The sequence below is a fragment of the Cryptomeria japonica genome, chromosome 9, assembly GCF_030272615.1.
Source record: "Cryptomeria japonica chromosome 9, Sugi_1.0, whole genome shotgun sequence".
Taxonomy (NCBI): domain Eukaryota; kingdom Viridiplantae; phylum Streptophyta; class Pinopsida; order Cupressales; family Cupressaceae; genus Cryptomeria; species Cryptomeria japonica.
The window spans coordinates 645,175,379-645,319,557 of NC_081413.1; the positions used below are offsets into that span (position 1 = coordinate 645,175,379).

At 37.9% G+C, this 144,179-nt stretch overlaps 1 protein-coding gene across 1 annotated transcript; it reads left to right on the plus strand.

Annotated features, from left to right (window-relative positions):
* Positions 1-24,830: 24,830 nt before the first annotated feature.
* On the plus strand, positions 24,831-118,536 carry LOC131066727 (GTP-binding protein OBGC, chloroplastic). The gene is made up of 6 exons (XM_058001558.2): positions 24,831-26,179; positions 27,331-27,604; positions 58,694-58,988; positions 61,820-61,973; positions 118,059-118,167; positions 118,264-118,536. Exons 1-6 carry the CDS (start codon positions 25,107-25,109, stop codon positions 118,351-118,353), a joined length of 1,995 nt encoding a protein of 664 aa, XP_057857541.2. The 5' UTR covers positions 24,831-25,106; the 3' UTR covers positions 118,354-118,536.
* Positions 118,537-144,179: the final 25,643 nt, after the last annotated feature.

Below are 144,179 nucleotides of genomic sequence, written 5' to 3' on the forward strand. Positions count from 1 at the left end.
ATCAACTTGTAACACAACTCAAGTTTCCAACCCATATCAACTTGTAAAACAACTCAAGTTCCACAATCATATCAGCTTGTAACACAAATCAGGTTCCACATATATTAACTTGAAACAATGCAAATCAAATCAAGTTTATACCAAATCCACATCAATATCTATGAATAACTTGAAAAATCGCAAATCAAACCAAGTTATATCGGCACTTATATTGAACAAACTATCAAAACCACGACAACAAACACAAAAACGCAACATTTTACACCTATCCCAGCAAACTGACCTTATCCTATCAATTTTCCTCACTCACAAAATCACCTTTTCTCATAAAACTGATCGCATGCGCTAACTAAATTTGGCAACGTGCTAGATTGACTCGATGCGCTAACGTATTTTCTCCATGCGCTATCCTATCTACCCCATGCGCTAGATTAACTCTATGCGCTACCTATTTCTTCAAATGTTCTCTCTAAGCTACCATAAGCGCTAAACCTATCTTATGTGCTAACCTATCCTACGGCTGCGCAACCTATCTAACTCTATGCGCTAGGTCTAACCTATGCGCTACTTACCCCTACCCATGCGACTCCCTGTCTACCCAATGCACTAGGTTTACTTGATGCACTACCTATTTCACTTTCTGTGCTACCTTGTGTCCCTAATGCACTAATGTGCATTTATGCGCTAACCTAGCAAACCTATGTGCTACCCTCTGTTTTTGGATGCAACCTAAAATCTACAACCTTATGCGCTATAGAATTTTTTGTATGTGCTGACTGACGACCTAGATGCGCTAAAATGCGAAACCCGCGTGAAAAATTCCAAAAAAGTACCAAAAATGACAAAATAAAAAATCAAAAGAGGGTCAAAAAGGTTGACTTACTGATGGTCCATACGCGGCAGGCCTTCGATACCTCCGAACACACTCAAATCGATGCGTAGAATATGGAATAGGCATTTTTGTCTTCTCTCCAAAAGTCTCTTTCTCTTAAGTCAACAAACACAAATGAGACAAAACAATGCACTTTTCCCCTTTTATAAGGTGAAATAAAATTAGGGTTAGGGGATTGAGCATGTAATTCACTCGTGGTCTTCCTCGTACCCTCGCACACATCAATTATTGAGAGATGAATCAATTTAAGCATTCCACATGGCCAAAATTTTGCAAAGCAAACACAATTATCAAATCACACCAAATTTTTCCAAATTTTTTATTCATCTCCCGAGAGGGCATTATCAACATCAATTATCAAAACTGGGGCATAACATATCTCAAAGCGACATAAAAATTATATTTGATCATAAATCACGATAACACATCATTTTCTTTGAATTAACATGTGCACACATGTCACTTTAAAGAGGGGCAAAATGTAGACATGTAAAAATGACCATATTCCTAAATGAATATTTTATGTTCATTTCTCTATTTAATGAAATCCAATTTAATTAAATCACCCACATTCCTCTATTTAAATTAAATAAATTACTTAATTTATTTAAATTAAATTCACTAGGCCTCTTTTGACATTTAATGAATAAATCATTTTATTCAATTAAATCCCTTCTATCCACTTTTAATTAAATTCAAATTTAATTAAATAAGTTTATCCTAAATTGAATAAATCTAATTTATTTGATTTCCCCAAATTACAACCAAATTGAATTAAATTCATTTATTCAATTAAATCCTATTATCTTTCCATCCACTTGCAAAATCCTACACTTCCCACTTGCTTCCTAAACCCTATTCCTAACCCCTTCTAGACTCTTCTAATCACTTCCAATTAGCCTAACCCATCTCCTAAACTTTGTCACATCGCTAAGCAAGGGAAAGTCACTTCTAAAATCCTCAAAGTCTTTCAAAACCCTTAAAGACTTCAACCACTTAGCTTTAAAAGTCTCCCAAACCATTAATGGTTAACTCAACCCTCTAGCATGATTAAAGAATTTCCCTAAACTCAACCTCCATGTAACCCAAGGGTCTCATCAAGCATTTATTGCTTTGACCATGGTTATCCTTAATCTTTTGCACAAGAGTTTATCCTTTGGATAAAACCTTTATCCATTGGATAACCTTAACCTAACCTTAACCCTTACCCCTAAGGTAACCATGAGGTCTTCTCAAGCATTTAATGCTTCTTACATCTCCTCTCAACCAACCTTATGTTGCCAATTGTCACCATTTCATTGGTGCAAATTGCAAGCATGGATTCCCAACTTTCAAACTTAGCCCTTGATTAACTCTTTCAATCCTGACCATCCATTGCCCTATTTTTGCTATAAAAAGAGCTCTCATTCCTCCATTTTCATCATCCAAGTCTTTAGCATCACACTTATACTCAAATATATGCAAGCTTTAATATCTCATTTATGTTCATCATTTAGCCTCTCCTTTCAATAGGAATTAATCTAAATATGCATGTTTAGAGTATTTTCTTTATCATTTAGCTTAATCATAGACTAATATAGCATGCTAGGATAGTCTTGTTACTAATCTTGTCATCTTATAAACTAGTTTATTGCATTTATAGGATCATGTATAACTTAGGATGCATTTCATCTTAAAAATCAACCAAAACATCCCTCGTTCTTGCATTTGTCATCCCTAAACCACTTTGCTCGGTGATCTGAGAGCAAAAACATTGGTTTGAGGGACCTTGTGAGATATAGAACCATGGAACCAACCTTGGGAAGCTGAGTCATACTTCATGACTCCATAGATTTCACCAAGAAGTCCTGTGGGTGTGTGAGCAAGGCTCCTTAGGCTTCATTTTCCACATTTTAAGTTCTATCAACCTGCTTTTCCCGCATACAGACCCATCTTGCCAAGTCACCCAGTGAGGCATAAACCCTCCAAAATAGTGTAGCATTGGAAACCCCACTTGTACGAATAACCCAGATGCACTTTTCTAGTATTTTTTGTAACTTCCAAAATGGTACTCGAATCCATGATTTATTCCTAACTTTTTTGGGGAATTTAACAAACTAAGACCCTAAAACCGCCAAGGGAGGGCTAATGCAATTAGGCCTATTTTGAGGCTGGTAGAGACCTAGAAAGGTTAGGAAGCCAAAGCGGTGGGTTTGGTGATCCTAAAGCCTCAAATTACTTCAAAGACATTAGTAGATGCATTGGGAGCCCATTGGAAGTGGTTGTGTGTTGAGATCCTTGCAGGAGTAGTTGGAGCCTCGAAGTGGAGTGTGTGTGATTGAGGTAGCAACCTCAAGAGGTGGAGTTGATTGTCCAAAAACCATTGGCTATACCTAGGAGGAAAGCTAAAGACGTTCAGACCTTGGAGGTCCCATTAGCATAACCCCTACTAAGTGCCCGTGGATGGACTTGAGTAGTTGAAGGGTTGAGTAGGATAAGTCACTCGAGAAGGTGTATTGAACCAAGCTCCAAGACTCTCTGCATCAACCTGAATCTATCTGTCTCTATGGTTGTGCACCTCTATCTCTACTCCTCTGAGGAGGTCCCATAACTCCACCACTATTGGTATCCATCTTGTCAGAATTGGGAGTAGTCTGATAAGTCCCTACTCTCTGGCTCTCTAAGACTAATCCTCATAACTTCGATGCCAATATGATGTCTCCTTCCCATCTTGATACAGTGCTCTGACAATATTAGCTGAGAGAGTGCCAGATCCAACTTGCCGAATATGATCAAGAAAAGCCTAAGTATCTTGTTGTCTCCTCACAACTCTGTCTCTCTTTATCATGAGTGTCTGGACCTGTGCCCTAAGCTGCTCTATCTGTGCTTTGAGATCATCTAGGCTCTCTTGTTGTGTCACATCTTGCTGAGGTATATCATGTATCCCCTCATCCCTACCTATCTCTCTGCCTATTGGAATCTCCACATGAGTAACTCTCAAGATTCACAATCAAATGAGAGGAACATGATCCTCTGAGTCCTCTTCTCCCTCGTCACAACCACATTGAGGTGCAATCACCCTAGGATTTGGACAAATTTGACCAAAATCAATGCCTCTCCCTTGGTCCTTGTGTAATCCTCTGCTCCTTCCTAGTCTAAGAGAGGGTAATCCTCTTGTTGCTCTCATCCCTCCTCTGCCTGTATACCAACCAATCCACCCCGCATCCCTGCCTGCTGGAGGAAGTACCCCTCCTACCCTCCCAATCCTGTCAACTAGTCCAAAAGGTCCTCCTCAGACTCTCAATTGGCCTCCCCTTCGTCCACGTCTCCCACCTCCATCTACTCCCCCATCGCCTCTGTCTCCTCCATCCTCTCGAGCATCTCTAAGCTCTCGCCTTTGTCTTTGTCACCTAACAATATGATCATTTGAATCATCCTCCTTATCTCCTAAGCTGGGAGGATGGTCTCCTGGATCAATGATGCGAGGAAAAGGGTGTGCAAGCATATATTATGCGTAATCCATTGTGACCCCAACATTCAAAATGTGTAATCTCAAATCATATGCAACCATGGGAGTAGCCAAAAACTTTGCATGTGTTATCTCAAAAGATAAGGAATGGCCCCAATCTTACCTATCCTTATATCATTGTGCATACATGGAGACACCAGAAGGCATGTGTTGAATAATTCCAAACTATCTCAAAATATGACCAAATAATTGTCACTCAACAATATATGGAGTGCAACCAGTCAAGTACATACTTTGCAAAATCAATGGTAATTTTTACGCGTCCTCCATCTAGGGCTCACAGTCGATATAAGGTCTCCAAATGATGGTATCCATCGAATCCAGAACCCAATGCTAATACTCCTTCTTATCCAGCTTTGTTTGAGTAAGGATGCCTCTATATAAATGGACATAAGGTCCATCACCGTGAACTCTATGATGAATAGGCCAAGTAACAGTAATGTGCTCCCAACACTAGACCTGTAGAAGTGTGCAACTAGTAGATAGACTAGCGCTATCATCATAGACAATATGATGAAGACCATGATATAAATGAGCCAACATACAAACACCCCAAGCATAGTGAGTTCGATGCTACATCATGCTCTGTAAGATCCCACCCCACCCAACAGCAAAACCTCAAGATCTCCTATCAGGACACATGAATCCCCCAATCTAGCTTGCAAGAATCACTGGGAGAGTCTTGTAGTACATAATCATATCCTCCCATCAAATCTCTCCTCCATCAATACTCTCATCATCAAACATGGCTTTGCAAGCCTTTGTCCCTCCAAGATCCTGGTAATCATATTGGACTAGCTCACCAGTAATAGGGATGTGCAAAATCCTATAGACATCCTCAAGGGTCACACTAATCTCACTAGTGGGAAGCTGAAAAGTGTTGTGCTCGCTATGCCATCTCTCAGCTAATGTAGTCAAAAGACCCATGTTATTCGTGATAACAGGCATATACAACATATGGCGTAATCCACATGCATCTATGTGTCTAATCTCAACCTATGTCAGCTCTGGAACTAGATGGCGCATGGTCGGAAATTTCTCTCGACACAAGAGAACATCGATTTTATCATGTTTAACATTTGATCACTAAACTATAAATCTATCAATCAAACGATCAATCACATCAACAATCGATAAAATCTTTTCTACCAAGCCAAATCAAGCTATCAAAACAAACCTGAAAAATATCAATCACGATTTTCTATCAATCAATGAGTTCAATCAAACTCAATCACGCTCTTCATGAGAGACTGAATCAACCTCTTAAAGCTATCAAATCAATCAATCATTTATCCTATTGATCAAAATTTTCAAATTCTCTATCAATCAAACATCAAATGAATACTTATCTATCAAATTCGCACATCAAAAGATCCAAACAAATTCATCAGCTTCAATTTAAATATTTCAAAAAACATAAAAATTCAAACAAATCAAGAAATGTGTTGTCTTCCTAAACAGAAGCGCTATTCTATTGAAGACATGCACTAAATCATACAAATGTGTTAACCTATATCACGAATGCGCTAAACTCAGAGTAAAAGCGTGAAAACAGTTAAAAGCGCTAACATAACTCATATATGCGTGAACACATAAAATAAAAGTGCTGACTTGTTAAAAGCGCTAACATTCAAGACAAAGGCGAGAATAGACAGCACAAAAGCGCCAAACAAACAAAATCGAGAAAATTCATAATGAAAAGCACTAACCTATGATGCATATGTGCAAAACCAAAATGCCAAAAATTGAAAATTTGAAAAGTATCATAACACACGTCAAAAATCATGAAATTCATATGGAAAACTACATACAAGCTTGGGATAGGTTACTCACCAGTGGCTCGTACTCAGGAGGTCTCTGGAAATGTCGAATGCGCTCAAAGTGATGGTTCTCGAATGGGATAACCATTTTTCCAGCTCAGCATACCATTTTCTTTTCACTCCAAAAGCTGACAAGAATGCAAATGAGGATAAAATTAACCTAGGCTGATTTTATTATTACCTTTTAAAGGGGTAATTAATGTTTTTTGAGTGGGGCAATTTTTTTTTTTTCAAAAATGAATTTAATTAACGGATTTTTTTTTTCAAATCATTTATCGTGAGATTAAACGCTCATCCAAAATTTTCAATAATTTCACGATCAATCTCCCGAGGGGGCACACAATCAGGATTTTTATCTTTGTCAGGTGCATTATTGAGACTTGATTTAATCTTTGAAACAATGTTGTCTCAACATCATTTCAAAGAAGGGCAAAATGTATACACATAAAATTGGCTATGAGCAATGAAATAAATATTTTATATTTATTTAATAATTATTTTTCTAATGTACAACCTGAATTGGCCTAGTGGTGGACAACTTGTGCTCTTGAAACAGAGGTCACAAGTTCAACTCCTACAAGGGGGTAGGGTATGTACACCTTATCGGCTTCGACCTATTACCTATAAAAAAAAATTAAAAAAAAATAATTCTATTAAATAGTTAATTTGAAAAGATTAATTTATTTAATTAATTTCACATCCTTCTATTAATTAATTTAATTGAAATATTTTATTAATTAATTCGTTACATCCTTTTCTTCTAATCAATTAATTAAATATCTAATATTTAATTATTCCTCTATCTACTATCCTATAGTCTCATTAATTAAATAATTTCTTAATTATTTAATCCCCTTTCCAACTCACTTTTCCATCTCCACTTCATCTCCACTTTGCCAACTCATCCATCATGTGGCTAAATTAATTCAACAAAACAAAATAAAATAAATCATTTATTAGCCACTTATCTCCAACTTCCAAAATAAATTAAATATTGTGTACGTACACATATTTCCTAACCTTCTTCTATATTCTCTCTAACATCCCTATATCTTAGGAGGACTTGAGTCCACTTATCCTCTCATTCCTACATCTTCTCCAACTATCTTGTATCCTCTCAATTCTTCAACTCAGTCAAGGTGAGATGAGTGACACTTGTCTTCTCCTTCCCCCTTTCTCTCAAACCTTTAAATTCCTTGCTCATAGCCATCCAATTTGTAAGATTCGATCATGACCGTTGATCTCTGCCACCTAAGCTCATGCACTCAAAAATCTATAAAAAGAGGTCTCCTAAGCCATTTTGAAACTAATAGCTAATCTTATAGTCATTCTAGGATTCTTTATTTTGCATCTGTGAGTTTGAGTTTGAATTAATTAGCAATTTTAGAATTTTTATCATAGCTTAATATCATGTTAGCTTAAATCATTTGCATATGAATATATCATAGTATCGGTTAACTATCAATCCATTCTTCATATGCCATCTTGGAAGCTACCAATGCTTGTCTGAGAGCAAATCATCTGCAACTAAGAACAATGGAGTTAGGACACAATGAGACATAAATCATGAAGGTATAATTTCTTTTATTTATTTTTATTTCATGTTGTTTCATTGGTTGAAGCTAAGTTTTCATGTAGCTTTCTTTTATATCTCATGATGGACTAACAAGTTTCAACACATTTCTTTGGAGTTCAAATTTAGCCTCAACATGTACAAATCAAAATCACTCAGTCTTCTAAAGTGATTGAGCCAATGGGGTCATTAGTTACTAAAGATGCCATAAAACAAGCTATGTGGATTGGTTCATAAGGGAGAGTTGTTAGCGCATGGATTGACAAGATGGTGTCTTAGGGAACACATCTTTTGAGCTCTTCAATCAAGTTGTTGGACAACTTGAAAAGTGTGAAGTTTGAATTGGGCCAAACACTTGACCTTCTCATGTAGAAAATACAAGTACAAGAGAAAGACCTTGAGGCTTGGACAAAGCTCAAGGATTTTCAAGTTGGAAATCTTGGTGGACAATGGATTAATCCCCACAAGGAGAATGCACATTAAACAAAGGGAAGCGATGATACATTGCATAGATATTCTTGAACAATTAATAAACGATCTACAAGAAGCACAAGAAGAATGTGAAGACAAAGCATGTGGCATTATCACTAAGTCTTTGGAAGTCCCTTGCGAGTTGTTGAATGAGTATCAAAAAATTCTTCCCATTGACACTATTTTTCAAGATTTCAGTGCACTGATTCAATCAAAGGTGGAAAAGGTAATTTTACATTATTTTCTATTGACAGGTTAGTGGATTTCCAAGTGAGCCTGGATAATTTGGAAACAATCCTGAAAAAGCACAAAAAAGGATATATCAGCATAGAAGATTCAATCTCACAGGTTCTTGCCATCTCAAGTCATACTTCAGAGCCCAATGAACCTGAGATGCATATTGCCATTCAAAAGTTTGAAGATTTCTTAAAGAAGAACATTGATGAAGAATACGTGTATCCAGACACTTAGTAGATTTTTATGTTTTCTAGTTATATAGTTTGCATTTTGTTATCAGCATTTTACATGTGTTTTTTGTATATATGAAATTACATTTAAACATAGTAGAAGTCGTAAATCAAATCAAACTTTACTATTGAATAAGTAAAAGTAGTTGTAGGATTCCTATTTTTTCTCAAGTCTCTTCTCTATACAAAGGAGAGAGCCTCATTATAAATAATCATCACTAGCCTATGCATCAAAACTCTGTCGATCCTCAATTATATAGACAGGGGGGGGGGAAGGGTTGCTGCCCTATTATTTGCGAGGGTAGGGGCCCAACTAACTACCAACCGAATTGTAGGGGCCCTCCCACCCTTACAACAATAGTTCCAAGAAACTATAGTTGGTAAGGGCCCTACTATTTTAAGGGGCAACAATTGAGATTTGAAGAGCATTTTGAGACTTTGAGCTTAAATTTTAAATCAAGATTTTAGTCAATATAGAAAGAAAATTATCATCCAACCTTTGTTTTGGACTTAGTGCCTTGATGAAATGAGGTTGTTCTTATGTCTTTCTCATTACATTATATTATATTGATTCAATTATGTGTTGTGGGTAAATTTTTTGTTTAAAGATAGTCAAATCTTATTTTGTAGACTCTGTGCTACATAATTGAATTTGAAGTTCTTGATATTTGCAAATCAATAACAATTTGGAGACTTTGTGTTGCAATCTGTTATACATTTAGAGTATTTGAATTGTGATATATGTGTAAGATTTTGTGTTGCTCGTGTATTACAATTATATTTTTGTTAATTAATTTGGAAAAGCTATGCAAGACTTTGAGCTTATGTGAGTTTCCTTGTTACTTAGTAATCACTGGTACATTCTTGATTATTATTTTTGTATTACTTGATTTTATATTGGTTATTGCTTTAGTTAGTGGCCCTTGCAATCAACTTGAGATTGTGTTATAGGTATTATTGTAAGGAAAAGAAAATCTATTGTGAAAGAAGAGGATACGATGAATGCAACCTCCCCTTTGTGAGGAGAGATATAATCTCATCACAACTATGGTTGAATATATCATTTTGTAATCAACAAAATATTCACACAACAATACTAACACACCACATCAAACTTCACAAAACATGTATTTCATCGGCTTAGGGTAGGAAAGTAAAAAGGGTTAGTTAGCCAATTTTAAAAGAAAAGAATCAAGTCTATGACCACAAAAGAGACCTTGGATGGGGGAAATGGGTAGAGGGATGTGCATTGACCATATATGAGTAGGTGTAGGGATAAGTATAGAAAATTTATGGATAAAATGAATTTATTAAAGTATGTACTCACATAGAAAAAACAATATAAAACTAGGATGATAAGTCAAACTCTAGATCCAATATTCAATATGTGGTCAATGATCCCTTAGTTTTCTAGAGAAGTTAAATGGTTCTAACCGAGCTCACTAGATATCAAGTCTTTTGAGTGTAAGGTCCTAATATCATAAGGGATGAAGCCAAAATTGTACCTTAGATGACTTTGAAAAAAATGATATCCCTTAGAATATAGGTTTAATATAAAACCCTAAAAAAAATTAATTAGCCAATAAACTATTTTGGGTGAGGAAATTATTAGTTTTGTCTAATTTCTAACGTTTGAAACTTTTTCAATGTCATTTTGTAATTTGTGATCAAGTTTTTTGAAAGTGTCTAGTAGCATTGTAGATGTTGCTAGTGTTTCAAGGACAATTGAGAATGCTTGAAGAATAGTCACCACCTCACAAACTGACATGAGCATCCTCGTGACCTATCTATATCCACCGCACACAACATTATCTAACAGAGTAATTCTAGGTCACTCGATGAGTAGGCCATTTTCTTTTCTTGTTCCCTTCATACAAGCTCATTAAAAGTTCCCTTCCCATGACTAGTATGAAGATAATTACTTTTGTGATGGATAAGTTTCATCAACGCATTTGGGGTAAAGATCTAGGGAGAAAGAAGCATGATGCAGAGGCTAAGGGTTCACACCAAACTCACAAAACCGATATTCTCACAGAGTACTTGGAGAACATCTTATCTTGGCTTTGTAAGGCCATTCTTAGCTCTGTAAGGCCATTCCACACATCAAATGAACTCAACTTAACAATAATTCAAGGCAATACTATCCAACTCAACCTAATGGTGATCATGAAATCAAAACACACACGACACTTTCTTTGTTGATTGTCTTTTAATATGACTCAAAGTCAACATCCTCTTAAGACATATTTGGATTATAAACATATCACCTAATACAAATATTTTTCGTAACAACACTCACCTCCAATGGAACCACTAACCATTGGAATACATTCAACTGGAACAATTCAACATGTCTAAGGCTTAATACAACTCTCTTACATTCAAACACTCCAAGCACCCCTTTGGAATCACTCACTCAACATTAGTCCTTCACTAGGACTCCAACCTCCACTCTCATCATGCAATGAATACTCACAAACACCTATAACCCTATTGAAACATCCTACAAGGATCTCTTGTCATGCACAAAAATGCTTCGCTACCCTCCCAACCACCCAAGTAGACATGACAATGTTTATTGTAGTTTCACTGACTTTAGGACAGTTACTCACAGTGTAGGGACATGCATATTCACACAGATCATTCCTCGATCAAAGGCCTCCAAAATATTAGACTTTTGATTAATTTCTTCCCTACTCTCTTCCTGACACCATACTCAACAAAAAATCAACCCTTCAACCTTGCAAAATGTAATGACTTAATACATTGTCAAACTGTGACAGTCATGTGCATTGCGTGGACAGTCAATAACCTTGGTAATTCATTTTTGTTCAAGGGGATTATAATAATAGGAACACATATGTGGCATAAAAATACACCACTCTAAACCTTCACCAACCCTTCTAAAGCCTGATTCTTGCATTCAACTCTCACCACAACATTAACTTGTTGTTATTACCAAATTGAGACACAAAAAATAGTCTTTGTGTCCTATTTAACACGTGCCAACCTTGTCTTGGGTTCCTAAAAAGAATAAGTTAAAAAAAAAAAACATATATAGATGCCTTTCCACCCATTGGATTGATCATCTAATGTGCAATCAAAACAAAATCATTATTACACAGTCTCGGGTTACCCTAGGTTAGGGTATGAATAAGTTTTACCAAAAATGTTATATCTTTGCCAAAAATGAATAGATTTAAATGAAACCAAAGGTGAATCAAAGATGATTCATTCCCCCCTCATATCCAACCAGTTTCCAACAATAATAAAGAAGATTTCATAATCAAAAGAGTAAGATAGGAGACTATTATGTCTGAGAACACCAAAAAGTTGCAAAAACCTCCATGATTTTATTGCTTTTCTCTCCCAAAACATACATCCACCTTCATCTCCCCTTAACTTTGACCAAGGGAGGATTTAAACATAGTTTGAATCAATTTCCAATGGTTACAACCACCTTTTGAATTTTTTTTGACAACCAACACCTAATTACCCCTATAAACACAAAAGTTGCTTATGGCAACTTTTTGTCAACTTTGATAGTTCTGCTCCAAATTGAATCTAGACTTAATCTATGACTTCCATGACCTAATAATAATTAAAATAGGTAAAAATAGACCAAAAATACCCTTACATATCATAAAAAACCATATTTGACCCATTGACACCCATTTTCAACATAATGACAACTTTTGACAATTTTTGACAATTTTGTCAATATGACCTCGTTATGACTCAAAACCCTGTCTAATGTTCTCAAAGACACTTATTACATCAAGAATGTATTAAATAACATGAACTAAAAACCCTTATAATATTGCATCATTGCTTCATTAAGGCATGAAGGCCTATTAGGTGCTCCTGCACCAAAGCAATATTATATCAATGTGTTCACCCACTTTTGACCATCATCAAAAAGTACATTAGGGCTAATATTTTGTGGAAAGATAAAATTCTTATTGCTCAACTTATAAATAACTCTCATCAAATATGTTCTAAAACTGAGCATTGGAAAAGACCAAAAAAAGTATGGGAAGAAAGAGTGTATTTTTAGCAATTTCAGGGAGGTGGAAACTGAAAAATATTTTATTTTGGAATGTGATGCATTTAAGGACACTAGGGACAGTTATGAGAATATCTTGACAACTAGCTCCTGGTATAATTTATTTAAGGAGGGGTTAGTGGATAAGTTGGGGGTGCTCATCATCACCTTGCATAGGAATAGATTGGAATTGTAGAAGTCGATTTGATCTAGGGGTTTGTCCCATAGGATTTTGTTAGTCTCATGGATGTTAAATGTCTTCTTCTTCTTCTTCTTAACAATTAAAATTTTGAAATGCATTTATGAACAAAACAAACTTCCCTCCATGTGGTTGTTTATAGAAAATATAATCCTGTAAGCATATCAGTAAATATCACTTTGTCATAAAATGTTCAAGTTAGAAAATATCAGTAAACTAGATAAGGAGCATCGAGTGTTTGTTCAATCAGTGTTGGCTATTCTAAGATTATATATTAGGAAAGCCTAGATTTTGGTGCATTTATTGTTCTGATGGGCTTCCCATTTTAGGTTGCTAACTTTTTCCTGCATCACTTGACCTTTGAGAAGATCAATCAAGATGTATTACTCACCTTATCCTATCTTAGTTACCATCAAAATTCTTTGCTACTAGTCTGTTAGCACTGATCACAAACACACTTTTCAACAATGTTTGGCTAAGTGGCATGCTTGTCAAGTAGGTTTATGAGAGCCTGGGTCCTTGAACCTATAGTTTTTGTGCCTATATCAATAGATTGCACAAGGAATCTCCTCCCTCAGAATATTAATAATATGTGTTGAAGGTTGATCCATTAGTTTTTATAGGTAAAGTTTCTTGCTACTTGCTCATAGCTTGACAATTATTCTCAACATAAATAGATAATTTTTTTGAATTATAGTTGCATCAATTTTTTTGAGTAACTCCAAATAAATTTAGTATTTCCTAGGCAACATTGGTCAAATGTAAAGGGGTTCTATATGTCTTACCTTTTTCAACATAAAGAGTGATAGTACAAGTTAGGCATCAATGCACTCAAGTTCTAGGATGGTGCATAAATGTATCTATATTTCATTGCTTTATATGTTGGGGCATATTTTGTGATAAAAAAATTAATATTATGATAGAGAAATAAATTCCACAGTGGTAGAAATTGGAGATTAAGGCAAAGTAATTTTTTGATTTTGAATTGGTGGTTGATCATGGTTAAGATGTACGTGCCTATTTATTTCATTTTGCCCAATAGTATCCCTGACAATTAGGCGAGTTCTTTGTGGTTATTCCATGTATCATCTCCAATGTATACATATTACATGAATAATAAGACTTTTGAAGAATACTTGAATTTTAATAACCAAAACTTGAATATAAATTTATTTCAATCTAAAAAAGCTACTCTTACTTATTTTCAAGACTTTTTAGTTACATGATTAATAATTTTATATTGATCCATTTATTTAATTAAATATATGATTAGTAGGTTAACCATAAATTTAATGGAATTATAGAATCTACCTACAATAAAGTAAAATAAACCATCTACTTAAATTTATTAAATAAGAAAATAAAATAACTATACAAGAATGTATATTTATTAAAATAGGTGCCTCAACTTGGATGCTTATAACTAAAATTTAAATATTTACTTTATTTGAATTAAAAAAGCTACTCATCCTTTTTTACAAATTTTTTTGATCGGTAACAGGTTTAATATTTGTATTGCTTGAAAGGAAAAAATTACATGCCTTCAGCTGCTCTGCAACTTTCCACTATCTTAAGACTATATGAGGTCTCGCCCCTACAAAACTCAAAATGAAACCCGAGACAGAAAATCACACCAGCTATGCCTACCACTACGATTACTGTTGGTGTAAATAATTATTCATCTTGGATATTATTACACCTTACTTAAGTTTACTTAGGTACACACATTTCATAGTAGTTTGGGTATGAGACACTTGGGTGTTTGTGCCATGTTGGGATAGTGTGTGTAGGAGAATTTCCACCTTTTATGGCGTGATCTTGTTGTTACACTCCACATTCAGTGGGTGATCCACCTCATGTGGACTATTATATTATTTCTCCTACCTACCCACACCTATTTCCTACCTACCCTTGTTTCTTATTGAGCCACATGTCATGTTTGTGTGCTCACATATCCATATAGCCTTGCCTATATAAGCAGACTCATATTCATTGTATGAACGATTGATGATCCAGTTGATCAATATTTTCATCTTGATAGAATATAGTTTATTTCTATCATATGTTTTGTCTCTTTTATTTGTGCTTTCCATTACCTCTTGATCTTGGCAAAATCTCACATGGTATCAGATCCATTAGAGTGTCATTGGTTTGCTAATTGAGAGAAATTTGATGCTATTTGGGGTTGTGTATTTTGGAGTTTTCTATTGCAAGTTATTATTGAAGCTTGATGCGTCAAATTTGAGGTTGCCATTGGATTTAGGAGGTCCAAGAAAGTCAGTTTTGCCTTTTGTTTCATCCAAATCGGACTTCGGAGGCCATATCTAGAGACATTTGAAGTTTGACGTTGCGACGAAAATTTTCCAGAAATTATAATTTTGCAGGCATTTTTCAAATAGCGATATCTCACTCATCCAGACTCGTTTTTTCGAGCAATTGTTTTTGTTTTGGGGTAGAATTTCATGATCTGTACAGTGGTGCATGAGTTTTCTGATTTTCGGATACAAGTTTTTCGGAAATCGTGAAATCCCGATTTTTACAACTTTGGAGGCTTTGTTTGGGTTCATATGGACTCCTTTTCAGGTTCCCTTTTTTTTTTGAAAGCGCATATTTTTTCATCTACTTTCATAATCTGCCATCTGTTTGCAGTGATTTTAAGTAGAAATTGTACTTTTAGTATTTGGCCATTTTTGGCATATTTGGTACTTGCATTTTGCTTGGATCTCAGTTTAGATCACTAGCAATATTTGTTCAAGTCTCTTAGATCTCATTTTGAGAAGTTGTAAATTGAAATCAAAAGTCCACTTTGCCTTGTTTTGCAAGTAGTCCATTGTATACGCACTAAGTATAAAGTGTCAAAATCACCATTTTGGGGGGATTTCTTGATTGAGTATTTTGGGGGGGTGTCTTGTGTGATTGTGTCTCTCTCTATCTTGTGTTTTTTCATTTTGGTGCTATGGGTTCTCTTGAATTTCCACTTTTAACTCCTCATAATTATGCATCATGGAAAATTAAGGCATGGAGTAAACTAATGGAAAAATGACTCATTCGTTATGTAAATGAAACTTTTACATCACCACCTGATCCTAAGGCTGATCCTAATGCTCAAATTGAATGGCTTACTAAGAATGCTATGGCACTTGGAACTCTTAGAAAGCATGTATCAAATGACCTCATTTTTCACATTGATAAGTGTACAACAATTAAAGAGGCTTGGGATATTTTTAAGAATTTGTATGGTCAAGTTGATGAGATTAAGGGCTACAAGCTTGATAGTGAACTCACAACTTTGGATCCCAAGGATTTTGATACAATCCAAGATTATGTCACAAAAGCAACTGAGCTAAGAGCAAAGCTAAAGGATTGTGGAATTGACAAAAAGGATGCTCAATTGGTTTATAACTTTTTGGACAAGCTTCCTTCAGAGTATGCAGCCTTTGTATCTAGCTTTCACACCCATAGGTTAGGTCAAGGTTCCTCATACACTTCTCCCTCATTTGATTCATTCACGGAGATCTTGATACTTGAGCAATCTAAGTTGACCACGATGGGGATTCTCAAATCTTCAAAGTCACAAGCTTTGGTGGCTAACAAAAGGAATCAAAGTAATCAAGGAAAATGCAAGAATCAAAAGCAACCTAAGTCTAAACCACAACAAGATGGAGCACAATCTTCCTCTCCACAACAAGGTGATTCACCATTCTCACCTAAGAGGAAATCATATAAGGACTATTTTTTTTGTGGATATTGCAAGAAGTTAGGACATGCTGAACATCATTGTTATAAGAAGGATATTGATGAGTTGAAGAATCTTCTTGAGAAGAATAGAATCAACCTACCTTCTAGAATGTCTACATCAACTTCTTCTTCCAAGGATAAAGGAAAGGATCACTCTTTTGGGACATATAAAGGAAAGGGACAAGCTCTTTGTGCTACTACAAGTTGTGATTCAGGGAGATGGCTTCTAGATTCAGGGGCTTCTCATCATATGGCATCTTTGCAGTCTATGTTTTCTACATTTGAGCCTTGCCACATGCCGCAGATTTTGATGGGCAATCATACATACATGGATGTGATTGGGAAAGGGTCTATTGCCATTGGGGATAACTCCTTCAATGATGTGTTGTATGTACCCCACTTGACAAATAATCTTCTTTCCATCTATCAAATCACACATGGGGCAACTAGGAAAACTGTGGAGTTCACATCTGATTCAGTTATCATTAGAGACTTGGAGAGTGGAGCTATCATTGCGACTGGGGTGGTTGATCATGCATCTCGGTTGTACTCTTTTTCAGATTTTGGTCCTATTGATAAGGTTGGTTCTTCCTATGTTGATGATTCAGATTTTGAGGAGAACTTTGGGCATTTGAACTTGGGGATTCTCACATGTGACCCCATTCTTGAACCTTGCATTTCATCTCCTTCTATTGATATCACACCACCTATTACACCTGATGATGCAACTAGTGCGACAATTTTTCCTTCTTATGATTCAGTGCAGCAGGATATTTCATGTCTTCCAGCTTCAGTTGATTGGGATGCCTACTTGACAGACATTGCAGGTTTGTTTGTGGACTCCTACATTGTAGATTTGGGAGACACCATTCATGGCATTCATCTTCTCTTTGATGAAGATGATCCTTCTTTGATTGTTGTGAGGGATCACTCTGACCCTCTTGTGCATTCTCTACATGATCAATCTTTAGAGGTTGACATGATTGTGGATACTTTTGTACAACACTGGAGGAGGTCTCTTTATCTTTTGAGGACACATATGAGTCTTTGGATATTGTTCTACATTCATCTCCACTAGATTTTGGAGTGCCTTTTTCAGCAGTGTGGCACAGTTTACCACCTTTGGAGGGGGTACCTTTCAGCATCGACATGGGGACACTTGAGCAGTTTTCAGAGATTCCTTTCATCATGAGAATTTTTTCTCCATCTTCCTTTCATGGTTGGGGAGACTTTTTGGATCCACCTTTGGTTTTGTTTCTTCCTAAGGGGAGGAATGTGGTTTGACGTTCGTGGAGCAGTTTCTTCATTCATCTTCGAGCTTCTATCATTGGTGCAGATTCCAAATTGAGGGGGGGCTTCTTAGTCTCTCTTCTTCTTCTCTCGTATGGGGGGGGGACTTTTTCCTCACATGGGGTTTTGTCCTTCACATACTTCTATGAGAGTTCTTTGTATCTAGTTTTCATCTCTCTTTTGGGGGAGGGTTTTTTCCCATTGGGTTTTTCTCTCTTTCCTCGCTTTGTGAGATATTTCCTTGCATTAGTTTTCATGCATTTGCATTTGTACATGGGTACCTAACATGGCCTCGTAGTCGGGACCCATCTTGCATTGCTTAATTTCATTGTAGACTTAAGTGCATTCCCCTAAGTTGCACTTAAGGTGGGGTGTTGGTGTAAATAATTATTCATCTTGGATATTATTACACCTTACTTAAGTTTACTTCGGTACATGCATTTCATAGTAGTTTGGGTATGAGACACTTGGGTGTTTGTGCCACGTTGGGATAGTGTGTGTAGGAGAATTTCCACCTTTTATGGTGTGATCTTGTTGTTACACTCCACATTCAGTGGGTGATCCACCTCATGTGGACTATTATATTATTTTTCCTACCTACCCACACCTATTTCCTACCTACCCTTGTTTCTTATTGAGCCACATGTCATGTTTGTGTGCTCACATATCCTTATAGCCTTGCCTATATAAGCAGACTCATATTCATTGTATGAACGATTGACGATCCAGTTGATCAATATTTTCATCTTGATAGAATACAGTTTATTTCTATCATATATTTTGTCTCTCTTATTTGTGCTTTCCATTGCCTCTTGATCTTGGCAAAATCTCACAGTTACATTCTATACATCAGTGAAAACCACCCAAAAAAACCAACGACCTACTCAAGAAACTAACCTACCGGAACCAGCCAAGGGCCTCCTCCTTGGAGAAGTTGGGGATGGCATGACTGGGTCCTACATTGGATTGCGCCATCCCAACACTGTTCGTGGTTCCTGATCGTCCTCCTTGCAATTTGCTGCGGTCCATGATCTTCGCACTCTTCCAAGGGATTTGATGACGCACCAATGACCGCCCATCCTCACCATTCAAAGCCTGCGACTTCACTGGGGTCTGCTTGCTGCGCAGTTTCACCCGCTTCGTCAGTCCCATCTTCCGCACAAAGTCCAGCAGATCTCGCCACCCTTTCCTTGCATCCTTCAATTGGGTTTCAATAGAGCGAGAGGCCGACCACACCACCAGAGGCTGCATTGCATCATTCCGCCCGCCTAAATGCCTCCACGACCCTTGCTCCATTCGCAGACCCACACCAATCTCCACACGTTCCACCAACTCCACCAGGCCACCCAACCATTTTGGTCTTAGAACTAGAGATGCCACCCGCGCCACCTCCTCCCTTGAACTTCCCACCATCAATGCTAATGCCAATGCCACAAACAAGGATAATATGTCCAAATTAATTCGTGAGTGATAGTCAGTGTCCAGGAATTCATCCCCATACATCAAACGAACAACCTTCCAAAATTCTTCCTCATCCACCCTAAATACATTCTTCAAACGATGGCTTGAAATAGGGCCTCGAAAGGCAGGCATTTGGCCTAGAGTGAGCAATGAGAAATTTGCTTTCATCGTTCCCCTGCCACACGGCCAAGAAACAACTCTATCCTCTTCACAGTTCAAAAACGAGGATCATAATGACACCACTCGCTGCCACCCCATCCATTTATTACACTGCATGCATCACCTCACACCACACATCGCTAGCAAATCCAAAGTTTCATTCACTGTCATCATTGCACCTATGTCATCATATTCTCATCTTGATGCCACTACAGTGTACTCAATCACATGAGCCTTCCCCACCCCTCAACATGCATATCTAAAATGGCTCACACGTAGCTATTCACAACTTCTCAGGTTCCCCTTTCATACTCAAAGCTTCTTCATACAAATTCTAAGGATCCAAATCCCTTAAGTCTTCAAAGAAATTAAAATGTTCAACCAAGGAACCATTTGCACCTACGTTCGAGAGCACACCAGCTTCTGCATTCACTTCCCTTAGAACATGCGATACTTTAAAATCCTCGAACCCATTCAAGAGGTCATGTATTCTTCTGATATGTTTATCCAAGTGCCAAACATCCATCCTAGCCCTAGAGATGCCATTCACACCTATCTGGGAGTCCCCTTCAAGGTGTAGTTTTTTCACCTCCAATTTTTTCACAATAAGAATTGCTTCAATTTTTGCCTAACACTCAGCTTCGTTGTTAGTGCCATCCACCAATCTCTTTGCTCCAAATGCTAAAATACTACCTTTCTCATCTCGAGCAATGATCCCTGCACCGGAGATCCCGGGATTCCCCTTGGATGCCCCGTCAAAGTTGATTTTGATCCATCCCCTGTCTAGCGGCATCCACACGTGACTTTTTTCACCAGCCCTAGGAGGATAAGCCCTCAAAAGCCCATCAGTAGGCCCCTTTTTTACAAAATTTTATTTATATTAATTTATTCCAAAACAATTGTCCATTTTCAATACTATAATACATTAAAAAAATTATACAAGAAATGTACATGAAATAACACAAAATTGTCTTAGTTTATTCTAAAAAAGTCTAATTTCAATAGCATAATAAAACAAAAAATAAATGACTTTTGGAGAATGTAAATTTATTAAAGTACATGATTATTAGACAAATAATAAATCCAAGCTCGAGTTTGAATTAGGGGATAATAATAAACTTAAAAAATAGATTTTAATAATTTAAAATTTACTAAAATTAGTGTTCTTTTAAGTTTATCTTCTTGAGTTGTGAAAAAAATTAATTTAAAAAAACTATTTTGCATAATATTCCTCTCTGAATAAAATTGAATTTATTGATATCCCATTCTTTTTACATTTCATGGTTAATATTTTTTAGCTTGGAAATTAAATGTGGGGCCAAGCAAGTGCTATGGACTTGCCCATTAAACATTAGAAGATATAAAAATTATTATCTTATCTTTGCAAATTGATTGGCCAAATTTTTTTCTTTATTTTCAAATAGAAAATTTTAAAAACCACTAGAAAAATATAAATTACTAATAAAATAAATAAAAAATGATTTCAAACTATAGTATAGATTAATTGCAATAAAAATGCATTGAAAAATGGGTCTTAAAGAACAAGGACTAATAAATAATCTCAAAGAAAACAAAATTAATCCTAAAAAAAAGTGCGACATAGTGGCCAGTACTTGCCATTTTATTAAAGTAATAAATGTAATAAGATTTAAATTTTATGTAATTATATTTGGTTGTTTGAATTAACTGATTTGATTTATATAATTTAAAAATAAAAATAATCGAAACTTAGAAATACATGTATTGTTTTTTATTAATAAAGCAATGACAACAAGGGCACTGACCCTTTACATAGTGTAACTATTAAAAATCACAGTGCAGAAACATCACTATAACATCATTAACAACAACTATCAACAAAAAGAGATCAAGTATTTAGAAATTAGAAACAACAATAGAAAACACAAAAACAAACTACATGGGTGTCTTGTGCACCCCAGTGGCATCCATGGCACCGTTTCATTCATTGGATAGGAACTTGTAAAGGTCCCTAGCCTCCTGCTTATCCTCCTGCGTGTCCGCAGTACGTTCCCTCAATAGAGAGAGGGTGAGCGCCGAGCTATGTAACGCCTGCAAATGAAATTTGTTAAGGCCCACCATTTGGGCATCCCAAGCCTCCATCTTGCTCTTGAGCTAGTTGACATCATCCATGATAGCCTGCAATTCAAGCACGAGGCCGAGGTTCTCAATCCTCTACGTGATGTCCAACACATCCATGCTCAACTTTTCCATTTGCTGCAGAGTAAGGACACCCTGGGGGTTCACAATAGCCATGCCATCCGTAGTCTTTTCCATCTCCTTGGGCACATCTCCAGTAGGGGAGTTGTCAAAGTCATTACCTAGCCCCATCAGGGGGAGAGAGTGGATCATATGTTCAACCATCTTTAAATCCGGCTCCAAGTTACTAGAGTCTAGGGCTTTGTTATTAGAAATTTCCTCACCCATGACACCCTTAGTGCCCATGTTCATAGGGGTTGTATCCTTAACATCAATAGGGTCTTGGGTTTGCATTTCAGAATTACCCGTGTCAGTGGCACCAACAGTGGTTGAAACCATGGGGTCCCTAGTCATATCCACATCCACAACATCCCCATCAGCCCCCCCCACAGTGGTATCAGGGTCCTCTCCCTCCTTGTCCCCAATGGGGTCCTCCTCTAAGTCAATATTTTCTATCACTGAGGTCTTCTTCTTGCGGCTTTTGGAAGCCAGTCTGAAGGATCTCCTTTTAAACCTCATAATCAGGTGAAGGATTGTCATTCTCAGCATCCTCAGAGGAAGAATTGTCATCAAAGACAATACATTTGCATTTAACATGGGTTTTGCCTTTGCTCTTGGACAGGGAGCGGGAAGCACTAGGAGAGGCTGACAGAGTCAAACTGGGGGAGATCGTCGATAAGGAAACAATAGAGGCATAAGAAAGCAGAGACATTGTGGCTATATCAAAGCCTTCATGAGGATACTAGAAAAATCTGGGGAATGCCATAGATAGGGCGACAAGCTGCTGAGAAGTAGGCATGGGGGGCTGAGAGAGAGAAAGGTTCCGGGGGAGGCAAAGGGCCTCATGGAGTTTATATAGCCTATAAATGAGACCCTAGTGAAGGAGGTAGGGCGGCTTATCCCCATGCTTGGGATCCATGGTGTCTTTAACAGAGCTTTCAATAGAGTGCAGTAAATAAAAGGGTAGACATAGCAAATCATTATTGTGGAAATGATTGAGAAGGGGCTAATGATAGTAGTAGAATACCTCGTGCCTGCCTTTGAGAGTGAAGTACTTCATGATCATAAGGAAGATCATGTTCCACGGGTGTTTGAGCTTCTCCTGAGCAAATCCACCTTGGAGCTTGATGGGTTCTTTGCGGTTGCAGAAGAATCATTTCAAACCTTCGCTATTTGCAACATGGCTAGTATGCTTTCCAACGACGACTGTCAAGGGTCATTTTCGTAGCCTGGGCAATAGTCTCCTCAGAGACATCAAAGGCAATGACGCCCATCGAGACACGCCTCCCAGACTAGGAGGAGGCAAAAGAAGCCGAGAGATGCTCATCGTGGCCCTTCAGGCAATCCAAAAAATCGGCAACCCCTCCTTCAACATAGAAATTCTAGACCAGGGGGTCATTTTAAAAATCATCTAGATTATCCAGTTTGTATCTAACTCTGTCGCCCCCCATATCCTTCATGAACAAAGCTTCTTTAGTCATGAAATTTTTTTCACAGAGACCCTTCGAGAAGCAAGCCAAGAAGAGATAATGGGAAGTGTGCGAGCTCGACGTCAATAAATGAGACATGAAGTTGGGCGCATGGGAAAAAATGAAATCACTTTTGGAAACGATTTCCTGGTTATGAGGCATGAAGAACCAACAAATATCAACGGCAACCAACATGTTACCAATCCAATCGTACCTCATCATGACGGTGTAAGCCCAAAGGAATTGCCAACACAACAACAAGTCCATCATCGCCAGCCTGGCCGAACGAGTCACCACCACATCAGAAAAGATCGAAGGGATATTCCCAAAATTTGAATTATGAAACCGACACCTCCAGACTACCCCAAGGGAAGAGAGGAGAGTAAGGAAAACACTTGGCAACAACTCAATCATTAGTAAATTTTTTTGATTTCTCTTCTTGAAGAAGGAAGTTAACATGGTACGGGAGGGAATTGTGACTCCTCCAACATCTCAATCCTAAGAGATTCAGACCAATGGCCGCTAGGGCATTCGCCACTCTGTTGCCTTCCCTGAAGACATGCATAATTTTGAACGAGTCAAGCTCGGAGATGAGCCTTAGGGTGTCCCTGATGGTTCCCTCAATGGTCCAATTAAGCTTATTTCGCCATTTGACAACATCAATGACGAGCTTGGAGTCACCCTCAACGTCCATAATCTTGATTCCCATGGTGAGGGCGAGACGAATTCCCCAGGCTAAGGCCATAGCTTCAAGCCTGATTAGAGGAATGCCCATTCAGGTTACCCGCATAAGCAGCAACAAGGGCCCCCAAATGGGATCTGATAACCCCTCCACCAGCAGCTAGGCCCCCCTGGCAACCCCATCAAAATTGAGTTTGAAATGTGTAGCTGGAGGGGACCAGACCGTGCTTTGTCTTAGGAGTCTCTTAGAGCAGTCAACAAGAGAAAACGAGGGGGGAATGTTCTAACATCTAGCAATTTCCCAATCCCAAGTAGAGGGGGACTTGAATGCCATCTGGGTTGTAGAAACATAGATATTCTCAAGAATCAACTTAAGGAATCGAGTAAACACAGTTTCCACATAGGCCTCTTTGTCTTCATTCCTTTCCTTCCAGATACTCCAACTCACATGAGGGGGGATCTGCTTCCACAGTTGTTGGATAAGGGGGTTGGAAGAGAGGCCCCGAAACTCTTGGGACAAATTATGTGTATTGTTAGCTACAATTATATGTATTGTAACTTGATTTTAATTTTGATTTTAGAAAATAAGATATATTATAATATTGTTTAATTCTATTCTACTGATATAATATTAAATTACATGAGAATATCTTTAACTTAATTTATGAATAATTTTAATACTATAATAAATAATATATTGTTATTTTTTTTAATAATAATGAATTAAATAAAACAATGACAATTGATTACAATAGTACTAGCCTAACTGTGCCTTTTTAAAACCTGCGCTCTGATATATTGCCAGCACAATTGACACAATATGCCAATTTCACCATTTCAACAATGTATGATTTCTTAAACTAGAAAAAAAGACGAAACAGTACATAAACATTAGATTGTTTTAAGCATATCATGCAGGCCCTGCGGAGCCTGTAAAACAAAAATTAAAATAATTACCAAGCAAAATTGCCGAGAACCATAGGCGTCCTTTTAACGGTTTCGGATAAGGGGGCGAAGCAGACAAAATGCCTCCCGAGAGGAGACGCTCCAAAATATATCGACGCTCCCATGTTTGCAGCTGTAAATGCTGCTCTGATACGTTAACACTCCTCAGCCATGGTCGACTCCTTTTTTCTTCTAAACACTTCTTATTCATCTCCTGCACTTGGAATATACGCTGGCAAAAGACCAGCCAAAAACTTAACCACTTCAAGAACGAAACCAGGGAAAACAAAAACCAAAACCAAGTCGAAAACTGCGAATGCAAGCGGACATATTTCTCATAGCAAAGACGTCATTTTGTTCGGAGCCGGCAGTTTAGCTACAACATATACAGCTCTTCCTCCAAGGGATGATGACGCCGCACAAATTGAAGCGGAGCAACTATGGCTGGAGTCCCGTAAAGATGCTGCAAAACCCCTGCGCCGCCTTGTTACTCCTGACGATTTTCTTGAATTTCACTCTAGTAATGATGACAAGGATGAAAATCTTGACGACGACGATATTGTTTCAGAGGCCGATTTGCTCCGAGAAGCTGAGGAGGAGCTCGCCGAGCTTGAAAGAATTCACGGCCCGCTTCCCGACAGCTTCTTTGGAAATGCCGATTCTAACCTAAACCCTAATCCTAATTTTAGCGAAAACCCCAACACTAGCTTTGATGATGATGAACTTGATGAGACTGGAAATGAAGAAGATTTGCCCGAAGATAGCGGAAAGGGAGTGCCTGCTGTAATGCGGTGCTTCGACAGGGCGAAAATATATGTCAAGGCGGGGGACGGGGGCGATGGAGTGGTTGCCTTCAGGCGAGAAAAATACGTGCCATTCGGCGGACCGTCGGGCGGAAATGGTGGCAGGGGCGGTAATGTGTATATTGAGGTCGATGGTTCCATGAATTCGCTATTGCCTTTTAGGAAAACGGTGCATTTTAGGGCTGGGAGTGGTAGCCATGGCCAGGGTAAGTGCCAGGACGGTGCCAAGGGTAAGGATGCTGTTGTCAAGGTCGCGCCCGGAACAATTGTAAGAGACGCCAGCGAGGGAAGTGATGGTGATGTGTTGGTGGAACTCACCACTCCCGGGCAGCGGGTGATGGTTTTGCCCGGAGGACGAGGCGGTCGGGGTAATGCCTCCTTCAAGACAGGACGGAACAAGGCACCGCAGATTTCTGAGAATGGCGAAGAGGGAGCAGAAATGTAAGTAACTCGTGAGTTTTTTCTTGCATGTACATATTCTAGCTTTTTTTAAGATAATTACAAATATCTAGCGGAGTGTGTGGCGGATTTGCAAGGCTCAGCTTACGTTGGAGCTATTCCTTTACAAATTATAGCCAGTAGAATCAGTAAACAAACCTCTAAAACTTTATGTGGCTAATATGAAAACAACATATGTATTGAGGAAATTCATGATATGCGGAGATTTATGAGCGGAGTTTAATTGTCAGATCACAAGGACGTACAAATTCAAGAGAATATGTATCAAGGATTTGTATGCACTATTTTAAAACAAAATTGAAACTGAATAAATGTCTGTACAAACCGCTTACTTTGGAACCCCTTAATTTGAAACTGTGCTCTGTCCTCCTTATCATTGGCTTTGATCTGCTCTAGCTTTTTTAAATAGGTTATGCTCTTGTATGGGTCTGCATGTAGCTAGTTCTAAGTTTACTTATAGATTTTCTATAGTATTTTCTCAATTTTATTATTGCTTTGACCTGCCCTAGCTTTTTTAAATAGGTTATGCTCTAGTATGGGTCTGCATGTAGCTAGTTCTAAGTTTACTTATAGATTTTTTATAGTATTTTCTCAATTCTATTATTGCTTTCTATAGTAATCTCTTTATTTTAATACCAGTAAATTATAAATTAGTGATTACATTAGAGGCATACTGGAATAGCCATTTTTTAGAAATTCATTTGGGCTTAGGATGTAAATTTTAATGCAAAGATGATATTTTTACTATATCAAAATAAACAAATTTATTAGTTCTTGATTTGTTGTTAGTATCATTCTGTTTTCATGCTGAACTGAATATTAACCATGAACTATAATGCTTATCTACTAACTCATAAAACAACTGTTAAAATTTAATTTGTATAGTGCTCAAACAGGTTGCTATCTTTTTAATCAAAGTTAACATGATAGATGGCAATAGTTACCAATGCAGTTTTGTTGATTCCTTCCTAATTTTTATATATAAGGATTGACGAAAAGAATCTAAGACATCGAACACTTTTATCTTTATACTTCTTGTTGTTGGCGTCTTTTAATTTTTTGACACGGTTCACATGGGTATTTGCCAAATGATTTTTCCTGGTCATTGAAGTGGCAGCTAATCTTTCTACCAGGTGGTTGGATTTGGAACTAAAGCTTGTTGCTGATGTGGGAATTGTGGGGATCCCAAATGCCGGCAAAAGCACTTTCCTCAGTGCTATAAGTGCAGCTCAGCCAACTATTGCAAATTACCCATTTACAACATTATTGCCCAATCTTGGTGTGGTATCACTGGATTATGATGCCACTATGGTTGTAGCAGATTTACCTGGGCTTCTTGAAGGTGCACATCGTGGTTTTGGCTTAGGTCACGAGTTTTTGCGGCACACTGAAAGATGTCACGTCCTGGTAAATGAGCTAATTATTTTGAAATTCCAAGTCTTTTGTGCTTTTACTTTATCTTGTTATATGGTCATTTTATCTTCTGGTAATAAGAATCTGTGGTTTTCCATTTGTTCTGTTTTCTTGGCTAATTGGTCTACATGAGGCTTAGCAATATGTAGGTATATTTATGTCATCCATAAGGTAAAAATAGGAGTGATGCCTTTCTGTGTTGACTATGCATCTTTGGAGCCGTGGGATGGCAGTGTAAGTGACATCAGTTTAGGAACAAGATATCATATAGACTCTTTCTGATGGTAATGATTTCTGGGCCTGTAGGTGTCACAATGCATAACTTGCTCGCAGATTGCCCCGTCTTGCATTTTTCACTGACCTCTCTATCTTTCACCTTCACATGTTTTAGGTGTAGTAAACATGGTCAGTACTAGGGGCTTTGTAACTGAGTTGAATTTTGTTTTGGAGAAGAATAAATTGTTGGCAATCAATTTGGAAAATCTGAGGCAAAATCTTTGAAGTTATCAGATTTAGTTGTTGAAATAATTTTAGGTCGTTGGATTGAAAAGGTCCAATGCTGTGTGCTAGTGATTGGTGAAGGTCAGTTTGCCTGATTGCATCACTATTGATTAAGACTAGCCTGATCTAATCTGTTTTACTAAAACAAGGCAAACAAACCTATAAACTAAAATACAGTAAAACTTCAAAATATGAGGAGGAAAAACATCCAACATGTATTGAACTAATTAAGTGAGCTTGCCATCTCTAGTATGAAGAGATGGACATATAAATAACTTGGCTAATAGCATAAAGGAAAGAAACTTTCTTTTTGCATGACAAGGATCCTTGTAGCTGGCTCTTAGAGAAGCATGTGCAAAGGTGGCCTACCTTAATCCAAGCATGCCTAGCTGCTGAAATAGCTTTGAAAGAAAAAAGAGCTGCAATTTGAGAAGTTGTAGTGACACCTTGTATGTCCTTCCTATCTAGCTTGCAAAATGATCTGTGGGAAAGTAGGATAAACATGCCCACAGGAATTGATTGCAATCAACTAGAGCTCTAATGAAGGTTTCTGATACAGATGAGATCAAACTGGAGTTGAATGTAGTAGTTAGTAGAAATTGTAGCAACATTTAGGTAAGGTAATGCAAGCTATGAAAAATGGAAGGGTATGAGTCATCATATGGGCCACACCAGGGACAAATTAGCCATCTCTAGCTGTTGGAGGAACCAAATGGTTATCCATATCATTATGTAGCAGTGTTGCAGCTTTCACTAAAAGCCACGACTTAGGCCATAATCAAGCTCCAGGACACCAAAGTTCGTCTTGAAAGGGTCAAACTTAGGTAGGAGAACCTTTGCACTTACACTTCTTGGATTTTTCTTGTCTTGGAGAGATTGGAGGAGCCACACTAAGTCACAATGTTTGCCAAATTTCTTTTCACTGTTAACTTTTTGACCATCGCAAGTAGATACTGTGTGCATAAAATATTGTCTTAAAAGTGGATAAAGTAAAACACAAAAACTTCAATCAAAACAATTATCTCTAACTATGGTAATCTACAAACACATACTGCTGAAAATGTGAATAACAAATACACATTGAACTCTCAAACCTGCATCATGATTAAAATTAGAAAACGTGCCTTTTAAATAAACAAGTGCATTATAAAAATCTATGAGAACTAGATGAGAAATCAAAGTAAAACTCCAAGTTAAGCTTATAACTTACTGGAGTTAATATTTAGTTTGACTGAACATTCATTTAGTTTGACCAATCAGGCAACCTAGTTTAACAACAGGACACTCCTAATCTAAGTAGTTTAAACTAAGTTACATCCACAAATCACTCATGCCTTAAGTAGTTAACTCAGCCTAGTCTCAAGCATGGCTGGGTCTTATTCTCCTGTATAACTACATCCCCTCCTTGTTGATTTCTTAAGGTCTGCATCTGTTGTTATTATTGTGAGAACATTGACTGAGCAACTCACGGTGAAAACTTTTGACACCCCCTCTTTGCAAGGAAAGTGTTCCCTCCACCAATCCAAGTCTCTACCTCAGCATATCAAACTTCCAATAACTAAAGCAAAAACCTTAACAAAATCAACTTCCTTTTTTTGAGAGGATCCTTTGGCAATTGGAGTTAAGAGTCTCATCAGTTGCATGCGTGAAATCAATCAATGATTCCATGGTAGTGTTGATGGCGAAAATGAGCTGCTGCTACTTTTGGTCAACACAGAATAGAATGCCGAGTGTATCCTATTCTCTCTTGGATAAGGAAATCCCTAGTGGCTAGTGCTATTGGCACTGATCACGAGAGATAACCTCAAGGCTCATGTTGTCAGGTCTTGACTAGCTAAGGATAACTCAGCGTTGATGTGTTTCACTGGTAAACACAAGGGGACTTACACCTATTGTGAGGATGAACTTTTAAGACAGGTTCTACAGGCAACTTTAAGACTTCACAAGCCTTACATTCATCCCATATTCAGTATTCATGATGCTGTCCTAGATACTTTGTAACAGATTTTAAAAAGTAAATCGCAAAAAGGAAGGGGTAGAGATTAATCCATCCTAGATAGAACAACTTTCAAATTAGTAGACAGAGCCTTCAAAAACCAAGCCTTGCTTTGCCAGTTTTTGACACAGCTAAGCAAAGGCCAGTGCAATCTTCAAAGGGTTAAAACATATTTTCAAATTACTAGATGCATACATTGAGTTCTAAGATATATAGCATTTTAACACAACATCCAGCAATTGATCGAAGATTTATATATGTTCAGTCTAACCATACACAAGAAACAACACTCAGCTAACTCCTAATGGTATGAACAAAAAACTCTATCAGATGCTAACTCAAGGAAACCATTCCATATTAAAATGCATAAACAAAAATAAATAAATGGGAAGAAGGAGAACCATGCACTCACATGAAATTCATATGCAGGCTATTCTTCAAACAGTTTTTCTATTAATTTTGGCAAAGTTTCAGCAACAATTCTTAAGATTCTTCTAAAAAATGGGAGAGAGCAAGGCTCTCTTTTATAGATTTTTAAAACCTGAATGAATGGCCAATATTTAATCCATTAAATGGCCCAGATTCATCCATAAAACATGCCCCCACATACATAGTAAAGGATGCATTTCACATCCCAGCTAATATTACATCTACTAGCCATTTAGTCCCTTCAAAAAGTAAACTGTGCGGAGCTCAAGAGAGAAAATGGTACTATTTCTTGTTGAGGAAATAACTAGCTTTGGGCATTGTGTTTTATCGTTTATTTTAGCCCAAAATAGATATTTCCTTTTACATAAAGAAATCCTTTTCACCATCTTAATGCCTTTTCCAAATATCCTTGCTGCGCGCTCTGCACGAACATATTCTTGGAACTTTATCAGGACAAACCTTATCTCTTGACCGGAAGGCATGGGTGTGTTGTGCACTCGATAATTGGTATCCATAACATGATTCTCCACCCTTTTTAGGTGATGCTTCCACTTAGCTTTGTTGGCGAGTACTCGCGTATCATAGCACACAACCTGCTAGCAGTCATCATGTCACCTTTGGAATACAGGTCCCATCATTCTTCAGCTAGAATTTCGAGAGAAGCCTTAGCATGTCAATTTCCATCTTTAGATTTTTATCGCTGATCATACTCTCTAGAAGCAGGGAGCAACTATCTTCGACTAATGCCATGACATTTTCACAAGTCTCCCATCCTTCATCAATGATGTTCAATATGTCACTCTTCAATCTCAGGGCAAATCCTCAATGGTGCTGAATTCATGTGGTTGAATAATTTGCTGGCCCATGGGGATCTTGGGGAAAGTCCACAACAAGGCACTCATGGGGGGAATTGGATTGTTAACCATTTTAAAATTTTTTTCCAGGCTATTTCTAAGGGTCTCCATTGATTGTAGATCCTGGTCCATCTCACATTGTAGGGAAATTACTTCCTTGAGCACTTGGTTTCCTTTCTTGGTTATATCTTCGAACCATGTGTTACTTTACCAGTGGTCCTTATCTTTTTGAACTCAACTGTTGTCTTTTGTGCCAATGTCACGGGAGAGACATAAGACTCTTCTGCTTGCTGCAGTGGCCTGAGCAAGTGATCAATGTACTTCTCAACTTGTTCAGCTCAGGTTTTATGCATCTCTTTCTCCTCTGTCTCTTTCTTCAATCTTCTCAGTATTGCTTCGGAGGAGTCCCAGAATTCCTCAACTTCTTGTTCTTTGGTTGCTTTTCCCATTTCTATTGATAAAATGTGGTAATCAATAGGGGTTACATCCTCGTCTGATTTGTCTGATGGTGGAACAACAACATGTACAACCCGGTTTTGCTGTGCATCCCTGGTTATCCTCGGGTAGGTCCTAGGCTTCTTCTTCTCCTTGACCCGAGGATGTCCTACTCTAGCAAATAAGTCCTCAAGACTTAAGGGTGGCCTCATTGTTGTTTTCTTTTCTATCCAGGTCTGCAACCATGCAGGCGATGCGGACTGGCTGGAAGTGACAACAATTTCCTTCCCCAGCTCTCAGAAGATGCAATTGACCCAATATTCACCCTCTCTTGCCCTCCTATAGACAGAGGTCGGTTTTCATCAGCATCTTGCTCCTTTCCTTCGATTGAGCTTTCCCTGACTTTACTTAGTAGCTGTTGATGGATCTCCGTGTCTTGCTGCTCTCTACCTCTGACTGTATCGTCTTTGTCATCTGACCCTACATGTAGGATTTCTTCTTCCTCAATTTGATTTGCAAGATCTTCTAGATCAATAATTTGTATTTCTTGTCGTTGGAGATTAGACTCTTCTAGGTCTGTTGTTTCGATGAAGGCTGATTCTGTTTGCAGCATGGGAGGAGTGGGCTGGCATTCTATGTCAGTTGCATCTCTTGCAATAGTAGAGTCCTCTTGGGAGGTGGCTACGGTAGATGGTCGCCTTATCTTCAATTTCTTGTTGGTGGGAGCCTCAAATGACAAACTTTTTGTTGTGACGTTTTCACACATCGCCCCATTGCAAATGGGGACCCCTACTTTTTTGCTTTCTGGAGTAGTTGTCTTAGTTCGGTCGCCTAGATTAGCAGTAGTTTTCGAGATTTTAGCCTCTTACTTGAGAGAGGATGCAATGCAGTTTCTAGGTTGTGTCCAAGCATCAATTCCATAATGAAGGTTCGAGGTGATTGAATAATCCTCAAGCAAATCTGTATTTCAATGTATGATGATAATTGATAGGTAAGGGATGTGTGAAAGAGCGAAACTTGGAATATTAGTTGCTTCACGAGAGGGAGTCCACCTCCCCATCCTTTCGTTTATCCACTTCTATCCTTCCCTCCACCCCATATCCTCCATTTCATATCCATATCCTTTGCATCCTCCCTTCCCTAGCCATGCCATCCTTCATGCCTCTTTTTCCTCCCTTATCCCTTCCTTCCATCTTTCATCCTTCCTCCTCATCTCCCATCCTTCCTTCCATCTTCCTTTCCATCATCCTTTCATCCACCCTTCTCCCTTCCTTCCAAACTCCATCCTCCTCACATCCTTCCTTCATCTTCATCTTCCACTCCATTCCTATCCTTCCTCCTTCCATCCTTACATCCTTCACTTCCATCCTTCATATCCCTTATACCTCCCTTCCACTTCACCTTCCTTCGATTCTATCACACATCCTTTACCTTCCACTCATCCTTCTTTCATCCTCTAACTTCCATCCCTTATCCCTCCATCCTTCCTCCTTTATCACTACTTAACCTTCTTCATATTCCCACCTTCCACTACTTTTGATACCTTCTAACCTCCATTAATCATATTCTCTAACCTTCTTACCTTCCTATCCTATCCCATATCCTCCATCTACCCTTTACCTTCACCTACCTTCACCTTAACCTACCCCTTTTACCTCCCATACCCTTCATCACCTCACTCTTAAACATCCCTTACTTCACCTACCTAACCCTCCATCTCATCCTAGCCTACCCTTCTACTTCCCACCTACCTACCTTCTATTCCCTACATTTTGTTAACCTATATCCCACACTTCCTTACCATTCCACCTCCTAACCCACTTATTTTCCTATCCTATCTTATACCACTATCCTTCTTCCCATCCCTCACTACCTTATACTTCCCAACTTCCATCCTACATTCTAACTTACCCCTACTACTACTTCCCTACCCTCCACCTATACACATTTCCTAACTCCCTTTACCTACCGCTAACTCCTTATCTCCCTATCACTACCTACATCCTAAACCACTCCCTACCCCGACACCTTCCTTCCTTCCTTACTTCTTACCCCCACCACCTTCCTTTCCTCTCATCCCTTCCTTCTCCTTCACTCTGGCATCTCCTTTCCACCAACATCCTTCCCTTCCTCTCCCTAGCGGCAGTCTTCTCCACCGACCTTCCTCCCTTACTCTCTCCCGCGGCACATATCTACTCCCACCTTCCTCTCCAAGCTCCACTGAGGCATGTGAGTATTAAGACCAAAGCATGGGTATAAGAAGATGTAGTGCCAGCAAGGTAAAAAGAGGGCCCACTCAAAAATAAAACATGAAGAAGAGATTACTGCCAGCTAGGATGATGGGCCCCACGCAGAATAAGATCAATCACAAGTGTTAAAAAGAAAATTCCAAAGCACCTGATACTGTATGAAGAAAATTCTCAGCGCCACATAGGATGAAAGGGGACCCATACATTTAAAGAAAGGTTTTATTTAAAAATAAGATACCACCATTTGACCACGATAAAGGCAATAATGAAAAGATTTCACTGGATAATGAAGGCCGACATGAATAAAGTTTCACGCATACATTCAAAAAAATCATTGAAACTTCAAAATAAAAACAAATTCATTCAACAGCAAGTCGGCTTAAGGGAAATAAGAAAGAAGATATGCCTATAAAGAGGATGGTTGATCATTTCATTTGATCAACCATCCAATTCAATTTCACTTATTATTATTATTTTTTTTGTCAGGCAGCGAATTTTATCAAGGACTGCGATTTTTTTGGATAACAGAAACCAACGAATCTCATGATCTTTTCATTGATCAAGGAAGGCAATTTTGACTAAGGTGGCTTGAGATCAAGTTGGAGACATTTTATCCATTTTGAAAGCAACCTGGGCAGATTTTGGAGGAATTCCATTACATGATCAGACCCGTAGCAAACACAAATCAGATAGAATCAAAACATACAAGGGATAAAGATGGATGAAATTAAATATATGTTATGTGTCTTTGATACCTACTTGTTTGTTTTGCAGGTAACAAAGGAGGAAATCCGATCTTAAGGCACTAAAATCAGACCTAATTGTAGGAGATCAGAAAAACAGTTCAAAGATGGGTTTCACCATATAAGCAAAGGCAAAGTATCAAGTGAAAGAACCCAGTCACATGATGAGGATGAAAAGGAGAACTCTAGCAAGATCAAGATCATCATCGAAGATATTTATTTCATCAAGGTTACATCAATGGCAACAAAGAGGACATTCAAGACAAACATGACAACAAGAGGAGCATAATACATTCAAACTTTTCATTGCATCTTGGTAAAATGAAGAAGTTTTCTTGATAAGGAATGTTGAAGGAATGCTTTTACAATCTTGAATTCCCTTTGGGGATCCAAGAATCCTAGTTAGTACATTGAGGAGTTAAATCCAACCGGGTACATCATTCACCAAGATAGAATCATGAACAAGGGAAGACCAACCAAGGTCATCACATAGTTTTGCATCAAATGTGATCAAGGAGGCAGATAGTTTCAAAAGAGTTAATCAAAGTTTGAAGATCTGTTTGAACAACATGATATAATTTGGGAATATGATCTATCACCATCTTCAAGCAATCGGAAATGTTGAGTATCAAGAGATATTGCTCGATCTCAAACACTTTGTGATGATGTAATATGGCGTCCTAGTCACTACTCCACCAATCAAGAAGTTCCACATCGGCATGTCCAGAAATGCACTTGACTCATCATATGGAGGCACAAACTTTGAGCTACCTACCACCATTTTCTATCAGTTCACATTCAATATTGAACCAAAATGTTATTTTCTCATTGGTTAGAGGGAGTTGTTTTAACAAACCCTAAATAGGGTTTTTATCACGTAATCTCGGTCGTTGATTTGTGAAGCAATATGAGTCATTCATTGTAAAGAGCTATCTATAAAAGGCTCAAACCTCTCATTTGTAAGGGTTAATAGTTAATGTTTTAGAAATAGTTAATAGTTCAACAATAGTGAATAGTTGATAGATGTTAGGTAGCAAGCGGTTAGAATAGAGTAACAGAAGAAGAAATTGTTGCTAAGAATTGTAAATGGATAAATACTCTTTTCATTGAAGATATGGTGAAATGTTTTATTTCAACAAGTTGCATGGTTTCTATCTCTCATTTGCTTTCATGTTGATTAGATGAATGAAAGGAATTATGAATGATTAATGATGAAATTCATATATCCATACCACTAGCGATTTGCTGATTGTAAGTTTGCCTTGTGTGGTCAATTGGAATTCTTAATGAGCTTAACTTCAATTGCTATTCACACCTTGATATGTATTGTCTTGATGGTGTCTTTGTTGTTGATAGTGATTTGAACATCACGTGCCTACCTTAGGAGATCGTACTAGCTTTGTAGAGTTGTTTGTTGGTGGCAAAGCGAAGCTTAGTTGAATTTCATCCAATTGTTCATTGTCTCTTAAATTCTTAGGAGTAGTGTAGTCTTCCTAAACCCATCTCTTTTGTTCTTTATTGTTTTCCAAGCAAGTAGTTACGACATCTAAACGTTCAACATTCAAGTATCCTCATGTCATGACTTGATTATAGAAACCTTGGAGTCGTCTTGGTTGATCATATAATTTAGCATCCAAGAAGATTTTGATCAAGAGAGGATAGAATACCTTTGGTATTTTATTTTGTGTTCGATTGTGCTAAAAAACACATCAACACTTTTCTTTCTTTGGGACTTCCTAGATACCTTCGGCTCTTTACTAGCCTTTTTCTTCTTTCTTTTCTTCTAAAGTTCTTCTTCATTTTATTTGTTTTCCTCATCTTCTCGCACTGCAACAAGTGCCTCTTCTTCACTTTCTGAGGATTGAGACTCGAGGCCTCCCATTAGATTGTAGGTGAATTTCACACCCTCACGTATTAGCTCTTCGGTATGTTGTTGTATCCAAGCTGGTGAATTTCTTGGGTTCCCTCATTATCACCTCCAAGCTGGTGATAGGATCCTAAGACCAATTAATCAAGGCCGGTGGGTGATCTTTGACAAAGTCATATACATGGTGTTGTAAGCAGTCCTTGTCATCATCTATCTGGTCGAGAACTTGGGCATATTCAAAGATCCTGATTTGGTACTTGCTTAGCCTAAAACACTCCCTTTTTTAGACTTCGAAGTGATCATTGTAGCTGGCCCAGTAATCCTTTATGGCTTTTCGTCCCAGGCTTGTAGGATCAAAGTTTTTCCTACTAGGTGCTCTTGTAAACCATATGATGCCAACTCCTTTGGCGACTGTTTTGCCTGGGGACAGTAGTTTTCAGATATACATCACTGGCCCTAATAGCCATTGGAAATGACACCCCTATGACCTTTTCTTTGAGGATCTTCCCTATTGCATTTGCCTTTCTGCCCACCTCTAGGAGCACCAGTTTATCTGTGGGGTACTTAGGAGTTTGTATGGTGAGCCCTTCAAATCCAGAAATTCTCAAGTAAGAGAATCTGGGAAACTGTATGAACCATGCTTTGTATTGCTTCACCATGACAATTGCTTGTTTGGACAACCTTTGCTGCAGTCCTTGCATTATCCTAACCATTTGCATGGTGAAAGCATCGTTCACCCTCTCATATTGGCCTACTGCATATGCTGCATTGTTTCTCTCCCTTTGGCCTATGTTGTGATAATGAAGTTAGGGGTAGCATTCGTGCACCTTCATCTGCCTCTCCTTGTTTCCAATCTCGCCAAGGTGGATTAGTCCCATAAGTTTGGAATGTCGAGCCAGCATATACACCACATAAGAGGACACGGTGAACCTCCTCTTTTTTGACAGTAGCGCCAACTGCTCATGGATGTTGTTACTAATCATTTGAGCCCAATCTAACCTAATCTTGCCCCCAAAAACCTCCTCTGCATTGTAGAACATCCACTCCTTGAACAAATTCGAGTGGGGTAATCCCATGATACGACTGAGGAGGGTGACCATATCCCCATACTTTTCGTTGAACTCGCTCCTGTAGGTCTTGTTAAGGATCTTGGAGCTGTGGGGCTTCTTTTCCTTGAACCAATTGTCATTCATTTTATTTTTACTTTTAGTTAGGTTTTGGTCATATATTGCTTGGGCTTGATCCATTTGCACGACTATCGCATCCTCATGGACAAGGATGCCAAAGACTTTTGTGAGGGCCTCAGGAGTGAAATCAGCTATCACCATTTTGCTAATGAAAACCACCCTCACTATTGGCTTATAGTGCTTGGCGCACTCCACAATCAATTCATAGCTTTGGATAGCCTGCGGAAAACTAGTAGCCTATGCTATCCCACTTTGCACTATCCTTTGGGCACTCTAGGTTGGATTCGGGCCATACATTCTATATTTGAGTTGTTGGATGTCGATGTGCTTGAATTTTTATCCTTGACATTTTCCCACCTACTCAAAACCTTTGAGTCCCACAACACTCCTTGGTACTCGTACTTAATTTTGTCCAACTTGTAGGATTTTTGGGCTTTAGATGTATGAGATGTATCCGTGCTTCGGGTGCCTTGGAAGAGCTGGCCACCTTAAGAGGCATCTACCTTGAGCACTAGGATGTGGATTACGATGGGTTTTTCAATGAATTAATTAGGGGTTAGCTTTGCCCAAGACAACGTTAGCATATAAAGTCAGCATAATGATGAAAATGAGCCAAATTTAATTGCGTAACAACATAAAGGTAAATTTGAGCATTAAATTGACAGGCAATGATTTTTAGTTCGTGTACTTCCAAGACTTGACCAAAATTTCCGAAATAGAGTTTGATGTGCATTTTATCATTTATGGCTAAATTTGACGAAATTTGGGGAAATTTTTGTAGTTGGCAGGCTGGTTGGAAATAAGCCTTATTTCATTGTTGTGTTTGCAAATCCTGAGTTTTTGCTGGCTAGGTATTTTCAAGTTTGTTTTCAGCCTAGGTGATTTGTTTGTGCAACCTAGGGTTTATCCTAGGTTAATTTTGAATGAAGATTTCTAAAAAATGCAAACCCCGGGTGCTTGTTTATTTAAATCTAGGGTTCAATGGCTACATTTTATTACCAACTAAACACAAAACTCTAAATCGATTTGCTAACTTAGTCGTAGAAGCATACCTGGGAGGATAAATGTGTCTTGTTTACTGATTTTGTCTTCCCTTCTGAAAATGTTTTGGTAATGGAATCGTTTTTTGCTGAAGTTGTGTCTACGTAGCTTGCTTGTGCTTACCTTTTCGCCTATGCTTGAGATTTTCTCCTTTGCCGGTGATTTGAAGGCCTCTTCCTCTCTTCCTGAGCACGATTTTACACGGTTTCCCTCTTTCATATCTTATGTTTTGGAATGAGGGGGATGTGGGTCTGTGTTTTAAAAGCCATGATAAGATCCTTGAAAACAAATGCCTTGGCGCTTTCAATGCTTTTAAAAATAAAATACGACTCCAAAGAAAACTTCGGGGGTTACCTCAACATTTGCAGGGTCAAGAACAAAAGATGTTTTATGCTGCACTTTGGTTTAATGATTTTTGATTTCGACTTCTTTTGACTTTAGTATGAAGTTTGGCTCCTTTTCGGTGTTTTCTTCGGCGATAGAAGGGCAAGAATAAGCAAAAAACAATGAAATGCTGAACTTTGATTTTGCCATAGTTTAAGTGCTTCAACGCTTCAAAACAACTCAAACCTTTTTTCGGTGATAACAAGGGCAAAACCAAACCAAAACGTGAATTTGCTAAAGCAAAACGCTGAACCTTTTGTTTCCTTTTGACCTTTAAAATAACTTAACACCACTTTCTGGTGTTTTCTTTGGCGATAACAAGGGAGGCTAGCAAGGTCGAAAACACATGAAAATATACGAAATAAAATATTGAATTTCATTTTGCCTCCTTTTAAATGTTAAGTGCTAACACTACATTTTGGCATTTTACTGACCTTTGACAAGTCGAAAAACAAAATGACTTTCTTCGTGAATAACTTCCGTTTTGAAAAAGAGTTTGGCATTTTTATCAAGTCTAACACAAGCGAAAAACAAGACACTTTACTTCATTTGTCTTTGAAAAAGGACACAACTCAACACCCAATTTGGTGTATTATCGGCTTTTGCGTAGGGAGGTTAAAAAGAAACATGACTTAAGTGTTTTAGAAAATGCTGAACTTCATTTTGTTTTCTCTTCTTTTTCCCTTTAAACTTTGATTTTAAATGCCTTAAAAGTTTTTTTTTTAATCGGCTTTTGCCAAAACTTTGGCAATAAAATGTTTTCATCTCTTGCTACAAAAATACTGATTCTTAGGGTCGAGCTTTAGACACTAGCTTTTTCAAGTGCTTTAAGGCAATAACCTGAGTACTCTCCTTATGCTTTGAAGGCTTTTCATATGGTGACACTTAAATTTCTAGGTTCAGGTCTATGGGCATGCTTTGATCTGAAATTAGGATTAGGGTTGTATTTTCTATTGATGACTTGCTAACCATCGAAATCAGTGATGCACTATAGATATATCATGCAAGAAACTAAAAGAAGACCCTTCATTAAATCAATAATACACATCATCTAGCTTATGAACATTAGCTAAAGGCATTTGGAAGGAGATGAATCCCTATATGGTAATTGGACAAGTGACATCATCATTGAACTCCACTTGTATCTCATCCTCATGTTTTTTGAAGTTTTGAAGCTTGTTGAACACCTTGTTAAAGGTCACATGTTTGGATGCTCCACTATCCACATACTACCCTACACCATACTCAATGTTAGTCGATAGCCATGACATCACGTAGAAAGTTGTCTCAAGTCTAAATTAACTCATTTTCTCTAGTGCAATCTCTTGCTATTTTTTCTTGCCTTTCTTCCTTTTAGGACATTGTGATGCGTAGTGGTTCATCTTGTGGCACTTGAAACACTTCCCATGACTCAAGTCTTTCTTCCCTTGGTTTGAAGAATCTAAACCTTTCGCCTTGCTCCACCATCTTTCTTCATCTTCCTAGTGAGGGCTAGGTTTTGACTCTCTTCCACTCTAGCTGAAATAGTTGCAGTTTGGTCACCTCTTGGAAAAAATCATTTTAAATCTTCTCAAAAGTGGGAAGCTTCTCATATGTATAGAAACCCTGAACTAATAGAGCTCAAGATGGAGATAATTCATTTATAGCTATAGGCACCAACTCATCATCCTCAACTATCTTCTCACAAGTGTAGAAACTCTGAAATACATATTCCAAGATGGAGAGAACTCATTTATAGCTATGGGCACCAACTTGTCATCCTCCACTATCTTCTCACAAGTGTAGAAACCTTAAATACATATTCCAAGATGGAGAGAATTCATTTATAGCTATGGGCAGCAACTTGTCATCCTCCACTTTCACCCCTCTAGAAGCAAGCTTATCTCGAAGCTCAATGGGTCTTCATAACATAAAAGACCATGGTGTCAATATGGCTGATGTGGGTGGTAGCAAGCTTGTTCTTTAGTGCCATGTTGTAGGAAATGTTCACACTTTGGTATAAAGTGATTTAGGCTTTGTACATCTCCTTCATTTTCTTCTTCTTTGTGATGTGAGGGAACAAATGGTCCATTGAATCTAGGATGATTTGCTTTCCTTAGGTTGATATTTTGTTATATTTGGCCAATTGAATAGGGTCGGTAGTAGTTGTCAATGTCACAGTGATTGTCGAATTTTCAGCTTCAAGTTCAAAATTTGGTAAATTAATAAAATACACATGAAATTCGAGAAAATTTGTTGTCAAATTTGTTTAGAAATTAAGAGATTTTTTTAATACAAAATGTGTAAAAAGTATTTGCATGTTAGGGTTTTTAGTTGTTTGCAAATTGATTGTATAATACGACTGGGCAAAACGATCGACAGTTAGGATTTTGAAGCCGATTTAAGAGCCTAATGTTAGGAGTTGTGAGCTCGATTTTGCCCCTGTAGTTACGTTGATTTTTTCCACTTAGGTTTATTTTATTTTATGTTGTACTAGGTAATAAACTTATAATTTATAATTGATTTTGATTAAAAAACTTCATTTTAAATATATTATTTATTTATATAATGTTATTTTATTTTATTGTTTTACTTTTAATATTAACATTTGGTAAATTAAAATTTAAATATTTTAGAATATTTAATTTACATTTTTAATTATTAATATATAAAAAATAACAAATTTAAATAAAATAAAATAATTATAGTATTACTTATTATGATAAATTTATAGATATATTATTAATATATTAATAAAAATTAAATTTACCTAAATAAATTTTATTAACCTTTTTTTTTCATATTTTTTTTAACCTTGTGACATAGGTTTTTTTATTTTATGTTGTAATAAAGATATAATTTAAAATTGATTTCTATTAAAATTCATTTTAAATATATTATATATTTAATATAACAAATTTAAATCTAATTAAACAAATATAGTATTACTTATTTTGATAATTTTATAAATATATTATTTATATTTTTAAAAATATCAAATTTATCTAAAGTGAATTTCATAACAAATTTTTTCTTCAATTTTTTTCTCCTATTTCATCTGATTCCCTAACACTAATTCAAATTCAAACCTTGTGACATAGTATCTAACTACAAAAACCTAGATGGGATGTCAAGCAGAGCTGTGACATAGTATCTAACTACAAAAACCTAGATGGGATGTCAAGCAGAGCTTCATCTGAAGCGTGTAACTCAGTGGGGTGACTCTTAGTTTGATTGGACAATCAACTAGTTGGACTAATCCATCAACCTGGTCTAATGACAAATAACTCCCAATCAAAGTAGTTGAAATTAAGTTACATCCATAAATCACTCAAGTCTCAAGTAGTTAATTGGGCCCTAATCTGAAAGAAGACTCCCTAAATAGATGGACCTTATTCTCCTATATAACTATGTCCTCTCCATGTTGATTTCTTAGCTGCACACATGTCTAGATTTATTGATTTCATTGCTGTGCTATCATTGTGAGAACACTGACTGAGCATCTCAAGGGAAAAACACTCTTGACACTTTTAGATTTGAAATTTGGTGAACTTGTGTTAAAAAAATCATTAAAAAATTTGTACAAAATGTTTGGATGTATGTTCGTGTTTGGATGTTTGCTAGTGTTGCTTGATTGTGGCCTAAGTTACCGATTTGGGTACAGGTACGGGTTTGTGGGTACGGCAATTTTTTTTCCCTCAGGTACGGGTATGGGTACGCTCGTACAGTACACACACTCACACATATATATACATACATTTAAAATTATAGAAACCTTGCCTTTACCTACTTTAATTTTCTAAATATCACTGGAAAAGAAACAACGAAATGGAAAATATTGGTTTTTACAATTGTACTTTATTCCATCTACTTAAGGAAAATGACAACCTGAATTTTTAAACATCCTACTAGTAGTAACTTCAAACTATTAACTATTTTTTGTGATGAAAATCCCTTTACATGGATAAACATGTGAAAGAAGAAAGTTTTCAAGAGGGAACTAGTAACATAATGCATCAACAATGAACTGAACTCATTAGAACCATGAGTATGAGTTTCAGTTTCAGTTAATTAATTAATGTTGTCAGAAAAGAAAAGTGAACTTCAAGGTGGGCATGTTCAGTCTTTTCAAAAGACCAGAGGCAATGAAAATAAGATTGATCAAATTCAAAGCCTGGGTACGCCCTTGAGTTTGCCCAGGGAATTGGTCGGGTGCCCAAACAGTACGCTGGCCGAACCCAAGGGCGTACCAGAACTGGACTAGTACCCATAAAGGACTAGGACCACAGCCAGGATCGGAGGTTGAGGCAAAGAACCAAGTAACTCAAGTTTAACGTACGTACGTAAGTAGGTATGTATGTATGTATGTGTATGTATGTGTGTATGTATGCATGTGTGTGTATGTATGTGTATGCATGTATGTGTGTGTGTATGTATGTGTGCATGCATATATGTATGTATGGATGGATTTATGCATGTATGTATGCATGCATGCATGCATGCATACATACATGCATGAATGGATGGATGTATATGCATGCATGCATGTGTGGATGCATGCATGTGTGGATGCAAGCATGTATGGATGTATGCATGCATGTCCCCCGACTGTCCCCAGGACGGCTGGCTGTCCCCTACAGCCCAAAAAATTTTGAAGTCCAAAATAAAAAAAAACAACAAATTTTTAATTTATAAAAGAGATTTGGCTGGCCCCACCAAGACCCCAAATAAATATTAAAATATAACAAACCCTAATCTAATGCATAAAACAAACAAAAGGAAGAAAAAGACACTCATTTTGACATTTGCAAAATAGGAAAAGAGCAGCAAGAAGAGTAGAAGCAGCTGGTTAAGGAGTGAACAGCAGGTGACTCCGACGGAGACTCTAGCTCTGATCTTGATTTAGACTCTTAGTCTTAGACCTACCATGTGCTGATTATGGACAGCCATATATTTTCTTAGTTTATCTTGACATCATGATAGACAGCTGATTATGGACTTCTATGTTTTAACTTTTCTATTTACAGTTTATGTCATCTCATAGTTATGGATGTTTAATATTTAATATTTATCATTTTATGTCTATTATGGATGTTAATGACATATGTTTGTTGGCAATGATTGATGAAAGCATTTGAATTTTGGTAAAATGTTTGTCAATTCTCTTGTGAAATCTTAATTCAAGTCTAATGCAATGTATTGATGTCTATGATGAATGCTTTACCATTGTTATGATATGCATATTTAAAATTTCTCTATATTTGTAAATCCCCCCCTATTTTTTTAACAGCTGTCCCTGCCGTCCCCCCGAAAATGACCCAAAAGTACCCCTGTACCGGAAACACGTCCCGGCGTTCCCCGGCATCCCCATCCTTGAAACTCTGTGGAACATAGGTAGGCTGCCTTGCCTGTTTGGGTTTACCCCAATTCATTTAACTGAGAGTGGTTTGCTTTGCACCTTCATGATCTCTGTTTTTACTGGTGGCAGATTAAGTCACCATGTGTTCATTTGTGACAGTGTTCTCTCTCCTTTGATTCTCACCTTGTGGTCAAATAAATATAAAGCTAGGCTTCATAAATATTTTTTAAAGTAAAATTTTTTAAATATGATTTTTAAAGTTTAGTTTTTAATAAGATTTTTAATGAAGATTTTTAGATTTTTATTGTAGTTAAATTTGTTAATAGTCCAAATATTTTCTAGATTTTAATGTTTTAATTTCTATTTATTTTAATTTGTTATTTTTAAATCTCGTTTTCATTTAATAATATGTTATATTTTGTAATTTAAATTTTATTTAGACTTTTTTTTATATTCATTTAGACTTTTTTTGGATACATGAATGTGGACGTTGAGGTCCACACTGTTTGTATTGAACAGAAATATTAAACAATACAGACATTCCTCTGCTGCCAAGCAAAACGAAGTTGGCAAGCAAAGGAGATATATCAAAGTTGAAAATTTGCTAATCACTAATCTTGATGGCCACTGTGTAATGTCCCCTACTTGATCTATTTCAATATACTAAAATTGATTGATATTCTTCAATTAGTTATTAGCAAGTTCTTATTTATTTTCCTCATGAAATGATTAATTTCATTATTCATGGTTCTTAATATAGATATCGGACATTGCTACTACTTCAGTTTTAAGGGAGAAGGGTCTATGTATGTTACCAAAGCGCTTAGAGACCAAATACAATAGGTTCCCTCAAAGTTTACAGATCTAAGCCCTTACCTATCTTGGGTCTATACCCTCAAGGCTTATGGGTCGCTGATCCCTACCCTATCTTGGGACTTAACCTATTGCTTGGATTTAGACTGCCCCTCTTTGGAACATCTCATCCCCATCTTCTTAAATACTGACAGTAATAACATGAATGAAACTATAAGTATACTAACTTCTCATGTATAATAAATATATATGAAATTAAGTATGACTATCGTACATATTGCAGCCTATATTAGTATTACTATTAAATTCTGCATAACAACATTATCAGGCTTTGTATATTAAGCATACACATTCAACACATCCCCAAGCATACCACCAAGAACAAAGATTCTACTGCCTGTAACTTAATACTAGTTCTGATCTAATCCAATGCATGGTGATGTTGCTGGATGCTTTGATTCCTTTCCTTTATATCTCTCAATGTGAGGGAGAGGTCACACCTCTTCATCATGCATGCCCTTTGGAAAAAGACACACCCTTAGCACCTTTTGAAAGAGTGCAACTCTTCATTATTTCTGCCCTTTTGAAAGGGACATAACCTTTCATAATCAGGTCTGCACTTCTTATTTAAATCAGATGTGCACTTCTTATTTCCAAATTCTTCCCCCCTCAAATGAGTTTCTCTTCTCCCTTTTATATCTCACGTTTGAGGGAGTCACATCTTATCATTTCATGCCTTTTGACCTTTCATTAGCTTTAATCAAATTTTAATTATGTTTAATTATATTCTCTTATATTTTAATTTTAATTTTTATATTTATTCTTTTGTATTTTTTTTTTTAATTATTTATTATTAAATTATATTTCAAAGTAGGGACATTACACACTATTTCTTGAACTGGCTCCTGGAACTAAAAACTAAAAAGCTTCCTCCCAGAGCAACTTTCTGAAGTAAGAAAGAAATTGCCTTTATGACTCTTTTCAATTTGTAAATTTGCTGCTAAGAGAGGGAACCCTTGTGACTGTCGAAGACTAAGTCACAGGACACGGCGATTTTCATGGAAGAGGTTCGAATTTAATCGAATTTCAAACTTCTATAAAAAAAATCGAATTTAATCGAATTTCCTCCATAAAGCACTGCTATCCGCCTCTAAACACAACTCAGCTGGTCGTGGGTATTCTTTGTATATGCTTTGTATCTATTGGGAAATGGGTGTCTGCAACTGCTGGGTCGCCCTCGGATTTTCTCCAACAAGGGTCGCTATTCTGATAATTTATTAGAAGTATGCATATATTTAAAAATAAACGAAATTATAGAAGGTGAATTTTATCCGAATTTTTTTTTGAATTTTTCCCTTGTCGAATTTCATCCGAATTTCATGGCTGTTGAATTCGAATTCGAATTCGAACCTTGTGAGTTAGGTTGAAGATTAGTCAAAATTCCCGCATTTTTCCGGCCGACAACTTTTTCTTAGGTGCCTCCATGATTCTTGCACTGACTCTGGATAGAAGAAGACATCCAAATGAAAAACTTTACCATAGCTTGAGTCTTTAGAAGAGCAGATACCATGTCTTCAAAAGCTTTGTCTAGATTTGATAGATACTCCTCATGAACGTAGAATTCAACCAGGGCTCTAACTATTTCAATGTCTTGAAGAATATCCATCAAATTGGAGAGAAATATGGAAGCCATTTGGCTTTTTAACCCTTGCTATGAGAATTCATCAAAGAGCTCACTGCCAATGATCAACTTCACAATGCTTTCAACGAATTCAGAGATAATGAAAAAGATGCTTTGAAGCTTTTCATTTGAAATTTTTTCTAGAGAGGCTGTCCCATTTTCTGGGGGCAAGATGAATTCTCAAATTCATTATTACAACCACCGATATTGAACCAGAGAATGACAGAAGAGTGGAAATTGAAGCCTGCAAAAGCCAAGATGGAGCAATCAAACAAGTGGAGGCAAAAACCAAAGAAATAATCCCTTCAAGTTAAATTTAAAACTAGCATCGAACTTGCCCAGCACCTCCAAATCTAGACTGGGCCAGCTCAAAACCTATGAGATTACTGGGAGAAATACAGGAAGACTTTCTTGTCGTAGCCAAAATTTTAGGGATCAAAGAGGCATGCCTCTTGTTAGTTGCATAGAACATCTCTAGAGATGTAGCTGTATCCAGGAATACCTGAGCACCAAGGAATACTATTACTTGTGACAAAATTGCCATCTCATCTTTGCCAAATCCAAGACCAAATGTCAAATTGGTAGAGTCTTGTCCTATCCTCATCCCCCTAGGGACTCAGAAGATCATCGGTACATGCTTTCTTGAGGAAGAATCTAGAACAACAGGGGAGCTCTTTTACAAACATTTATTGAAGGCTGATCCGATTCTCTGTAAAGGAGCAAAGGAACTAAATAAGTTGTTGAGGAGCAAAGATGACAAGTCCTGCCTCCCTTAAAGATATGGTTATTGATCCCCAAGCATTCTGATGGGATGTGATGTCCCGTCAAAATTAATATTAATTAGTATTAATTTTGAAATAAATTTATAATTATGAAATAATTTAACTTTTCTTATTCTATATTAGTTCTTATATTGACTAATATATTATAAAAATAGTTAAATAGTTAAATGTTTTTCCAATAAAGCTTAATTAAAGCTAACTATTCATTGTTGATTAATTTTGTTAATCACGAGCAATTGGGCTCTTACGGGAATCTCACATCCTTCAATTTTTACATAAGGTCTCGCACAGATGAAGAATGGCATGGAATATATCGGAAGGAAGAGAGAAAGTCCGTAAGGCATTCAACGGGAGAATAATTCCTTTCGCCAGCTCATCTGGCCTATTGGAAGCAAGAACTTGCAGCAAAGGCACGCTGTGCAGTGGGGTGCTCGGTATTCAATGACAAGGCATGCCATAGAGAAGCATTAACGAACCGTCTATATCAAACCCGATATCGGGTATTAAACAAACCATTCCCCGGCTGTTCACGGAATACAGAGGTGCACGAGGGAGTAACTCTGGACGCGATAGGTAACGGAAGTCATTGCCAACTGGTGGAGGGTTCTGGAAGCACTTACGCAGGCTCAGCAGTGAACAGCGAATTAGCAGAGGCATTTTATAGTTCCAAAAGTCATTACGAAGTGCGGGCCGATTTGGGCAGTTTCAAGGAGAACAGAGACATACATGGAGAATTGTACAGAAAAACCAGGAAGCTAATGGTGAGAGTGGAGCATCATCGAACACCCTCAGTATGTGAGCCAGACGCCAACATCAACACGAAAACCATCAGGTGCATTGTTCCGAATGCTTTCAAGGATAATGAATGTAGTTTGGTGATGTTTGGAATATCAGACTTCCTGTATTTAATATCACTGTTGGCTTCTTCGTAGTCAATATTTCTGAAGTATTCGTATTCAATATTTCTAAAGTATTAGACATAAAACCCCAAGATAATTAACGGAATTGTACAGTGAGAATTGGAGACAGACATGAACAGCAATTAGAAACTGCACAGAAAATACACAGACCCTCAGTATATAGATGGTTAGTTCACTCTGGAAATGGATATTTATTTGCAATCATATTTAGTCAGACATTTTACAGAATAATTAATTGCATTCAAACCTAGATAGAGGTTTTTTACAGAAATATAATTCGTTTGCAGTCAAACTTAGTCAGGGATTTTACATGGGAATGCATCCTTAGCTAACCAGGAGGAATCCTCTATCCATTGTGGCACACAATAACAAAGCTGCAACCACGCTGGGATAGAGTTATATGCATACTGCAAACCACTAATGCAATTCTTGGTAATGTGTTATCATTGTTGTAAAGGTACCCACAACAGCTGATACAACCCAATATTTCAATTGAAAGTTTTTAATAGACAACAAAGTGAGCACTGAGCACCGAGTACTGTCAGATGTGACCCTCAATCTACTTTCACACTGCAGGGCAATGAAAATAACTCTAAAGATGATGTACGAGTTTTTAGCAAGCCCAAAATTTCACCATAGGAGGGGGTTGGGACCTCCTTTAGTAGAAGCGAGTGAACTGCCAGTGGGAACGCAAAATTGAATAAAAATGTCACTCAAACTCTAGTGAAGGAAAGGTGTTTGATTCAATAATGTAGTATCCCCTACAAAGTTGAGGAAATGAAACTCATTAAAATGTTCAAACTTAGTGCTGAATGCTTCAAGAAAACATTGGCGTTGCTACAATTAGCAATACGAAATAAGATTTGAGGAACATTGTCAGTATCAAGATTGGCATCCTTGTGAGACTCCCTATTCGGACCTCCTTTTGTGGATTAATCATCAGTAAATCTTTGGTGTCACATCGAGTACAAGTTCATTATTGTTCTTTTCAATTAATAATTTGCAAATTGTTTACAGGCAAGGAATCACAAATAAAGGTGATCAAGTTACTGCAAGATTGATAGTTTTCACAAAGAAGAAGATGCGATGATGAAGACTTGGATTGGAATGCAAGACCAGAAATGCCAAAGAAAACTCCCTCAAGTGGCAAGTTTATAATAAATCTTCGCTTAAGTGAGAGGGAAAGTCCATGTGAAAAATGATGCTCTTCATTGGTGTCAAAGCCAGTCCAAAGTCCTGAAAAAGGTGGCAAATTGAGTCTAAAAATGCATCAACAATGGCAAAGACAAGCAAACTCCAACAAAGAAGGAACTCAAGTTGAAATTACATGTATATCACACTTATTAGTGGCATAGCCAGGGGAAAAATGCCACAGCAGTGACAGTATCATAAGAAAAGCACAACCAGCATATTAAGTGAAAATAATAGTGTTGCACTTTTCAGGTGGCATAACCAGTTTATTAGCATGACTGAAGTGGTCAAGTGTGAGCGAAAGTTTGACAAGGAATGAACAACTTTAATTTTAAGTGTGAAAGTCACTTTTATAGTGGTGGAGTAAAAAAAAAAAAGCCAAGTTATATTTAATTTTTTTTTTCACAGTTTTGACATGGCTATGCCACTCTAAAGCCATGATTTCCGTTTTCAATTATGGTTAGAAAATGTGAGTTAAAACACTCAAGTCAAGTCGTGCTTTCTCATTGGCAACACCACTCTAAAATGGTGAAAATTTTGGTGATGGCAAAAAAATGTGACTAACTTAAAACAAGTCTTGAAACATAACTTAGACTTGTATATTCTTAGTGGCAATGCCAACCTTAAGTTGTGACCATGGTGACTATGAAGGCAAATAAACCAGGACCTCAGTAAATTTCAAACATTTCATATGATGATGCCATTAAGGAGGGGTAAACGCTTTTGACCTGGAGCTATGAACCGGTGACGTCACAAACGGGGGACCTCATCCCCATTTAAACATTCAACAGTAGCACCCCAGCAGGGTTTGAACCTTGATGGCAAGAATAAACAACACCACAACTTAACCATCACAACATGTCAATGTGGGCTAGGCACCATTGATGTTATGATGGCAGAAAAGCATGATATTTATTAAATCTTGCACATTCATATGGAAATGCCACTAAAGAAGGGTGTGTAAGGTGGTGTTGTGACGTATTCACACATCGCCCCATTGCAAATGGGGACCCCTACTTTTTGCTTTCTGGGGTTTGTTTTTCTAGGTCTTTTAGGGTTTTGTCTGTTAGCCTTTGCATGCTGAGTGTTGCCAGAGGGATCACTCGAATGGCAGGCTTTGCTTGAGCCAGGGTGAGTCCGCGGGGCCGCAAAATTAGGGTTTCTTTGAGAGTCTTCCTTAGGGCTTGGTTTTGCTCTTGTTGCTAATTGTGTCTTGCTTGGTGAGTGAGTATCATTCTTGAAGGTCCGAGCTAGGTCAAGTTGGTGAGTGATGAAGTCTGGAATGTCATCTTGATCTTCAAATGCCCTGAAATTTGGCTGTCTGGAATGTCTTGACCTTGAAATTTGTCTAAGTTTGGAATGTCTTCCTGATCCTGAAATTTGACCAAGTCTGGAAAACTGAAGAATCCTCCAAAAACTAGATTTTGCAATATAACTCCTGGAGGTTCGAAACCACTCTCAAACATCTTGACAGTATATATGGAATATAACTTAAAGTATGAGAATTTCTTCTTTCTTATACTTAAATGTTATATTCCATAAAATGATCTTGACAGAGAGACCAAAATGTCAAATTTCGCTCCTGACCCTTCCAAAGGGTCCAAAGCGAATTTCGCTCCCGACCCTTCCAAAGGGTCTAGAGCGAAATTCTCCATAAGACATTCTACTTTGACCAAAACCTAGAACTAACGTATTCTCAGGCTTGAATTAAGTTAAAAATGCTTGTTTAAATGAGGAAATGTGAAAATGGAGTCAGGATTTGAGCCCAAGGATGATTTTCGCTCCTGACCCTTCTGGGGCGTGATGGGAAGGTTTTGATGCACATTTGTCTTTGAGAGGAGATTTGAGGTGACGAAATGATGGAAATTAGCCTAAAGTAGGAATTTCGCCCCTTCCAAAGGGTCCAAAGCGAAATTCTTGAAAACCTCATTTTCTCCCTTGTTTAGACCAACGTTCTAGTTTTGAGGTGATGGGATGTGAAAATGTGAAGGATTTTGGCCAAGATTAGGAATTTCGCTCTTGACCCTTCCAAAGGGTCCAGAACGAAAATCCTTATACACCTAAATTTCTCACTTGTCAAGACCAAATTCCTAGTTTTTAAGGCATGTATGGAAGTATTTTGACTTGTTCTAAGCCTTAAGAGGTGAGTAAAGGTGGATGAGGTGAAGATTTTAGCCAAGAAAGAGAATTTCGAGAATTTCGCTCCTGACCCTTCCAAAGGGTCCAGAGCGAAATTCATTATATACTTCATTTGCTCCCTTGTTTTAGCTTGAAACCTTGCTCCTTAGATGAAGAATGATCTATGTTTGCTCCCAAATGAGATTGAAAGTTTGAAAATTGAACAAACAAGCCCAAATCATGATTTTCGCTCCTGACCCTTCCAAAGGGTGTAGAGCGAAAATCTTCTTAGACTTCATTCCCTTCCTTGTTTGACCAAATTTTGATTTGCAAGGTATCTTGAAAGGAAGAGTGGACATGTTTGGCCTTTGGAAATGTTTGAAAGCATTGAAAAATGAAGGATTTTAGCCAAGAGGGTGAATTTCACTCCTGACCCTTCCAAAGGGTCCAGAGTGAAATTCTTGGAAACTCATATTTTCTTCTTGGAGATGGTCAAATTCTTGATTTTTATGGCATGGTTAGAAGGACTTTGATGTGTTCTTGCCTTTGAATATTGGATTGAGGTAATGGGGTAGTCAAAACAAGCTCAAAATAGGAAATTCGCTCCTGACCCTTCCAAAGGGTCCAGAGCGAAATTCCTAAAATCCCCTATTTTCCTAGCAAAGTCAAGTCAAACTTGGGTTTTTATAGCTTGGATGGGTGAGGAGAAGTGTTTTCTTGCCTTTTAAAGTGGATTCAAGTTGAAATGATGGAGGAATAAGCCTAAAACAAGATTTTCGCTCCTGACCCTTCCAAAGGGTCCAGAGCGAAAATCCTAAAACCCATCATTTTCTCCAAAATTTGTGCCAAGCTATGCCTAGACCAAGGTGAGGGATGCCCTTGAGATTGCCCTTGAATAGATTATTGTCTCCAAAAGTGATGATTTTGGGCTAGAGGAAGAAATTTGCTCTTGACCCTTCCAAAGGGTCCAGGGCGAAATCCATTATAGGTCTTGTCCCTGGCCATGATTTCTAGTGAAATTCTCTTTTCTGGTCATTTTGAAGTCAAACAAAACGTTGCAAGCATGGGAGAGGGATCCAAGGATGAAAGTCCAACTATAGAAAGTGAAAAAGATAGACCTTGGTGAAGGAGAACAAGCAAATCAAGAATTTCGCTCCTAACCCTTCCAAAGGGTCCAGAGCGAAATTCCCAAAATCACCTAGTTTGCCCATGAGGAAGGTCAAGTTGTGGATGCCTAACCTTTGGTGAGGAGAAGGATAGCGTATGCTTGCCTTGGAAGGCATTTTGGAGTAGTGACATGATGGAATTTGTCCAAAAATGTAAAATTCGCTCCTGGCCCTTCCAGAGGGTCCAAGGCGAAATCCTTTGAAACTACTATTTTTCACCTTGTTTGGGCCAAGCGAAGAGCTATGTGTGAAATAATGTTGAAGAGAGGTCTAAATTGGGCAAAATAGCAAATTTCGCTCTTGACCCTTCCAAAGGGTCTAGGGCAAAATTCTTATAGGGCATGTCCCTGGGGAGAATCTTGAACAAGCTTTATTTTTTATATCTTCTTGTTGACGATTTAAGGTGGAAAATGCTATGTTATATGACCTTAATCATCTTTTGGTTTGTTGTGCAGATGAAAGAAGACTAGGCCAGGGCAAGGACGACCTTCTCCGGTCCAGCATCATCAAGTACGACCTCTTCCAGTCCAGCATTTCAAGGGAATGTACACCATCCATCCTGCACATCAAAGACTAAGGGGTTGAAGCAAGAGTTAATTAAAGTTAGCTTCTCAACATCACCAAATTGAACATCAACCAAGTGTCAGACAAGGTGGCGTCCCAGTCATCATTCCTGCAGTTGGATTGGTCCACCTTAGCGTGTCTAGATTCAATGTGCCTGACTCATCAAAGATGACACTAACTTCGATGTACCTACCCCGGTTATCCATTGGCCGAATATTTCAGAGAAGACATGTGTCCAAATAATGCAATTATTTCATTGGCTAGAATTGAGTTTGTTGTAACAAACCCTAATTAGGGTTTTCATTGTAAAATCTTGGCCATTGATCTCAAATTGCTCTAAGCCATTGAATTGTATTGAGGGCGCTATATAAGCCCTGGCTCCTCATTTGTAAAGGCTAATAGTTAGTCAATAGTTGATAGTGGGTGAATGGTTAGCTAATAGTGAATAGTTAGCTGATAGAATAACAGTTAGAGTAGAATAGAAAGAGAAGGCAAAGATTGTTGCCAAGATGTTTTTGTAAAAGACTTGTAAACTTCATTGAAGAAATGGTAAAATCTATGGGTCGATTCAACAATTTGCATGGTCTCTATACTTCTCAGATTTGATTTCATGTTATTAGATGAGTGGAAGAAATGTGTTTGATTATGGTGAAATTTGTATATCCATACTACTAGCAGTTTGTTGATTGCAGACTTGCCTTGTGTAGTCAATTGGAATCATTCAGCTTAAGCCTAACTTCAATTGTCGCTTCTTCACTGATATGCATCAGCCTGATGGTGTCTATGCCTGTAGCGATGATCTGAACATCATAAACCTTTCCTCCGAAGATCGCACTAACCTTGTGGAGATGGTCCTGGGATGTCAAAACAAGACTTAGTTAGAATTTCATCAAGGGTAATTCATTGCTCCTACATTCTTAGTGTCAGAATTAGATCCTTCCCTCGCCCTCATCTTTTTTTCCTTTTTTCAAAAAATCTAGGCTAGTGAAATCCCGTGTTCCAGTAATATTTAAAGCAAATCAGACGTTCAAATCATCGAGTGTAAGTTCCCTTGTGATTCCAGCAAAATCACATCATACCACAAAGAGCTTATCCACACGTAGAGAACCTACATATAAGAACCTTGGAGTTACTCTGACTGATCCTTTGGCGAGATCTTCAGCAGTCGAGAAACTTTGTTCAAGAGAGGATAAGATACCTCTGGGTATTTTATTTTGTGTTTGGTTGTGTACAAAATACACATCAACAGGTGGCTATGATGGTAAAAAATGCAACTAGGTGATTAAGTCATCAAAATAGCATTAGTGCCAAAGTTGAGTGATTTGAAAGCAAAAAGTGGCAATCTCTGAACAACCTTTGACCTAGGCAACTTGATCTAGGGGAAACTTAGTATTTAAAGCAACAAAGCAGTGCATCTCAGCCATTCATTGATTTATCATTTAGGTACCCAAATTAAAGAAAGAAAAGAAATCTTGAAGCAAAGGAAATCCTTTTATAAGCTAGTTTAATGTCAATTGCTTCCTTTCAGAAGGATAGAGATGGAGTTCATTGAAAAACAGTTATAAGCATTATTCTATTATTATTTTTTTCTGCTTCTCTTATTGAATGTAAAGGAATTATGTGTTTGGTTTATGCTGAAGAGATTTTCATTCAAGTTGAAGAGTTAGATCATTGTGTTGTAGGTGTGATAATTTGTCAAGATATCATTAAAGAAGATATTGTATAAGTTTGTGTGGATCCATCTTCTATCATTTGGAGTGGCTTTGTTTACTTCTGGGTCATTGTTCCTTTTCAATCTCACACTCTGTTCATTGCTGTCATTGTTATTGTTTCCTTTGTTTCAAATCCAACATTTATGTTTTGTTGATCTCTGATTTAATCAGTAGATACCATCATTGTTTGGTTGTGTAAATAGAAAAACCCTTGGTGAGATAAGTACTTTTGGTCTTGTGCTTCAATCTCCAAGATAAAAAAAGATAGGTCTAGATTGTTTTCAGGCACTTTACATTCATGCAAATCCCCCATAAAATTCTTTGTACTGTGTGTAAGTAGCAGTCTAGTTTATTTGTTTTAGATTTTAGGAGTAGATCAAATCAGGGAGCCTCCCTTCATAGCTTGAAGAGAGGATCTTCTCACTGTTTTGTTTCGTGTTGTCACAAATTTGACAAATGAAAACACTAACAAACATATAGTCCCTACAAAACCTCAAAAGTTTCTTTAGCTTTGAGTAAACTGAATAATGCACTATGCTTGGAAAGGAGGGAGGTTTCTTTTTGGAAACAACAACTTATTTTATGTAAACTCCACAGCACCACATTTTGGATGGAACAAGAAGCACCACTTCCAAGAAATTAAAGTGTCAAAAGTTAAACATGGATGGAAAATCAGGTTGGATACCATGTCAAGTTGAAGTACACATAATAGAAATGAAAAAGGATAAGAGAGAAACATACAAACATGTTAAATAAGCATTCCAAGTGGAAGATTCCATAAGTATGAACAATTACATTTATGGATGGTCTCTCGAGCTATTGTTATCTCATCTTGAATTTGACATTATTGTAAAATATCAGTTTGAGTTTCTGAAGTCATTTGATGCAAAATGAGCTATAGCCAACAAATTATAAATTTTATTAATAGTTTTATAGGATATCTTATGAAGTGAGATTTATAGAAAGTGTTCTGATGCTTCCACTGATGACTACTTGAGGCGAAATTGATATGCATGGACTTTATATCAATCAAAGAATTTTGTTAGATATCAATTTATCATCATGATGAACTTACTATTTCTATTAAGTCCTTCAGTAAATGCTCTTACTTCTGATAGAGTTTGCTGGGAACCCATCTTGACCTGGAGATTTGTCAGGCTGTAGGGAGAAATTAAGCTATGAACTGAGCTTGTGTTGTTGGCACTCTTATATTTTATAATGAGGATGCTCTACTAAAATAAGGGGTCTGACAAAGTATTAGTGCTGGGTTATTCACCGTCTTTGATTAAACCAGAAGTTTGCACAAACCAATGCTTTAAAGTTTATATATCTAACTATAGCTGATGCATTGTGAATCCAGTGTTGTCTGATTACATTGGTTTTGTTTTGCAGTTAATTGTGTTTCTGTTCAATGTTGATTTGTCTGGAAATATTATGTACTTTACATTTATCCTGACCATTTTGGACCTTTTCCTCCTTTATACTTATATTTTAGATGTCTTTTAAGCGGGCTATGTGATGTCCCCATCAATTGCAGACAAAACTTGCAAAATAATAGACAGTCCAAGTATGGTATTGGCCGAAGGGGTGAATGAGATATCACAAATCTTACTCCTATACCAATTGTTACAATATTCACATTGAACATCACCGATAATAATCAGTGATCTCGATTTAGGCATATCGGATCTTATATGCGATCATTGTGAAAGGAAGGTGCTATTTCATTGGTTGGGCACTCTAAGAATCACAGAGTCGCTTCCTACTCAAACATCATGTAGAAGGATTCTCATGAACCAGTCAAAGAAGAGTATTGAAGTATTTCACGGAGATGAGAATGATCATTTAAAAGCATCGTTTGATCATGAGTAGGGACTATGTTAGTAATGGATATAAAGATTAAGGTGTCAATTTGCCTAACAAATCGTAATGACCATATGGCAAACAAATTAGCATACCGGTCCTCATTAAAGAAGGCTAAGGTATTATTTTATATTTACTACGTTGGGAATTATATGTTGACCAACCAGACTTATGTATATATGTTAGAAAGAAACAAATAGTATACAAGGCAGCAACAATTGAGTATATAACAAAGCAGTGCTTAATTATGAAAAGACAGCAATAAAGCATAGAGTGTAATATTAATAAAGACGTGTACATTGGGAAGGAATGCCTCCTTTCATTGAATCACAACCCTTCTTGAGTAACTTAAAGATATAAAAGAAGAGTAAGAACTGTAGAAGGGGGATTACAGAAGGGAGATCATTCTTGCACGATTATCAGTGAACATATTCGATACAGCAGAGACAATCTTAACATTAATTACATTGCACTAAGTACAGATACATAGGTCAAGATCCTCTCGCATACATCTAAGTGTTGAATCTGAGACATCAATGATATTGGTACTGATATCATCATATTATAAGTAATATGAACGGTGTATCAAATCTATCATTCTTACACTGATTAGCATTGTTTATCATTATTTTAAGTATTATTAGAGATTTTGGTGGAAAGAAGTCTATTGCAATTGATCTTTGTAAGTTATTGTCCCTATTTCCTAAGTTTTAACGTAAGGGGACATTTCAGGCTATCACATTTCCTCTACAGATTCCTCTCTTCTGCTTGCAATTTGTATTGCATTCTATTTGTTCAAATTAATTTGGACAATTATTATGGTGATGCAGCATATGGCTTTTAATTTGTTGAAATGAGTGATAAAGAAGAATTATAACACAGTTCCTCATACTGCATCAACTTTACTCAGGTTTTCTGCTCCAATAATTATTAAATTAGTCTGGATTCTGCTAACCATAGCCTCTATGACTAGATGCTGATTGATACCTTTCATTCCTGTATTGCATAAATGACTAAATAATATTGGTCAAATGGATTTGATACATTTTCATGAAGAAATTAGATTTTAAGTCTTCCTAGTAGGACTCCTGTAGTGGTTGCTGCAACTGCAACTTTGTGGATATTGTTATTTTGATTGTATAAGCTATACAGAACAAACATATCAAAATATAGACAGTGCTGTAACATTCTAGAGGAGTGAATTAGGCATAACAAGGGTAACATAAACTGTCTCTGCTACTCTGGGCAGGTACATGTTGTTGATGGCACAAGCCAACAACCTGAATATGAGTTTGATGCTGTCCGTCTGGAACTTGATCTTTTTAGTCCAGAGCTTGCATATAAGCCATGCGTAGTTGCCTATAACAAGATGGATATTCCAGAATCAGCTGAGCATTGGAAAAAATTTGAGAAAAATATGCAACAGCGGGGGATTCATCCATTGTGCATGAGTGCAGCAACGACAAGTGGTACTATGGAGGTGGTTTATGCAGCATACGAACTGCTAAAAAAACAGGCTGCATCAATTGGCAACAACACTCAGGGTTAGCTTCTTTTCTTGTGCATGACCTTGTCAATTCTTATCTCTTCATATTTTACTATTTTAGATTAATCTCTTCATTATTTGTGAAACATACTTAAGTAGAACAAACTGCAAAGAATTTAAATCTTGATTGTGAGCTCTTTTATATTATTCGCAAAACCGTCATATTTATTTTTGGAGTCTATCTTCATCTTTAATAAATTTTAATGCACTTTATTTAGTGTTCATTATCTCCCCAACAGAGAACCTGTGGAAACAGCCATGTCTTATAGTTGTTTGGCAGGTACTTTCACTGGACCGCCTTGTAATCGTTCCCTACTTGTGTCTTTGTAAATGATATGGTCCACTTTTGGTCTTGTAGTGCTAGTGTTTTCAAATATATATTCAGGGCATTTCTTAAAAAACGAACCACTTTAACATAGTTATCAACCCTCTGTTTTGGGCCCTAATTTGAGTTGTCCTATTGGGCTTGTATCAAGATGGTCCAAACTTTCTTGCATCAACATATGATTCATGGCAAATAGGCAGTGTTTCAGTGCATTTACCAAGCAGAGTTTGTATACTGAATAAAAATTGTTAACTTGGATTCTTGATTCGGCTTAATATCATGAGAGATACATCTACTTGGCACTTTGTTTTTCAGAGGGTATTGTGTCGTTGGGCCGCATTAGTTGTTGCCATTGTTGGTATTTGGAGATTAGTTTTGCTTCTTCACTCTCTTACCATCTCTATTGATTGGCATCCTCCACATGGGTATTCCTTAGATCATAGGTGTCTTTGCTTTTTCACCTTCTTGCTTTAGAGGAGGTCATCAATATTACTAGATAGAGTATTTACTTGCCATACATTAAGGTTTCTTGGATTTCTCTAGAGTTGCTCAACCCTTGTTGGCTTTTCCCTGTTGAATTTTTTTAATCAGTTGGAGATGGCTTAATGATTCAATCTGACTATCTCCAGCATTAGGGGTCACATGGCTTGAGGTTTCCTCTTGGCTGGCTTAAGGTGCATACTCATCAAATGTGCCGAGACCAATAAACATATCTTATGGGGTGGCAGGACTTGCTCCACCCCAAAGCATTTAGTTACTTTTCAGTATAGAATCTTTTTTCCCTAGTACTCCTTTCTAATTGATTGTTATATGCCAGTCCCAAAGTATTTAGTTGTTGCCATTGTTGGTATTTGGAGATTAGTTTTGCTTCTTCACTCTCTTACCATCTCTATTGATTGGCATCCTCCACATGGGTATTCCTTAGATCATAGGTGTCTTTCTTAAGCTTTTTTTTCACCTTCTTGCTTTAGAGGAGGTCATCAATATTACTAGATAGAGTATTTACTTGCCATACATTAAGGTTGCTTGGATTTCTCTAGAGTTGCTCAACCCTTGTTGGCTTTTCCCTGTTGAATTTTTTTAATCGGTTGGAGATGGCTTAATGATTCAATCTGACCATCTCCAGCATTAGGGGTCACATGGCTTGAGGTTTCCTCTTGGCTGGCTTAAGGTGCATACTCATCAAATGTGCCGAGACCAATAAACATATCTTATGGGGTGGCAGGACTTGCTCCACCCCAAAGTATTTAGTTACTTTTCAGTATAGAATCTTTTTTCCCTAGTACTCCTTTCTAATTGATTGTTATATGCCAGTCCCAAAGTATTTAGTTACTTTTCAGTATAGAATCTTTTTTCCCTAGTACTTCTTTCTAATTGATTGTTATATGACTCCCCCCTTGAGCTATTTTGGTCTTTTGTGAACATTGCTATACTTTTTGTCCCTTTTTCTTTCTCATAGAGGGTTATCAATGTTCAATAAGTTGCAATGCTGAGATTAAACTATCATTTGACAGAATGAGATGAACCAAATGAAAGAATTGGAAAATCATCACTTAAAAAATTCTGCATGTTTCCTACATAGGGGTACTGATCTTCAGAATAAATTTTCTTTCCTATTTCCTTTACTAAAATAGAATGAATTCATATTCAAGGTCTTTTTGTAGTGAAATTTGTACATATGCCTTATCCTTCTTTTTGTGCATTTATGAAATATGCTTCTTCCCTCAGTACAGATGTTATAAACAGTTTATTCCTTCGAGCTCTTGTTAAAATCGTGCTCTTGAAATTGAGAAATGAATAAAAACATGTGTGAGCTGAGTGTCATTGGATAGTCTTTCTTACAATTTGTTTTTATCATAAGGCATTCCTGTATATTTTGTTCTGTGTGGCCTGAAAATCAGTATTGATTAATGAGTGCATGGGATAGAAGTTCCAATGGCCCATAGAATTTTAGGGGCCCTCCCTCCTCATTGCCAGCCGAGGAGGGTTTGAGAACAATGCTCTATTTGCTACCGGAATTGGTCGGTTGGAGTCCACTGACTTTTTGTTACTGCCGGATAGAGGGAAGGATCTCCTGCTTGGGGGGAGGGTTCTAATTGATTTCTAGCTGGTAGCTCGGTTAGGCATCTTTTGGCTTACAAAGGTGGATTAGCTGGGGCACTCCCCCGTCTATATATAGCAATTTTTATTCATAGATAAATAAATATTAAATTTTGGTGACTGTTTTGTGAGCATGGATTAAATTTAAATTACCAATTCCAAGTACAGTAGTATGTATATGTGTCTTTTGATTCACAACATTTTGTTATTATATCTTATGTATTTTCACACAAGTGATATTTTTAATGTTTAAGCATGTTAGGGATGCATGAATTATGTGGCTTAGATTTTGATCTTATTCCTGCAAATGTTTTTTTACTTCTCAATCATTTGGTCTGCTGTACATCAACTATTTTTCTTTATGTCAGTTTCTTGCTGATTGATTTTAATGTCTTCTATGGCAGATGATGGAGGTATCATCAATAACATTGCAGAAATGATTGCGAAAAAAAGAAGTGCTCCTCTTGAGGACTTTGAAATTACTTATGATGATGAGAACAAAACATGGTGTGTTTATGGAGCTGGTCTACAGCGCTTTACGCAAATGACTAATTGGGAGTAAGCCTTTGATATTCCTTTTAATGTCTATATTTCTTGTGAGCCATGCATGCTGAAACTTCTCTTTACACTCTCCAAGGGAAATCACCACTACAAAGTGGTTGGCTGTGTTGTTTGTTAGAATATTCATAAAAACTTGAGAACAAAAATATAGATTCATTTTGTTTGGTTTGTGTGAATCAATGTGTATGGTTCTTCTTGCCTTTTTTTTAAACATTATTTCTGTTTTTCCATAGAAATCTATCATGGTTTCTCAAAATTTTGAGTTCTGGAGTTCTAGATTGCATGAACCTTTATTATAACAAAAATCATATTTTGGGATGTGTAGCCCATTACTTAAATGAGCATAAGGAAAACAGTTTGTAGACAAAAAAATCTAAATTAACTCATTGCTTCTCCTGAATGCAAAATTATTGTTTTTCTGTTGTAGTTGGCAATGATAAATGCATTGAGACAATTGAGTTCAAAGGGCTAGTTCATGGATAAACTAAGATTTGCAAAACCTGAAATGTGTTTTTCCACAAGAATAACAAAACCTTTATAAATATTTGGACATGATGGGATAAGATACTTGCTACTATGTTACCCTGAGTTTCTGGGTAGGGGACGGGGGGACGTGTTTCAAAGTCCCCAATTTTTCAGGTCGTTATTGGGGACGTCGAAGGTGACAGTGTCATGCACCTGCTTGAGATCGTAGTCTTGATAAAAGAAACCTAGGGGAGGCAGTAACATTAATAGCAGTTTATTGTAAGGCCGACCAATATTAAAATTAAAATGACAACAGCTAATTCAAAGGGCCGATCAGAAGAGACTAAATAGCAATTCTTTAAATGGGCCAACTGAGATTTATTTAAGGGGGGGTGGACTGAGTTTCATTAAGGAATGGTTACTTGGCGGTGACCGGCATCAATTTAAATTAAAACAAAAGTCAGCACTTGATATTGAGGAGGTGTAACTTTTGCAAGGCATCGGTTGGGTGAAGAGGTGTGACTCCCTCCACTAGAAGATATAACGAGGAAATAAATATTATCATCAGCAATAAAATATTGTGAGATAAGTTTAAGAATATATATATATATATATACCTTGCAAAAATTAAGTAATTGCTCATGGTAAGTAACTTAATTGTATTTCCTTTTAAGAATAATTAATAGTGAATTCATATAGCCTATCGTGTTTGAATTTATTAGAAATGGCTTGCAAATAGGAAGGATAACTGCCTTTCAAGTAAACATGAGGTGAAGAACCAACCTTTCCTTCATCAAGTGCACCAACCCAAGATGCAATGCTCGTGGGCTGGGAGGTGTATGAGTGCTCTTGGGCTTGGTGAGGAAGACAATCTTCACGCTTCTTATGAAGCATGCCTCCCTGAGATAGATGGATTGAAGATCCTGCCATGCTCATGTGCTGGGAAGCGAATGCGTGCTCTTGGGCTTGATCAAGGAGGATTGTTCACCTCTAAGGTGGACTGAGGGATGGAGTGGACTTGAGATCCTACCATGTTCGTGGGCCGAGAGGCAAATGAGTGCCCTTGGGCTTCAGGGACTTTTCATGTACGCCACCTCGAGATGGATTCTCATGGGCTGGGAGGCGATTGAGTGTTACTGGGCTTGCGTGTCTTCTCAAGTATGCCACCCCAAGATGGATGGCTAGGTATCCACCCCATGCTCTCGCAATGCAAGGATTTCTAACAAATTCCTGATAAGGTTACTATATGAATATGCCTTGGAATAATTATTAATGCTATGAATGTATTTTGAATTAAATATGAGATGGATTCTCATGGGCTGGGAGGCGAATAAGTGTTATTGGGCTTGCGGGTCTTCTCAAGTATGCCACCCCAAGATGGATGGCTAGGGATCCACCCATGCTCTTGCAATACAAGGATTTCTAACAAATTCCTCATAAGGTTACTATACGAATATGCCTTGGAATAATTATTAATGCTATTAATGTATTTTGAATTAAATATGAGATGGATTCTCATGGGTTGGGAGGCAACTGAGTGTTACTGGGCTTGTGGGCCTTCTCAAATATGCCACCCCAAGATGGATGGCTAGGGATCTAGCCATGCTCTCGCAGTACAAGGATTTCTAACAAATTCCTGATAAGGTTACTATATGAATATGTCTTGGGAATAATTATTAATGGTATTAATGTATTCTGAATTAAATATGAATGATGTTTATATGTTATCATGAAATCTTGATATTTATGTTAATGCTCTAGATGTTATCATATGTCCTTATTTCATAATAATAATTATTATTTTTGTAGAACCTAAACCAAGATTATCTTAAATGATGTATAACTTTTGACAACATTTTACTAAAGTTATGCTTATAAATGAATTTCCTTCATAGATTTAAGTGGAAATTGTTATTCTAGGGCAAAAATAAGGAAGGTCCCAATAAGGGACATTATAGACAGCTATAAAAAAAATAGAGAAAATTTTAAATATATAGGGAAATTTTGAATATTCATATGATAACATTGATAAAGCATGCATATATACATTATAGAACCTTAATATATAACATTTGTGTTAAATTGAGAGTTCACATGAGAGTCAAAGTCAAACAAATTAGTAAAACTCAAAACCTTAATTCAAATTGCTTTCAGAACTCATTGTCGATATGCATGCAATATTAAAAATTAGCATACAAGTTACAACAAAATGCCCAAAGGTTACAAGTTTCACTTTCAATTATGATATGAAGATACCAAAAAAGAACATGTACTACTGCCCCTAATCTGCTTCACTCAACATTGCGTCAAAATCGGAGTCCTCCTCCAAGTCACTACCACTGTATGGTTTGCCTCATCCAATGGAATACCAACAAATCCATTTGGTGCCTCCTTATTAACTTGGGCAACGTCTTCGAGATCAACATCCCATCATAAAGGTGGAGTGTGTTGATACTCTAGAGTCTGATGACTTTGATGATCTTGAAGTCGAAGAGCACTATGCACATCTAGTAGCTTCTTTGCTTGTCTAGAGGTAAGTTTTCTTCTTGATGGAGTGGATAAAGCCATATGTGGACCAATTCCACTCTATAGTAGAGGGACTAGCAAAAGGAGGTGAATGATAGGTATCTTTAACTGTGGTGTATCCTTCTCATGCTATGTCCACAACCTCATCTAACGGAATACCAACCAATCCATTTGGTGCCTCCTTGTCAACTTGGGCAACGTTTTCGAGATCAACATCCCATCATAAAGGTGGAGTTTGTTGATACTCTAGAGTCTGATGACTTTGACGATCTTGAAGTCGAAGAGCACTATGCACATCTAGCAGCTTCTTCGCTTGTCTAGAGGTAAGTTTTCTTCTTGATGGAGTGGATAAAGCCTTATGTGGACCAATTCTTCTTTGTAGCAGAAGGACTAGCAATCTATGGAGGGAGGTGAATGATAAGTATCTTTAATTGTGTTGTATCATTCTCATGCTATGTCCTCCATCCAATAGGGTTAGTTTGAGCCAAAGATCGGAAAATCGCCAAACTCGGTGAGTCCGAGTACGATTCATGCCCCCTGAGTTTGGCAAGCTCAGACTCGGACGCGAACTCGCTAGATTCGCCGAGTTGGCGAGTTTGGCATAAACTCGCCAAACTCGGCGAGTTTGGCATAAACTCGCCAAACTCGGCGAGTCCTGAGCCTGGGACTTGGCCAGCAGCAAGGCCCAAAAAATGCATTTTTTAAAGTTTTTTTAAAATGAATAATCTTGTCTTTGTTCACTACAACCTTCGCCTGAGAATGAGAAAAATTAGGGTTACAACATGTCAGCCAATAGAAAAATAACACTTGATGCCTTTACTAAATAATAAGTCTTTTTGGCCTCGCGGGACGCTGCCCCCAAACCTTCATTGAAAAATATCGGGGGAAATTGAGTTGATAGAAGTAGGGAAAATTTAACCTCCAAGTCTGACACTGATTGGATCGATCAGGTAGATATAGAGGCTAAGATTGTAGCCATGGTAGAGGAGTGGAGAGCATGAGCAGAGACAGGAGATTCAGAGGTAGATAGTGACACAAATGTTCCTGATGTTGGTGAGCATGGCATGGTGTCACGGGGAGCGGCTATGGCTGTTGAATCATCCAGGACCTACCTTAGATGCCTTCGCAGGGGGCCGGGACCGGAGGGTGCAGGCTCCTCTGAGCCATAGGCTTGTAGTTGTATTTACCTTTGGTATTTGTATGGAACATTTGATGATGATGGTATGATAACAAGGATTTTTTATTTCACGAGTTTTGTAATATTGTATACATTTGACAATATTTATAAATCTATGTTTGTTATTTCCTTCACCTACAATTTGCGTTTATGCTTATGTGATGGATGTATACTTGTGTATGTAATCAAATGAGTCGAGTTTGATGATGTTATTGTGTCTTTTAGGTGTAATCAATAAAGGGTGCATGAAACAAATATTAAATCTTTAAAAATCTCTAAATTTCTTGAGTTTTTCACTTTCCCGAGTCCAGTCGAGTTTGACTCCGAGTCTCGAGTCCGAGTCCGGGTCGGCCTTGCCGAGTCCGAGCCGAGTCCAAGTCCCGTTTCTTTGGTTTGAGCTGATGTAAGTCTATCTGTCTTAGCCTTTGGTTTACTCAATGTTGGACCATGAAGATTTGTAAAGGCAAGCCATTGTGTGCAAAGTATTGAAGACTACTCGTTTGAATACATCTTTTGAAAGGCCTTCATTAGCCCTTCTTTCACTTCATCATTAAATGGAGGCAACCTTGTAGCTTTTGGTGCATAGCATTTGGGATTTAGAGCAAAGATTTCCATATGAAGCGAGGTGTTCATTGTGTTGCACCTCCACATCACAATGGGTTTAATATGTTGCTCATGTAATTTCAAAGTAGGATCCTATTGTGACTTAATCACACATCACACCATTCCAAATGGGGACCTATTGTGACCTTTTCACACATCGCCCCATTGCTAACAGGGACCCCCTCTTTGCCAGCTTTTTGCGTTGTTAGGTTAGAGTTTTGGCTGCTTAGTGGGCAATTTTGCATTTTCCGTGCCTGAGTCTCGAAGTTTTGATCATGCCTAGTGCCGTCAAGGGTTTTTGAAGTTATAGGATCAAGTTGCAAAAGTTGATATTTTAATGATCTTGAGTTTTGCTAAGGGTAAACCTTTTGAACGTTAACGTGTTTTTAAACACGCGCATCAAGTGATTTTAAAGTGCCAAGGTATTCGCAAACCTTTTGGAGTTGTTTTCTCGCTCCTAAGGTAATATTTAAGTTGGTTTCGCACTTTATTCCAATATTTTCCTAGCGTTTTGCTTATATTTTTGGAAAATTAGTATAAGTCCAGTTAAATTTAAAGTCGCTGAGTGATTTTGAGTGGTTAAAATGATAAAATCCTAAGGGAAATTCATATTCCAAGGGTTTAAGGGTCAAAATCCATGCTAGAGGTGTTTTTCCCCTCACATTTCAGAATACCCAACCCATTCCCCCACTCAAAATCCATACTACACATGGGTTTCCCCTGAAATCTATACTGGCTACTAATTTCCCCCACTGTTTATCCACACCTGGGTCGAATTTCCCCTGGAAGTGCTAAAATTTGGCTAAGTGTTAGGATTTATCCAGATTGCCATCGAATTTCCCTTGGAGTGCGAGGATAATTCCATGTCTGGGTCGATTTTCCACCAGGATTTTTGTGACGACTAAGTGAGGATTTTTGCCTGGATTTTTATCCAGACTGATATCGATTTTCCCTTGAGCATTTTTGTAAGGATTTTTGTCCAGATTTTTATCCAGACAGGGATCGATTTTCCACTGGGAACATTATGAAGAGTTTTTTGTTTGGATTTTCATCCAGACTGAGGTCGTATTTCCGCAGGGGAGATATTTTTCAAGCTAAGTGAGTTTTGAGTGTGGATTTCTGTCTAGACACATCGAATTTCCCCTGGGGGTGATTTTTTTGCAAATTGAGTGCATTTTTGTCTGGATTTCTGTCCAAACTCACATTGAATTTCCCCTGGGAGGGTTTTTATGTGCATCTTGATGAAATTGAGCATGGATTTTTATCCAAGCATGGGTCGAATTTCCCTTATGGGGCAAATTGTGACACTTAAGTGATTTTGAAGGGATTTTTCAATCCCAACTGATATCGATTTTCCCTTGGAGGCTTATTTTGGATTTAATTTGCAATATTTTAATAAGTAAGCTCCATTTTAATTGCTTTTAAATAATTATTAATGATTATTTAAAATTTAAAAGCAAAATTTAATAACTTGCAATAATTATTAAATGTTTGAACCTTCTAGAAGCAAGTTAGGGTTTCACCAAGCAAGTATTTATACAAGTGTTTTATCCCACATTGCTTGTGTGGTGAAAGTGAAAGATGAAAGCAAGTATATGAGAGGAACTTCAGCATTATTTTATTATTATTTCTGCCAGGTGTCTCCATGAAAGCGATTTTTCTCCTATTTGGGCGAATTTTTTTAGCAAGGCGTTTTTGTGAAGTGTGGGATTGAGGATTTATTTTCCTCCATTTTTTCCAGCTTGTTGATCTATTCCTCTTGGCTGCCATTAAAGACCAGTTTCAGATTTTCGATTTTGCTAAGTTTGGCGATTTTTTGCCAAATTTAGCATTTTTTGGTGAAAGTTGGCAAATTCATGTTTGGAAACTTGGGCGATTTTTCCTCCACCATTTTTGCTTGCTGTTCAGACCTTCATTGCTACAGATTGCTGCCATTAACAACATTTTTCAGAATTCTGAAAATTTCGATTTTTTGCTAAGGCAATTTTTTGTGTTTGGGGTATCCAATCCCAACTTGGGCGATTTTTTTCAGATTGCTGTCATCCTTGCTGTTGCAGATCAAGGCTGCCATTGGCATCAATTTTCAGATTTCCATTTTAGCGCTAGACTTGGGAAAAATTTCGATTTTGCTTGGGAGGTGTTTTGGTGCCATATTTTGATGATTTTCATGCATGTTTGGTGGCTGCCATCATTTCCAGCCTGATGATTCGCTTCAGATCTGAGGTTTGCTTCAGATTTTGACCTCCATTAATGGCTGCCATTAAGTTTTAGACTTAAGTTTTTATTGCCCAGCTAATTCCAACTTAAACATTTAGCATTCGGAGGTGTTTTATGGAGTTTTCTGTGCATTTTTTAGACCATTTTATTGCTGTTGTAGGTCTGAAACTCCATTGTTATGCGGTTGTCCTCAGAAATTTTCATTTCCAGCCACCTAACCAATTTTGTCGTATTTGCTTGGGGCTGTTTCGTTGGCAATTTTTCATCATTTTCAGGGATTTAAATCACTTTGCAAGGTGCTAGTATGTCTGAAGTATCTGATTTTCAGACTTGTCCTCAAAAAACTAAATTTTACCAGTCATACTTACATTCCAGAAAATGATTGTTTTCATCAATAAAACTGATTTTTATTGATTTTATGCACATTTTGAAGATTATAACATGTTTTAAAAGTTTGATTTTTCAGGTTGTCTTTAGAATTTTGACCTCCATTGTTGATTGCGGAAGGTGTCTTCAGACATTCATTGTGTGAAAACACAACCTTTCACACCTTTCCTTAGTCATCACTTATCCGATATACTCCTTTGCATTTTTTTGCTTGCATATTTTCTAAGCATTAGGAGGTATAAATGAATTTTATGGAAGGCTTCCATGCCTTAGTGTTGTCACACTTTGAACGTAATTGTTAAAATTTACCCCAAGTGTATGGATTATTTTCCTGACTCCATGCTCTAAATTAACTAAATCTTTAGAAAGTCAAGAATTTTATTACGAATATTTTCCTTAGTCTAACTTCGAGTTTTGTACAGATGCGATGTCAAAGTCAGGATATAAGGAAAGGAAAGAGCTGTTGAAGACGCTGGAGACTGGATTTTATCCAGAGTTTAAGATTTCATCCAGATGGAAGGAGATTGCTGATACAAACATGCATTTCCTGGACTTCGACCAAATGCGGCGTCGGATGTTTGGATCCAGAGATCAGCTTCCTTCCCCAGCATATGCGAATATTATGAAGAGTGGCATTTTCCATGCCGCTGGGTTTCCACAATCCATACAATGCAGTGAGTTGATCTTGAAATGTGCACGACATTACGATCCGCTCACGAGAATGATTAAGAGTCCTAAGGGCGTAGTCATCACCTACCTTGCTGAGGATGCCATTGCAGAGGTGTTCGGAATTCCATGTGGAATAGACATGAAGGATGTGACCGAGGAGGATTATGCAAACAAATACACGAAGAAGATGGGTGTATGCAAGAATTTAATTAACAAAGAGTGGATGATTGAGCCTAGGTCTCATCATTCAAAGGCTCCCAAGACACTTATGTGCATAGATTTTAAGGAGGAATATAGTGATTTGATATTCCTACTCAATAGAGTGATGGGGATGCCGCAGGGAGCAATATTTCATGGATAGATGTTCTACCTCATCCAGGATTGTCTTAGACGAACACTAGTGAATTGGTCCAAGATTATAAGTGACAATCTGGATTTCCAGTTGAGGAATGTAGAGCGGTCCAAGTCATTCGCCATGACTTCTTACCTAGTGTACCTGCTTGCACGATTTGTTTCATACAGAGGATTAATATGCAAAGGTGAAGTCAGGAATGGGCAAGGACAGTACAAGAGTTATGAATGCTACCCCCAGCTGAGTATGCACAAAATTGAAGACTACAAGAGAGTGAATGATGCATTCACCATGTACATCACGCGGATGCTGTAGGGCAGAATCCACAGAAGATTGTCCAAGGAGGCAATAGAGTTAATAGAGAAATATGGATCGTGGTATATACAGTTTCCCACTTTCACATACCTCAGGATTCATGGGTTTCAATTTGAACCCTACAGACTTCCTAGGTATCCGACTAACAGAATGATATTGTTGGAAGTGGTGAGACAACTTCTAGAGTTCGATGTTATCCAGAGAGAGAAGCACAGGACAGGAATGACATTCCCTATTTCAGTCGGGAAGACGTCAAAGGTTTGCCAATACGCCATAGCCACCAACACTGCGAGTGAGGAACTTGCATTCTATAGATTTGTAACATACAAGAAAAGAGAAAGATTCGATCCAGACAAGAAGGTCGGAAGGATTAGAGGAGAGAAGTTCACTCATAAGATTGACATAGAAGATTATTGGGCTAATCTGATGGACGAGCAAGCAGTAAAGAGAAGAATGTGGTCCAGAATGTCAGTGGATTTCATGAGGAAGTGTGGACTTTTCCTCATTCCTAATCAGGTATTAGATGATAGAGATCATACACATCCACAGTATGAGAGTGAAATGAAGAAGGCAATCCTATTGCCTAATTGGTCAGAGTTAGAAGAGATTGACCTGAATGCGTTGATGAGAGGTCTTGAATTTCTCTTGCCTATGGGTGGATATACAGATGAATAAGTTAGTTGACATGGGTGTTCCCTTCACTTATGAAAGGATGAAGCCGGAAGAGTTTACTTCCGAGGATGATCAGAGGACTGTCAGTGATGTCAGGATTCATGCAGACGAGGAGAGTCAAGCTCCTAAGAGAAGGAAGAACACGCTAGGAGAAGTCAAGGCCAGAGGGAAGAAGATTGAGGCGGTGAAGAAGAAACAAAAGACTATCATTCTGCCTATCATTCCTTCACCCCCTCCCAGTGTCTCATCAATCGAAGTGATTGAAGTAACAGAACAAAATAAGGAGACTCAACAGTGTTCCAACACAGTGATACTACTAGAGAATACTCAAGAATTTCATGCCACAGCGACATTTGCACCGCCTGAGGAGAATGATGACCAGCCAGGATCCCCTTCTGTCCTTTTGGAAGTTAGTTTGGGAAATGATGTATATGATTGGACCAGGAATAATCCTGATAATAATAATGAAGTTATCTCGGCATTGAAAGGACTTGATCACGAAATATGTCTTGATGATGGTATGGAGATGGCCGCTATTCCTGAATGGTTGAAGAGGAGTATGGAGAAAAGTAAACAGATGATAGAGGTACAGCCTATTCATGATATTGATGACTACCTAGCTAGGAGTGCTAAGGAGAAGGAGCCCAAGAGAGCAGAGATTTTATTGCACATAGCTAGAGATGAGATAGGAATGCAGATAGCGCAAATTGCTGTTCCTATTGCAGGCGTGACAGCGGACATTGCTACTCCTATGGATTTCCAGATCACTTCAGTCGCCCTTGGTCATACATCCACAGAGTAGGAATTTCAGGAGATTGGTGACAACCTCCAAGCAATCAATGCAAGGTTAGAGAGGACGGTTGCAGAGAATGAAAGGAACAGAGAAGAAAATATTAGACTCAAAGAGTATATTACAGGGACAAGGTGTGAGAATCCCACCCTTATTTCCCCTATTGCAGTTGACCAGGGAATACATTCACACTGCGAGGTAGCGAGAGGTACACACTCGGAGGTGGAAAAGTGGATTGAAAGTACAAGAAAGCAGGCAGATGATTTCCTTACTCAGTTTGTCCATGCATATGATAAGACAACATCACTTGTATTCAAAATTCAGTATTTGGATGGAGTTTGGGAAGAATTCCGGCCTATCCAAGAGAAGACTATTCCACGCCTCCTGGCATTGAAGAAGGTTCCCAATTCCACCTTGGTCAGCAAGAACATTGTGCACAGTGGAGACATATATGATTTCCATGGCTGGTATTGTGCATTAGCCTTGAAGAAATCAGCTTATGAGAACGCCCAATTGACTTGTATGGAGATGGAAGGATTAATTCAGGACATTTAGATGAAGATCCTTGCTTCGATTGAGGAATTATTAGGTGTTGATGTTAGTGATGCTAGTGGTTTACACTTAGCCGAATTAAGAGACAAGATGAAATTTATGTATTTTTGCCAGTTGGACTCTTTGCAGAAGAATCAGATTGATGACTTGGTCTCTTTGTTGATTCATGTTCATAATTCGCAGAAGCTTATGCCTGAATGGGATAACACTTTGAATGCTTGCTCGGATTCACTGGACGTGATTGATTTACAGCAGGATACCTTGCCTAGCATTTCCATGGAGGAGTTAGATTCAGTATTTTGGCTAGATTCTTGGAGTATGCTAGGAGAGAGAGAGATGCAGGAAGGAATCTTCTAGAAGATTCCCTATATGATGACTAGGTATCTTTTCATTGGGCCATATGTTGGTGGCGCCATTTTTGATGTAACCCTAATTAGGGCAATTCTAGGGTTTTGTTGGCATGATCTCGACCATTGATCTTAGATCAATCTGGGCCATCCATTTTTGTAAGAGACTCTATATATGCCCCTTTGTCTCTCATTTGTAAGAGAGATTTTTTGTAGAATTGTTGGTATATGCTACAGCTATTTGAATCCTAATCATTGTTCAATTGTTGGTGATTTTGCTCTTCAAATGTTGTATTTGTATTCATGGTTCTCAATTCCTCCCAGTTAGATTAGAATTTAGATTAGAATTTATTTTCATGTATGTTAGATTGAGTGGAAGATTTGTTGAATTCATTTGTGTGGAATCCTTAATCCATACCACTAGCCTCTTGCCGCTGGTAAGTGCGCCTTGTGTGGTCAACTGGAATTTAAGTAAGCATAACTTCAACTATTACACGTCCATTGACAAGCATCAACTTGGATGGTGTCTATGTTTGATGGTAATAGTCTGAAAATCTTTAAGTATACCTTAGATGATTGCACTAAGCTTGTGTCAATACGTGATTGTGAGACCTTGCCTTGTTTGATTCCACTAGATCCATTCATCATTTCCTACATTCTTAGGTTTAGAATTGATTTCCTGAACCCTATTCGTTTTCCCCCTTTTTTAGTAAGAAGTAAATCCAGAGCCTTATTGATAAATCTTAAGTTGTTAGCACACCTATTCCGCATCATTCATGATAATCCAAACATTTGTGTAAGCCCCCAAGTGAAACACAACAATTCACATCAACCATTGAACTTACCCACTCGTCAAGACCTGACATGTAGAAACCTTGGAATCAATTTAGTTGATCTCATTCTTAGCATCTGAGGTGATTTTGTTCAAGAGAGGGTAAATTACCTTGGTACTTTATTCTGAAATGTTTTGTGCATAAAAAACACATCAACAGGACCCCCTACTTTTAAGGCCCTCTCCGTCTTTTGGTCTTCGTTTTGGGGTCTTTTGCGACAGTCTCGCCAGTCTCTCTAAGTTTGTAAGTGAGTGCGGTCGATTTGATCAACTCTTCTTTTGGTTTGAGCAATTTTGGCTGTCAAGGGCTCGTTTTGTCAGTTTAGGGTTTCTGCCTTTAATCCTATATTTTAGGGGTTTCCTTTTAGGGTTTTAAAAACTAAAAGTTGCAATGGATTCAGGACCCTCTAAGGATCCGACACGTGAAATTTGAGCGAATTCTGAGCAACTTTCTATTTTTTTAGGGATTTCATTGCCTCCCAGAATGTCTTCATTTTGCCAAAAATCAAACTTACTATTTTTAGTAATTTCTATTTTAGTAAGTTTCTATTTATAGTAAGTTACATTGCGTCTTGTTTTGGCTCTAACTCTGACATTTGAGGCACTTTCTATTCTTGGAAATTTCATTTGTGACAGGTCCTCGCAGGCAGACGATGAAAATTGAGCATTCACGATCATTTCTAATTCTGGGGAATTGAAAAAGCAAGCAAAGTGATCAAAATTTGGTTAAGCGTGAGCTTCTATTCCAGAAGTAGAAACGTTGATCAAAATTCTATGTCTGGAAAATCCACCTCTATTCCTGAAATGGCATCCTGAATCTGGAAGCATCAAATTTTTTTCTAAGTTTGGAAATGAACGAAGGATGAAATTCTTTCATCTAGTGGAATCCACACCCAACTGCCAAGTAGGGCGCTAAACTGGGGGCATCATGGAAAATCCTTAAAGCTTGAAATTCCTTCACACATGCAAAAATGTGCCCATGCATGAGGAAGGGCGCTAAAATCACTTCATCTTGGAAAATGAACAACACATCAAATTTCCCCCTAGAGCAAAATAGTGCCTAAGGATTGACAAGGGCACCAAATAGAAGAGGGCATGGAAAATATGAAAAGAGATAAATTCCTTGCCAACATAGAAATGGCGCCTTGGTATGTAGTAAGGCGCCAAAATGGAGTTGTTTTGGAAAACTCCAAACTGTGAAATTCCATGACCAAGGGAAAATTCCACCCCAATCCTAGCAAGGGCACCAAAGCTAGGTTGCCTTGGAAAATGGTGGAAGTCAACAATTCCTTGCCTAGATGTCTTTAAAGCCTAATGATGGAGTAAGGCGCCAAACAAAGTAGATGAAGGAAAATGAGAGAAATAGTAAAATTCCTTGACCAAGTGCAAAATGCGCCTAGGTCTTGAGTTGAGCGCTAAAACCTCAAGGTCAAGGAAGGATTCCAAAACTTGAAAATCCAACATCAAAGCAAATTAGCGCCCAAAGTGCGGCTAAGTTGCCAAAACTACAATGCCATGGAAAGTGAATGAAATGAAGAAATTCCACCACTTAATGCATTCCACGCCCAAGAAGCTAGGAGGGTGCCAAAATCACAATGTCTGGGAAAACATTGAAAACTCAAAATTCTTCCTTGAAGAAGAAAATGCGCCCAGGTGATGAGGAAGGGCGCCAAAATGGCCATGGCATGGAAAATGTGAGAAAAGTGAAAATCCTTGCTTAGTGAAAAATTCCACTCAAGGAAGAATTAAGGCTCCAAAATCAAATGGGCATGGAAAATGGATGAAATGAAGAATTCCATCACAAAGTGAAATTAGAACCTAAGTCAAGGAATTCAAAATCTTCCAAGGCAAAGGGGAAATTGAGGGTCAGGAATGGAATGAAAAAGCAAAAATTCCCCTCTGTAAAAATTTAAAAAATTCCATTTCTAGACACCAAATCTCATCAGAATTTGAATTTTTTTACAGATTTGGACTCGTGAGAGATTCTCCCTCTCTTGGACTCCGGTCCTAAATTTTAGGAAAGTTCCTAAAAAATAGGGGATGGTGGAAAAGCGTAGAAAATTTCGTCCAAAGCAAGGAGAGTCGAGCCAAGTGGATGGATAAGGTGAATCTCAAGAGAATCCTCCAAATTTGCCTCCAAAATTCAAAAATGGAAGGTTGATGAGTTGGCGAGGAATATTTTGAATCATGATACATAACTTAAGGCATTAAGAGTAAATTCCATTTTTGAACTCAACTATGATGGTAGGACCCATTTGCATGTTGCCTTGGAGAGGAAAGTATGATGCGCAATTAATACAATTGCCAAATTTGATTCTTCTCATTTTAGCAACACGTTGGAGAAATTCTATATAAGCATGAAAGTACAATTCATTTCTAATGTGCGAATTTCAAGAAAGAAGAGTTGGAGAGAAAACAAAGAAAGTTAGACTTAGAGAATTTTATCATCTTTTTCAAGAAGCTTTGTTCATTGGAAGTGCTGATTTATTCCTAGAATGGTAGAATCAAGCAAAGCGACAACCATCACTAGTCAGGCACAGATAAAGGATGAGATGAAGGGATTCCTTCCGGAATCCAAGATGGTGTCCAGGTGGAAGGAAATCAATGATACAAATTTAGGAACGTTCAACATGGCTGCCTTCAAAATCAGGATGTTTGGGACAACAGGGCACAATCCATCTCCAACCGCTGCCAGAATTGTTAGAAGGGGAATTGTTGCGGTAGTTGGTTTTCCCCCTGCTATCCAATGTCCAAAATTGATCTTGGAGTGTGTGAAGCATTACAATCCGGAGAGGAGAACAATTTCAACATCAAGTGTCAAGTAGCTCGCCACCTTGACTCCGGAATCAATTGAGGAAGCCTTCGGAATTCCCTCTAATCATTCCATGACCTACAAGACCATGAATGGAGCTAAGACATTGTATGAGGCGAGTCTTGGCAGATGTGTAGATATAATCAACAAGAATTGGTTGTTGAAACCTAGCCCACACATCTCAAAAATGCCTAAGACGCTCACCATCTTCGAGTTCAAACAAGAGTATTTGGATTTGATAATGATGCTAAGTAGGATAATGGGATGTTCACATACCATTAATTTCGAGCCATGGATGTTTTTCTGCATTGGCAAAATCATGGACGCCAATGGGTTGGTGGATTGGGCCAGGTTAATCAGCCACTACGTGCATGAACGACTGAAGGATTTGAAAGAAAAGAAGTCCCAATCCTTCTATATGAGCTCCTATGTAATTTATATGCTTGTAAGGATGGGTGGCTTCGATGGTTTGCCAGGACAAGGAGTTATGAGCTACGGACCGACACAGCTGAAAGTTCATGAGAATTATCCTCAACTGCACCTCTACAATACTAATTCTTTCAAGCTGGCGAATGACACTTTCACCATGTACCTGACTAGATTTATGTAGAATGAGCTTCACACAAGAGTCACCACATGCTAGGGCATTGGTTCAGAAATTTGGAGCCACGTTCCTGCAATTTTCAAACTTCACATATATTAGGACACAAGGATTCACTTTCCAACCATATAAATTGCCACGATATCCATCTGACAAACTGATATTGCTAGAACTTATGAGGCAGTTGATAGCTTATGACCAAATTCAGAAGAAAAAGAATCTGTCTATTAAATTCCCAGTCATCCTTGGGGACTATGAAAGTGTGCCTGAACCTATCGGCAGTTGAGAAGGCAACAGAAGAATTGGCATTTTACCTCTTGGCACATTACATCACCAGTCTAGCAGGAAGCTCAACAGGAAGCCCAACAGGAAGTCCAGTAGGAGGAACCACCACAGAAAAGAGCAAGCGTGGAAAGGATGCAATCAACGATTAGCTCTTCTAGTGTGTAGGAAGTAGAAATGTTTATGCAAGAAGATCCAGTAAATCTACCTCAAGGCAATGTTCCTTACAGTACTCCAACACAAGATGTTCTCAGCATTAGCGCCTCACACAGGTCAAATCAGCCAAGAATGTAAAGACAGGAACTCTTCTCTCATCTCGAAGAGCTACACCAGGATAGTTTCGTAGAAGCTATCCTTGGCAAAATGGAAGAGGTTTCACAGGAGCATGAACAAATGGAGATTCAAAATCAACCAATTTTCGCTCTTGATTGGCTGAAGGATAGATTGAGGAAGGAACCAGAAGAAGAAATTGATCCAACATGAGAGTTGGAAGAACTCCTGAAGAGGATGGATAAACCAACAGATAAGAAGGCACCTCAGAAGTTCTCCAAGGTTGTGAGAGATGAGTCTGGATCCCGAACTTTACATATAGCTGAGCCTACAACAAATAAGAGCAGGAATGAAATCACGCCAGATGACTATGTAATTAGACAAGTTGATCTAGGGCGTGCTTCCACAGGGCAGGTGATTGAAGATTTTGAAGGATCTTCCTTGGCTATGAGAGAAAAGATGCAGAAAACAAAGGCAAAATGTAAAAAGGTTGAAAGAAGAAAACATGGCCTTGTGCGAATATATTAGAGGTCTCAAGTGGCCGCTTAGGGAGGCAGATCCATCCTTTATTCCTCCTCCTTCTCTCCTTAAGGAAGTCGTTGATGACACAGAGACAATCGGAGAAATGGCCCGGTGTTCCAGGGAATGGGTGAAAGACATCTTTACTGTAGCTGGAATATTCGTTGAAGACTTGGCTAGTCTTCATTCTAGATTTGTTGCCCTTCTGAATAGACTGGAAGTAGCAGAAGGTCTATGGGAGGATGTTCACATGTATCAAGATCTCACCATTCTGCGACTCGGAGTTTTGATGAAGATTTCGAAGCAAACATTGATTGATGGGAAAGTAATCTAGGAGAACGAAATCTACGACTTCTCGTGGTGGTTTTGCGTTGTTTGCTCTGGAAAGATTATCTTTGAAAGATTCAGCATGGAGTCTTTAGCTTTGAAAGACTTAATCAGGAGGGTGCAAGAGGAAATCATCAGTGTGATTTGTTGTGACATTTTCACACATCGCCCCATTGCAAATGGAGACCCCTACTTTTTAACCCCTTCCGGTCTTTTGGCTTTGTTTTTTTGGGTCTTTTTCGCAGCAGTCTCGTCAGTCTCTCCGCTTTGCAAGTGTTTGGGGGTTATATTGATCAAGTCTGCTTTTTGTTTGAGCGAGTTTGGTGAAGTCTAGGGCCTGTTTTGGCTTTTTTTGTGTTTCTGCCTTTGGTCCTATATTTTAGGGGTTTCTGTTAGGGTTTTGGAAAACTAAGCATACAACTAGAATCGAGACCCTTAAAGGAACCTCCCAGTAAAATTTGAGCCAAAACATAGCAACTTTCTTTTTTTAGAAAGTTACTATTTTTTAGGGATTTTACTGAGTCTCGGAATGTCGTCATTTTGCCAAAAATCAAACTTACTGTTTTTAGTAATTTCTATTTTTAGCAAGTTTTTATTTTTAGTAAGTGCTTTTCTGACCTATTTTGCCCAAACCTTGACATTTTGAAACACTTACTATTTGGGAAAATCAATTTTTGCTAGGATCTTCACAGGAAAACACTGAAAGCTGAATATCTCTGAAGACATTGAAGACTGAACGTTCCTGAAGACCATTTCTAAATTCGGAAGAATTAGAAGGCAAACAAGTTGGATAAAAAAAAATGGTTAAGTTTGGAACTCCTATTCTAGAAGAGGAAAGCATGCAAAATCATCCAAGTCTGGAAATTCGCATCAATCCACCAATGTCATCCTGATCCGAAAATGCTTGAAATTTGACTAAGTTTGAAAACTTGAAAAATCTTCCAAAATCCAGAATTTGCATTATGATTTCTAGGGACCTGAAACCACTCTCAAACATCCTGACAATTTATATGAAATATAACTTAAAGTATAAGAAAGGAAAAAGACATATTGAAGATGCCACTTATACTTAAATGTTATATTTCATATATATCCTGATGAGAGAATGAGGAAAAATCATGAAAATCCTTCCCCAAGTCAATTCAGTGCCCAAGTTTGGCCAAGGGCGCCAAGCAAAGGAGTCCGTGGAGAACGTGGAGAATGTGAAAATCCTTGCCTAGGTGGTTTTAGCGCCCATACTTCACCAAGGGCGCCAAAGTGGAGTGCTCAAGGAGGGAAGGAAAAAGTATGAATTCCATGACCAAGAGCAAAATCCGCCCAAGACATTTGCATGGCGCCAAAGTAGGGTATGCATGGAGAGATGGAAAAAGTATGAATTCCATGACCAAGAGCAAAATGCGCCCTAGCACCAAGGAGGGGCGCCAAAATGGAATGCTCAGGGAAGACAAACAAGTAATGGAATTCCTTCCACAAAGAGAAATAGCGCCTAGACATGAGGGAGGGCGCTAAAATGGATGACTCATGGAAAACTTTGAAAATCATGAATTCCTTGTCCAAGTCAAAATGCCGCCTAGGAACAAAGGAGGGCGCTAAAGTAGTATGCTCATGGACAATAGACAAAATGATGAAATCCTCCTCCATGTTGAATTTCTGCCCAAATCCTGAGGAAGGCGCCAAAATTGAGGTGTCATGGAGGAAAGAAAAGGTTGTGAATTCCTCCTCCATGGTGAAAATCCGCCTAAGCACTCAGGAAGGCGCCAAAACACACAAGGCGTGGAAGATGGAGATATTTCAAGATTCAAGGGATGATGGATAATTCAAACAAAGTATGAATTCCTCCTTCAGTGTGAAATTCTACCCATGTATATGAAAGGGCGCCAAAATGCCTAGGCTCTGGAAAATGTGTAAAGGATGAATTCCTTCATCAAGCCAGTTCAACGCCCAAGTTCAAAGACGGGTAAGGAACAAATTTCTTTTCTAAGGAGAATTTCCTTCACAACATGAATTCCACGCCAGGATGAATTAAAGGTAGAAAAACAATTTCTTGGCAAGGAAGTAATCAAGGTTGAACTGAACAAGAAATTTCCCCCAGGAAAAGTTTTTAAAAATCCATTCTCGGGCATCAAATCACATCCAAATTTCAAAACTTTTTTTACAGATTTGGATTCGTAGGAGAATTTTCTCTCTCTTGGACCGTGGAACCCTAATTTGGAAATTTTCCTAAAAAATGGGAGATGGTGAAAATTGATGGAAAACCTTCTTCAAGTAAGGAAAGTTGAGGAGACTTCAAGAAAATTCTTCCTGAATCGAATTTTCCCTCTCCAACAATTCCAGATATGCAGGAGCGAATATACGACGGTGGGGTCCACTTGCATGGCGAGGATCTATTGAACATGTGGCAGTAGATTGGCGCATTCATTACCGAAATATTTGACCAAATGGCATCCCGGTCATTGCATGTTGAATTTATGGCAGATTCCTTTTGTATGCAGCCGTCGCATGTGGAAATGATGGAGCATTTATGACATAATGGGGTGATTTTTGCATGAATGAATATTCAACGCATGTTGGGTGAATTTGAAGGAGGTGGTGCATTTAATGCGCAATAGATGCTATTTTGGGTACTTTGAATTAATTGTATATGGGCATGATGGGTTATTAATTGGAGATTCCCACCTTGTTGCATCTTGAGTGGAGAATCTTGTAGGGAAAACCCTAATTAGGGTTTTGCATGTAGCCAGGGCTTGAAGCCTATATAAAGGGGTGACCCCCCTCATTTGTAAATGTAGACGTATGAAGTCCTGTGAGTGTGTGAGCAAGGCTCCATAGAGCTCCGTTTTTCACATATTGAGTTCTATCGACCCGCTTTTCCTGCATACAGTAAAAAATGGAGATTTGTATGAAATTGTTGCGATAAGTTTTTGAAATAATAACAGTGAAACATTGTTCTTTGATGGTGTCCACTTAAGTTATTTTTTTTCAAAACTTGCATGGGTTCACCTTCCTCTCTTAGAGTAGAAGTAATATAGTGCTTTGATTCCAATGGAGAATGTAAGCATCCCCAAAAGATTGCACCAGTTCTTGTGGAGTTGTAGTTGATCTTGGCGAAGCAGAGCTTGGTTTATTTGGAATTTGTCCACTAGAGCACTATTCATTGTTATCATTGCCCTTAGGAGTAGATTTAGATCCTTCTAAACCCTTTCCCTTTTTCTTTCAGTTCATTTTAGTCCGTTCGAAGCAGCAGCATAGCAGAATTGCCATATCCGATGATGGAGTTCCAGCCACAACAAAGAAGTGAAAAAATGATGCAAACGTAAGGCCCCTTGGATTACCAGCAATCACATCAGCCAATTGAGTCACGTTCGTAGCATAAAGGAACCTTGTAGTCGATTGTTTGAACTTCTTGCAATCTTAGCATGCAATCGCACTTTGATCAAGAGAGAGTGAAGTGACCGTTAGGCAACTTTATTCTGTGTTAGACGCTGTCATAAAAATCATGTCAACAAAATTGGCGCTAGAGGGAGGGCCTGATTGCGATGAATTCCTGAACAACTGAACTCCTAATCATATCAATTCATATTTGTGAGGAGTAATCTCAAGCCATTTTTTTACCCTCCACAGCCAACAGAATTGGCACTAGAAGGAGGGCTGATCGCGAAATTCAATTTGGCCGGAACTAGCATGAGCTTTCAATTGCAGAATTGGAGATATGTTAGATCTCTTATATATCCAAAAATCCAAAAAAAATCAGAAAATTGAAAATTAAAAAAAGATTTCTCAGTGGAGCAAGAAGTTGATATCCTTCAACTTTGGTGGAGATTGAATGCACAGATACATCCACAGAGTTTGTCTGAATTCGCATCAAGGAATTGTTGTAGAATTCATAACACTAGCAAACACAACGAGATGCATTGTTTAACATTTTTATCAAGGATGGAATTAGCCTTGCAAGGGAAAGTTTCCATTTCAGAAGTACATGAGCCCATTGTGCAGGTGAAAGTGGAGCTCGAAGCTTCAATTGGTGAAAATGATTTTTTCATGAGGTTCAAGGAGATGGTTAAGGGAGGCCTAATTATTGAGAAAGACTTGTGCGTAGAGAAGATCTTGCTCCCATGTTGGTGTAGGATCCACAATACCACTCATTCTGAAGTCACATGTCCATCATGCAGGGAAGTGTTGACGTGTATTTTATACACAATCATACACAGAATAAAATACCAACAGGTATCTTATCCTCTCTTGAGAAAATAGTCTCTAACTGCTGAAGATCTGCAAAAAGGATCAGTTAGATGGACTCCAAGGTTCTTTTAGTGGGGTCTCCACGTGTGGACAAGCTTTTTAGTGGTATGATGTGATTTGCTGTTTCCTCCAAGGGGTCTTACGTATTCAAAGCTCGAAGATTTTACTAAACTAAAAAGGAACTTTCAAAAAAAAGCAAAAGATAGGGTTTGAGAGGTCTAATCTAGCCTAACCCTATGAACGACTTAGCATGAATGAGATTTGGCAAGACTCAACCAACTTCAATTTTGCCATAAGATAACAACTCAATTGAAATTAGTGCGATCTTCTAAGGTAATAATGATGTTCAATGCATCAAAGACCAAGGACACTACTACGAAGGTACATATCCTAGATACGAAAATGCTTGAAGGTTAAGGACTCAAAATGTTTTCCAGTCGACCACGCAAGGCGTTCCTACAATCAGCAAGAAGCTAGTGGTTTGGATTGCGAATCCTACCAAATATCAAATCTCACACTTAGTCTTTCAAATTAACAAACTACTTTGATTGAGCGTGATTCAAGTACATCCAACAACCATGAAGATAACTCAAGAAATTTGCAACAAAACACCATAACTTCAATATTTTATTGATTTCCAAGTCATCATATACAACAATTGCTTGAATTTCTCTCTTCAAGACTCAATCTTGCTACAAAATTGCTTCTAACTCTAATCTCTCTTACATCAACTATTGACTATTACTCTATTCTTCTATTATACTATTCACTATTACCAAATGAAATGAAAAATGGGGGTATAAATAGCATCCCCAGTTACAATGAAAGGTCCAGATTGAAAGTAAATCAACGGACAAGATCATGACACCTAAACCCTAATTAGGGTTTGTTACAAATGACCTCCTTTTTATTGAACAATATTAAATACATAGCCAAATATTAAATTTGGCACAAAAATCTAGGAGGTATCAACCAATGAGAAATAAGATGTCATGTCATCTGTAACAACCTTTCATCTAGAATCTTATTCCCTTTCCAATTCTCTTTCTTAGCATATGCAATGAATTTTGTCACGATTCCTTCGATTTCTGTGATTGGAATCTCGGGAAGATTCTTGATACTCTCTTCTAAGTGGATGACCTGATCAAATGCATCTAGAAGAGCTGCGTCCCAAGTAGGTTCAAGTTCCTTTGTTCTATCAATCAGGAGCATGGTAGCATACATCTGATCATACTGCTCATCTGTAACATCTGCGTCCTTGCGAAAGATGATCTTGATTCTATCCTCAAATTCCTGGATATCCACATCTGTCTCGACCTCGATCCTTCTGCCAAGAATGGTACGAAGTACCTCAAATACTCTGTCCTGGATCGGATTGATCACCTCCTCAACTTGACCACATCTAACACTGATGTCCTCGAAGAGAACACTCTTTATATGGAGTAAGGTTGACCACTGAAACAAACTGTGAGAATCACCTTCTAAGATCCTCTCCTGCGTTAAAATTCTTCTGGATGTGTGTCTTATTACTTTCAAGACAGGGATGACAACGTCCTTAGTATGGGCAAATGCAGCTACTGTTGCCATCAATCTGTGGATAATTTCAAGAACTTGGATAGCTTGATGAATGATCTTCGACATCCTTGTAACAAACTCTATGGCCATTGTATGAGATCTATCCATCCAACTACATGTATGCTGGACCAGGTTCCTGAATCTTTCTGCTTCATTGATCGATTGAAGGGGCAATGCCTGCACCGGTGATCTAACTGGATCCTGACGTCCCAAAGGTTCATTGATGTGACTGAAATAAGCCCTCCATGCACCGACCTCTCTCTCAAGCTTTCTATTCTTTTCTACTTCTTCTCTAAGCTTGTCCTTCAATGCCTCAAATGTGTCGGTGGCATCATCTAAAGTCTGCTCTGCTGTGGATGGTCCTAACTCAATAGTCTGTATATGATAGTCTTCTGCTAGGATCTCACCCTCATATTTGTCCGCTGCCGGTGTAGCTATCTGCAGTCTTCTAGATCCAGTCTCATCTCGAATCATCTTGGACATCTTTGTGGCCTTCTTCTTCTCTGTTGTCATATGTGAACGTCCAACAAGGCTCTCTAAATCAATTGCACTGTCCTCGTCCTCTATTACGATCACCTTAGTCAATCTTTCCTTCAACCAATCTGGGATATTCGATCTTGTCTCTTGAACTTGAATTTCTTTATGTACTATTTCTTCTTGTCTGGGAGGAGATGTTACTTCATTATCATTATCTAAATCATAGTCTTGGAGAGATCCATCTGACGAAACATGCTGTGCCTGTCCTTCCTCTAGTCTGTCATTCTGTACCATCGACTCCATGGACTCTTCTACTCGAACTGTTCTATCTTCTGGTCTGGAAGAAGTACCTGGTGCTTGATCTTTGTTGCCACCTAACTTTTTCTTGGAAGGCTCTTTCTTTTCTGATCTTTCCTTTCTCTTCGAACCTCTCGAATGGAGATTGCCCTCACTGGCACATCGAAGGTTACCTTCACCTGAATTCCTAGGGTTAGGATTGCCTTCACTAACACTGGCTCCACCTTCGGCTGGCTTTTCTTCCAAAGTAAAAGACATGGCTATGCCTTGTTCTCTCAACTTCTGATGTTGAACGTCTACCCATCTGCGAGTACAAGACAAGACTGCTGCCATCAAATCATCTAAATCCACAGCCTCGGGCTCATTCCAATTCAAACTTATTGTTTTGCTTTCTCTATCATATGAAGATTGGATGTGCCTGCCGTTGTCCTGAGCTTGGTCGGCCACCCTGTAAATCTTACATTTCCTGATGAAATCCAAAGGCAATCTAGAATGCATCTTTCGTTTCACTTCGAGATCGTCTAGGAGATTCATCATAAAATCTTCAATTTGGTGCTCATGTCTAAATCTTCTACCGACCGTCTCTTCTAAATGTCCATGTGGATCAAAACTATTCCTCCAAGCAAAAGATGAAAAAGGATACAAGGCTAACTCCTTCTCTGCGTCATCCATGGCTAAGACATTAGGACATACCTCAACTGAATTACCCAAAATAATAGGTACCTGAACTCCATTCTGATGTCTGTGTCTGAATGCCTTCACATATGCTGCCAACTGCCTTGTTACTTCAAGTAACACAATTCTGTCTGTCGGGTACCTCGGCAACATGTATGGAGGTAAAGGACATCCATGCACTCTAATGTAAGTGAACTTGGGAAACTGAATGAACCAAGCACCGTACCTCTTGATGAACTCCTGGGTATCCTGAGATAATCTGTTGTGAATCCCTCCTTGTAACGTCCTTGTGATGTTCATCGTGAAAGTATCATTGATTAACTTGTAGTTCTTCCCTGGTGGATGATGCAAGTAGGTATAGGATTCACAAGCTTTGACCTCGTCGGGTCCTCTTCCAATCACTCCTCTGTGAGGTAGTCCTGCGTACTCAACGCTCCTGATTAAGGCATAGATGACGTATGAACTCATGTGGAAGGACTTAGTAGCCCTGAGTCTTCTCAACTGTACGTCTAAGCAATGGCTAATTATCCTAGCCCAATGTATTGTACCCTTTCCTTGAACAATCACCTGGATGAAGTAAAACATCCATTTCTCAAAATAGAAGGCATGAGGTGCTCCTGTAACTCTGTTGAGCATGGTAATCAAATCTCTGTATTCCTCCTGGAAATCAATCCTGTGTGGTGTGTTCGGTACTTTGCTCAGACGGGGACAACTCTTGAGTAGCCAGTTCTTGTTGATTATGCTTAGGCAAGCATCTGGATCATCATCGTACACTGATCTGGCTCCTTCAATGCTCTTGTATATCATGTCCCTGTGCTCTGGAAGATGGAAGGCCTCACTTATGGCTTCCTCTGAAAGGTACGCCAAAGTGCTTCCCTCATTGGACACAATTGTCCTGGACTGTGGATTGTACTGACGGGCACACTCGATCATCAACTCGTGGCACTGAATGGCTGGAGGAAAACCGGCCGCCTTGATGATGCCACTCTCTATTATTCTCCGGGCGACAGGTGATGGCTTGCCGATGTAAGGGACCTCTCGAAACTTCTTCGTGCTAAAGTTCCCCAAGTTTGTATCTCCAATGTTGCTCCATTTAGACACGATCTTGGTCTCCACTTCTTCGGTCTTCTGATCTTCTTTCATGAGAGCCGAGCGACTGGTGGATGCTCCCGCCTTTGGGGTCGCCATACCTACACAACATTTCATTATAAGAAATAGATTTTGCAATAAATAACGTAAATAAGAGAGATAAATTTTAGGAAACCTCATGATAAGTCTCTAGAGTTATCATTTCCTAAAATACAACGATTGAGCCAAGAGATTCAAAATTCAAAATTTCAAAATTTGAAATACGACGATGAATGAATAAAGCAATAACAATTAAATCGCCATACCTCGATAGAGAGCTAACTCTAGAATGCAAAAAACAAAATTCGCCTAGGCAAAATTTGAGGTATAAGATAATCTTCAATATGATTTCCTCAAAATCGACTTCGCCACCTCTGGAGAGAACGTGATCTTCAAGTATTGTCTTAGACGTGGTCTTAAATGATCTTCAAATTCGCCTTTGGCGTGGTCTTAGATGGATCTCCAAGTTCGCCCTTGGTGTGGTCTTCAAATTCGCACCACCTTTTGATAACTAAGCGCCACCCTTGGATGAATGAAATTCGCACCACCTTTGGTCTTCAACGCAATTCGCACTCCACACAAGATGATACTAGCGCCACCTTTGGTTTGAAATCGCACCACCTTTGAACACACTTCGCACTATATTCGCCTCTTCTTGATTCGCATGAAGAAAGGTAAAAATGATTATGTGAAAACGAACATTTCATTCCCCCTTATAAATAGCGCTCATATCCTTTCACCCCTTAGGCCGACTTGACAAATAAAACCATTTTTTAAATGATTTGCAATAAAATAACAAGGCCGACTTGCTTAATTGGGCGCTTCAAATCGATTTTTATATTAATTAAATAATTAATTATCAATGCCTTGCGTTTTTTAAATGAGAATTTCGATTTTTAATAAAGGCAAAAAAAATAATTAATAAAAGATAACGCCATATTAAATGCTAAATAAAAATGGATTTTCAATTTTTAAATCGATTTAGCATTTAAGGAAAATTTGAATTGTTTAATTTGGCGCCAAAACTGGAAAACAAAGGGACGTACCTCATCGCTCTGGTCCCTTGGAAAGGGACAGGAGCAATCCATGATTTTGGTCTTGATTTTGCATTTCTTACGTCTAATCCCTTCATCTCCACGTTGAAAATCAATCATCTTGATGGGTCCTTCGAATTTGATCATCTTGCATGCGTACTTAAAGGCCTCTTGAATGCTCATCGCCCTTGTCCCTTGGAGAGGGACAGGAGCGATCTCCAAATTTCTACGTCCATCTTGCATCTTTTAACTTCGATCTTTATTGTTGGCGAATAACACCCTTTGTTCGTGTCCTTTGCGCTTATTCCATTTGTCTTCATTATGTGTTTGGACGCATTTAAGGGGACCATCGCCCTTGTCCCTTGGAGAGGGACAGGAGCGATCCACGTTTTCTCCTTAACCTTGGCAAGTTTGCACTTCGATCTTCATTGTAATACCTTCTAAACGTTGTCCCTTACCTCGCTTAACCTCGCTTCGCTTTGATCTTGAAGGAACGTGAGTGTTTTTAATAGCATCGCCTTGGTCCTTGTCCAAAGGACAGGAGCGATGTGAGGTTTTTACATTATTTGACGATGTTTGGACGTCCAAAACCCTTGCGAATTATCTTCAAACGATGCCTTGGACCATATGCTATCTCAGGACGTCTTGACTTAGCTTGATCTTGAAACAAAACAAGGAATCCAAAGCAAATCGCCCTGGTCCCTTGGAGAGGGACAGGAGCGATCTAGTCTCCATGCTCAAAATGATGATCATCTCACGTTCAAAACTCTTGTTTATCATCTTTTTACCATACCATGGACCCTCTAAAACATTGCAACGTCTTGTCCTTACGTAAATTTTGCATGAAATGGCCAATGCATCTAACATCGCCCTGGTCCCTTCCTGAGGGACAGGAGCGAACTAGGCTATAGGGTGTCAATTTCTTCATTTTAACGTCCTTTGAGTGTTTGCGTATGATGAATACGCCTTGAAATGTCCCTCGCCACCTTTTCTTGACTTGTGTTGACCTTGAACTTCGGAGGAACGACCTTGAAATTGCGTAGGGAGTATTATCATCATTGTATCGCCCTGGTCCCTTGGAGAGGGACAGGAGCGATCCTTCCCTTGTGGCCACTATCTCACTTTGCCAGGTTCCAAGTTTATATTCAACGGATTCGTCCCTCTTCACTTCATTCGTCCATGCCTTGACATCATTCGTAACCTTGCAAGAAAAGCAATTATATCAAAAATCGCTCTGGTCCCTTCCTGAGGGACAGGAGCGAACTAGGCATTTAACACTGTTATGGACGTCCCAAAAATCTTCAATTTATATTCAATGCGTTCATCTCATGTTTTCCCTTGTTTTTGAACGTAAACTTGCCTTGACCCCTGTCTGGATTTTGCATAATGAAGGAAATCGCTTTGGTCCCTGGGAGAGGGACGAGAGCTACAAGGTACCTCGCCCTGGTCCCTTGGAGAGGGACAGGAGCGATTTAGTCAATATAGGTCATTCTCCTTCGTTTTTGCATCTCAAATTATATTCATTTGGCAAAGCATCTTCCTTTGGACGTCCTCAAATCATTAAGTTTTCGAAATCTTGCAAGGACAAGGCGAAATTTGAATTGTAGCTCCAGTCCTTCACTGAGGGACAGGAGCGATTTTCCTCCTGGAGGCATTTCTGTGCTCATGAAAATCTTCAATTTATATTCAATGGAAAGATCTCGCTGTTCTCCATCACTTCCAACTTGAAATTTGTCTGGGCTCTGCAGGGACGATGAGATATTTGAAAATGAGCTCCCGTCCTTCACTGAGGGACAGGAGCGATTTTGCTTCTACAGGCCAAAATAACATGATTTTTCACATTTTAACACTTCACGAGGCGAAAACAAATCAATTCGAATGCCCAGGATCAAAATTCAAAAAAGTCAAAATTTGGTCAAAATATTCAATCGGATAAAAATTCACATTGACGGTCAACACTTAGACAAATTCAAGCTCTGCATTAACATTCCAATTGAAAATTAGACCATTTTGGCGAATTCATTGCATTCAAAATTTGCATCCTAGAAAAGGAAGCTCAAAAGCTCTCAAAAACGGCTGGATTTTGGCCTGAAAGGACAAAAATTAAAACCCTAAGGCTTGACCCTAAATCCAGACAACTAACTGACTAACAAAACCCTAAAAACGAAAGCAAAAACGAGCGAAAGACAAGCAAAAAGAGGGGGTCCCCATTTGCGATGGGGCGATGTGTGAAAATGGTCACAACAGGAAGCTATTCACGAAGCTAAGGTGCAGGTAGAGTTGGAAGAGTCGTCAAAGATATTGATCGAATTGATGGCATTCATTGATGATCTGAAAAATTTATTTCACAATCCCTAAAGATTGCACCGCCTTCGTGTAGTTGGGCTATGTTGGCAAAGCAAAGCATGGTTTGATTTTGCATAAGTAATCCCGTCTCTTTGTTCTTAGGATTATATTAGACCTAGCATAGCTCTCTAAACCCTTTTCTCATTTAAATTCTGCATATTTCAAATCCTGAAAAGTCCCCCCAAAAACAGAGATATTCAAAGCTAAATCATTCACGTAGAAATCTTTGAACCCACACTTTTGTCAAAATTTTCTTCGAGTGAATATGTAAGGCCCCTTGGATTACCAGTAAACACATCAGCCAACTGACTCACGTCCGTGTATAAAGGGACCTTGGAGGTAGCTGTTTGATCTTCCTGCAATCTTAGCATACGGTTTAACTTTGTTCAAGAGAGAGTAAGGTGACCATTGGTAACTTTATTCTGTGTTAGACATCGTCATAAAAAATACATCAACAAATCCTTGGCCAAAATTGTTTTCTTGATCTTTCCAAGCATGTTGTCAAGTGTCTCATATATTTATCCAAGATTGGATGAGTCAGCATCAGCATATCTAATGACGTCTATAATAGGTGAGATAAAAGAGAGAACATATTTGTGAAATGCAAACAAAAAACTCAAAAGAATTAATTGACAAGTTAGAAACTTCAAAAGTTGAAACATTGAAAAATAAAATAAAAATATTAAAATAAATATTTTTTTAATGAAAATCAGCAATTTAATAATTAATATTAATAAAATCAACAATTTAATAATAAAATCAGCAATGTCTTACCTCACAGTGGACCACCAATCGTCATCAACAATCCTTTTTTTGATGGCTCTTCCTTCAGTAGAGCTTGAATTAGGCCATCTACTCCACTTTGAATTCACTATCATCAATTGTAGAGGCTCATGCACGTCAAGCATCCTCTCTAAGAAAAAGAACTAGCATATCTTATCTCAATAGGATTGAAGAACTCCTTTGAAAACGTCCTGAAGAGAGCAAGTGAGGTGTGGTGGTTGCAAATGAACATTTGAATATCTCTATCTTCTGTCACAACTTGCTTCACCCAATCTATTTTCCCTTTGTCTTTTAATGCATGACCATAACATGGGGTCCAAAAGATGTGCTTTTAAGCATTTGAGTGTTTTTTAAATGTGGTTGGAAAAAGGGGGATGGCTGGCCCTTCCCATGTTTCTGGGGCATTTCCTAGTGTTTTGGTGAATTTGGGGATGGATAGGGGATGTCCCTGACCTGTCTTCCCGCGGGGACACGTCAAAAAGGGCTGGGAACGCATCCCCGGGTAACACTGACTTGCTAATCTTTATGCTCTCGTTATTATGGCTTTAAACTAGCAATGCTTCAACACTACTACTAGTTTAGTTGTATCAGAGTGCTTTTAAAAAATGCTGGTTATTTAGACTTGGCCAATTCGGCTATTTGTAATTAAAGTACAAATGGATACATAATTTAAACCATAGATTAAAAACTTAGGTAAGTACTCAGCAATAACTTGCAAGTACTTATGCCTGGAAAGTAACTCACCAAAAAACTTGCCAATAACTCATGAGTTTGTGAGAAAAACTGGGTCAGCATTAAAAAATATCAGTCCTTCCATAAATGATAAAAGAACAACAAATTCATCATTTTTCACACTCTTCCTTTGAAACATTCAACCTTTTTGACATATTTGAGTATTGAACATTTGTTTAGAGGCAAATTGGAGTGAGTATTGATCAAGCTTGGTGAACTTATCAACCATATATGACAGGTATGCAATACTTTTTTTGTATTGTTTGGTTTTTTGCCTTCGTTCTAAATTTATGGCTGCTAGGGGTTACATGTTTTGTATTTTATTTCTGATTTTTTGTTAGTTTCTTGTAGCTGCTACGATTTTTGTTCAATTTTCCTTCTAGTTTTGTGAGGTTATCATTTCATTTTATGATTTGTCCAAAATCATAATGGCATTTGCATGCAAGAGAAGTGGAGTCTAAGGAATCTATTGGAAAACATGGTGCATCAGGTACAAATCCAGGAATGTTATATGCAACTATTGTGGGATGCATATGAGAGGAGGCATAGATTGCCTAAAATATCACCTTGCACGACCTAGTGATTGAGATGTTGTGATATCTAATTAAACATTTGATGAAGTTCAATGAGAGGTGATGGCTCTCCTTCCATGATCTTAAGAAAGCAGAGAAAGAGGATGATAGAGGCATTGGTAGCTGTCTTGAATTCTACAGGGTCAAAGAGAGATTTAGTGGTTTTTTATATTGGATTGGAGAATGGATGTCTGAATCTCAAACTCTCGGAAGCTGTAGTTCAATTTTGTTTTTCTCTTAACATTCTGGTGTATAACCTTGATTTAGAAATACCGGGTGGAATTATGAAATGCATTATGAGACCAAATTGGCATGTGTTAAATTTTGTTAACTATAATATTATACCATTTAGTTTGCGAGAAGCCTTTACTCACAGAGATTGGGTACTTGGAAGTTATAGCATATGTGAAGGAATATGCAGAGAGATGGGTGACTTTAAGAACTACTAATTACACTCAAAGGTAAATCTAGAAAAGATCTCTTTTATTATTGTTATAGTACAATAAAATTCAGTAGTTGATACAAAGTTGAACTAATTATTGTTAGGATCTTTTGTAGGTTTACCTTTGTGTGTAATCAGTTCAGTTAAATTCGAGCTGTGATCCTTCTAGCCTGGGAATCATGGAGGGAATTTTGAGTAGTTTGAGTAGAGGAAAGAGTAGTTTGAGTAGTGTTGGAATCGTTTCCTGTTGCGCCAAAAGCTCGAACTATGAATGCCTGATACGAACACCAGATTTAACCTGACCCACTAAAGGGAGACTCGAACCAGTGACCCAAGGCTCTGATACCAATTGTTGGAATCGTTTACTGTTGCACCAAAATCTCAAACTATCAATGCCCGACACAAATGCCAGATTTAACTTGACCCACTTGGGGCGGTTAAGCCATGTCATGAGTCCCCAAGGAAGTGCTGACCACCAAGTCAACAGAGAGGGCCCCTACCATGATGCCAATATTCTCACAATTCCTAAATAAGGTACATCCAGGAACAGGAAATTGTCTTATTTAAGACTTCACAATTTTTGGAGTTCTGTTGGACCAAGACTCTCTCTATCCTATCAGATAAACTAACTATGCACGAACGCATAGGATGATTAACACTGCAACCTTAGCCAAAGATCTTATTGAGGAGTGACTTTATCAATATGTCAGTATATGATATATATATTGGGGCAGCGATTTATTATGCTAGAGGGCTGCGATTGCATATAAGAGTAAGATCTGATTAATTATTAAGGAGCAGCAAATGTATCTCATTAAGCAGCGATCTTATTATTTATAAATCTACGATCTTAATATTGATTAAACAAGAACTTGAGTAAGTTAACAAGGCAGCGATTAGGTTTGGTTATGCAGAGGTATCATCATTAAGAAAGGTTGTGACCATTCTTAAGGGTCAAGACTCAACATCTCTTAAAGGTTGTCTCTCTCCATAGAGACATACAGATATAAAATGAAGAAGACCACATCAAGTAGAGGGCATGAAAGACGAGAAGTTAACAAGCATTGATCTAATAAGAATTGCAGACCCAGAAATTAATATATTTATATATTTATATATTTATCACACAGCAGTACGTATCTACCAGATATTGTTAGATAAATATAATGCATTATCATATGATCTGGATAAGTCACTATATTTTTCCATTTGATGGAAGTAGAAAGCTAAGCATTGGTTAAAAGCCAAGAATCAGTGTCTCAGCAGTATCGAATTAGGACAACAGTCTATATATTGATCTGAGCATTTTGGTATGAATAATAATATGTGACATTTTGAAGAGGTTGAACTATTACTGTTTTCTACTGATATGAAATAAGCATATTATTTGGATAATACATGATTACTGTTATATACATGTAAATTTAAATATGTTGTTATTCTTGTTAATGTGTAATCACTGCTTAATAGAATAAATACATTGATTCCTTTAAAGCTTCATCCAATCTGCCATCCCGCTATAGAAGGGAGATGTGGGCATACAAGGAAAGCAAGTAGCCAGATGGTCCATTCAAGTTAAGCCAGGAGGGCGAATGACGGATGTACTTCTGCGCCCCTGAACAGGCTCAAGTTGCCTTCTATGACCTCCTGTGGGCTTCACAGCGTGGATGAGTCATTGAGTAAAGCCTCAAAGGAAACTCACATGTATTAATGATTATTAGGTTGATGAATAGAGTTCTATTTGTAACTTGTTGGATTATATGTTTATCTTTTGATAACTAATCTAATTGCAGGTTCTAAATCAAGAAACTAGGTTGAGAAATCTCCATTTCCAACACAATTCAAACCCTAGTTGGGAATTTTAGGGTAAATCAAGTAAAGTCCCAATAGGGGACATTACAGATCTTAAGAAGCAGGGAAAAAGAGGGTGATAGGGGCACTAGTAGCTGTCTTGAGTTCTACAAGGTCAAAGAGACATTTAGGGTTTTTTTATATTGGATTGGGGAATGGAAGTGTGAATCTCAAACTCAAGGAAGATGATGTTCAATTTTTTTTTCCTCTTAACATGTTTGGTGTATGACCTTGATTTAGAAGTACTGGGTGGAATTATGAAATGCATTATGAGGCCAAATTGGCATGTGCCAATTTTTGGTACTACAATATTATACCATTTAGTTTGCAAGGAGTCTTTACTCTCAGGGATTGGGTACTTAGAAGTACTAGGACATGTCAAGGAATATGCAGAGAGATGGGTGACTATAAGTACTACTAATTACACTAAAAGGTACTAGAAAAGCTATCTTTTATTATTGTTATAGCACAAAAAAATTCTGTAATTGATACAAAGTTGAACTAATTATCATTAGGATCTTTTGTAGGTTTACCTTTTGTGTGTAATTAGTTCAGTTATATTAGAGCTGTGATCCTTCAAGCCTGTGAATCATGGAGGGAATTTTGAGTTTGACAAAAGGAAAGAGGGCAGACCTTTCTGTACACAAATGGAAATTCAGAGAAGCCAAGATAGAACGATTGAGCTATAGGAATGCAAGTTGCAGCATAAGAGTAGCATGCAAAATCCAGATCGGTCAGAGGAGTTTGAAATACTCCTTGTGAAATATCAAAGGAAATTGGAAGATTTTAATGCTGCCGTAACTTCTAATAATTATTTGGAGATACAGGGAAAGAGGTTTCAAAATGGGAGGATAGAATGACAACATGAGAGAGTTGAAAGAGAAGAAACCCGTCCTTCATATTGAATGCAAAGATTCAATATTTCAAAGATATACTCTAATGATTGTTAGTAGTGTTCAAGAAACCTTTGTCAAGATTTCAAGCATTGAAAAGATGGAACAGGTGCCATGTGACAATGGTTTACAAGGTAGCTTTGTTGATGGTCATAGATCTATGAAGGATGGTTTAGTTGATTCTTGTTCTAGTAATAATCTTCATCTTGAGAATCTGGGTGCTGCTGCAAATCCATCAAAGATTTCCAAGTCAGCAATGGAAGGTAAACATTTTGATTGCCCATTGGATTACGGATTACCATTCAGAGAATAAGGAAGATAGTAGTAAAGACTTGTTGCATCAGTCTGACCATGTCATTACAAAGCAGGCATTCATAGTGGGAGCACACTAGTAAAAAGTATACAATAAAATCCCCACATGCTCTCCAAAAAAGAGGCAAGTTTTAGTTGACAGAGATTCACAGTTCAGAACAGCTAGGTACACTAGCCCAAGCAAGTCACAGAAAAGGTCAAACATCAAATCTGCAGTTAATGGATCAGCAGTCGCAACACCAACGAGCTCTTCAGCACCTAGATATGATTTGGCAACTTGCATGGAGACTGCAGAGAGGTCTGCTAGAACAATCAATTTTTGTCTTTCAAGCATGGTTGTTTGAACATTTTCTTCAACCATATCTTAAACATCTCAATAAAATTATGCAAGGAAGGTAGGCAGGCGATTAGAAGGCAGATTTCTAATTGGTCCATAAATGCACGCGTAAGCCTTTGGAAGCCTATGGTAGAAGAAAGAGCAGCAGTAACACAGCAGAAGGGAAATCTTGCTAGAAGTGGGAAATCTCCTTCCCCAATTACATAGGCACCTGCATGAGATAAAGACTTTAAAACCAAGACTTCAACTCATCCACTTGATGGATTGCTTGGGCAAACGTTGAATTCATTGAGTCACTGGAAGGAATCCCTGATGCAATGAAGAACAAATTTTGTCATGCCCAAGATGAGATACCACCAGTAGGCATAGTACAAAGTGTTATATGATGTGCTTGGGAATTGGCTGACATCTATATTACCCAGCTGTGTTTGCTTGAAGGCAAGCAAATTCTAGGAGGGAGAACTTGTAATTTCCCTTTTTAATCTGAGAACTGAATGGAGTTTTTGTCAACAAGTACTTAGGAAATAAGGGTCAAGTCAGATTTAGGACAACAAAGTCTTCAGCATTCAGATGGATTAAGGCGAATTATTTTCTGGTTAACATTGCCAGTTTTGTTTCAGTTAAATACCCAGTTAGTTTCCTTTAGACACCACCAATTATGGAACTAACTACCATAAACAGGACCTAGTTGTAGTTCTCATCAGTGAATGAGATAGTAATTGGGCGGTTAGATACCCTTAATAAAGGAATTAACTTCTATTCATTGTTTTTTTGCTGGAGTTAGAGGATTATATAGCTAGAGTTAGGAAGAGGAAGGGCATTCAATTGATCATTATGATACAAACAAACTTGATTCTGGTTCAGAACTTGGACACTGATACAACAGCAGGTTTGCTTGAGATGAAACCCGCAGGCTCCTTCAGATTAGTATCTCATGAGGTTGGAAATGCTTTTGAGATACTCAGTATTAAAGGGCTGTAACATGTTTATTCCAGGCACTTGGCAACACTAGGCAACTTCAAGGAATATGCAGAGGTAGTTGAATATAAGTAGTATCAATGATTGTCTTGTTTGTTGTATATAAGTATGTTCCGGAAAGGAAGACAAAACAATATATAGGACCCTAGAGGGAACCCCTATGAACTGAACCCGGATCCTTATCCAGGCCGGTTCGGACCTGAACCTGCAGGTTCACAAGGGCGAACTGGTAACATAGATGTTCTATAGTTCTCTTTGAGTTGTTGTATTTGAAAGTTCAAATCATACCTTATACTGCCCAGCATAGTTGTATTTCAAGTGGTGAGGGCTTGTTGATTAGTCTTATTATAATCAGCTATAATAACATATCCTCTATTTCAGACCTCTTGTTGTAAATATTGATACATCTGAGTGAAGAGAGGAGGATTACCTTTACAATTGTGTTCCCAAAATTTGACTTGGTCTCCTTTCCATATGTGCCAAGTTACAAGTCTTTTGTAATCCCAAATTAACTCATTTTTCTTGAAAAAATGTTTATCCATATTGAGAAATTGTTTGTACTTGCATAAGAACAGACTGCATACAAGGAATTTGCTTGCATGTATATAGACTAGGTATGCACAGTAAGAAGTTAGGAAATTCTAAAACACAACAATGTGAATCACATGCGTTGTGAAATCAAAAGACACCGCATGTGCTTTGATTTGATTTTATTTTGGACTCCCTTTAGCGCTTATAGATGCTGTATAGTTTTTTTCTTCCTTATGAATATTGAAAATTCATTGCATGCCTTTTAATATGAATGTGGGACTTGGTCTCTATCAATGATGCTTTGATTTGCTTTGATTGTTGACAAAAATTGTTCTCCATATTGAATTAGGTGTATTCAAATATTCTAATCTGATTGCACACAAAGGGTAAACCCAGAAAAGATCCTAACAGCATATATATACATTTCTGGGTCCATTTTGGCCTGGACACGGATCTGGGTTCAGTTTGTAGGGGGTCCCTTCAGGGGCGTGGTAAAGTACTATGGGTTTGCCTGGGATGCACCCAGGTGAACCACTCACGAATTTTCTGATGTTTTCTGTTGCCTTAAATTTTAATGATCCTGCACTTTTCCTCTGCAAATCATTTTAAAAATATTTGAAAATCTCATTTCTTTTTACGTTTGTAAAGAGTGCATTCATGACTGAGGATTTTTTGCTCGTTTCTTTATTTTGCGAGGCAGAATGAGCAAATGCATGCCCGTAAAATCCTGCGGGAAGGTAAAACAGAACAGTTGTATATTTTTAACACATTTGTGTATTGCAATGTGTTTGTAAATGGATGTATTTTAATGCATCTTGCTCAAAATTTTAAAAGGGTAAATAATATTTATTAATAATAAAAATTTATGTAAATAAATTAAATAGGCGATGTACCTATGAGTGAATCTCGTCATTACTTCCAAGAAAAGAAAGGTGAGGAGAGCCTGTCCAATGCCTTGCTTCAGCCCTCATTATTGTTCCTTATATAATGAATTCCAATCAACTCTATTGAATTCGATCAGCGGATTTGGAGAGCGGGGAGCCAAACCAATGGTTGGAGAGCTCCCCTTGGCAGTCTTTAATTCATTGAGTGATGAATGTAGGTACCTACCTACACTTATCTCTTTTAGTATTACTATTAATAATAAAAAATAGTAGCAATGTAAGTTATTTTTTAAAATTAATAATACATATTTTGATATTTATTCTTTATTAATATTAACTTTCTTTATAATTTTATTATTGTATCATGCAATTATATATGAACTTTATTAATATTGTTTAAGGATTAGAAATATTATTATATATTAAAGCTATGTATGTGTAATATTCTTGATTTTACACTGTAAATATGTTTTATTATTTTTATATGTTTTTAATTTTAACCACCAAACCCAAAACAAACCCAACCACCAAAATTTTTTTTGTTGAATTTGTGAACCAAACCTCTAAACCTGAACCTGAACCAGTATTTTCTTATCAACCTCTGCAGAATATGAAATATGGCCATGTACGAAGATGAGACTATACTATTGCCTGAACTTACCAAGCCGAAAGCTTGGCTCAGCAAAGTAAAAACCCCAAGTGAAATCAAATTTTGATCTTCCCTTACTGTGGCCCAAAATGAATTCATTTGTCTGATGGTCCACAGGAAAATGTTTGACAGCTGAAAACCTCCAGTGGGATGGAAAACCTGGTTTAATATGATGTCTGAATGCAAAAATAATTCAAATATAATTTGACATTTATTCGTACAATCCCCTCTGGCTAGTGCAATTCGGAGTGTTTGAAACTTCTATAATAATAGCAAACTTTGGTAATAGAAAAATGTTCACAGATTCACCGATGAAATCAAAGACATACCTGATTAAAATTAATATTCTAATCACTGTCCTGCCTTTGACTCCTCAAATATGATGGATCATCAATCAACTAAGGGCTGGAATATGCTCTTCCAGTACAAGAGTGGATCGCAGTAAAGTCAATAGCAAAATGGGTTGTCCCAATAAATTGGTATAAAATGAAACATTTTGGTGCATCAAAAAATAACCCTTATTGCCATATTGGATGAAAATGCCTTCCAATAAGGGTACTGATCAACAGAACGGCAATATGGCTGTCATAATAATGGAGTTATCCTGGGAAAAATGTCAGCAATTGGTAATTACTAACTTGGTGTGTGTCAAATATCATACACCAAACTTATGATACCTTTTCTAGCTTTCAGAGTATTCAAATTGTAATGTCAACTCAGAATTATCAATTCAGTGGCTTATATGCTTGCCAATAGTGCTATAACTAGCCCAATGAATCAAGAGCTCCAAATATACTCCAGCCCCATTCCTATCCAAATGATTATGCACTTAGAAATTATCACCAACAATAATAATGAACCATATTACATAGACTGGAACAATTTTTGAAATCATGTTTTCCCAGCGCTCTAAAGCCACCGCTAATTACATCTATTGCTGCAATTTGGTTTTCTCTTTGCTAAGAGTTTTCTTGTTTAGTGTATTGATTGCTTTTTTTCATTTTGACCCAAATTCCTAACTTCAAGTTTTATTCTATTAATTCTTTTTAAATTGAGATCCTAAAGCCATACATCCTATCTACATCTTTTTAAATTCTTTAATCAATACTTTTTTCAGTAATTGGGTTCACCTGTGTTTGTTGAATGCTTCCTTTTTTTACTCCCTTTCTAAGCACTTACTATAATTAAAATATACACAAACAAATTTTACATTATATCTCACATAAAATTAAATGTGTTTCTAATAAGTGTTTTGGAGGGGAGAGTAATTAGAAATCACAACTTCGAATTAGACATAGAGTATATCAAGAAAAGCACAGAGAATAGAGCAGCATATGAGCAGTTTATTGAGTCCATAGGCAAGAGTGGTGGCTGCTAGGAAATATAAGCACAGCTGGTCAGAGAACATGAAGCTGCCAAGTGTGAAGAAATTTAGATGGTTGAATTCAGTTTCTACAGATACGTGTCAAAACTGATTTAATTCACTTTCGACTGGGATTTTGAGCCTGCTTAGCCTGCTAGTGTTCGAGGCAAGCAATTCCTATTTTTGGGAACAAATTTTATGTTTGTTTCCCCTTGACTCTGGAAATCTTTTTTTTTTCCTCTGGGGAACATTAGGATGTCCTTGGGGCAGCTTGGCTTTTCTCAAATAGCATTGTGTCCTTGGGATGCATCCATTAAAAAACAATCTGGTATGGTAGGTAGACATTATGTACTTGTTCCCGTGTCCCTATTAGGGAAAATGCCTGAAAAACAGGGGGTGTGTCCTGTTGTGACCATTTCACACATCGCCCCATTAAAATGGGGACCCCCTCTTTTTCGCTTTTGTTTTGCTTGTTCTTCTCTTTGCTTTTAGGGTTTTGAGTGAGTGAGTGGTCTGTCTGGGCTAGGACTAAACCTTAGGGGTTTCTTTTGGACATTATTCAAGCTAAGTCCAGTCAAATTTTGAAAGTTATTGGGCATCCTTCCGAGGGTTGAGATTATTGAAGTAAGGTAAACCTGTCAGGAAGGTCAGATAGGTCTTAGGTTAGGTCTAGTCAGGGTTTTTTGAGGGAAAATTCAAATTTTGTCTGTGTGTTAGCATTTTGAAGATGAAATTGTGTATTCTTGCCTAGGTAAATTTTGATCATTTTTCGAAGGCAAGATGATGCTTGAAACACAAAGTTCGCTCCTATCCTTCACTGGAGGCCCAGGGTGAAATTTATTCTGTGTACAATTTCTTGTTTTGCGAGGGCTTGCTAACTGATTCCTGGCCTTGAAAATGACCTAACTTTGCCTTGTGAAGTGATTGGAGACTTGAATTTTGAATATTTTAGCCAGAAAGGACAAAGCGCTCCTGTCCCTCACCCAGGGACCAGGGCAAAAATGTTACTTAATGCATATTTGTCACTGACTTTTCTATTTTGTTTTGTGCAGGGTCTTCCGGAGTGATGATCAAACGTGACTTGGTACTTTTGAAGATTTTGAAGGCACGAAAATGGTGAATTTTGAAGGTTAAAGGGAAAAGGCGCTCCTGTCCCTCTCCAAGGGTCCAGGGCGAAATTTTGAATTCCCTCATCTTGCAGTGAAAATAGGCTAAGTGTTGGATATGAATGGAAACAAGTGATTTTCTCCACCCACTTGAAGAGGTTTTAGCTTGGAAAGGTGAAGTATTTTGTTTGAATCATTAAAAGTGCTCCTGTCCCTCACTGAGGGACCAAGGCGAAAAGACTTATTTGAGTCATTCCTGGCCTTGTTTGGTCGAATTGAAACATCAAAGGCATGGTGGACGGCAAAATGAACGTGATAGAACATTCAGACTTGATTAAAAAGCAATGAAATGATGGAGTTTTTGCCTAGAAGGTCAAAGGCGCTCCTGTCCCTCTCCAAGGGACCAGAGCGATTTTCTCTATATGCACAATTTTAGACCTTTTTTGGACATTAACTTTTATTCGTAGCGTGAAGTAAGATGAAATCTTCCCTAGCAAAGGAATTTCGAGATGAAAAATGAGACAATTTGGCTTAGAAGGCAAAAAGTGCTCCTGTTCCTCACTGAAGGACCAAAGCTTGATTTTCAAATTTGCACTATTTTTGCAAGATTAAGGTGATTTTACGATTTGAAGAGGTCAAGGGAAGCATGTTTTGTCCATTGAATATAATTTAAGTGGTCTACAAAGGAGTAAATCAACCCAAGTGACAATAGGCGCTCCTGTCCCTCACTGAAGGACCATGGCGTTTTTTCAAGTTTCTCCTCTTTGTTTGAGATTTTATGGCAAAACTTGACTTGGATGGGAAGGACGAATGATGTTTTATGCCTTAGATGCGATTGAAGGTTTAAAAGACAAGGAAATATACCATTTAGGCAAAAAGCGCTCCTGTCCCTCTCCAAGGGTCCAGAGCGATTTTCTAAAAAGTGCAAATTTCTTGCAAAGACAAGGCTAGTGTTGTGATTGAAATGAATGGAATAAGGCATGATTAGCCCATTGAAGATAATTTGGAAGGCTAGCAAAGGACAGACAAGCTTGAATTTACAAAAAGTGCTCTTGTCCCTCTCCAAGGGACCAGGGTGAAAAACATGCTATCTAGCTTTTCTCTCCAAATTTGGACAAGTCTAGCCCAAGGCGCAAGTTTGAAATAACGTTTAAAATGCTTCGAGGTGGAATTGAGATGCAAGAGTTGCAAATTTTGATGATAATTGGCAAAAGTGCTCCTGTCCTTCACTGGAGGACCAGAGCGAAATCTCCAAATATGCCCATTTAACTTACATTTTGAAATGCTATTTTTATTTCCAGGACTCAAGAAGGAGTGAAATGTGATATTCTACGCCTTGAGGGTAATTTGAAGATTAATGTGATCATGAATTTGTGCAATGGACTCAAAAGCGCTCCTGTCCTTCACTGAAGGACCAGGGTGATTTTTATGAAATCAACAATTTCCCTCTGAGATTATGCTAAGGCAAGGTTGTGCGAGATGGGAAGGATCTTCTAAAGCATGGTGAACAAAGATTTGACTTCAAAATTTGAGAATCTTAGCCTAAAATACAAAAAGCGCTCCTGTCCCTCTTGAAGGGACCAGGGCGAAAATCCTTGGAACACTCAATTTTGCCTTGCAAAAAACAATTTAAGCATGCATGGAACAAGTGAAAGAGATTATTGCTTACTCCACAACGAGAATCAACAAATGAAAGATGAAGGATTGAGGACAAAAGTGAAAAAGTGCTCCTGTCCCTCACCCAGGGTCCAGGGCGAAAAGGTCTTAAAGTCACGTTCCTTCTAAGGATCAAGTGAATTAAACTCAGGACTCCAATCAAAAATGCCATTTTAAAGTGCCTAGATGAAGTTTGAACGTGAAAATGAAGAATGCAAGTTTGAATTTACAAAAGGGTTCCTGTCCCTCTCCAAGGGACCAGAGCGAAGTCATTGGCATTCATTATTTTCGCCATATCCCAACATTAATATCTTCCAAATCACATTAGATGCCAAAATTGCCAACTTTGAAATATTTAAAAAAATTAATTAAATTGGCATTTAATAAAAGATGCATGGGCATTTAATAATTAATTTTGAGCCTTAGAAAATCGAATTTTTTATTGTTAAGGAATTTAAAATTATTTTTTTGTGAAATTAAAATTAAAATGGAGCACTTGGAGGTTTATTTTCATTAATTTTATCAAGTCGGCCTCTTGTTTTTGCAATTTTATTTATTTTTTGGCCTATTTTCGTCAAGTCGGCCTATGGGAGGCAAAGTGGTGAGCGCCCTATATAATAGGGGTGTTTTGAGCAATTTTAAACAATCATTCATTTATTACTTCAAGTGCGATTTGAAGAGCAAGAGGAAGGTGCGAAATCTGGTCTAGTTGGAGCGAATTACCTCAAGTGTTGAAGACTAGAAGGAGGCGCATTTTGCTAAAGGAAGGACTTCGATCTACATTTTGCCTAGCCAAAATTCACCTTATTTTTTAGAATTAATTCTCAAGTGGAGGTATGGCGAGATCATCCTAGTCCCAATGTTGAATTTTGAATTTTGCGCTTTGTTTTGAAAATCCTAAGTTTGATGTAGTTAATTAGGAAATGATAACTCAAGATTTATCATGAAGTTTCCTAATTAATATCTTTTGTCTTCCTTTTTAATCTTCATTGCTACTCGCTTCAAAATATGTTACTCATTATGAAATGTTGTGTAGGTGTCAAGATGGCGACCTTAAAGGCAGGAGCATACACTAGTCGTCCAGCTCTCATGAAGGAAGATCAGAGGAATGAAGAATTGGAGACCAAGATCGTGTCCAAGTGGAGCAACATTGGAGATACCAACTTGGGAAACTTCAGTGTGAAGAAGTTTCGAGAGGTCCCTTACATTGGCAAGCCATCACCTATCGCAAAGAGAATAATTGAAGGTGGCATCATCAAGGTGGCCGGTTTCCCTCCAGCAGTCCAATGCCATGAGCTGATGATCGAGTGTGCTCGCCATTATGACCCACAATCAAGATCGATCGTATCCAAGGAAGGGAACACTTTGGCATACCTTTCGGAGGAGGCTATAAGTGAAGCTCTCCATCTTCCAGAGCATAAAGATATGATTTACAAAAGCCTAGAAGGAGCTAGGTCGATGTATGGAGATGATCCAAACACTTGCTTGAGCATCATCAATAAGAATTGGTTACTCAAAAGTCGTCCTCGCCTGAGCAAGATTCCCAACACGCCACATAGGATCGACTTTCAGGAGGAGTATAGAGATTTGATAACTTTGCTCAATCGAGTTACAAGGGCTCCTCAAGCCTTCTATTTTGAGAAGTGGATGTTCTACTTCATCCAAGTGATAGTTCAAGGGAAAGGAATGATTCTTTGGGCTAGAATTATTAGCCATTGCTTGGACGTATAGTTGAGAAGACTAAAGCCTACCAAGTCATTCCACATGAGCTCATACGTCATATATGCCTTGATCAGGAGTTTCGAATATGCAGGACTACCTCACAGAGGAGTGATCGGAAGAAGACCCGGAGAGGTTAGAGTTTGTGACTCTTATGTTCATTTGCATCATCCACCTGGAAGTGACTACAAGTTAGTCAATGATACCTTCACGATGAACATCACTAGGATATTGCAAGGCGGGATTCACAATCGACTATCTCTGGATGCACAAGAACTTGTAAAGAGGTATGGTGCTTGGTTCATCCAATTTCAAAAGTTTACTTATATCAGAGTTCATGGGTGTCCTTCACCTCCCTACATGTTGCCGAGGTATTCGACAGATAGGATAGTACTACTTGAGGTGACTAGGCAGTTGGCAGACTATGTGAAGGCATTCAGACACAGGCATAGAAATGGAATTCCCGTGCCCATCATATTGGGGAATTCAGTTGAGGTATGTCCTAATGCTCTTGCCTTAGATGATGTAGAGAGGGAGTTGGCCTCATATTCATTCACATTCTTTGCCTTAAGGGAGAATTTTGATCCTTATGGGTATATAGAAGAGACATATGGTAGGAAGTACAAGCACGAATTTCAGGTAGAAGACTTTTGGATGAATCTCTCAAGTGATTTAGAAGTGAAAAGAAAGATGCATTCTAGATTGCCTTTAGATTTCATCAGGAAATGCAAAGTCTACAGAGTGGCCGATCAAGCTCAAGACAGTGGCAGACATCTCCAATCATCCTATGACAGAGAAGATAAAGTAGTGAAGATAGATTGGAACGAGCCTGAGATCTCAGACTTGAGAGCTTTGATGGCTCCAGTTTTGTCATGTACTCGCAGATGGGTGGATGTACAACATCAAAAGTTAAGAGAGCAGAACGTACCAATGACTTTTACTTTGGAGGAAAGACCAGAAGGAGGAGGAGCAAGCGCAAGTGAAGGCAATTCTCATCCTAGAGGCGCGAAGAGGAAAGAAAGACCTGAGAAAAGGGAACCCTCCAAGAAGAAGCAAGAGGCCAATCGAGATCGCTCATCAGGTACATCATCTCGACATGAGAAAAGGACAAGTCAAGTTGAAGGACAAGAGATGACGATGCCTGAGGTGGATGAATCTATGGAGTCAATAGTACAGAATGATAAACTTGAAAAAGGGAAGGCACCTCAGCATTCGTCAAGTCGATCTCCCCAAGTCAATGAGCTACATGAAGACAAGAATGATGATGAAGTGACATCTCCTCTCTGAGAAGACGAACCATTGCCTAAAGAAATACAAGTTAGAGAAACGAGATCCGCCATTCTAGATTGGTTGAAGGAGAGATTGACAAGGGTGATTGTGATTGAAGATGAAGATAATGTAATTGACTTAGAGAGCCTTGTAGGAAATTCTCAGGAAGTAACGGAGAAGAAGAAGGCCACCAAGATGTCCAAGATGATCAGAGATGAGACAGGGTCCAGGAAGTTGCAGATAGCTACACCAACAGTGGACAAGTATGAAGGTGAAATTCTTGCAGAAGAGTATGATGTAGAAACATTTGAGCTTGGTCCACTCACGGCTGAGTAGGCACTGGATGAGGCAACCGATTCATTTGAAGTACTTAAAGACAAGCTTAAGGAAGAAATGGAAAAGAATAGAAAGCTTGAGAGAGAGGTCGGTGCTTGGAGAGGCTACTTTAGCCATCTCAATCAGCCCTTGGGACGTCAGGATCCGACAGTGTCTCCTGTGCAAGCACTTCCCCTTGAATTAGTTGGCGAGGCAGAAAGAGTCAAGAGCTTGGTTCAGCTTATGAGCTCTTGGATTGACAAATCCCACACAGTTGCCGTTGAATTTGCAACAAGAATGATGCAAACAATTCACCGAGCTATCTAGGTCCTTGAGATCATCCACAACCTAATGATAACGGTAGCCGCTTTCGTTCATACTAGAGATGTTATCATTCCTGTTCTGCAAGTGATCAGGCAAACACCAAGGAAGATCCTAGCACAAGAAAAGATAATGGATGGAGGAGCTCATAATTTACTTCAGTGGTCAACTCTACTCCAGATGAAAGAGGTTCTTTTTGAGGACATCAGCACCAAATGCAATCAAGTTGAAAGCGTCATCCATCCAATTCAGGATAAGGTGTTTGAAGTGTTATGTACCATTCTTGGCAGGAGGATCGAAGTTGAGACAGATGTGGACCTTCAAGAGTTGGAAGAAAGAGTCAAGGTCATCTTTTGCAAAGATGAGAATGTCATCACAGATGAACAACGAGATCTAATGTTCGCTACTATGCTCTTGATTGAGAAGATCAAAGAACTCGAACCTGGATGGGATACGACTCTTCTCAAGGCCTTTGATCAGGTTATCCACTTGGAGGAACGAATGAAGAATCTTCTCGAGATTCCTATTGCTGAGATTGAAGGAATTGTATCCAGATTCATTGCATATGCTAAGAAAGAGCATTGGAAAGGGAACAAGGTTCTAGAAGAGATGTTGTTGTAGATGATGTGGCACCTTAATTAACATTGGTCTATGTTTCCTAGAATTTTGTGCCAATTAAATATTCGGCTATGCATTTAATAATGTGCAATTAAAAGGGGAACTTTTTGTAACAAACCCTAATTAGGGTTTAGGTGTCAGAATCTCAGCCGTTGATCTTCTTTTGATCTGGGCCGTTCATTGTAATTGAGGATGCTATATATACCCTCACTCATTTTCATTTTGTCATTAGCAATTAGATATTAGAGAGAAGCAGTTAGAAATTAGAAGATTAGAGCTTTTGGAGAGAAGAAAGTTATTTGTAGCAAGATTGAGCATTGAAGAAAGAATTTCAAGCAATTGTTGTCTATTTTGGCTTTGAGATCAATAAAATATTGAAGTTATGGTGTTTTATTGCAATTCTTGTGGCTACTTTCATGGTTGTTTACTTTCTTGAATCATTCTCAGTTGAAGTAGGTATTTAAGTTTGAAGGACTAAGCGTTGGGCTTGATCTTTGGTGAGATTCACGTTCCAAACCACTAGCTTCTTATTGATTGTAAGAACGCCTTGTGTGGTCAACTGGAGATATTTGGATTGCTTGAACCTTCAATCATTATTGAACTATTGATATGTACCTTTATGGTAGTGTCTATAATTCTTGATGATTCGAAAAATCATTAATCACCTTAGAAGATCGCATCAATTCCTGTAGAGTTGTAATTTCTTGGCAATACTGAAATTGGTAGAATTTTACCAAGTCTAGCCTACATTGAGTCATGTTATTTTTGGTACTTTCAGATTGAATAAAACTCAGAAATTTATTATTAGGTTAATTAATTTAGTTTTGTGTACTTTTAAGCATAATAAGAGAAATGAAATGCTAAGGACAATGCACAGTTACCCTGGGAAAACCTCCTAAGAGGAAAAACCCAGCCAAAGGATCCTCAGATCTGATTTATGATTTAGAATACAACTGAACATTACACACTTATCTGGAGTTGCAGTCACTATGTGAAAGAGATGAAATACTCTTCAATCAGCTTGCAGTCCTCCTTATCTAATCACAGTTCATTAAAGAAGTCTTCTATGCTTTGGAGATGGATTGCTGCCTTTTGTGGAGTTCGCTGTCTACTGTTTGGGATCTGCTATTGTTTGATCTAGTTCGCTCTCCAATTTGGATCTTCTTCCTAGTTCGCTGTCTACTGTTTGGGATCTGCAACTGATTGATCTAGTTCGCTCTCCAATTTGGATCTTCTTCCTCTCGGTCTGCTGCCTCTTGTTGAGTTCGCTGTCTATTGTTTGCTATTCCCAAAATGCCTTTGTATTAATTCGCTCTTTACAGAATATAATGTCATCAGCTTGAAACTTGATTTGATAATGAGAAGTATGCGTTGCATTTATAGGGGACATATAACTTCTCAACCATGTCGGCCTCCTTACCTTTAAACAATTAAGTATTAATTTCCTTTTAATTGATGGAGCCGACCCTATTAAGGAGGCGTGAGAGTTGAGTGAAGCGTGGAGGTTTCTTTAGTTGAGGGCCGAGAGGTATTGGGCCTGGCCCTATAAAAGGGGGGGGGGCGGATTCCAATGTTGCCCAAGGCAATTGGAATCCGCCAGCCCTAATTACAAACAACAAGTCATTCTTAGGATTAGATTAGAATTCATCTCTTGCAAACCCTATCTTTTGATCTTTTTTTTAAGAAATTGTTAGTTTTAGGAAATTTCTGTTCCTGCAATTCGAAAACGTAAGGCCCCTTGAAGAAACAGCATTCACAACGACCACTGGTGCTTATCCACACGTAGAGATCCTACATCGAAGAACCTTGGAGTCATCCTGATTGATCCTTTTTCGCGACATCTTCAGCAATCAGAGGCTTTACTCAAGAGAGGATAAGGTACCCTTGGGTATTTTATTCTGTGTTTGATAGTGTACAAAATACACGTCAACATGTCCCTGGGTAAACTGCTCCCACATAGCCACTATACCTTTTTGTTTTATGCGAGTCCTGGATCCAGTCCTTATGCCATTTTTTCCATTTGTGATATACTTATAGAGTTTTTCCTTTTATCTTAATTTATATTATTCTTCTTATTTATACTGCTGTTTTTATCAATATGGGCTCTTGTAGGGTTCATCAAATTATTTATATTTGGTATGTCTAAGTTTCATCGTTAAATAGACCTTTATTTCTCTGACTTCCTGCTGATTAGTGCCTGTATGGAGTGATTCCACAGACATCATCTGACACTTTCTCACACTTTTTTTTTATATTAAATATAAAGATATAACAGTATACATCATGGCATACGGGCCTTACACAGGCAGTTTATCAAAATGGTACAAAATATACATGAGATATAGATTTCATCATGACATACGGGCAATTTAACAAATTATACAAATGATAATAACATATGATTGCATCATTTATATGTAACTTTTCCAAAAAACACATTATAGCTTGTTCTATCATTGATTTTGCAGCTCTTCCATGCAGGAGGTCCATCCCAGTGGTCCTTCCATTCAGATGTTATGCATGACTGATGCTGGTTGGGGCTCCAGGTGCCAACTGCTGAAGTCTGTCTAGTTTTTTGCCCTCATTGAGTTCATACATAAATGTCTCTAACGTGTTGATGAAAGGAGTCTTCTCTTCCTTGTAGTGAGACCAAGTGTAGCCTTGAAATAGCACCGAGATGTGGATCCTGGTGGTACCATCTTGTATAAATCTTTCGAATAGCTTTTTGTCTAGCCTCATGATTATGGTTACCTGTGATAAACATTACAGATTATGAGTCTTCTTAAAGACTTAGTAAGCAACCTACGTTTATCCTCATTTCTAAGTGTCCATATTTGCCACAATATCTCACTAGATAAAATAAACTAGAATAGATTACAGTCCTTTTAGAGCCCCTTTAAATGACCATAAATAATGTCATGAATGGATATATCACTAAATAGATTAATATCAAATAATTTCCAGATTTCCTTAGCCACAATACAATCAAAGAAAATGTGAGTAACAGATTTAGGTATCCTGCATACATTACAAACATCTGTGCCTTGATCACTATTTTTAACAGGCAGTCTTTACAGGAGAAACAGCCATCTGAAGCATTTCCTCTTGGGCATAATATTACTGCCCCAAACAGTATTAAAAAATTTAAGCCAAGTTTTCTTAGATAGATTAGGTTTCCATATCTTATTAAGATGAGTTATTAAATCAGTATTGCAGCAAAGGGAATCATATACAGCTTTAGCTTTGACGTTCAAAAGAGAAGAACCATCTTATTAAGTAAAAGACTTGAATCTATCAACATCAACAGTACAATTCTTGGGGAGCAGTAGAGCGGAACATGTTTCTCTCAAGATAGAGTAGGTTCTCCAATTGTGGGGGGGGGGAGTTGGAATTGCTGACTGAGGGTATTCCAGGACACTAACTGTCCGTTATGAATGATATCTTTAAAGCAACTGATGCCTTTACTATTCCAACTTTTGGCCAAGCAACCTTGGATGAGGGCAAGTGGTCTACCTTTGTGTAAAAGGTTCCACCAGATGGATTTTTCCCCACAAAGGGTGTTATTTTCAATGCAGATCCCATTGTGGGAAATTAGGCTCTGAATAACCTCCAAGGCTTTCCATATGGCCTTAAACACATTGGAACTGGTAGGGGAGATAGGGAATATACCAGAGGTCAAGTCACTAATGGGGAGCAATTTCCACGATTTGGATTTTTTGGGAGTGGATAACCTGATGTTGTTGTTGATGAGTACCTTACATGGTTCATTACCATCTAATGCATGAATAATCCATTTTGCAGCAAGGCAGATTCCTTGTAGTTTGAGGTCTTTGAGATCCAAGCCTCCCATATTCTTTCTCTGGCAACACCATTGCCAATTAATTGAGTGCCATTTCCTATTACCTTTGCCAGACCAAAGAAACTTCCTAATCTGCTTTTGGATATCATTGATTTGGTAGTTACTAAACAACCATATAGAGGCATAGTAGATATTGTAGGAGGATAAGATCTTTTGAAACACTTGTATTCTCCCAGCCATAGAGAGATATTGTTTGTTCCACTTGCCTAGCTTATGATCTATCTTGCTCTTAATCCACATCCACATATCCTTCAGACATGGGTTAACAACAAAAGGGATTCCGAGGTATCTGACCTGCTTGTCGGGTCCACCCCACTAATAGTTACTGAACCAACTAGGGGGAGAGTTCTCCCATCCTAGCAAGATAGACTTGGCAGCGAATATTTTACCTCTAGATGCTTCACAAAACAACTCTATTTTTTTAATGGGCATTCCATATTCTTCTCCTCTCGTTCCAAGAAAAGGGCCGTGTCATCTGCAAACTGAATGTTGATCAAGTCCTCCTTGTTGGGCAAGGAGATCCCTCTAATCCTTGGGGAGTAGGATGGGCCTCTTAGAAGGTAGTAAATGGCATCAGATGCAATGACACAAAAGGCTGGAGCTAGTGGGCAACCTTGTTTGATAGATCTCCCCAGAGTGAAGCTGAGAGTACGGGAACCATCAACTTCAACCTAGGCAGAGGCATCCTTCAATAGGACCAGGATCATGTGATAGAACTCTGCAGGAAAGCCAAATCCTTTCAACATTATGATAAAAAAACTCCACTCAACCCGATCATAAGCCTTTTCAAAATATAATAAGGACATGGCTGCCCTTTGATTTGTTCAATTAGCCCAATACATAGCTTCCCAACTAGTGATAAGGTTCTCAAGGATATACTTACCCTTGTTAAACCTAGTCTGTGTACTTCTCACAAATTTTTGCGAGTATCTTATATGAGATGCTTAATAGAGTGATTGGTCTCTAATTTTTGATCAGGGACTTGTCCCCTTCCTTGGGGAGTTATTAAATTTGTGAGTATCTTATATGAGACGTTTAATAGAGTGATCGGTCTCTAATTTTTGATGAGGGACTTGTCCCCTTCCTTGGGGAGTTATTTGATGACACCTCTGTTGATTTTAGTACCCAAAAATCCTGTTTTAATAGCTTCCTCATATACTTGGTAGAAATCACTACCTATCCAACTCTTACCCTCTTTGTAGAATTCTATCGGTAGCCCATCAGGGCCAAGAGCTTTATCATTATTGAGGGTGCTGATAGCCTTGAGGATCTCCTCCACTGTAATTGGTTTCTTGAGAATATTAGCCTCATCTTCAGAAATCTTCTTCGGGGTGAGAGCCTTGCATGTCTCTCTGGCTTCCTGTCTACTCGGTGAGGAGCCTTCAGAAGAAAAAAGCACTTGATAATATTTAAGGCATTTTTTATATCCTCATTATCTATCAATTCTTGGCCATCCTCCCAGATTCTATCTATTCTTTCCTAAAAACTCTTTTTGTCTCAACATATTAAAGAAGAATTTTGAACCTTTATCTCCCTGCAGCAGCTAGTTAGTTTTGGCCCTTACCTTTAGGCCTTGAATTCTTGATTCCTGGTCAGAGCTAGATGCTCTGCAGTAGTTTTGTTGGCAGGGTCCGATTGGACTAAGGACTCAAGGGTGAGTAGATTGTCATTTTGTTCATTCTTTACTTTCCCACCATCTTTAGCTTTCTTGCTGCCCTTCGTCTGGAATAAGACTTTCTAGCTATTGACATTCTTATTCCACTTGTCAATGGCGTAGGGTGTATTGTTGTCCCATTTATTAAATTGTCTAATCATATAGATTGCACACATAACATGCTGATCTTTGAGCAAATTGGTGTTAAGAATAAAATTATCTTTCCTAATCAAAGGCTTGCTTGTAGAACTATTCAATAGTGACTACAGCCTTAATAGGGTGATGATCTGACAGAGTGTATGGACACACTGTAATTGTTGCACCATCCCCATCTTTCTCGAAAGAACAGTGGTCCCGATTGGTGTAGAATCTGTCAAGGCGACAGTAGATCCGTTTTTTTCCTTGCTGAAAGTTACACTAAGTGTACCACATAAACTTGTACTCTTTCTTTTTGCCTTCTAAGGGATTAAAGGGTCTGAGTTTCTCTTTCATTTTGGTCCAGTAAAATTTCTCATTTCATTTACATTCAAATTCTGGACTTCCTATTTTATTTTTCTGGTGCTCAACCATGTTAAAGTCACCTCCAAATATCCAGGGTATATCAAGTAGGTTGAAGAGCCATTTCCAGAGTTCAATCCTTTCTCTATAGTCATTGGATGCGTACAGGGAGCATAGGCCCAGTTTAGACCCATTATAATTGATGACGGCCCATACTGCCTTGTTAAATGGGGAAGCCCCACTATCAGCTACCAGATTTCCCCATTTGTGGGCTAGGATGATAACAGCCCCTCTTTTGCCTTCAGTATGTTTAGTAACAATTTGGGTAGCATCCTTTTAAATGTATCTTACGTTTACGTCCAGGGTAAAGTTTGTTACCTTGACTTCTTGCATGAACATAGCATCAACGTGCTTGCACTGACTTAAGAATCTCTTAACTATATATTTCCTGTCAGGGGATTCAAATCCCCTGACATTACAAGATATATAGTTTAATGCAAATGCCATTCCATGCATCAAACATATTCAATGAAAAGTGTTTAAGAGTCAGATTAAACATTCTCTGGGTGTGGAGGAAAGACTAGATCAAAGGTTTATTGGGAAGAGGAAGCCATAAAGAGCAGATTGAAATTTAAAATGTGTGGGTCAGAGTGGATCAATGCTCTGGTGAGCTTCTAATATTCGCAGCAGGCAGTTTCGTCAATATTTGAAAGATAATATACGATATGCCAGTTACATCTACACCAGAAACGTTGAGTAAAAATTAAAATTAATTTCTTGGCAGTTATGAATCTCAGAAGAAGCTACAGGTTCAAGGGTTCTTCTGTAAATAAGGAAAGAAGTTAAACCCAAAATAAGTTTACAGAGAAGTACAAAATTTCAGGTATATTAGAGGACATATTTCAGGAACAAGAAGGTGATGCAAAGTACAGCTACCATCAAGATTACTAGAATGAAGGTGGGGCAAGGAGAGGCTGTTGATTTACAACCCTTTTTTATTTCAGATGATGAGATTGTTTCTGAACAAGATTCTCAATACAGTTTTGCATTAGCCTGATAAATTAAATCTTACCCAGGTAATGGCCAACACCTGTATTCCTGAGAATAGAACTAGAAATCCTTTGCCTTCCGTTGACCCCAAGCCTCTGATTGTCACTAAAGTTTATTCTGCTGGTGAAATGTACTACATGAGCGCCTGGGCTTAAGCTTCATTAGCTATTAGCTCCTATTTTTACCTGTTTTGATATTCTTCAGGATGAATAAGTATTCCAAGGAATGCTTATGCTGCTTCTTTGAGCATTGACATGTCTCTTGACATCCAAGCTCAAGGTCTTCAATTTGGTCCAGGGAATCAAGGTCGAACTTCCAAGAGAATCATTACTTGTCAACTGATCAGGCTGATTATACAAAAATTGATCATGATTTGCTTGCTGCTATATTCATGAAGTTTTTGATGCAATCAAAATTATAGTAAGAATATTTGAGAAAGGAATCCACAAAATTGGAAACTGGTCTTGTTAGGCTCTTACATGTGTTCTCAAAACAACAGATTGATGCTATGAGCACTATGTTGATGGAATTAATGCATGATTATTGAGCAGCATGAACACATAATGCAAGCCATTAACACTATGCTGCTTTTGGAGAAAGCAAAGAGGATAGTGGAGATTGTGCAAAAGAAAGTTGAATTGGCTCCATTTCTATAAAGACAAGCATTCATGCCAAGAGATATACTTCAGCAACTGTAAGAGGCTCTACCTAGAATAAACATCTCTTTCGGTCTCAGGATATGCCCGCTGAACCAGCCTGGTCATCTTGTGACGCAGATGAGCTAAGTCATAATTTTCACTCCGCTCATGGAGTTCCATACTTTTTAAAACAATGTTTTATTGCAACACAAATTTTTATTAATCTCTGGGCACTTCATACCTTAATGCAATACTGTGATTTCATGCATCCTCCTGAGGTGAATATTAAAGAACTTATATATAGATATTGCTATGCTTTTCTGTTACTGGTCAATAGTGCTGTAATTCGTCCCATCCTGCATCACCACTTAGTTGTTTTATTGCAGCACAAATTTTTATTAATCTCTGGGCACTTCATACCTTAATGCAATACTGTGATTTCATGCATCCTCCTGAGGTGAATATTAAAGCTTATAAGTTATATATAGATATTGCTATGCTTTTCTGTTACTGGTCAATAGTGCTGTAATTCGTCCCATAGATGGCACACTCGCCGAAAACTCGGCGAGTGACAAAAACTCGCCGAGTTTTTGGACCTGGCGAGTAGTAATGACTTCTACTCGCCAGGAAAACTCGCCGAGTTTTTGCCAAAAACTCGCCGAGTTTTTGGCGAGTTTTTGTCAAAAACTCGGCGAGTTTTAAAGAAAAACTCGCCTGGGTTAGCATAACAACAAAAAAGGGCCAAAAATACATGCATTTTTTGTTTTTCTATATGGTTTTGGGTTGAGAAGGGGGAAACTCACTTGGAAGGGCCACCCTGAGAGCCCACTATGCCCTCAAGTAATCGCCGAGTTTTTTGGTCTGTCCGTCAGGATTCATATATGGAATATAACATTTAAGTATAAGACTTATACTTTAAGTTATATTCCATATATACTGTCAGGATGTTTGAGAGTGGTTTCGGACCTCCAGGAGTTATAATGCAAAATCTAGTTTTTGGAGGATTCTTCAATTTTCCAGACTTAGTCAAATTTCAGGATCCTTTGGCGATGCCCCTTGACCCCAACTTTCAGTTGAAAGTTTGAAACTATGAGTATGAATGATGAAATTTCAAATATGATGAAAGTTTGAAAGTAGTTTTAGCTAGAGCTGGGGAGAGGAAGTTGTATTTACTTTTGGTTTTACAAAAACTATTTACTATTTTGCTTCCAGCCATCAGCATTTCTCATGAGGATGCGATTTTGTAGACACTTTGCAATCAAATATATCTAGAATCAGCTTGTTTCTTTTGTGTTATCATTTATTGACTCATTGGATGCATCTTCTCATTAAATTTTGCAAAAAAAATGCATTTTTTATTAAAATTAAGCGTGTTTTTACGTTGCTGAGTTTTTCCCGAGTTTTCGCCGAGTTTTTTTCTTAGGGGCTTGGCGAGTCGAGCCGAGTCGCGAGTAGTTCAACTATGATTCGTCCCATCCTGCATCACCACTCAGTTGTAATCTCCTTGATGGCAGTATTATTGGTGCTAATAGTTATGCCATTGGTAAGAGAGTTAAACCAAAGGCCATTCAAAGAAATATCCAAAAAGCCTTAGTTATCGGCATCTTAAAGCATAGATGGCATAATCTTTCCACAGTCCATGAATTTAGAATTGCGGTTTTTGGATAAAACCTGTGTATGCTTTTTCATCATAAAGTGTACCCATTGGAAAATATGTATGCCTGATTTTTGTTCTTTCTTCAGGTATCTAAACATTGCAACTCTATATATTTTTTAATATAACGTTGTACTCTCTTTGTAAAAAAGTGAAGCATGAAATCAATAGATGAATGCTATAGTAATTGTTACAATTACACACTGTCATTTCTGAAGAGTTATATTTAATATGCTTACATTTTCCTACATTGCAATACACTAGTTATTTTTTCCAGGTGGCCAATTGCGAGATTATAAATTATATGCATTTATAATGTAAAAATGAACACCAAGGAGAATTGGATGTCTAAACATGACTACATAACTTATTTGCTGAAAGCAGAGAGAATGGTTTTTATTGAGGCCAGTATTGTTTCTAGAGTGGTGTTTACTTTGATTAATTATATATATTCTTGGCTTTTCCCATATGATGCCTCAATATGATGGGTGTCAGCTGTCAAGGATCTTATCATGATATCAATAAATGCTGGGATGAAAGAATTATGGAGAAGTAATTGTTATATGAAATAGTGATCTATTGTCAATGCAAAGGAACATGCAGGTGTTTCCAATACACTGATTTGTTCTCTCAATTTCTTAATGTGATTGTATTTTTACCTTAATGTTTCTAGCACAATAGTGTGTATGCGGGAAGCACATAAAGTGCTTAGAGGTTTTGAAAATCAGTGATCTCTGTTTGCATATGTTATTCTATTCAGATCACTGAGTTGTTTTGCTTGATATACAATTTATTTATTGGCATATGGTATAATGCAAGCACTTAAATTTTGTGCTTATTCTTTCATGTCATCTATGACTTGAGCGTATCAAACAAATGCACAGATTTCATTAACTACCTGTTATATGTTAGGTACTTTGAATCTATTCGGAGGTTCCAACATGTTCTTGAGGCCTGTGGGGTGGATAAATGTCTTAGAGAACGTGGAGTTAAGGAAGGTGACACAGTGATAGTTGGACAGGTCTGTTTCTGACACCTTGAAATGTATTGATAAAATGAGGTTTTATTAGATGGCAATGTTATTATTAACCTGTTGAAACAAACTTCTTTTTAACAGATGGAGCTGGTTTGGCATGATTCCAACGATGCATCTCTGTTAGTGAATAGGGGAAAATTCTCTCGAGGTTCAAGTAAATGGCCACATTGAGAGCAATTAATCTTTGTCTCCGTCAATGAAAGAATTACAGTGCACCGACCACATCAAATTTACTAATTAACAAGAGAGTTCCAGCTTACTGGCTAAAGCTCATTATGTCTTAAGGGCTACATGATGTGTAAGTGGAACATATGTAACTCACGATGAATTTAATATATTTTACCTTTTAGAGAAGTACTTGATTTTTGTGATCACGGGCTTTCTGATTTCTTCATTTCCTCAATGTTTATTTCTTTGAAATTTATATGCCACAAGGCTTTAGCCCGGAGTTCCCATGTTTCCTCGAGGTTTCTCATTGGAAGTTCCTAAAATATAATCTTTATCTGGTCAAATGAGTTAATATTTTGATATCCTTAATAAGTGGATAAATTGCAAAAAGATATAAGATTGCATGGTAATTATGGTGAGATTATGAGATTTATTAATATGTGGTTCATCAGTACAATTCTGTACTTTATAAGAACATTAATATGATTAATATGTGGTTGCATTTTTTCCTTTTTTTAAGCTAAATAAATAGCTGAGTAGGGCCAGCACCCCTTATATTGATAACGGTTTTTCTTCTGAGCAGAATATACCAAAAAGCACACTGAACCCAACTACAACCCGCCACCAGATCATTCACAAAAAACTACAGCCAGACCATTCCAAAAACGGAAGACTACTTATATACCTATCCTAACCACCTATATACCACCTATCCAATATATCTAATCTTGAAACAGAAAATACATCGAAGTATCATTTTTATACCATATGCACCCTTCCATCAGAGGATCGCTCCGCCCACCGATAGGTACCGCTCAGCCTTGCTCATGCTCAAGCTCAACAGTAGCTCCTTAGAGTTCTACCTGCTTCCTTATCTTCCTAACGTCCCTGGCCTGCTTGATGACCAGGTATTCTTGACCATAGTCAACATGGCCCTCAGACCTTGCGACCTCCTCCACATCACGATCATCTTTTGCCACCCATTCTTCTCTATACCCCAAATACAGCACACTCTCAATCTCAGCAGCACCCTCATCAATTTCCCCCTCTTCCATAAAACCCTCTGTAGTTAGGGAGTCCCACTCTCAATCCAGACTTGTGGACTTTTTTTATTTTAGCTATATAGAGCAGGAAATTGATGCTTCTATCTATCTCCCCCCATCGCTCCATCAGTATTTCTGGCTCCAAGGTTCTCACAACTAAGAATTTACAAACCTCGGCTCCACCGTCCTTGCCCATATAATATTTTTGAGGGAGGGGAATTAGGAGATTCTTGTCCACATTATCTATAGCTGCGTCTATCTTGCCGAGAAAAGCATGCTTGATTACCATCTGGGTCAGCTTTTTTGCCCTTTCCTTCGAAGCGCCCATGTATATCAACATCGCCAAGAAAAACGCTGGTATGTCCAAACAAACTCTACCTATGATGAACCAGCATAAATTCCGAACCCAATACCACCTTCACATCATGCATGATATAGGTTAACCCCTAATCGCTTGTTAGTTATCTCTCCCAAAAATGCCATCTATGGCTTGGTAGCCTCTAGAAGAATAGGTGTATCCAATGCTGATTTCCAAATGGCAAAGTTAACCTTCGAATGCAATTATATAGCCCATAAACCGCCTTACTAAATGCGTCTGCAGAGATTAATTGCATGCCGCCACATTCGCACGCCTATATCCTTGTGTATCCTTGAAGCATGTGCAATAAATCATACCTTGTCCTTGACATTGAATGCCATGTCTTCAAAACCGCAGTGAAGATGTCACTTGCTCAGCTTGACATCCAAGCATTACAAGTCGTTTTATAGAAACGTACTATACTCTAGCAAATAGCATTATGATCCTATCTCCAATTTGATCCATTTGCTTTGTTTCTCTCTTCTAGGTGTTATTCCATAAATTCGCACATATTGAATGTGCGATCCATTCTCTTGTGGCCCCGCAATTTGTTCTCTTTGGCATGCCAACCTGTCTATCCAATCATTACTTGTGCAATTGCATTCTTACATCATTCTTACCACATCATCCATCACCATCCACGCTTGCTGCTTTCTTGGCCAAATCATCAACCACTACATTTCCTTCCCTAAATATATGACTAATTTTAAAGTCCTCTAGAGTTTCAATTAAATTTCTAATAGGTGAGAGCCATTTATTTAATCTTCAATTTGGCGCATCATTTTGTTGTATGGCATTAACTGTGATCATCGAATCTCCCTCCAAGTGTATCTTTCTTGCTCCTATTTCCTTGCCCAACTCTAATGCTGCCAGAGCAGCTTGAAATTCTACAATGGTATTACAAGAGATTCTTATAAACTTTGCATGCTCAGCAATTATCTTCCTTGCCCAATCTTAGATGATGCAACCAATTCCACTAGGGCTCGAATTTCCTCTTGAAGCACCATCAAAAATTATTTTGACCCAACCATTCTCTGGGGCACACCATCTCACTTACTTTCGTAGCCTACTCTTATGCACTTTGTCGTTATCTCCTGACAAGTTGGGAATCACTAATCCACTGAAAATTCTAGCCATTTTGTCATCCCAGCCTGAGAATATATTTTTCTTGATCAATTTCAGTTTAGCGGCAGAGCTTACCAATTATATTATTGAACCTTCAATCTTTTTTACGAGGCAATCCCTTGGCATGGCTTGCTCTTTGAAGATCCTCCTATTTCGTTCTTTCCAAACCTCCCATACCACTGTTGAAGGGATGCCCTGCCATAGACTTGCAAACAAACTTTTCTTGTTTTGTCTAGGCCACATACATAACCAGTCTCTCAAAGTCTATGGTAAGGGTCCTTGCAAATCTAACTTATTCAAAATGTATTTCCAACAACTTTTTGTGTATGAGCATGATAACAAGAGATGATCTACATTTTCATTATGGTTTTTACACAGTGAATGTCTACTTGGCCCAACAATTCCAATTTCCTCCAATCTATTTTGAGTTAGAATCCTATTCTAAATTGCCAGCCATGAGAAAGCCCCTGCCTTTGGAAGCACACCATTTGATTATATCTTGTTGATCTGACCATACCAATACTCTACTTTTAAGAAGTTCTTTCAAATCATTCTTTGATCTTGGGGTGCATTGATATTATCCAATGATTTCCATTCCCATCTTACTAAGCCATTGTTTCTGACCACATTACCATAATCACATATCTTTCGCCCCCATATTCTAATTGTCTCTTCCTTCACTACATCTAGCCGAGCAATGGAGTTGAGTGCTGGGTAACCCTCCCAAGAGTCCTCCCAGAAGGAAGCATTCCCACCATTCCTTGACTTCCCATATGATGTGCTTGGTGATAACCTCCCTACATTCTAGAATAAAATTCCAGATTTCAGATCCTCTAGAAGGATTACAAACATTAAGGATTCTCGATGGTTCATCGGAATCCAAATACTTCCTCAAAATATGAACCCATTTCCGATCTCCATTGCAATACATACTCCAAACTAACTTTTCTCCCATCGCAATGTTCATAATGTTTAGTTGTCTGAATCCCGCTCCTTTAGCTCCTTGTGGTGTACAAATCTTGTCCCAAGATAGTAAAGGTATCTTATGTGTCTCTTCTAGCCCATTCCAAAAGAATCGTCATGAGTTGGATAAGGATGTATTCCACTGTTTTGGGAATCTTCATAGAAGACATTGAGTATATTGGTATAGTTGTCAATATGGTTTTTATCATCAAAATCTGACCTGTTGAGGTCAATCACTTCCTTTTTCACATCTCCATTTTCCTCTTACAGCTATTGATTAGATTTTTCCAATAACAATTTTTGTCAATGCCACCAAATAAGGGCATCCCCAAAAACCTTCCTAGGAGGTTGGCAATCCTCAATCCCAAAATTCTTGCACCCTCTCTTTGCAGACTTGGTTGTACATTGAGGAAAAATACTTCAAACTTTCTCCAATTTATACTTTGACCAAAGGCTTTGCTGTAGTCATTCAATAAATTCCTGATGTTTCTAGCTTCCACTCCAATTGCTTTTCCAAATAAAATAGTGTCATCAACAAACTATTGATGAATTGTTGCTTCTATACCAGGCATGATCTCAATTCCTTTCCATGATCCCTCCAATATGGGGTGGGAGATACATCTCCCCGAGGCTTTAGCCATAACAATGAAGAGGAAAGGGGACAATGGGTCCCTCTGCCGAATACCTCTAGAAGATCCAAAGAAACTTTGTGCCACTCCATTCACTAATACCAAGAACTTTGTTGTGTTTATGCAACTCCCAATCCACTTAGTCCATTTGCTTCCAAACCGAAATTTCCTCACAACACTTAATAAGAATTGCCTAACCACTCGATCATAGGGTTTCAGTATATCCAGTTTGATCACCATGTTGGGGGTCCTAGTTTTCTTCGCAGTATGAAAAGCCTCACGAGCTATAATAATCCCTTCAACAATTGATCTACCAAGAGAAAATCCTCTTTGTTCATCTGAAATCACCTTCTTAAGTAGCTTTTTTAGCCAATTTGCAATGATCTTGGTAGTTACTTTATAAGTTGTGCTACATAATGCAGTGGGCCATAAGTCACCAAAATTTAGTACCTATTTTTTCTTGGGGACTAATGTTACGAAGGTATGATTGAGGGTACCAAGCATTGCAATTCTTCTTCTAGATTCCTCAACTGGTTTATGCAAATCATCACAGATGGTATCCCAAAATACCTAGTAGAACTTTGTAGGGAAACCATCTGGTCTTGGGGCCTTATCCAGTCCGAGTTGAAAGGTGGTCAACTTTACTTCTTCCATGTTGATCGGTTTATAGAGTTCCCCATTGTCTTCCTCACTGATCATTGCTGGGATATGATTCAGGAAATCCTCCCGTTCCTTGTCAGGATTTGTAGTAGCACGATTTAATATGGATTGGAAATATTGCACTTCCTCTTGAATGACTTCCTCCATGGACTATGTTTTTGAACCATCTTCCCATTTTCTCTGTTACCATTTTCCTACTCCTATTTTCCACCACTGTTCTGTGAAAATATTTTGTGTTCTTATCGCCTTCCATTAACTAGGTTTCTCTTGATTTTTGTTGCCAGTGTGTTTCTTCCTTAGCCAAGATCTTAGAAAGCTTTGCTTTCGGACTTTGTTCCATCTCGAAATCTTCCTTGTCCATGCCTCTTGCAATAACCTTCTTATTCAATTTGATTAATTCCTCCTCCACCCAAGCCTTTTTAGTAAATATATTTTTAAAGTGTTCCTTATTCCAAGCCTGTATCTTGTTCTTGATGTGTAAGAGTTTTTGATTGAATAAATACATCTTGGAATTGTGTCCAACTTTGACTTAATTCCACCATAGTTTGATTAAGCCATTAAGCTCAGCATCTCTAAGCCACATGTTTCCTAATCTAAATGGACTCCAACCTTTGATGACCAATTGAACTAGATAATGACTAGATCCAGTGAATGGTAAAATGGTAGCTTCATGGGTGTTTGATTGATCCTCCCAGTCTCCATATAGGAGAAAACGATCTAGTCTCTTTATACTATATAAGTGAAACCCTTTCTCTTGTTCGTCCATGTGAATATTCCATTCCTAGTTGGGATATCTCTCATATTATTCTCATATATGAAACCTTGAAAATCTTGTATCCTAGTAATATTTTGCATCCCTCCTTGCTTTTCTGAATCGTTCAATGTGGCATTAAAATCTCCTCCAATGACAACTTTCTCTCTACTATGAGTCCCCAACCATTGTTTTAGATACTGCCATAAATTTCTCTTGTCCAGTGTTGAGATCGACCCATACATATTTATTAATAATCATTCCCTGTTCTGATTCAAGGTTCTACATTTAATTATCATCCAATTTTGATTCTCCTTGACTAATGAACATGTGATCAATAATGGATTCCAGATGACTCCAACTCCACAAGAAGCCCCAATAGATTCTACAAAGTATATGTTAGAGTTATCTTTTATTAGCTAATAATTATTTATTTAATTATTAGTCTATTATACTCTATGCTTAAGCTAAACTTAGGAATCTTATAATTCTTTAGGGTTTTCACCTTTAGACAAGAGGAATCATATTGATTGTGCAACAAGAATGCAATTCAATAATTACAACAGTTATGAAAAATACAAAGAGAAAATCCTTATAAAAGGATACTCGAAAGTCTAAAGGTGAAAACCCTAAAGAATTATAAGATTCTTAAGTTTAGCTTAAACATAGCGTATAATAGACTAATAACTAACTAAATAATTATTAGCTAATAAAAGGTAACTCTAACACCCCCTCTTCTCTCTCCCCCTCCCACCCCTTAAGATGAACTTAGGGAGTAGCTAAAAAACAACTAAGGACTAAAAAATTGCATAAAAGCAACAATGGGTCCCAACAACTAGGCCTTATGAGGTACCCAAGTACAATAAAATCTTTGCAAAGCGAAGAAAAATGAGAAAACCCCGTGGGAACAAAACTCCTATCCAAGAAGAGATGAAATCTCAAGTGAAGGACTAAGAAATCTCCAAACAAGTGTGTTCCAGAAGGTAGGAACATAAAAATAGAGCATGAAGAACACCACTGAAGCATGAAATAGCTGCAAACATTGTCGAAGAGTAAATGCTGATTTGAAGAACCTCCACTGAAATAGAACATGACAAGGTAGAGAAGACTGTAATCTGCACGAGTGCCCTCAAATGACACTACTCGAATCAGATGGCAAACAAGACAAACAACTGAACTCGAAGATATAGATGGTATAAAACACCAATGCCTAAAAAGATGATCCAACGAACCAAGGAAGCATTAGAACAATAGGAGAAACCCCTCCCCCCCCATAATCCTGACAAGGGAGAGGGACAGGTACATTGAAAAGAACGATCAACAAGAACTACATGGCGAAAAACCAAGAACATCGAAGGTGCAGAGAAAGTACATAGTGTCATGGAAGGAACACTCACTTGACACACATCATGAGGCTAATGAGGTGGAAAGAACACTCACGTGACAAAGGTAAATGACAAACAAAGGCAAACATCAACCCCCCAATGACACTTTATGTTAGGATAACTGGTGAACAACTGAGAGGAGGGGGTTTGAATCAATTGTTGACAAATTATATCAATTAATCCACTTAATAACCTTTAACCGGATCACATAAACATTAAGTACTGGAATAGTAGAAACAAATACCGGTAAACAATAAAACTTAACAATGAAATAGATAATCAACACAATGCAACCATACCACATAACACCATGATTTGTACGTGGAAAACCCGGAAAAATAAAAACCACGATGGGAAGCCTACCCACAGTCAAATGATACTTCTGCAGAAAGTATGTGATACAATGAGGGGCCTGCACATGCAGAAAGACACACTGCCTAGAGCATACTACTCGTTACAAAAGAGTCTCACTGACTACAGAGAGGTAATAACCATCTCAAGATAAATGGACAACAATCCAGAATAATGAATTGCGAGAGATAACATCTACCATGCCTGATTACAGTCCTCGTTAAGCTCAATATCGGAGGCCTTTGACCTCTTTTTTAATTCGATCACCTATGATTGACCAAATCTCCTTCGCATATGATATTGCATTCCAAGATGACGACACACATTCCCCCATGATCTACAATAAGATCTTACATCATTTTATACCAACCCTAAAGCCTAAACCAATTAGGTCGGCCACCTAAAAGATATTATAATAAGATCATTACATACATCCATTTTACAATGATATGCCATGTCGGCTTAAGATCAAAACAACAATAACCAATCCATAAATCATCTCGGTAACGTGTAGAGAACACGTTAACATGATACCGGTCCATAACCTAGATAGGCACCAGATCTATTTTGGGTCCACAATGCTAAAGCAATGTCTTCACTTAGTTGAGGCACGATCAAAGAACATCTTTAGCATCCTGAAATCCATCTAGAAGCCGCACCAACACCATTTATGCATCCTGTCAAGATTCCTCAGTGAAAGCTTTGCCGATTAAGCCTTAAACCAATGCCGGTATGGGTTTACAAGAGTGTGTGATGGCATTTGATTGCCAAGTCAACACCAACTGACCAGAACATGCTCCAGGAACATGTAACACAAAAATCAAACATACTCCTTTGATCCAAACATGTCGGAAGTGTCCAACAGATAGTCTCTTCTGCCGGTAACACTAGATCTTCTATCGGTAACCAAAACCTATCTGCCGGTAACCAACCATAACAGCGAGTGTTGACATCAATGACAAAACATCAATGTAACATATAATCAATTTATCCATAATGCCAACACTTTATAATGTAGTGTATGAACAATAAGACACAAGATGTGCAAGATCCCAAGTATACAATGAATAGTGACATTTTATCTCTGTGCGTTTGCATAAAGAAAATACTTACAAAAAAATGTCTACAATGATCAGAAGAGATATAAAGTTGGAAATACAGAAAGAACAACCAAAGACGAGACATCCTACTCAAAGAAAGAGATCCCAGGACTTGAAACATCCAAGATATTCACCAGAGTGTTGAAAAGCAAAAACTGAGTAAAATGTATCTGGAACAGAATCTGGAAATAAAACTCATATAACTGAAATTTCACAGAACAAGCTTTCCAATGATATAAAGTTTTCAAAAAAACAGAGTTCGGATGTTCAAGTTATGTCTCCCGGAGTGCAAAAAAAGAACTTCTGGCTTTGACAACGAAAAACACCATCAAAAGTCCAAGGGGTTGAGCTTAACTGGTTAAAACATTGAGTTCTCATTGTGGAGACCCAAGTTCAACTCCCAATAGGGACATCTAAAGTGGAATTCTAAGTTGTGACTCTTGGCCTTCCATAGGATGGGGAAGGTCTTGGGGTCAATCTAATCAAACATAATAATAATAATAATAATAATAATAATAATAATAATAATTCAAAGATATGTAATAGGGATGGGCCCCCCTACTGTGTCCCCACTGGTTCATAGCTCCAGTCAAAAGCTATTCAGGCTTCGGCCAAGTACCTATCAAAAAAAAAAGAAAAACACCATCAAAAAAGAAGAAGAAGAAGATCAAACCTCCAGATTTGGATAGAGCTCGAAAAGAGCTTTCCAACGATATAAGGTTTGTCGAAAAATACCTCCGTGAGCCCAAGTTACGACCAAAAGAAAAAAACCCCTCTTTTAGGGTATAAAGAGGGTAAAATAAAAAATAAAAATTATTATAATTTTTTTTATTTGTAGGTACAATCGTACGAAATTTTGTGCATCGTAAAGGGTGCCAATGAAAAAATCATGGCCCAGATGCTCTTTTAGCACCAAAATGTACCAAAAAATCAGCTACTCCCAGAAATAGAAAAAAATAACTGCACAAACCCCCGAATATTTAGATATGAAGAACAAGACCCAAAAACTCTCATGAAGAGAACAGGGGCATGTAGATTTGAAGCTCTGATACCATATAGGAGTTGAGGAAAAATCAACCCTACAGCTCCCAAAGATCACCTGCATGCAAACTTCTCTTCATGAGAGTTTTGGGTCTTGTTCTTTAGATGGGTTTGTGCAGTTGCTTTTTTCCATTTCTGGGGGCAGCTAGTTTTTTGGTACATTTTGGTGCCAAAAGGACCTCACAGTTGAATTCAGGAGGCCGATTCCACGAATTTTGATATATAATTCGACCTATTTCGGTGACAAGGGCATCTAAGCCATGATTTTTTAATTGGCACGCTTTATGAAGCACAAAAATCCGTACGGATGTACCTGCAAATGCATCAGAAAATTTTAGAAAAAAAAAAAAAAACCCTCTTTATGCCCTAAAAGAGGGTTTTTTTTTCTTTTGGCCATAACTTGGTCATACAAAGGCATTTTTCGACAAACCTTATATCATCGGAAAGCTCTATCTAGATTTGGAGGTTTGAATTTTTTTATTTTGCTTTTTTGATGTTGGTTTTTGTTGTCAAAGGCAAAAGTTCATTTTTTCACTTCGGGAGACATAATTTGAGCACCCAAACTCCATTTTTTGAAAACTTTATATCATTGGAAAGTTTGTTCTGTGCACTTTCCATTCATATGAGTTTTCTTTCTAGATTCTACTCCAGGTACATTTTATTCAGGTTTTTGCTTTTCAACACTCTAGTGAATATCTTGGATGTTTCAGGTCTCGAGATCTCTTTCTTTGAGTAGGATGTCTCGTCTTTAGCTGTTCTTTTTGTATTTCCAGCTTTATGTCTCTTCTGATCTTTGTATACATCATTTTGTAAGCATTTTTTTTTTGCAAATGCACAGAGATAAATTGCCACTATGCATTGTATACTTGGGATCTTGCACATCTTGTGCCTTATTGTACATGCACTATATTATAAAGTTCCATGGGGGAGGTGGGGGGGTGATGTTTGCCTTTGTTTGCCATCTACCTTTGTCACATGAGTGTTCCTTCCACGACATTAGCCTCATGATGTGTGTCAAGTGAGTGTTACTTCCACGATACTGTGTATTTTCTCTACACCTTTGATGTTTCTGGTTCTTCGCCATGCAATTCTTGTTGGTCGTTCTTTTCAGTGTACTTGTCCCTCTCCCTTGTTAGCATTATGGGGGGGTTTCTCCTGTTGTTCTAATGCTTCCTTGGTTTGTTGGATCAACTCTTCAGCTTTGGTGTTTTATGTCATCTGTATCTTCGAGTTCAGTTGTTTGTCTTTGTTTGCCATCTGATTCGAGTAGTGTCATTTGAGGGCACTCATGCAGATTGCAATCTTCTCTACCTGGTCATGTTCTATTTCAGTGGAGCTTCTTCAGATCAGCAGTTACTCTTCGACAATGTTTGCAGCTATTTCACGCTTCAGTGGTGTTCTTCATGCTTTATTTTTTGTTCCTATCTTCTAGAACACTCTTGTTTGGAGACTTCTCAGTCCTTCACTTGAGCTTTCATCTCTTCTTGGAGAGGAGTTTTGTTCCCACAAGGTTTTCTCCTTTTTCTTCGCTTTACAAAGATTTTATTGTACTTGGGTACTTCATCAGGGCTAGTTGTTGGGACCCATTGTTGCTTTCATGCATTTTTTACATGCTTTTTTAGTCCTTAGTTATTTTTTAGCTACTCCCTAAGTTCATCTTAAGGGGAGGTGTTAGAGTTATCTTTTATTAGCTAATAATTATTTATTTAATTATTAGTTTATTATACTCTATGCTTAAGCTAAACTTAGGAATCTTATAATTCTTTAGTTTTTTCACCTTTAGATTTTGAGTATCCTTTTATAAGGATTCTGTCTTTGTATTTTTCATAACAACTGTAATTATTGAATTGCATTCTTGTTGCACAATCAATATGACTCATCTTTTCTGGATCTCTGAATTTTGGCCTCCATATCTTTTTTGCTTCTCTCTTTCTGTGACAGGTTTGCATGAAGGTGATCTTTGGGAGCTGTACAGTTGATTTTTCCTCAACTCCTATAGTATCCCTCCCACTATCTCCATACTCTCATCTTGTTTTGATATTCCTCTTGCTTCCACTTTGTTTCCTCCAATAACACTATATCATCTTTACTTAGATCAATTTGATGCTTAATCAAGTGCCATTTGCTAGGGGCATTAATGCCTCGGCTTTGTAATTATCTTCATGCCTCCTTGAGAAGGATGATCTCCTTCCTATTTCTTAATTTTCTTTGTCCCTTTGCACTAGCTACAATTGCCAACTTGGCTTTGTTTGTTTTGGCACCCCTCTTCTTTATAACTACAATGTATGGTTTTTTTTTAAAAAAAAAAAATCTTGGATTGGGTTCGTGCAATGCTCCGTTCTGCCATGATGTGTATTTTTTCATCTTCAAAACTTCCAGCTTGATCCGAGTCAAAATCAATGTCTTCTTCTATTGTTATCTCCATGTCATCTTTCGCCTCGCTATCCATATGTTCCTCTTTCTTATCACTATCCCTCTTTAGTATGCTTTGTCCGTCCATTTTGGATTCAATCCTTATCATATCTCTATTTTACTCATTTAGAGAAATAATTTCCCCTTGATCTTTCTCCAAGAACATTTCTTCAAATCCCAACTCCATAGCTCCATTCACCTCTTCTCCCTCCATGTTTAAATTATTGTTTTTCCCTATCTCCCTTAGACCCTTCAAGCAATCCTCCTCCCAATGTTGGGTTTCGATATTGTTGGGCCTCTGCCCTTCTTGGTGATTAGTTATGCCAATGTTGCACATTTGTCACACTATTGGCTTGATCTAGCTTTGATGCTTCTTCTTGATTCAAATTCCAACTCCTCAATACTATCATGACCGACGGATCCCCCAAACCTTGTCTTGTGTCTGATACATAGTTATCCCAATCTTTGGGATCATGTTCTTCCTTCTTCCTTTTCATGGTTTGGTCATACTCATTTGCTCTGTTAACCCATATCATTCCAATGCATTCCAAGTTATCGTGTTCCTTAGATCTACAATTAGGGCATACCAACATTTGGTCTTCTCTCTCAACTATCACACTCTTAGATCCATCCTCTATATTTACCTCAATTTTTGGTGGAAGCACTTGTTGTGGAGGCAACCCTAAGCACATCCTTATATAAGCTCCCTGGCTTCTGTCAACCAAAATTTCATCCATTGAGATGAAGATGCCAAGCTTGCTCCCAATTTCCTTTAATATACTTTCCTCCCAGTATTCAGACAAAATTTCATACATACGAATCCACACCGAACTATCTTCTATTACATTTTCTATGGGTTGAAATTTGGGTACCAATCTATCAGATGACTCATGTACCCTCTATATAGTATGGTCCATTACTTAAGGATTCCTGTTTTTCTTGGATTGTGAGGAATATTACCAAGTAGAAATCATTTTCCAAGGCATAAACTTGGATTTGTTCCCCCCAGCTATCATAACACCAATTCTCCATCATCCGGCCCTCTTTTGCAAAACCACCCCATTTGACAAATATTCCCCATTCTCTTAATTTGCCAATCTCATTTTTAAATTTACCCAAATCAATCGAAATGAAAGTTTTCATAGATGCCAAAAGAGTTTGCTTACCAGATTCATTCGCCACTTTGTTGGATGGGCCTTCATTGTTTTCCGCTTGCTCTTTCCCTTTCCACAGTGATCCCACCGACCAAGTGTTTCTTGAGGATTGATCCTACTCTACCAAGAGTTTGCATTATTAGCCTTGGAAGTGGCCTTATACCAATACCCCCATTCTTGTGCTTTCGATATCCATATCTTTTAATAATGTTTGTGACGTTGGAATTGTCATTGATTTGTCGCTTCAACCGATCTCTTATCGAAGGAGTGATACCCTGATGTCGCCCTTCATGTGGTTGCATCCAAGGTAACACTTGTGTTCTCCCCCGATTGTTGAATTGCCACTGCTTCCCTAGTAAAACCCTAAGCCGATCCAAGTGCAAAAAATATGGGTGACATCAATCCACCCAGTGACCATCCAAAAATACCCATTACGGAACATGTTCCTTGACTCCAACTTGATTTTTCACATAGTTGTGTCTGAAGTTTTGAGACTCTTTCCTATTTACACCACCTAGACCTCCATACATTCCCTGCCACCCATCTCTAAAATTTGCATTCTTCAGTTTGATGTGTTGTTGTGTGCATCTTGCCCTTAACGTATTGATTGGAAAGGCCTCCTTTGCATCTATTGCCCAAGCTCCTACCCTGTTGATAGATGTCCAATCTCTCCCGATGTTTGCCTTACACACGATGTCCAATCTCTCCTGATGTTCGCCTTATGCACATCTCCAATTCCATCGCTTTAGGCATCCTATCACACTCCTCACTCCTCTTGTCGCTCCCTTCACTCCTATCACTCCATCCTCTTACTGTAGTTGCATATTTTCTGCTTGTTTGCTAGATGTTTTGCTAGTAGAGTGGTTCTGGATTGAATTGTGTATTTTTGCATTCATGTTTCGGATACAATATCAACACAATAATTATTAGCACGTTTGTATACTTGTAAACAATGATTATACCACTATCTCATACTTCTAATATATAGGCAAAAAGAGGCAAAAACTACAAATAGCTTTACCAAAATAATGGATGCTAAAACCATGGTTGCTAACATTATTGTCAATGATGTCAACAAATGTTGCAGAGTGGATACGAGAGAGGTTGCATATTGGAGAATGCATAAAAATAAGTGTTGTAGGTTGCAGAGTGATCATGCAGTTTGCAAAGTTATCATATCGGGATTGCAATACTGATCAAGTGTTGTGCAAGTAAAACATCATATCGGGATAGCAACACCGATCAAGTGGTATGCAGTGAAGTTGCCATATCGGTATAGAAATAACGAAAACAAAGGCATAGCCACTTATCGGGTAATTATCAAAGGCGACACAACAATTTTGTGTTATACCGATAGTTTTAACTATTCCGACAATCACTGTGTCGGAATAGCTATGCTAACCAGGAGACCAAGAATACCTATCAGAGTAGCATTTGAAGGCGGAATGGCATTTTCTTACTATGTCAATAGTGTAAGTTATTCCGACAAAAGAGAATGTAGAGAATACCCATTGTTTAGATCATCAAAATAACATATATCGATATGGAGAAGGTCCATTGGAGTTTGATTTTAGAACAACTACGCCAATGCATGTTCAGGCTGGGTCATTAGAATAGGTTTGTTTTGATGGGATAGTGTCCAAATGCTAAGTCGATAGTGTCCAAATGCTAAGTCGACAATGTTGGCTATTCTGATGGAGGTTCTCATCGGAGTAACCTATGCCGATGCAGTTTTTTACCGCAGAGTTTGAGTATCGGGATACCTATGCCGATAAAGGTGAGTTGATAGTATGATTATCGAAATAACTTATACTGTCGATCTTTCATGATTTTCCTATGTCGATAGTTATGCCTATTCCAATATGTGGTCATTTGGGTTGGAGGTTCTTTGTTCGGGATAACCTATGGCGACAAGTGAAATCAAAGGTGAGTTTTTTCATTGGAATAATTCTGCCGATGAGAGGGATCAAATGCATCAAGTGGTCGTCGAGATAATTTTTGAAGGAAGAATAGAGACAAGATGTTAACCCGATAGTTAAAGCTATACCAATGGAGCTTTTAGAAGCCGACTTCGGGATAGCTATGACGATAAACATTTTTTTTGTAGACCGTATAACACAAAAGGTTAGTCTCAGCATGGAAACCGACTGATCTATATAACTCGATTGTACACATGGATCTTGACCGACCTTGATCATCTGAACTGGATGAAGAATAAGAGGACATGTGGCTCCTTGGTGGACATAACAAATCATATATGATGTAGTAGGTGGTCGTGGATCTCTTCTTGTCGTCAAACCTGTTTGGGTAGATCGATAAGATGACAATAATCACATTAATGGTGAACCTTTTGCAGTCTGTTGATGAGCTCGAGATGCTTGACATAGGTAGGATCATCAAGTTTGCTAAAAATAGTAACCCTGTGACAGAAAGAGAATCGAACATAATCCCAAAGGGCACAAAACAAGGTAGGGTTATTCAATGCAGATGGACAATCAAAAGAGGAAAATCAAATCTATTGCAGACTGTATTCTTGAAGATCAGATTGAGATTACTAAGTTTAGTAATCTATGTTCAGACAGATCTAAAGATAGATAGAAGACATTTAATGTATGCAACCAATTTGAAGTCATTCTATAGATAGAGAATAAGATTTTGTTGAAAAAGAGAGCTGACAGTAGGTAGAGAAATCTAATAAGATTCGATGGGTGTATATGAGAAAGAGATTTTTTGTGAAACTATAGACATCTCTTTAAGTTGATGGTATGACATACATTATGTGCTAAAGTGAAGTGTATTGTTGAATGATATAGATAGAGAGAGTAAGAGTGTGAGAAGTTGCAAAAACAGAGTAGTGAGGGTTGTTGTAGTAGTAGAAGATTGAGGACATAGAGTATTCTGAGACAGGTGAAGCTGAGGCAGGGTAAAGAAGACAAAAGAGTATTGAACAGAGAAGAAGATTAGAGAACTGTTTGTAGAGAACCGATAGAGTGTGATCTTCAGAAATAGAGAAAGTCATTCTCAAGATATTAGAATTCTGCAATGTTACAAAATTCATTTATAACCTGGCTTTATCATTGTAAACCCGAATCTTATGGTATTTTCTCTGAGTGGGTGCTTAGAGAAGGGGTAGGTTCTCCTTTGAGTAGGTGCTCATAAAACTAGGGGTTGGTGCTCATAATATGAGGAGTTGGTGCTCCTTAGGTTGGTACCCTAAAATATATTGTAAATTGTTATTTACTTGTGAGGCTGGATTGAAGCAGTAGACTCCAGCAGCTATTCTCACTGAGGTTTTTACCACATTAGATTTTCCTCGTATATCTGGTGTTATGTGATTTGTTCTTGCGTGTGTGTGTTTGTGTTTGTATTATATCCTTAGAATCTACACACTGAACTTAAAGTTTTAAAATACATTGATTCACCCCCCGCTCTCAGTGTCCATTTGTGTTCTTCAATTGGCATCAGAGCACTAGGTTCCCCAATAGTAAAAGCTTTCTCTAGCTTGGGTAGATTATGGTTAGTGAACACAATGGCTAGGAATGAATCCTCATCTTCTAAAGCACCTATCTTTGATGGTACCAACCATGCCTTTTGAAGTAGAAGAATGGAAACCTACCTGTCTTCCCTAGAATTTGATGTGTGGATGACAGTAAAAAATGGTTATATTGTTCCTCAAGTTCTTCCTACCGACCCTGATGCTAAAAGGGAATATGAGAATGATGCAAAAGCTAATAATGTGATCTTAAGTGGTTTGTCAGAAACAAAGTTTGTCAAAGTCATGGATTGCTCATTAGCAAAAGAAACTTGGGACAAGTTGTAGAGTGTATATGAAGGAAATACCAAAGTGAAAGAAGCCAAACTGAAAAATCTAAGAGCTCAGTTTGAAAATCTAAAAATGAAAGAAGAAGAGAAGATAGCAGATTATCTGCAAAGAGTGGATGAGATGTGAGCTCTATAAGAGGACTTGGAGAGGAAGTCAAAGATGAAGTTACTGTAAAAAATGTTCCGAGATTATTAACCTCAAAGTACGATACAAAAGTCTCAGCTATTGAGGAAGCTAAATACTAAAATACTTTCTCTATGGACGAATTGTTTGGCTCTCTGTTAACCTATGAGATGAGAACAATAAGTGTTGAAGCTTCAAAGAGAGAAGTTGCCTTCAATAACACACAGAAAAGAAAAGAACACGCTTCAAATGAAGATGAAAATGACTTTGATATTGCTGAAGCTAACTTTGTTAGAAAGGTCAAGAAAGGATCAAGCAAGTACAAAGGTAAGTTGCCTTTCAAATGTTTCAACTGCGGCAAGATTGGACATTTTGCATCTAAATGTCTTTATGGAAAAAATGATGAAGATGGAAAGAAAAACATGAAGTCTTTTGGCAAACAAAAGATGAAGAATTCTTATAAGCCAAGGAGAAGAAATTTTAAGAATAAGAGAAGTCTTTACACTTTTGAAGATGATGCCTCTGATGAAGAAAGTGTCTCCGAAGATTGTTGTAGTGAAGGTGAAGTAGAAGTTAATCTCTTTATGGCACATGGAGAGTTATCCGATGAAAATATTATTGATGATGAAGAAGAGGATAAAGAAGTTGAAGTAGATCTTGAAGGTGAACTTGTGAGTGCACTAGAGGAACTTAGGAAAGTAAGAAAATAATATCAAAAGTATGTTGTTGCTAAAGAACAAGAGCTATTAAACAAATCTCTTGAGGAATCAAAGAAGACAGTTTCTGATTTGAAGATTCAGTTGGAAGAAGCAAAGAGGATGCATGAAGTAACAATCAGATTTAGAAAGAAAGGATAAAGAGTATCAAAAGTTGGAGGAAGAGATTGTGAGTCTCGGAAAAGAACTTGAAAAGAAGAAATATGAACTAAACAATAGGATTAAGTAGGAGGACAACACTAATGCTTTGGATAAAATGTTGAGCAAGCAAAATCACTCCAAAGACACAGAGGGTGTTAGATTTGAGTTTGGTCAATGTTCTAACAGTAAAGATTTACCAAACAAAGAAATACTCTCCACTTCTTCAAGTGAAGTCAAACAAAGCTTTACTTTCAGCAAGCCCAATGAGAAGAAGACATATGATGTTGCTACAAAGAATCAATCAAGGAACCAGTATGCTGATCCAAAAGGAAAAGCCAAGATGGATGATGGAGGTTTCACAAGAGTCAAGGATATGAGGACGAGATCAAGAAGACCGAGCTATGTTACTCCAAGGAGACCAATGAGAAATAACTTCAGAAATGATTGGTATGTACCTCAGTTACATGGCTACTGTTATAAATGCAATACTTATGGTCATATAATTGTAGAATGTAGACTTATGCGCAGGTCCCCTCCTAGTTATGAAAGTAGAAATCCTTTTGTTGTTCTTAGATATGGAAATATTATTTGTTATCATTGTAATGGGTATGGGCATAGGAGTTATAAATGTAGGAGAAACATATGTCAATCCTACAATAGTTTTTCAAATTCATCATTTAATGTGAATGTAAAATGCTATCTGTGTCAAAACTTGGGCCACATTGAAAAACACTGTAAGCTTGGGACTGCTAAGCAAAAGAAGACAGTGTCTACATCTGAACCTAATGCAAAATCAGATCAGAATATGACAATACAGAAGAAGCAAGAATCAAAACAAGTATGGGTAGAAAAGGATAAAGATAAGGCTGAGTCAAGCTTGATTGTTCAAACTGCTCTGCATGCTGAAAGAAAAAACTTGTGGGTAGTGGACAGTGGTTGCTCCAACCACATGACTGGTGATAAGAAGAAGTTTACAAAGCTTGAAGATTGGAATGGTAGTTTTGTGAGGTTTGGAGATAACTCATCAATCAAACTCAAGGGAAAAGGTTCACTAAACATTGATGGCAAACTAAAAGCTCATGATGTATACTATGTGGAAGGCCTAGAACATAATTTGCTGAGTGTGAATCAAATGTGTGACAAATGATACATGTTCACTTTTGACTCAAGATGATGTGAAATAAGAAAGGAAATCACTGACAAACTTGTTGCTGAAGGAAAAATGATAGATGGAAATGTGCACAACTTGAAAGAATGCTTTGAGCCCCAATGCATGATGGGTCAAGTTGATGAGAGCTGGTTATGGCATAAAAAAATGTGTCACATAAAAAATTTGATAATCTTGTTAAGGTCAACAAGAAAGGGTATGTGAGACATATACCACAGATCATCAAACCAACAAGCACTTTCTGTGATGAATGTCAAAGAGGAAAACAAACTAAGGTTAGCTTCAAAACAAAAGAATATTCTACCAAAACGCCTTTAGAACTTGTGCATACAGATTTTTGTGGGCCAACAATAACAAGAGTCCTAAATGGAGAAAGACACTTTATGCTGCTCATAGATGATTTCTCAAGGATGACATGTGTCACTTTCCCGCAAGACAAATCAAAAGCTTTTGAAAGATTCAAAATCTTCAAGAAGATGGTTGAGAAAGAAAGTGGATACAAACTGAAGTGTTTAAGATCAGACTGTGGAGGTGAATTCACATCAAATGAATTTTAAGACTACTATAAAAGGCATGGAATCAGAAGACAATTTTCATCTCCTAGGATACCACAACAAAATGGTGTTGTGGAGAGGAAAATAGAACAATCAAAGAGATGGCAAGGACAATGTTGAATGAAACCAATCTTCTTGATGTTTATTAGAAAGAGGCTGTTCACACTGCTGCATATACACTGAACAAACTGCAATTAAGAGTGAACAAAAGAATGACACCTTATGAGTTATGGTATGATAGGAAACCCTTAGTTAAATACTTCAAGGTGTTTGGAAACAAATGCTTCATCAAAAGAGATGAAGATGGATTAGGAAGCTTTGGTTCAAGAAGTGATGATGGTATTTTCTTGGGATACTCAACTCCTAGCAAGGCCTATATATGTTTCAACAAGAGGCTAAAGAAAGTGATTGAGAGTTTACATGTAAGAGTGGATGAAGATCTACATAAAGGAAAACCGAGTATAATAAATCAGATTGAAGAGCCACATGTTGAAGATGGAGAGCAATCTGAAAGTGAACAAGAAGAAATATCCAACAAGACTCCAAATAGATATGTGCAAAAGAATCAACCTGAAGAGCAGATCATAGGCAACAAAAATGAGGGTGTACAAACTAGAAGAAGAGTTACAAGAAATAATGAACAAGTAAACTTCTGCCTCATGACTGAGATAGAACCCAAGACATATGTTGAGGCCAACAAGAGTGAAAAATGGATAAAGGCTATGGAAGAAGAGCCACAACAGATAGAAAAGAGAAAAACATGGGAATTGGTCCCTAGACTTGCAGACAAAAATGTCATTGGGACAAAATGGGTCTACAGGATTTAAGTTGAATGAAAAAGGTAAGGTGGTAAGAAACAAAGCAAGACTAGCATGCAAAGGATATGTCAAGTAGAGGGCATATAATTTGAGGAGACATTTGTACCAGTTGCAAGACCTTGTTGTTGGCATTCTCAGCCTTTCAAGGATATAAAATATATCAAATGGATGTCAAATCTACATTCTTGAATGAAAATCTTGAAGAAGTTTATATTGAGAAACCTGAAGGATTTCACCTACATGAAGATGACAACTTTGTTTTCACATTGAGAAAACCCTTGTATGGTCTAAAGCAGACACCTAGAACATGGTAATCTAGGTTGGATAAGTATCTCCATCAACAAGGTTTCAGAAAGGGAAATGCTGATATAAATTTGTACATTAATGTGGATGGAGACCACATGATTATAGTTGTGGTATATGTGGATGACATCATCTTAGGAGGCAACAAATATGTTCTATGCAAAGAGTTTGCCGACCAAATGCAGTCCGAGTTTGAGATGTCAATCCTTGGAGAGTGTCATATTTCATTGATTTGCAGATTTCCCAATTAGATAAAGGAATATTTATATCACAAAACCAAGTATGCAAAGGACATGTTAAAGAAGCTTCAAACAAAGGACAACAAACTAGTTAGTACTCCCATGGTCACATGATGCAAATTAAGTAAGGATGATGAGTCACCTAATGTAGATAAGACCTTATATAGATCCATGATTGGCAGTCTATTATATCTTACAACAAAAAGGACTGATATAGTTCAATCTATATGCATGGTTGCAAGATTCCAAGATGCTCCAAAACAATCACATGTAAATGCAATTAGAAGAATATTCAGATATCTACAAGGAACACTTAGTTATGGTTGGTATCAAAGAAGACTTTACTTTACAAGCCTATACTGATGTTGATTGGGAAGGTTGCATACATGACAAGAAGAGCACTAGTGGTGGAGCTTTCTTCCTTGGAGAGAGATTTGTTTCATCGCACAACAAGAAGCAAGATTCTATTTCTTTGTCTACGACTGAAGTAGAGTACATACTTGCTGGTACATGTTGTTCACGTGTTTTGTGGATGAAACATACCTTAAAGGACATTCACGTATCATTTTCAGATCCTATAGCTATTATGTGTGATAAATCAACTTCCATTAACATTTCCAAGAACCCTGCCATGCACTCAAGGACATAACATATAATAATTAAGTACCATTTCTTGAGAAGGTAGCTGACAAGGAGGTAAAGGTTGAATATGTTCCCACAAGTGAGCAAGTTGCTGAGATTTTCACAAAGCCTCTTCCAAAGGACACATTTGAGTATCTAAGATACAAGTTGGGTGTTATTCCACCTTCCTTCAACACTTAAACGTATTGTTGAGGTTTGTGGTTCAGGGGGAGCATGTTGTTTTACTACTTTTTTTTCTTCCTTGAACCTCATATTTGTCTCAGGGGGAGTGTTGAGATTTTTGTGAGTGGTATTAAAAGTGTTGTTTATATTGTAATAATGGTTCATCTAATGGACTTTACAGAAAACAACAATTCCCAGGTCTTGTCCAGGTTGAACATCTTCGGGCGAGCAAGAGAAAATATAATGTTTGTAGGTTGTATGCAGGTCCCTTTGCCATTGTTGTCAAAGAGGGAGAAAGTTATAAGACTATTTTGACATGAAAGGGGAGAAAGAGCTGCCTGTGTGCGTTTCTTCTATGTGTTGACATCAATGCCAAAGGGGGATATTGTTGGCATTATTGTCAATGATGTCAACAAGTGTTGCAAATTGGATACCAAAGAGGTTACAAATTGGAGAATGCATAGAAGTGTTGCAGGTTGCAGAGTGGTCATGTAGTTTGTAAAGTTATCATATCGGGATTGCAATACCGATCAAGTGTCGTGCAAGTGAAATATCATTTCATGATAGCAATACCGATCAAGTGGTATGCAGTGAAGTTGTCATATCGGTATAGCAATGTTGAAAACAAAGGCAAAGCTACTTATCGGGTTAACTGACAAAGACGACATAACAATTTCTTGTTATATCGATAGTGTTAACTATTTCGACAATCACTGTGTAGGATTAGCTATGCCGACCAGGAGACCAAGAATACCTATCAGACTAGCGTTTGAAGGCGAAATGACATTTTATTACTATGCCGATACTGTAAGTTATTCCGACAATGTAAATAAGATCCATTGTTTAGATCATCAGAATAACATATGTTGATATGGAGAAGGTCCATTGGAGTTTGATTTTGGAACAGCTACGCCGATGCATGTTCAGGTTGGGTCATCAAAATAGGTTTGTTTTGACGGGATAGTGTCCAAATGCTAAGCTGATAGTGTTGGCTATTTCAATGGAGGTTGTCATCGGAGTAACCTATGTCCATGTAGTTTTTCACCGCGGAGTTTGAGTATCGAGATACCTATGCCAATAAAGGTGAGTTGACAGTATGATTATTAGAATAACTTATATTGTCGATCTAACATTATTTTCCTATGTCGATAGTTGTGCCTATTTCGATATGTGATTGTTTGGCTTGGAGGTTCCTTATTCGGGATAGCCTATGGCGACAAGTGAAATCAAAGGTGAGTTTTTTCATCAAAATAATTCTCTCGATGAGAGGGATCAAATGCATCAAGTGGTTGTCGGGATAAGTTTTGAAGGCAAAATAGAGACAAGTTATTACCCTGATAGTTAAAGCTATATCGATGGAGCTTTGAGAAGCCGACTTCGAGATAGCTATAGTGATGAACATTTTTTTTGTAGATCGCATAACACGAAGGTTATTCTCAACATGTAAACCGACTGATTTGTGCAGCTTAATTGTACACATGGATCTTGACCAACCTTGACCATCTAAACTGGATGAAGAATAAGAGGACATGTGGATCCTTGGTGGACAGAACAAACTAGATATGCTATAGTTGGTAACTGTGGATCTCTTATAGTCGTGAAACCTGTCGAGGTAGATCGATAAGATGATAGTAATCACATTAATGTTGAACCTTTTGTAGTCTGTTGATGAGCTCGAGATGCTTGATAGAGGCAGGATTAGATTTGTAGTACATATCAAGTTTGCTAAAAAATAGCAACCTTGTGACAAGAAGAGAATCGAACATAACCCCAAAGGGCAAAAAACAAGGTAGGGTTATTTAATGCAGATGCATGATCAAAAGAGGAAAATCAAATCTACTGCAGACTATATTCTTGTAGATAAGATTGAGATTACTAAGTTTAGTAATCTATGTTCAGATCGATCTAAAGATAGATAGAAGACATTTGATGTATGCAACTAGTCTGAAATCAATTTGTAGACAAAGAATAAGATCTTGTTGAAAAAGAGAGCTAATAGTATGTAGAGCAATCTAATAAGATTCGATGGGTGTAGATGAGAAAGATATTTTTTGTTAAACTATAGACATCTCTTTAAGTTGATGGTATGACATACATTATGTGCTGAAGTGAAGTGTACTGCTGAATGATATAGATAGAGAGAGAGTTAGAGTGTGAGCAGTTGCAGAAACAGAGTAGTGAGGGTTGTTGTAGCAACAGAAGATTGAGGACAAAGAGTATTCTGAGATAGGTGAAGTTGAGGCAAAGTAAAGAAGACAAAAGAGTATTGAACAAAGAAGAAGAACAAAGAGTTGTTTGTAGAGAATTGATAGAGTGTGATCTTCAGAAATAGAGAGAGTCATTCTCAAGATATGAGAATTATGCAGTGTTACAAAATTCATTTGTAACCTAGCTTTATCATTGTAAACCCGAATCTTATTGTATTTTCTCTGAGTGGGTGCTCAAAGCAAGGGTAGGTGATCCTTTAAGTAGGTGCTCATAAAACTAGTGGTTGGTGCTCAGAATATCAAGGGTTGGTGCCCTAAAATATCTTGTAAACTGTTATTTTCTTGTGAGGTTGGATTGGAGCGGTAGACTCCATCAACTATTCTCACTGAGGTTTTTCCCACATTGGGTTTTCCTCATACATCTGGTGTTATGTGTTGTGTTCTTGTTTGTGTGTGTTTGTGTTTGCATTATATCCTTAGAATCTACACATCGAACTTAAAGTTTTAAAATACACTGATTCACCCACCCCCCTCAGTGTCCATTTGTGTTCTTCAATGGTATCATGCAAAAACCAAAAGTTGACCTTGGAAAACATATTTTGAGAATAGTAAATCAAATTGATGACTACACATGGGTGTCATATGGGCTCAATCAACGAGTTCCCAAATAGAAGATATAACCACAAAAACAACTTTGATCAATAAGTCTTTGATGGTTCATTCTCAAGTCTAGTACTGCATTTTGGAGTTCATTAACTCACATGGGCCTTCTCCATCATAAAAAGTGTTAGAGTTATCTTGTATTAGCTAATAATTACTTATTTAATTATTAGTCTATTATACTCTACGCTTAAGCTAAACTTAGGCATTTAATAATATTGTAGATATTTAATTATTAAATACTCTTTATCCCTTTAGGGTTTCTATTCTCCTGTCATAAGGATTGTATTATAACTTTTCTTTTTCAATTCCCTCTCTGAAATGATAATCTTTTCTTCAGAGTCTTTTTTGTGTTCTGTCTCCAATCTTCTCTTGTGACAGGTATTTTGCTTGCAGATGCTCTTGGGATCTCAGAAGTTGTACTTTCTCAACTTCTTCATGGTATCAGAGCCATCATCTACTACTGCTTGTTCCTGATTTCTTTTCAGAAGATTTTCTTTGGAGGCAAGGGTTTCAGTTCTTTTTTAGAGTTTTTAGTTTGGATCTGGGGTATCTTTTTTGTTTCTGGGAATTTTGATCTCAAAAGGACCTCACCATTGAGCTTAGAACACCCCAAAACCCCCATTTTCATATAAAATTTGTTCAATTTGGACAACTTTAGCTCCAAGAATTTTTTTTTGAGTTTGGCCCTTACAGACACTTTTTTTGTTTTACCCTCTTTATGCCCTACAAGAGGGTTTTTTTTCTTTTTGCCACAACTTGGGCAAATAGAGTCAAATTTTTGAAAATGAATAGGCGTCAAAAATCTATTTTTGAGCCCTACTCAGATTTGGTGGTGAGAATTGCTGATTTTTGTAAAAGTGTTGCAATTTCCAATTTAATAAACAAGTTATATGCTAGATAGTGTATTTCTTATTTTGGTATTATTATTATGACAATAATATTATCGTCTTTCTTTTCTATAGGTCTGAAGGATGAACATGTATCGATTTCAATGTCATTCCTTTTCTTTTGAATGTTGTATATATAGTAAAGCAATCACGATCAAGTGGCACCTTGATCGGACATGTCTTTTAGACATGTCCGACCAAGATGTCACTTGGTCGTGACTGTCTACTAATTCATTCAGTGTTTATGATAACTTAATCGGTGCCATTACTAAATGACAACAGATCAATAAACACACCCGATAATGAATCGGTGTCAAGGCAAATGTTAACTGATTGATATAACCACACCCGAATGAATCGATGTCAAGGCAAATGTTAACCGATCGATATAACCACACCCGAATGAATCGA

What these genes read in the sequence shown, in the direction of transcription:
- LOC131066727 (XM_058001558.2), top strand. Translation starts at nt 25,107, where the DNA reads ATGGTCGACTCCTTTTTTCTTCTAAACACTTCTTATTCATCTCCTGCA. An exon ending in GGCGAAGAGGGAGCAGAAAT is followed by an intron (nt 26,180 to 27,330) that starts GTAAGTAACTCG and finishes TCTTTCTACCAG; the next exon opens with GTGGTTGGATTTGGAACTAA. An exon ending in ACGCAAATGACTAATTGGGA is followed by an intron (nt 61,974 to 118,058) that starts GTAAGCCTTTGA and finishes GTTATATGTTAG; the next exon opens with GTACTTTGAATCTATTCGGA.